The sequence below is a fragment of the Plecotus auritus genome, assembly GCF_963455305.1.
Source record: "Plecotus auritus genome assembly, chromosome: 9".
Taxonomy (NCBI): Eukaryota; Metazoa; Chordata; class Mammalia; order Chiroptera; family Vespertilionidae; genus Plecotus; species Plecotus auritus.
The window spans coordinates 139,070,683-139,209,198 of record NC_137783.1 but is presented as its reverse complement, the minus strand read 5'-3'; the positions used below and the strand labels follow the sequence as shown (position 1 = coordinate 139,209,198).

At 50.7% G+C, this 138,516-nt stretch overlaps 7 protein-coding genes across 25 annotated transcripts in view; 4 read left to right on the top strand and 3 right to left on the bottom strand.

Annotated features, from left to right (window-relative positions):
* The first annotated feature begins 18,125 nt into the window (after positions 1-18,125).
* Positions 18,126-28,104, top strand: SLC35C1 (solute carrier family 35 member C1). 4 transcript variants are annotated; one of them, XM_080640198.1, is made up of 3 exons: positions 18,126-18,237; positions 19,845-20,371; positions 26,262-28,104. In XM_080640198.1, the coding sequence occupies exons 2-3, from the start codon at positions 19,876-19,878 to the stop codon at positions 26,819-26,821; spliced, it is 1,056 nt and encodes a 351-aa protein (XP_080496324.1). In that variant the 5' UTR covers positions 18,126-18,237; positions 19,845-19,875; the 3' UTR covers positions 26,822-28,104. The 4 variants fall into 4 exon arrangements, with proteins under 4 accessions (XP_080496324.1, XP_080496322.1, XP_080496323.1 ...); XM_080640196.1 differs by having other exon boundaries at positions 18,178-18,287; XM_080640197.1 differs by lacking the exon at positions 18,126-18,237 and adding an exon at positions 18,456-18,568.
* A 20,680-nt stretch (positions 28,105-48,784) lies between these two features.
* On the top strand, positions 48,785-77,782 carry CRY2 (cryptochrome circadian regulator 2). The gene is made up of 12 exons (XM_080642947.1): positions 48,785-49,452; positions 58,157-58,265; positions 60,639-60,781; positions 62,582-62,766; positions 63,577-63,665; positions 64,830-64,970; positions 66,108-66,419; positions 66,615-66,766; positions 66,889-67,091; positions 67,393-67,485; positions 68,614-68,758; positions 75,630-77,782. The coding sequence occupies exons 1-11, from the start codon at positions 49,238-49,240 to the stop codon at positions 68,754-68,756; spliced, it is 1,785 nt and encodes a 594-aa protein (XP_080499073.1). The 5' UTR covers positions 48,785-49,237; the 3' UTR covers positions 68,757-68,758; positions 75,630-77,782.
* Positions 77,783-80,373: 2,591 nt separating this feature from the next.
* MAPK8IP1 (mitogen-activated protein kinase 8 interacting protein 1) lies at positions 80,374-99,693 on the top strand. Of its 2 annotated transcripts, none has more exons than XM_080640430.1 (12): positions 80,374-80,723; positions 91,534-91,639; positions 93,551-93,859; positions 95,365-95,446; positions 95,742-96,554; positions 96,737-96,812; positions 97,396-97,568; positions 97,802-97,911; positions 98,020-98,136; positions 98,221-98,291; positions 98,423-98,521; positions 98,879-99,693. In XM_080640430.1, exons 1-12 carry the CDS (start codon positions 80,623-80,625, stop codon positions 98,949-98,951), a joined length of 2,130 nt encoding a protein of 709 aa, XP_080496556.1. In that variant the 5' UTR covers positions 80,374-80,622; the 3' UTR covers positions 98,952-99,693. The 2 variants fall into 2 exon arrangements, with proteins under 2 accessions (XP_080496556.1, XP_080496557.1); XM_080640431.1 differs by lacking the exon at positions 80,374-80,723 and adding an exon at positions 89,988-90,414.
* Positions 99,694-99,790: 97 nt separating this feature from the next.
* On the bottom strand, positions 99,791-101,194 carry FREY1 (Frey regulator of sperm-oocyte fusion 1; the record flags this gene model as incomplete). The annotated part of the gene is made up of 3 exons (XM_080640432.1): positions 100,323-101,194; positions 100,079-100,152; positions 99,791-99,912 (listed from the first exon to the last, which is right to left on the bottom strand). The coding sequence occupies exons 1-3, from the start codon at positions 100,499-100,501 to the stop codon at positions 99,791-99,793; spliced, it is 375 nt and encodes a 124-aa protein (XP_080496558.1). The 5' UTR covers positions 100,502-101,194.
* Positions 101,195-103,252: 2,058 nt separating this feature from the next.
* Positions 103,253-109,644, bottom strand: PEX16 (peroxisomal biogenesis factor 16). 2 transcript variants are annotated; one of them, XM_080640428.1, is made up of 13 exons: positions 109,440-109,644; positions 109,037-109,316; positions 108,599-108,832; positions 108,369-108,404; positions 107,501-107,577; positions 107,022-107,155; positions 106,785-106,885; positions 106,040-106,120; positions 105,757-105,909; positions 105,583-105,655; positions 105,332-105,451; positions 104,063-104,127; positions 103,253-103,409 (listed from the first exon to the last, which is right to left on the bottom strand). In XM_080640428.1, exons 3-13 carry the CDS (start codon positions 108,708-108,710, stop codon positions 103,351-103,353), a joined length of 1,011 nt encoding a protein of 336 aa, XP_080496554.1. In that variant the 5' UTR covers positions 108,711-108,832; positions 109,037-109,316; positions 109,440-109,644; the 3' UTR covers positions 103,253-103,350. The 2 variants fall into 2 exon arrangements, with proteins under 2 accessions (XP_080496554.1, XP_080496555.1); XM_080640429.1 differs by lacking the exons at positions 108,369-108,404; positions 108,599-108,832; positions 109,037-109,316; positions 109,440-109,644 and adding an exon at positions 107,959-108,135.
* A 5,156-nt stretch (positions 109,645-114,800) lies between these two features.
* Positions 114,801-120,338, top strand: LARGE2 (LARGE xylosyl- and glucuronyltransferase 2). Its single transcript, XM_080688066.1, has 14 exons — positions 114,801-114,911; positions 115,005-115,335; positions 115,643-115,725; positions 115,893-116,016; positions 116,271-116,442; positions 116,569-116,673; positions 117,134-117,246; positions 117,320-117,445; positions 117,537-117,692; positions 117,819-117,979; positions 118,389-118,667; positions 118,992-119,141; positions 119,242-119,437; positions 119,664-120,338. Exons 2-14 carry the CDS (start codon positions 115,066-115,068, stop codon positions 119,859-119,861), a joined length of 2,133 nt encoding a protein of 710 aa, XP_080544192.1. The 5' UTR covers positions 114,801-114,911; positions 115,005-115,065; the 3' UTR covers positions 119,862-120,338.
* Positions 120,339-123,308: 2,970 nt separating this feature from the next.
* Positions 123,309-138,516, bottom strand: part of PHF21A (PHD finger protein 21A) — a 167,922-nt gene continuing 152,714 nt past the window's right edge. For 7 of the 14 annotated variants that reach the window (XM_080688073.1, XM_080688078.1, XM_080688067.1 and 4 more), the window contains 6 exons: positions 138,454-138,514; positions 135,841-136,103; positions 129,652-129,807; positions 126,970-127,045; positions 126,496-126,599; positions 123,309-124,965 (listed from right to left, as the gene is read on the bottom strand). In XM_080688073.1, the coding sequence (XP_080544199.1) occupies positions 124,708-124,965; positions 126,496-126,599; positions 126,970-127,045; positions 129,652-129,807; positions 135,841-136,103; positions 138,454-138,514 (918 nt within the window). In that variant the 3' untranslated portion in view covers positions 123,309-124,707. The remainder of the gene's footprint in view (positions 124,966-126,495; positions 126,600-126,969; positions 127,046-129,651; positions 129,808-135,840; positions 136,104-138,453; positions 138,515-138,516) is intronic. The other 7 variants (XM_080688079.1, XM_080688069.1, XM_080688080.1 and 4 more) reach the window with 2 other exon arrangements.

Sequence of the window (138,516 nt, the reverse complement as noted above, 5' to 3'; positions counted from 1 at the left end):
CATTGAAGTGAATGCAAAGCAGAAAGAATGTGTTGCATAAATATACCCCCTTTGTGACATATTTTTACTTTAATGCTGCTTTTTTATTTTCCCGGCATTATCTCTAATATTTCACAGCGCACTCTGCTAAATTAACAGCGCAGCATTTCCTGCCGGGGCGGTTCGGCCTTCTTCATAACGTTTTATCACATCTCACTTCCTTTCCAATGTTATTGATTTTTCAGGTGCGTTTTTCAGCACCGCCACTTAAAGAACACTTGGATGGCATTGTTACAGGATACAGATAAGAGATTTAAAGTTATAATAACTGTGGGTGTTGAGAAAGCAGCACAATCGTCTCCAGAATTCCCCGCAGAAATTAGAAATTTGGATGCATGCAAACCACAGTGCATGCATCCAGAAGACAGGTATTTCCGTTTAACTGACACCACCACAAGGCAGGGGCAGGTTTACAATTCCCAGTTAACAACTCACTTAGCTCCTCCAACTCTAGGAAGCTGTTCCATTCGGATAAATTTTCTTACTGAGGGGTTTTGCATTATTTCCAACTTAGTGCATACACATTTATTAGCATTTTTATGTTGCATCTTCCTGAAATTCCATCGCTGAATTTCTCATGAACCATGACCTCCCCCTGGATGATTTCCCTTGCTCTGTCCTTAACCCCAGGTTGGGGAGGGAGGCAGGAGAGGTGGGGGGTGCGACCACACTCAACAATCACAGATATGGATTGGACTACAGAAATCCCAGCCACCCGCCTCATACTCACACAGGGGCCCTTTTGGAAGCAGCATCAGCAGAGCCCACCTCCTCTCTCCCCTCAAGCTGGGCAGGCCCCACCCCTCCTCCACGTCCACATCTCCTGCAGTCTGGAGAGGGCCTCCATTCCTAGGGGCCCATCTCCCCCTCTTGCAATCAGCATTTGTTCAGGTTGTCTTTCATTCTGTTCCCGCTCTCCCCTCCTCAACATGGATCCATGGTGGGGAGGCGAAACGAAGAAGAACTACCGGTAGGTCTTGGTGTCCAGCACTTACACGGCCGTCGGACTTTCCACATTGCCAAGAACAACCGCTCGGCACACAGCTCCTGTGAATTGTCTGCTTGACCTTCCTCTGCCTGGAATCGCTTTCTGAAAAGTTCCCTCTGCTTGGCCAGAGCCTACCCCAGAAGAAGGAGGGCCAAACCCTAGGAAGAAGGAGAGGCAGGGCAGGCTCCCCTCTCTGGGTCTCAGTTTCCACCTCTGTAGAAGGGGGATAGAAATACCACCTACTTCCCAGGATCACCATGAGAAAGCAATGTGCTAACGAACTAAAGAGGTCCATTCACCTGCGCACATCGAAGTCCAATAAAACGCAAACAGGATTTGCAGCTAAGAAAGTAAAGGTTTACTTTTCAGGAAATGGTGCCACGCCCGAGTCACAGGTGAGCTTGTGCTCAAAGACCTGGCTCCCGATGGGTCATATGGGGGACTGAGACCATTAGGTTGGTGATTAGGGTCATGGTCTCTGCTGATGGGTCAGAGCCAGGGTAGGGCGTAGCTGATCATTGCATCTGGTCCCAATGTCAGCCATGGCGTCTTGTCTGGTTTTACCAGGATGTGGTCAGTGGGGTTCTGGAGCTGAAGCATGCCTGAGGCCTAGATGTTATCTCTAACTTAACTGAAACTGTTTCTGTGGTCAACAGACCCAACACTTTGATCTTAAGATTATTTGATGCTGACCAGAACCTCATTGTCCTGAGGGCTTCTTTTTTTTTTTTTTTTTTAATTTATTTCAGAGAGGAAGAAAGAGGAAGAGAGAGATAGAGACATCAATGATGAGAGGGAATCATTGATTGGCTGCCTCCTGCATGTTGGACCGAGCCCGCAACCCAGGCACGTGCCCTTGACCAGAATCGAACCTAGGACCTTTGGGTCCGCAGGCTGACGCTCTCTCCACTGAGCCAAACCAGCTAGGGCTGTCCTGAGGGCTTCTTGATTAAGGGGGTGGACATGAAGGGGAGAAGACGGTGGGTGAGTGGGGGTGCTGGAGGAGGCCGGCTTGAATCAAAAGGAAAGGAAGGAGGAAAAGACACGTTAAAGAAAGGAAGTTTCTGCGTGTTTACAAATGCAGTCCCCCCTGTGCCAACACAGCACCCAGCACAGAATGGGGCAGATCTTGAGAGCCTGGGGGCGGTGAGGGCCAACCTCAGAATCTGGGCTCTCGGGCTCTCAGAGAATCTGTGGTGCCATCTTAGATCCTGACCCAGCCGGGAGGACGCTTCCCACTAATTAACAAACTCCCCGGGGTGGGTGCATGGGGAATTGCTAGCTGAGGAGGGCAGGGTCCCCACTCTGGCTTTACCCAAGTGTCTGTCAGTCACCTTCCCCTTTAAGAGTTCAGTGGCCTGGACAGGAACCACCTGGCCTCTTCTCCTTCCCCATAATCCTGGATTAAGACCAGCCCCTCCCATGGGCCTGCCCCTCCGGGCACAGCACAGCCGGTAAATCTGCAAATTTGCCTGGTGATTCTCCTGGTCAGGAGACAGGGGTCGGTGGAATGGCCACAAACTCTATGGCCACAGCCTGGGCTGGATCTCCCACACCCTGCCCACCCCACCAAGCTTGGTTGTCCTCCAGGCACCCATATTGTGCTCCGTGGACAATCCCGGGTTCTCTCCGGGATTGCCCCTCTGAAAAATGGGCAGCCGGGACTTCAGCTCCTTCAGCTAAGCCATTCCCGGGATGTAGGAATTCGGCCTCCACCTGACACTCCCCACCCTGACGCAGGTGCACGATGGCCTTGGCCCGTGCCCCCCTCTATGATCCCTCCTCTCTTTCCTGGGGGGGGGGGGACAGGGGGACAGGGAGAGAACTGGATGTCGCCAAGTCTAGCCCTGAGTTAACCGCTCGGTCACTCCCAGGCCCTTCTTGCCCATCCCCTGCGGTTGGAATAATCTCTTCCTGCACATTCTTATCGCCCAGCAGACACGGAGGCTCCTGAGGGCCTTTCCTTCTGTAACCCCAGTGTTGTGGAGCGAACGCGAGTAAAGAACACTGGGGTCCAGACCAAATTAAAACCTAGAGAGCCGACTGCTCTGCCTTTCTCCACGCAGGGAGTCCAGAGAGCAGCCCCGACCCTTTGTGCGGGACCACTTTTAAGCACATTAACCACATCCTGTTTTTGCAGAGCAAGTAACCCAAGACAAAACAGTTTTTCCTAAGCAACGTCAGGATCATGCCATTGACGACCATGTTATTCACAGGGTCATCCTGTTCTTCAGAAAGCTGACAGTGTTCTCTGAAAGAAGGCCTACGTGCTGGGAAGGGGCCATGAGACCGTCTCTCCAGGCCTGGCCTGGTGTCAGCACTGACAGCTCTATCTGGGGCATAGTCCACGGCCTCTCTGGAATGGGAGTAGTAAGCATGCTCAGAAATTCCCACTCTCTAACACCCAGCACTGGATGCTGGGACCTATTTCCTGACTGGGCAGGTGCCAGGATGGTGACTGCCTGTGGTCTGTTCAGCGTGTCCCAGGTGTTCGCGCAGCCAAAAAGGAACTGCCCCAGATTCACCCTTACCTCCCACTCCCTCCCACCCCCATCCTCTCCCCACTGTCTGGCCTCCCTCCAGGAAAGCTGGTCACTTCCGGTGCCTTCCGACTGGCTTTGGAATGGGGATAGGGATGGAGCAGCGGCTTTGGGTCGTGAGGTTGAGGAAAGAAGGTAGGTCGGCTGTCTGGCTCATGTTGATCCAGTTCCAGGGCAAAGTGCCTATAGTCACACAGAGCTTTCTCCTGGGACAATCCACCTAACTCAGGGGTGGGCAAACTTTTTGACTCGAGGGCCACAATGGGTTCTTAAACTGGACCGGAGGGCCGGAACAAAAGCATGGATGGAGTGTTTGTGTGAACTAATATAAATTCAAAGTAAAGGAGCAGAGGGGAGAGCAAGAGAACCGGATAGAACAGCCGGATCCGGCCCGCGGGCCGTAGTTTGCCCAAGGCTGCAACTGCATGATTCGCATAGGCGGCGCCGTGCTCCCACAAGAGTGTCCGTGTCCTTCCGCCTTGAGTTACATTTTCAACGAGTCTTTTTCACTTGAGTCATGAGAAGTGGCAGGTTCCAGTAGTGTTTAGGGGGCGGGGGAGGGGGGAAGGGGAGAGGCAACAGTGTGGAGAGACACAGGCTGCCCTAGTAACAGAGAAGAATCACTACGTGTCGCTGCTTTGAAGCTAAATCCTGGTGTCAGCCCTGAAATTCCTCATCCCCCAGGAAGCGTGCGCTGGAGGGAACGTCCATGACACACTAAGACAGTGTTAAATGCTTGCCACATGCGTCTCTGGTTCTCCTGCCTCTGCACCCTGTCCAGGTGCTCCCTGTCTGTCCATGCCAGGTCTAAGGGTCCCTCTTTCCCAGGGGAAAGTGACTGTTCTCTGTTAGGGCTGCTATGACCTCAGGGGCCAGGAGGAATGCCTCAGCCTGGGGACCCAAGGCAGGTCCCCGCTGGCTTTACCCAGGTATATTTCAAGTCACTTTCAGCCTCTGGGCCTTCTCTGCCACCTGAGGCTGAAGTGAACATAGAGGCCATTGAGGCTCACCCACCCTGGGTGCCATCCCCCCACTAGCCTGTGAGCAAGATCCCTGACCTGCCTGTGGGACCCTGAGAATCAGTATGTTTGTGGAGGAACCACTAGTAAATGAGTGAATTCAGAACTTGGAGGTCTAAAGCTCTTTCAGAATTAAGCCTCTGAGCTTCCTCAACCCTGCAACCGCCCTTCCTTGTCCTGTCACCAGCCAGGGAACAAAAATCACCTTCTGAGCCGCCGGCCAGCCGCCAGCCACACTTCAGTCTAACCCCCAGTGAAATGACCAAAAAGGTTGAGAATATGTCGACTCATTGTTTGTTTTTTCAATGTAATTATGCACCATAGAGGTAACGATAATAACTTCAAATACATATTATTTTATTATATACCAGGCCCTGGGCTCTAGGCTTTCACGTGAATTACCTTATTTAATCCTGGTGATAATCCATGAGGTAGGTTCTATTATTAGCTCCCACTTTTCAGGCCAGGAAATGGGGCTGAAAGAGGTTAAATTTGCCCAAGGTCACATAGCAAGCTAGTGACAGAATTTGGGAACATTATGAAATCATTTTTTATGCATTTGTGTTGCAACATTTTTGCATTTTTATAGCCCTCTTTCAGACTTTGAATTTTTGTTTTTTAATTTAATGTCCTAATCTATTTTCAGTCCATTCTGCCTTGCTCTGTTTGTTTGGCACTGTTTCTGTGAAGTGTCAAATTTGTCTGCCTCTCTAAGAGACTAGAAATAGTCGGTGGAATTTGTGAAAACATAGCTAAATAGGTAAAGTGGACATGGATGACTGAAAATGAATTTTTAAAATGAAACAACCTAGAAAGCAGAAAAAATTGCTTTCAAAATGCATATGGAAATTGCAAAATCTCCCCAGGGTGCAAGAATCTGCTCAAGACATGAACTAATGGCTGTAAACATTCATTTCCAACCAAATTCCTCTCCGTTGATTCACTTGAAACCTAGAAGAAAAAAAAAAGCTTTAAAATTTGTTACAATTTTGTCAGACAAACACATAGTTGCTGGAAAGTAATTTAGAAAATAAAAGCCCAGAAACCCGGAGGTCCAGATGGAGAGTAAAGAGATGACAGTAAAAGCTAAAATCTGAGGCGTTTCAGGGCCACCCCTGGTTCATAAAAATAACATTTGAATTACTGTTTCAACCAACTTTTTTTGGTGTCAGCTCTATTGACATATAATTACATACAATAAAATGCACAGATTTTTAAGCATAGCTTTTACCCATATAATAACCATACAATCAAGTAATGATTGATGTTGACATTGATAAGAGACCGGACATTTCCATCACCCCAGAAAGTTAGTTTGTGTATCTTTGTAATCAACCCACCCACCCCTACTCCACCAATGATTTGCTCTATATAAGCAGAATCTATTCAAGAATTTCAGACAGGAGAACCAAGATGGCGGCATAGGTGCCGGAGCCTGCCGGCATCAGTCGAACAGTACCTGCAAGCGGGGGAGAGGATGAGAAAAGACAGACAGAAAACAGAATGGGATCGGGAGGACTGTAGCACTTCCCGCTTACAGTCCCGAGTTTATTTTTCACCATACTTTTATACAGGGTCAGTTACATTCCACACAATACATCATTCCTATTATGTGGTAAACATAATTATACCCCTTTGTTTTAGGTTTCCTACTGACCTTTACACAAAGTTCCTTATCTTGGCTAAGATTCCAGCGGCTATACCTGTACATATACCTTTGACGCCACCTAAATTCCTTTCCATGAGATAATCTAGCTATGCTTCTTGCTTAAGGACAATTATGCTTATAAATCAACTGTGCTCTAGGGTTAACTAAGCTCTAGGGGGCAGAATGTGTGATTACTAAACTATTGTGCTTAAGGGTCTCTAAGCCTAAAGGGGGCAGGATGCATGACTAACCTTGGGAACAGGCAGGCCACTTTGTGAAACCTGCCCTCTCAGGACTTTGTCAACTGATGTCGCTCCCAACACATAGGTAAACACCTATACTTGCTGCCTCTCACAACCACATCAAAATTACAACTAAAAGGCAGAACAACTACCACCCAGACCCGCGGTAAAGCTGGCTGAGTGGAAGTTCCACAACTAGAGAGGTGAAGAAAGCGCAGTGAGACTGGTAAGAGTCATGAGAAGGTGCGGAGGCGTGGAAAGTGCTGGCACCTGAATGTGCTCTTCTAATCAGGAGGGAGATACAAGCTCCCACTTGCTCTGAACTCCAGTTCCGGGCGAGACTCTGGGGGACCCAGACACATACGGGGAGAAACTGGACTGTCTGGCACCGGGACAGGAACGCGAGGGTGGCTTTCTCTCAGAGGTGCTCGCAGCGATCATTGTTCCTGCACAGGGGTGTGGGACTCAGAGACTGGAGACCCGGGAAACTCTCCGGTGCAGGACTGACTGGCAGCCATTGCTGTTTGCTCCACCCGGGTGATTCCCAGAGACCCCACCCCACCCAATTTACCCAAGCTGTGTGCATTGGCTTTTGCATATGAATGGCCTGTCCTTTCTCCGCCTAAAACCTGTCAAACTGCAGCTGGGTCAGAGAACTCCAGAGCTTCCAAAAGAAGGCCCAAGGCCTGGCAACAGCAGCCTGCCTTGCTTCACAGCTGGGCCTCGTCTGGGCACTTCCAAACCCCATACAAAGAGGAGGAATCTGCAGATGTCTCTGTAGCTCCTGCTGGGCAGCCCCAGACAGTGGCTAACCTTGCACCTCCTTGGAGATCCAAGAGCCAGTGTACCCAGTGGTCAGAGTGTGACCATACCGCATTACAACTCTTCACATCTATAAGAGACACACTCAAGGGACAGACTCAGTGAGCACCAAAGCCCCACTGAAGCAAGTCCTGCCCCATAAGGGTGTCTCCTGCCCAACAGATCTTCCAGTGTAGACACAGCTGGTCATCACAGCCAATTGACCTGGAGGTCAATTCCTCCCAGGGATACCAACAGCAACCAACGGTTAACTACAACAAGACTGTGCACATAGCCCACAAAGGGATGCACCAAGAGCATCCACCTCAGGTTACTGGGGAGGCTGAGCCACTGGGCCCTATGGGACACCTAGCACACAAAGCCACTCTATCAACTCAGGGAAGCAACCAAAATGCAGAGACAAAGAAACAAGTCACAAATGAAAGAAATGGAGGAAAGCAAACGACTGGATATAGAGTTCAAAATCACGGTTATAAGGTTACTCAAGAATCTTCTAGAAACCCGAGAAATGTAGTGAGACCCTCAAGGATATGAAAAAGGACCAATCAGAAATTAAGCATACACTGACTGAAATAAAAAATAATATACAGAGATCCAACAGCAGACTAGAGGATCCCAAGAATCAAGTCAAAGATTTGAAATACAAAGAAGCAAAAAACACCCAATAGGAAAAGCAAAAAGAAAAGAGAATCCAAAAATATGAAGATAGTGTAAGGAGCCTCTGGGACAACTTCAAGCATACCAACATCAGAATTATGGGGGTGCCAGAAGAAGAGAGAGAGCAAGATATTGAAAACCTATTTGAAGAAATAATGATAGAAAACTTCCTATAGCTGGTGAAAGAAATAGACTTACAAGTCCAGGAAGCGCAGAGAACCCAAAACAAGAGGAATCCAAAGAGGACCACACCAAGACACATCATAATTAAAATGCCAAGAGCAAAAGACAAAGAGAGAATCTTAAAAGCAGCAAGAGAAAAACAGTTAGTTACCTACAAGGGAGCACCCATATGATTGTCAGCTGATTTCTCAACAGAAACTATGCAGGCCAGAAGGGAGTGGCAAGAAATATACAAAGTGATGAAAAGCAAGAACCTACAACCAAGATTACTCTACCCAGCAAAGCTATCATTCAGAATTGAAGGTCAGATAAAGAACTTCACAGACAAGAAAAAGCTAAAGAAGTTCATCACCACCAAACCAGGATTATATGAAATGCTGAAGGGTATTCTCTAAGAAGAGGAAGAAGAAGAAAAAGGTAAAGATAAAAAATTATTAACAAAGTGACAACAAATACATATCTATCAGCAAATGAGCCTAAAAATCAAATGAATAAAAAACCTGATGAATAGAACAGACTAGTCAATGTAATAGAATCAGGGGCATGGAAAGGGAGCAGACTGACAATTCTCAGGGGCAAGGGGTTGTGGGGGGTGCAGGAAAAGATTGGACAAAGAGCTTACACCTATGGACAAGGTCAGTGGTTGCGGGGAGGCCTGGAGTGGGGTGGGAACCGGGTGGAGGGAAGCTATTGGGGGGCGGGGAGGAACATCTGTAATAATCTGAACAATAAAGATTTAAAAAAAAAAAAAAAGAATTTTAAATAGCCTGGCCGGCCTGGCTGAGTGGTTGAATATCGGCCTATGAACCAGGAGGTCACAGTTCAATTCCCAGTCAGGGCACATGCCCGGGTTGCAGGCTTGATCCCCTGTGTGGGGCATGCAAGAGGCAGCCAATCAATGATTCTCTCTCATCATTGATGTTTCTATCTCTCTCTCCCTCTCTCTTCCCCCTCTGAAACCAACAAATTATATATATATATATATATATATATATATATATATATATATATGAAATGGAGGAAAGCAAACAACTGGATATAGAGTTCAAAACCATTAAATGAAATTCATTCATTCATTTAATATATATATATGTATATATATTAAATGAATGAATGAATTTCAAATAAATGGAGTCATGCAATATGCACTCTTCTTTGTCTATCTTCTTTCACTAGTTAAGATGTTTTCGAGTGTCATCCATCTTGTTATTTGATCCAAGCAGTTCCTTCATTTTTGTTGAGTAGTATTCCACGGCATGAAAATACCACACTGTGTTTGTTCATTCATCTCTTGATAGACATTTGCATTGTCTCCAATTTTTTACTACTATGAATAAGGCTTCTAAGAATATTTTTGCCTGAGTTTTAGCTTGAAAATTATTCTTCATTTCTCTTGGGTGAATACCTAACAATGAGATAACTTGGCTATGTGGGAAATGTATGTTTAACTGTATAAGAAATTGCCAACCTATTTTCCAAAGTGACTCCACCTACTTTCCCCCAGCACTGTATGAGAATTCCAGTTGCTCCCTATGCTCGAAAACATTTTATAGTGTCAGCTTTTTACATTGTTTTCTTCTAGGAGGTAAGATGTTATATCTCATTGTTCAACCAAATTGCTTTTTTTCCGATAGTCAGCTTGCGTCTCAACATCAATTCTACAATAATAGCTGGAGACTTCAATATCCCACTATCAATAATGGATAGAGCCACTGGACAGAAGGTCACAAAGGAAATAGAGGACTTAAAACTATATATGCCAACTAGATATAAGTGACTTATATAGGACACTCCACCCCATGTTTCAATTTTGTGTGGAAATTGAAACATGTTCACACAAAAATTGAACATTCATAGAGCATTATTTATAACTGGAGGCCCAGTATACAAAATTCATGCACAGATAGGGTCCATAGGCCTGGCTGGTGATCAGGGCCAATCTGTGGGGCAACTGGCGGGGCAATTGGGGGGGCCTCCGCTGGCACCTGCCTTCGCTGGCCTGGGGCCTGCAGGCTGGGGGCAGCTCCTGAGTTGAGCGTCTGCGTCCTGGTGGTCAGTGCACATCATAGTGACAGGTCGTTCCACCATTCGGTCAATTTGTATATTAGACTTTTATCATATAGGATATTTAAGAAGTGGAAACAGCACACTACGCATTAACTGATTAATGGCTAAGGGAATGTAGGATATCAAACACTGAAATATTATTCAGCCTGTGATAGTTCATTTTATGTCAACTTGACTGGCCATGGGTACCCAAATTAAACATTATTTCTGGGCATGTCAGTGAGGGTGTCTCCAGATGAGATTAGCACTTGAATCAGTGGACTCAGTAAAGGTTCCTGGGCATCATCCAACCCATTGAAGGCCTGAATAGAACAAAAGGTGGAGGAAGGAGAAACCCCCCTTTTTATTCTGCCTCAGGACTTGAGCTGAGACATCTGCCCACCGACTTGGGTTGATACCATCAGCTCCTCTGATTCTCAGCACTTCAGACTCAGACTGGGTTACACCACCAGCTCTTATGTTTCCAGCTTGCAGACAGCAGATCATGGGACTTCTCAGCCTCCATAATCGCATGAGCCAATGTATCATAATGTCTCCTCTCATATAGATATGTAGATCTATTATTTCTGGGGGGTTTTTTCTAGAGAACTCTAATACACAGCCATTTAAAAGAAATTAAATGCTGCCCAGCTGGTGTGGCTCAGTGGTTCAGCATCAGCCTATGAACCACGAGGTCACAGTTGGGCTCGATTCGATTCCCGGTCAGAGCATATTCCCTGTTTGCAGCCCAATCCCCAGTGGGAGACGTGCAGGAGGCAACCAATCAATAATTCTCTCTCATCATTGGTGATTCTATCTCTCCCTCTCCCTTCCTCTCTCTGAAGTCAATAAAAATATTTTTTAAGCCCTAACCGGTTTGGCTCAGTGGATAGAGCGTCGGCCTGCGGACTCAAGGATCCCAGGTTCAATTCTGGTCAAGGGCATGTACCTTGGTTGCGGGCACATCCCCAGTAGGGGGTGTGCAGGAGGCAGTTGACTGATGTTTCTCTCTCATCAATGTTTCTGGCTCTCTCTCTCTCTCCCTTCCTCTCTGTAAAAAATCAATAAAATATATTTTTTAAATATTTTTTAAAAAGAAATTAAATGATGATACATGCTACAAAATGAATGAATTTTTAAAATATCATGTTCTGTAAAAAAAAAAAAAAAGGCCAATCACAAAATACTACATATTGTATGAATCCATTTATATGAAATATCCAGAATAGGCAAACATATACAGTCAGGAGGTAGATTATTGTTTGCCTACGACTGAGGGGGTTGGGGAAAACGAGAAGTGAGTGGTTAGGGGATGTGAGGGGTTATTGCAAATGTGGTTGATGAAAATGTTCTAAAATGATTGTGGTAACGGTGACAGCTCTGAATATACTAAAAACCACTGAATTGCATACTTTAAGTGGGTAAATTATAAAGTATGTGATTATATCATGATAAAACTTTTAAAAAGATATTAGAGTTTATAAGTGAGTTAAGCAAGGTTGCAGAATATAAAATCAATATACAAAAATCAATTGTATTCTATATACAGAAAAAAAAAGATGGATATTAAGATTTTCTAAGTACCATTTACAATCACAACAGACAACCTGAAAAAAAAATTAGGGATGAATCTAACAAAATATATGTGAGATATGTATGCTAAAAACTACAAAACATTGATGAGACAAAGACCTACATAAATGGAGAGATAGGTGACATTCATGGTTCAAAAGACTTAAAACTGTTAAGATGACAATTCCTTTCAAATTGATCCACATATTCAATACAATTTCAATAAAACCCTGTCAAGTTTTTTTGGCAAGCTGATTGTCAAATTTATATGGAAAAGCAAAGGACATAGGCTAGTCACAGAAGACAAAGTTGGAGGACTCACCATACCTGATTTTGAGATTTAATATAGTATCGATGAAAGGATAGATACACAGATCAATAGGACAGAATAGAGTTCAGAAATATGTGGTCAATTGGTTTTCAAGAAAGGTGCCAAGGTAATTCAAAGGCGAAAGAATATTATTTTCAACAAATGCTTCTGGAACTTTTCAACATACCTATTTAAAAAAAAAAAAGAACTGTGACTCGTACCTGTTGCCATATACAAAATTAACTCAAAATGGGTTATAGATCTAAATAGAAAACTGTAAACCCTAAAATTTCTAGATGAGAACATGGGGAAAAATATGTGATCTGAGTTAGACAATGATTTTTTAAATAGGATCCAAAAGCATAAATAATAAAATAAAAATAATAAATTAGACTATCAAAATGTAAAACATCTGCATTTCTACAGATGCTGTTAAGAGAATATGAACACAAGATAAAGACTAGAAGAAAATATTTGTTACGTATTTTTTTCTTATTATTATTTTGTTGTTATTAATCCTTACCTGAGGACATTTTTTCATTGATTTTTTTATAGAGTGGAAGGGAGGGGGAGAGACAGAGAGAGAGAAACATCAGTGTGAGAGAGACACATCAATTGGTTGCCTCCTGCACGCACCAAGGATTGAACCTGCAACCGAGGTACATGCCCTCGACCTGAATCTTTCCCATAAAGGATTTTTATCTAGATACATAAAGAACTCTCACAGCTCCATAATAAAAAGCAAACATGGGAGCAGACACTTCACCAAAAAAGAAATATGAATAGCACTTAGGCACATAAAAAGATGACATCATTAGCCATTACAGGAATGCAAAATTAAAACCACAATAACAGATCACTACACATTTATTAGAGTGAATAAACATTTTTAAAGTGACAGTACCAAGTACTTGTAAGGACGCAGAACAGCGGGAACTCTCAGGCATCTCTGGTGGGTACAAACAAGTTGGGAAGCAAATTGTCAGTCTCTTAAAAAGTCAAAGGTGCCCTGGCCAGTTTGGCTCAATGGATAGAGCGTCGGCCTGTGGACCAAAGGGTCCTCAGTTGATTCCTGTCAAGGGCACATGCCTGGGTTGCAGGCTCAGTCCCCAGTGTGGGGGCGTGCAAGAGGCAGTCAATCAATGATTCTCATCATTGATGTTTCTATCTCTCTTCCACTCTCTTTTCCTCTCTGAAATCAATAAAAATATTTTTTAAAAGTCAAACATACACTTGACTTGCCATAAGACCCACCAATATCACTCCTAGATGTCTCGCTAGGGGAAATAAAATGTCCAACAAAGACTTACACACAAATGTTTAAAGCAGCTTTATTCATAGTCCCTCCAAACTGGAAACAAGTCAGAAGCAGTCCTTAATGATCTACACAATAAAAGGAACAAACTGACAGATACATGCAATGTGGAGGAATCTCCGAAGCATTATGTTAAGTGACAGAAGTCAGACACAAAGGCTACAGGCTGTATGATTCCATTTACATGACATCCTGGAAAAGCCACAACTATAGGGAAAGAGACGAGTTCACTAGTGATCAGAGGGAGTTTGAAGGGTGGAGTTTGCGGGGAGTTTGATCATAGTGGTGGTTACCCAAGTGTATACCGTTGTCAAAATCCACTGAATAGGGTATCCAAAAATGATGTTTTTCTGTATGTAATGAACACCCTACTAAACCTAACTTTAGAGAAGTGTGGCATATGTGCAGGAATTCTACCGTCTCTTACCCTCAGCAGTTACATCGCTCCCCCAATTAGGGGCTGCACACTTGACACATTAAAAAGTCTCCTTTTTTGCCCTAACCAGTTTGGCTCAGTGGATAGAGCGTCGGCCTGTGGACTCAAGGGTCCCGGGTTCGATTCTGGTCAAGGGCATGTACCTTGGTTGCGGGCACAACCACTTCTCCTTTTCCTTCATACTGGTATATTCTTTATCATGGGTCAATTTATCATGGGTTGGGTTGTGTTGTACTTGATATCAGAATTTTTCTTCCTGGTAAAATTTTGAGGTGGCAAAACAGACATTTTGCTTTTAATCGGTCCCACAAGATAGGAATAATTCCCAAACAGACATTTTAGTGAAAGATTAATGGTTTAAATGGAATTAAATAATTACAAGTTAAATTCAGTTCTTAAAAGTTATTTGGTTTTACATACTCTTCCACCAAACAATTCTATAAAGATTTGAATTATAAAAGATAATTGAAGCTCCATTATTCTGCCTAGTACTCTTATTTAAATTTGTTTAAACATTTACTGGTTCCAACAAAATAAAATGTCCTTCCTAAAGTTATCTAGCTAACAATGTTAGCTATCAGTCTATTTTCCTATTTATTTAAATATGTGAAACTTAGAAATTACTTTTGCACATAAAATTAACAGCTTTTCATTATCGCTAGTTATTGTACCATTTTAGCCTGGAATACTAATATATATTCATCAACTGATTAAAATAATTTCAATATTTAAAGCACAAAAGGAGATTTTTCAGTTCGAGTTACTTCTAAAATGCTTACCCATGTTTAAAAATGTTCAAAAATATAAAATAAAAATGTTCAGATATTAATAATAAATTCAAATGGCCTGCCGTATTTGTAGTCCTGGTTGGTTAAATATGATGTCCGTTTCCTGATCACAGGATTTTGTACAATTTCAGGGATGTCAGAAATGACACCAAAATAGGCATTCAGCTATTTGACCTTCCAAAGGCTGAAGCATAGGTTAAATAGAAGAGTTAGGCTAAGGGGAAGGCTGAAACCAAACGTCAGTGAATGATGACATATGATGGTTCTCCTCTAGACATATGATGGTTCTCACCTAGACTGGGTCGTCTCTTACAGGAGTCAGCAGTGCAGTTGCTTCCCCAGCATGCCACAGCCTACAGCCCAGCTCTTTGTTTAGTTAATCAATAAACCCTCATTGAACACCTACTATGTGCCAAGCTCTGTGCCTAGGTACCTGGACATAGTGGTGAATAAGAGAGAGTCTGGTTGGAGAGAAAGAGAAGTAACCAAGTTACATTGCAGTGTGAAGGATAGATTTAGTTGTATTCATGGGCCCAATTATTGACTCTACCTGCCTTTACACCCTTTGCCCTGTAACTTTGTAGTCTCCTCCAACCCTGACTCTGGACTAGCCTAGGGACTTGCTTTGACCAATAGAATAAATAAAGCAGAGGTCTTGTTATTTTTGCTCTTTCAGACTTCTGCCCTTGTTCCATAAGAACAAGCCCAGGTTGGACTACCTACACTAATAAAAGAGAAAGATGCAAAGTGACCGTACCTCCACGATGCCCACTGGCCAATCAGGCGTGAGTATGCAAATTAACCCAACAAAATGGCGGGTAATTTGCATACACAGGCACGGAGCGAAGACTGAAGACTGAAGGCTGAAGGCTTGGCTGCGGCTGGAGCCAAGCCTGAAGGCTGAAGGCGTGGCTCTGCTGTGGCCCGGGTCCCAGGTGCCGGAGGAAAACTGGTTCCAGCAGCCAGGGGAAGGAAGGCCTATTGCACAAATCTTCATGCAACGGGCCTCTAGTCTATATCATAAAAGGCCTGTGGTCGTGACGCCATGACAGCATCACAATCAACTACTGGGGGTGCATTGATGGGTCCCATCGCAGGCGGGACTTCGGGGTCACATAGAGGCCACAGCAGGCGGGACTTCTGGAGCATCGCGGGGCACCGGCAGTGTCTGCAGAGCGTGCAAGGCTTCACGGGACAGAGGACATGGCTCTGATGTCAGGTTAGGCCTAGGGGACCCTACACGCACATGATTTAATCATGCGCTGGGCCTCTAGTTGAAAGATAAGAGACCTTATGGAGGAGAGCTTAGTTATCCCAGCTGAACCCATCCTAACCAACCTATATGTGAGACCACAAAACATGTGAGAAAGCCCAGCCAAGATCACTTGAACTGCCTAATTGAGCCACATACTTGTAATCTAAATTTTGAAGAGTTTGTTACACAGCAATAGCTAACTGATACAGTTGGTGCAATGATGATGAATGTGCCCAGTGACAAGAGGAGATGTGGGAATCATTGAAAGAGCAGAGCAGAAAAAATTAAATTAAACAAGGAATATGAATATGGGACAGACACTATACTAACATATTATCGCCATTCTCTGTTATGTTCCAAAGAGGTTAGGTGATTTGCCATGGCCACAAAAATTGACAAGTGGTGGACCCAGGACTTGAACTTAGCTGACTCAGTCTAGAGGGTAAGGTTTTAATTGCTATGCTATACTACAAGGGACAGAAAAAAGCATAAAGTTAGCAAAAGGATTTCTTATTATGGACTTTGTGGCTCCAGAATTGTAATTAACTCAGTTCATTTCTGTATTCATTCAGATAACCTACATGTTAAACTTGGGTTCTTTATATTAATTTCAGACCATTCAAAACCCACTAATGGCAAAAAGGCCATCAACATGCCCGTGTAAGGTGTCCTATGAATCATCTGAACTGAATAGTGAACCCAGTAGAGGGGAAGGAGCACAGGGAGGGTCAAACATAAAGAGCATTCAGAAGATGTTTGTTAAATTAAACCAATTTTAAATTCCCAGGGATTCACACCACCATGTCCGCTCCGCCAGGTTTACAGCAATGACCCAAAGAAAGAAGCCAGCCTTGACCCACATCCAGCAGATGGCAGCCCTTCTGCAAACACACCAGTATTTACCCAGCCCTGTTCGTTTCTCCCGCCCTGCTCTTTGGAATCCCAGCGCTTGGGGAGGAGTGCAGCTGTAGTGGCTAGACTCACTCTCTGGAACTGGCTAATTGCTGCCCTGACCCTTCTTCTTGGACAGAGAGAAATACCCACAGTAGCATCTAGGGTTCTCTGATTCAAGCAAAAAATACAGACTCCAGGCAACTTACACAGGTCATTGGAAGAGGCCAGGGTTGCTCAGAGAACTGGGGAAAACTGAAGAACAGGCTGGGGGGGGGGGGGGGGGGGGAATAGCAAGCAGGGCAGCTCCAGGGGTCTCAGAGGCAGGAAGTGGTGAATGGGCTTTTGGGCATTGCCGCCACCAGGAATCAGCTGTAACAAACAGGTGTTGTTGTTTCTGCTCCAGATTCCATTTCAGAGAGAGAAAAAGTAAGGGGCTCAAGGTGGCAGCACATTCATCAGATAAATTAATTCCTGTTATTATGACAAGGAGAAGGGCCCTTCCAGAAAACCGGGACTTCTCAGAGACAGGTTTCCCTGTTTGTCATTCAATCATTTGTCAGGTGAACAACCAGACCTAAGAGAGAAAAGACTGGAGCACGTATTGTTCTTAATGAAACCCACAACCTTCCAAGTTTGGCCCTGGAACAAGACCATCCAAGTAAGGTTCAGATGACCAGCTCAGTCCCCTTAAGTCTTTCCTTCCCCAAAGGTGATAAGGTGACCAGAAGGCAGCCTCCACCTGCCCGTAACTAGGAAGCAGGAAGTCCCTGGAGTGTGGGTATCACAGAGTGAGGACCAGAGGGCTAGTGAGAGAGCGCAGGGCCTAGGGCAGAGCTCACACTGGGGCGTTTGCACCTGCCTGGGGGCTGCTGGATGGAGCTTATTTCCCATAACCCTTCCCAGTTTCCTATGGCCCACCAGGGCTGTGTTAAGCTCAGGTGAGCGCTTATGTAGTTAGCATGTGAAACTTTAAATGTACTTCATAGGTTTTACCTTTTATTATGGAAAAGTAAGAAAACTCTGCCAATAACCCCCGGGTACCTATGCCCAGGTTCAACAATTATCAACACTTTGCCTATCTTGTTTCATCCACCATTTTCTTTTCTCTTTGGTGACTGTTCTGAGTATTTTAAAGCAAATCTCGGATACCTCACCAGTAAATTAAATGGCACCAATTAAATGGTGTTTGAAATATACTCCCTTCTTTCAACCATACTAGCTAGAATTTTGAGTAAGGAGTTTGAGACCCACTGGTATGGTCCAACCCAACGGTGTATAATAATGAGACTCAGAAGTGAGCCGCCCAGCGTTGGTGCTTGAGCGGGAACCAGGGAGAAGTCAGCCCATGCGCCTGTCTGGAGGGTGACTGTCCGGGGCTAGTGACGACTTCCCAGGCACGGTCCTGGGAGGGGGCGGAGGACCCTCCATGCCCTGCGGGCAAGAGAATCCGAGCCGTTACACGCACGTCTGGAAGCCCAGGCCGGTGAGCGAGGGGCCGAGGATGCAGCGGGATCCTGGGACCTGCCAGCTGCGGTAACTGGATCGGGGGATTCTGGGCCACTGGCTGGGGCAAGATACCTGGGGCTGGGATGGCCTTGGAAAGAGCAGGGTACTTGCTCCCACTACCAGCTGGATTGACCCGGGGCCCCACCGCCACCCTAGGGCCCCAAGTGGGAAGCGGGCGTGTGGCTGGGGCACCGCCCGCGCCCGGGGCTGGGAACAGGAAGTTGTCTTTGGCGGGCACGGCCCTGGGTGCGCCTCTGCAGGTGCGGTGCTGCGGGGGGCGCGAGCCGACAGTGAGTGCGCAGAGCGAGGTAAGTGCGGGGTCGCTTTAGGGACCTGAGAACACCAGCCCTGGGGCTAGAGCTTGCAGGCTGAGCCCGGCCGGCATGGGGAGGAGGATTTTGCAAGGGGGAAGGAACCAGGGGAGAGGGCGAAGCTTTGAGGCTCGGATCCGACCACCCGCGGGTCTGGAATGGGGGAACCGGGCGACAGATTGAGGTCCTATAGGGGCGTCATGGCATCCGGGGTCTGGGAGCGCTGCAGGGAATCTCGGGTTTGGGAGAGGGCTGGGGACGGGGAAAGTTGGGGGAAGGAGGGAACTGCAAAGAGGTTTGGCAAGAGTGAGCTGGGACTAAGTAAATGACGCAGGGCCAGCGGGGGCGTGGGTGTCTCTAGACGTGGAGGGAAGCGAGGGGTGCCAAGGCTGGGGAGGAAGGAGCGCAGTCTGCCTGGGGATTTGGGGCGATGAGCCGAGTCGGGTGTTAGCCTTAGGAGAAGATGAAGCCAGCGGGGTTTGCAAGAAGGGGGCGAGGCTCAAACACCCAGAAGAACCTCCTGAGGCTGCCGAGAGCTGGGTGGCGGCCGGGGCCCGGACGCGAACCAGACTCTGACTCTCTGGGACTGTGGCTTTAAGAGTGCCGCTGGGGTGCGCGGGCTCTTTAAGGAAGAGGCGGAAGTGAGTCCTGGGCCCGCCTCGCCGGGGGAGAGGCCTCTGACATCTGCGAGCTCCCGGGCTGAGCCGGAACCGGCACCGAGAAAACCGCGGGCTGTGGGCCGGCACTGCCCGGCCTCCTCCCGCGTGCCTCGGACCCCGCCCCGAGCCTCTCCGATCTCCCCTGTACCCCTGTTTCCAGACCCCTCCGCACGTCCTTCCTTCATTCAGCTCCCTGCAGACCTCCCACCTCCCTGCAAACCCCTCTCTTCCACAGCAGCCCACGCCTCCCTCTCTGTACCTCTCCCCACGCAGACCTCTAGCCCCTTCGCCCGCATTCCTACTCCCACTTTTCCTTCCACTCCTCTCCCCTCCCTTCTTCCCCTGGGCCCCTTTTCCCGTGCTATGTCCTCTGCCTGTTCACCACCCCTTCCCTGTGCCTTGTCTCATGAGGCCCCTCAGAGTGGGAGCAGGTTGTGAGGCTCACCCCAAAGCCCAACCTCCCCATCCCGGAGGGCAGCGGGAGGCCTCTGGGCCATCCCCCAAGTGACAGTTGAGGGCTGCGGCCTGAAGAAAGTAGAGTGCGCTCACTGTCCAGTACTCCAGGAGACCAGTTCTGGCCATGCCCTGACCCAGCTCCTCTGTACCATGAACAGGGCCCCTCTGAAGCGCTCCAGGATCCTGCACATGGCACTGATGGGGACTTCCGACCCCTCCAGCGGGGCAGAGGCCAGCCAGGGGAAGCCCTTTCTGCTCCGGGCACTGCAGATCGCACTGGTGGTCTTTCTCTACTGGGTCACCTCCATCTCCATGGTGTTTCTCAACAAGTACCTGCTGGACAGCCCCTCCCTGCAGCTGGACACCCCCATCTTCGTCACCTTCTACCAGTGCCTGGTGACCACACTGCTGTGCAAGGGCCTCAGTACACTGGCCGCCTGCTGTCCTGGTGCCATGGAGTTCCCCACCCTGCGCCTGGATCTCAGGGTGGCCCGCAGCGTCCTGCCCCTGTCCGTGGTCTTTATCTGCATGATCACCTTCAATAACCTCTGCCTGAAGTACGTGGGTGTGGCCTTCTACAACGTGGGCCGCTCCCTCACCACCGTCTTCAATGTGCTGCTCTCCTACCTACTGCTCAAGCAGACCACCTCCTTCTATGCCTTGCTCACCTGCGGCATCATCATTGGTGAGTGGCAATCCAGGGCTGTGGGAAATAGAGGAGGTATGGGGGCCAAAACCCTAAGGAATAACCCTGCCAAGCATCTTTCGACTTTATCCTTTCGAGTCTCTTAATGGTAATATGAGGATGAGCCTGAGAGAACAAATAATTTGCTTGAGGTCACCCAGCAAATTGGAGGTCCAGGTAGGGCCCCTCATACAGGTGAAATTATAATGTATACTTCACAGAGGAAAACCCAGGCACAGAGCGGTGAAGTAACTTGCCCAAGATCGCACAGCTAATAAGTGGCAGAGCTGGGATCTGATCTCAAGTAACCAGGCTCCATACACTTGACCTCTAAACTCAGGTGTCCTGACTCCCCATCTCATTTCTATGAGACAATTCCTCTTTTAATAAATATACTGTCACCCTGACCTTGCAGGGGCATAATAACACCTGAGACAGTGGTAAGAGATATGCTTTTAGAGGTGTTAGCTGTCTTCCCAGACTTGACCTCCAAAAAAAATCACAATTATTGCCCTAGCTGGTTTGGTTCAGTGGATTGAGAGTTGGCCTGCAGACTAAAGGGTCCCAGGTTCAATTCCAGCCAAGGGCATATGCCGGGGTTGCGGGCTCTATCCCCAGTAGGGGGCATGCAGGAGGCAGCCGATCAATGATTCTCTCTCATTGTTGATGTTTCTATCTCTTTCTCCCTCTCCCTTCCTCTCTGAAATCAATAAAAATGTATTTTTTAATCACAATTACTGATGGGGACATTGTGCTAATCATTTCACATATTATAGCATCTCCTTTGTTCCCCAGAGGTCTCTGGGCACCATGATCATCTCCATCCAAACAAAGAAACTGAGACTCAGAGAGGTTAAGTTATTAGTCCACGGCCAAGGAAGGAAGTAGCCAGGCTGGGGTGCAAACAGATTGATCAGACTGCCAATCCTATGCTTCTAACCACTCTGCTCTATTCTTATCCCCTAGATCAGTGGTCAGCAAACTCATTAGTCAACAGAGCCAAATATCAACAGTACAACGATTGAAATTTCTTTTGAGAGCCAAATTTTTTAAACTTAAACTTCTTCTAACGCCACTTCTTCAAAATAGACTCACCCAGGCCGTGGTATTTTGTGGAAGAGCCACACTCAAGGGGCCAAAGAGCCGCATGTGGCTCGCGAGCCGCAGTTTGCCAATCACTGCCCTGGATGTTAAAGCTGCACTGCCCAATACAGTACTCACTGGACACATGTCTATCTCAATCTAAGTTAGAGCAGGTCCTCAAATAACATCATTTCCTTATAACAATAAGATGCATAGGAACTTAACACTTGTTTATATCAATTAACCTATCTATCCTATCTAATAAAAGAGTAATATGCAAATTAACCCTCACTCCGCTACACCCACAAGCCATGCCCACCAGCCACGCCCACCAGCCCATCAGAGCGAATATGCAAATAAACCCAACCAAGATGGCTACGGCCACAGAGAGCAGGAGGGAGGCTTGGGTTTCCCAGGCAATGGAGGAAGCCAAGCTTTCTGCCTGCCCTTGCCGGCCTAGGCCTCCACTCAAAGCCACAAAGTTTCAATGATAGAAGATAAATATAACCCAAAAGAAATGGTGGCAGCCATGGAGCTGGAAAGAGCAGGAGTCTAGGGTTGCCCCCGGTGATGGAGGAAGCCAAGCTTTCCCCACACCCTGGCCGGCCCAGGCCTCCGCTTAAGGCTACAAAGTTTCAATTATAGAAGATACATAAATCCCCCAAAAAAAGGCTGCCGCCATGGACCAAGCAGAAGGCTTGGCTCCGCTCCAGGCTACAAAGTTTCAATTGTAGAAGATAAATAAACCCCAGATACCAGGGCCTCCACTTGGGTCACCAGGGGATGTGGCCGGCCTGCAAACCACCACAGGCCTCTCGCCCAGGCCGCCCCACGCCCCAAGGGAACTCCCACCCTGATCCGGGACATCCTTCAGGGCAAACCAGCTGGCCCCCACCCGTGTACCAGGCCTCTATCCTATCTAATAAAAGACTAATATGCAGATTGACCATCGCTCCAACACACAAGATGGCTGCCCCCATGTGGTCAAAGATCCTGCCCCCATGTGGACACAAGATGGCCACCACAAGAAGGCCAGCAAGGGAGGGCAGTTGGGAGGGACCAGGCCTTAAAGGGAGGGCAGTTGTGGGTGATCAGGCCAGCAGGGGAGGGCAGTTGGGGGCGATCAAGCCTGCAGGGGAGGGCAGTTAGGGGTGACCAAGACGGCAGGGGAGAGCAGTTGGGGGGGACCAGGCCTGCAGGGGAGGGCAGTTAGGGGTGAACAGGCTGGCAGGGGAGGGCAGTTAGGGGTGACCAGGCTAGCAGGGGAGCAGTTAGGCATCAATCAGGCTGGCAGGGGAGTGGTTAGGGGGTGATCAGGCTGGCAGGCAGAAGCGGTTAGGGGCAATCAGGAAGGCAGGCAGGCGAGCAGTTGGGAGCCAACAGTCCTGGATTGTGAGGCCCAGTGAGATCTGGCCTAAACGGGCAGTCGGACATCCCTCGAGGGGTCCCTGATTGGAGAGGGTGCGGGCTGGGCTGAGGGACACACACACTCCCGTGCACGAATTTCGTGCACCGGGCCTCTAGTATACTATATATAAAGGGCTAAGCGACCATCGCATCTGAAACAACCGAACGGACAACCAAACAGGCTGTCTGGGGCAACCAGGCCCACACGGGGGGGCAGTTGGGGGCGACCAGGCTGGCAGGGGGCAGTGAGGGGCAACCAAACGACTGAGCAGCAAGCTTCGTGGGGCAACCAGGCTGGCAGGGGGGTTAGTGAGGGGCAACCAAACGACCGAGCAGCAGGCTGCGTGGGGTGACCAGGCCGGCAGGGGGGCAGTTCTTGGCAACCAGGCTGGTGAGGGGCAGTTGGGGTCAACCAGGCCGGCAGGGGTGGCACTAAGGGGCAACCAGGCCAGTGGGGGGGGGGGGCAGTTAGGGGCGATAAGGCGGGCAGGCAGGTGAGCAGTTAGGAGCCAGTGGTCCCAGATTGTGAGAGGGATGCCCGACTGCCTGAGGATCAGGCCTAAACCAGCAGTCGGACATCCCCCAAGGGGTCCCGGATTGGAGAGGGTGCAGGCTGGACTGAGGGGACCCCGCCCCCGTGCACGAATTTCGTGCACCAGGCCTCTAGTATATTAATGTATATTGTTTTAGTAGCAGAACCTATGGATGACATTAAGTGAAGACTTACTGTATAATTCAAATTAAATGAAATTTTGAAAATTCCTCAGTTACGGATGTTTAACCTGATTCTGTAGCCACATTTCAAGTGCTCAGTAGCCACGTGTGGCCAGTGGTGACTGTATTGGACAGCATATACTATAGAACACGTATTGTTTTATTCGCAGCACACTGGGTCAGAGCACCCCCAGCAGCCCCACCGTTCCTGGGCCTCTGTCATCCAGGAATGCGACCCTTCCTTAAACCTGTTTAGGTTTTTCCTGGTTCCGGAACGTTTGTCTTGGTTGACCTACATATTCTTCACTGGTGTCTCAGAGTCCAAGGCCAAAGTAGACTGGTTGCCAGGGAGAGGCCCATCCCATGCCACCTGTCCTAGAAAATGTTCCCCCTTGAGCAAGGATCCAGGGCTGCTCGGTCTAGCCCCAAGATCAGGGAGGGAGGAAGGGGAGAAGGGTGGAGGTTAGAGTGGGAGGAGCTGCTAAGATCCCTGGCCTGTCTGTCTCAGCTGTTCTCCCTTCCCCTCCCAGGGGAGGCCTCACTCTCCCACACTTCCCCAAAGTCTGAGGGATCTCCACTTCAGTCCTGCAGACCCTGTGTGTGTGTGTGTGTGTGTGTGTGTGTGTGTGTGTGTTGGTGGGTGGGGGATGCTTTTGGTGGGAGAATTTGCATGGAGGAAGGTGATGTCACTAGGGAAACTGGGCCCAAATCCGAAAAGTAATTCAAGTAGCTGATGGTGAGATTGCTTCTGAGAAGGTGCATTCACCAGCCAGCATGGGGAGGCTGGTGCTCTCTGCTGGCCGAGGACCTGTTCCCTCTCTGCAGTGGTTCCCCTTCCTTCCTCCTTGTGGGGGAAGATGGGTCAAAGGCATCTACTCTAGGCCTCCTCCTCCTCCCTGCCCCCTTCTCCCCCCAGGTCACACTACCTTTCAAAGCTCTTTCTAGCTGAGAATCCCTCTGAGTCTGGGACCTTGAGGTGGCAGTCCCTTCTGGACTCAAAAAGTAACCAGCAGGAGGGCTGGGGGTGCTCCATCCCCAGAGCAGGTCTGTGGGTAACCTGTTTGCAAAGGCTCTACCAAGAAAGAGAATGCTGGGAGTGAGCGCCTACAGTGCAGCAGGTGTCTCGTCTCCTTCAACCTGCCAAGCACCTCCAAACAACCTCTGTTCAGTCACTCAACAGGTGTTAATTGAGATCGGGCACATGCTGGGGACTGTGCCAAGCTTTGGGGATACATATTTGGGAAAGGTAGACTCAGTTTCTACACTCCTGGGGGTCACAGTGATGATGCATGGCAGTACATGAGCTAAGACTGAGTGGTAAGAGCTGTGATGGGGACATAGAAGGTGCTGTGGGAATCCTGGCTGGGTGGGGAGGGAGAGGTAGTTGGGAAGGAGTCATCTAAGCAGGCCTTCTGGGGGAAGTCCTAGATGGTGTAAGGAAGGAGTGGGGAGAGACTGTTCCAAGCAGAAGGAAGAGCATGTGCCCTTCTTCATGGCTGGGCCCAGGCAAGACTCCCCAGATGTGAGGCTTCCCAAGTGAAGTGAGTCTGGAATATTTTCTGAGGGCAGTGGGAGGCTTGGCGGAGCTTTAAGCCAGGACAGGACCTGAGCAGATCTGTATGCGAGGAAGGTCCTTGTCATTCTGGTTGCAAGGTGGAGAATAGATTGGTTGGGGAGGGGGGTCAAGACAGTGACCAGCCCGGCCAGCGTAGCTCAGTGGTTGAGGGTTGACCTATGAACCAGGAGGTCACCATTCAATTCCAGGTCAGTCACATGCCTGGGTTGCGGGCTTGATCCCTAGAAGGGGGCGTGCAGGAAGCGGCCAATCAATGATTCTCATCATTGATGTTTCTATCTCTCCCTCTCCCTTCCTCTCTGAAATCAATTTAAAAAAAAATTTTTTTTAAAAAAAAGACAGTGACCAGATCTCTGCAGCTGAAGGAAATGGGAGCTCAGAGCACTTAAGTAAACTTTGCCCAGGCCACCCAGCCTTGAGATGGCAGAGCCCCAATCTCTCTGACACCAAAACTTTTCCTCCTGCCCCATGTTGCCAGATGCTGTAGCGGGGTATACAACGTGTACGATTCAGTCCTGCCTGCTGAGAAGGTGGGGTCTGGCTCAAGGTACTGTCCCCATGGGCAGGTGCCCAGCAACCCATGGCAGGCCAGGGGTCTAAAGGGAAGTGCAGGCAGGAAGAGGTCTGGGGACTGGCAGTATCAGAAAAAGACTCAGGCTTCCATTTTACACGCCAGGAAGCCCAGCCTCTGAGACCTTAAATCACTTGCCCAGGGTCATTGTAACCACTAAATACTCATCCTTCAGAACTCAATTCTAGTTTCCAGAGGCCCCAGGCCAACACAGTCACCCAGTTATGGATTCTCACAGCACCCTGTACTGTTTTATGGGCCTCATTACAATTGTTATGCAATTAATTGTTTTAACGCCTTTCTCCTTTGCTGGAACGCATGCTCCGATTGCTCCATGAGGAAGGCTCCTGTCCTGGGCCACTTCCCAGCCCTTGTATTGTGCTTTGCTTGTAGTGGAGACTTTCGACATATTTGTTGCAGAGAGGGTTGGGAAGGCTGGGTGGTGAGGCAGCATTACAGTTTGTGAACTTTAGGGGCAAAATTCTCTGTCCTTCTTCCTCCCGTCCTCACCCACTCCCCTTCTCCTGTCCCCACTGCAGGTGGCTTCTGGCTTGGTGTGGACCAGGAGGGGGCAGAGGGTACCCTGTCTTGGACGGGCACCCTCTTTGGCGTGCTAGCCAGCCTCTGTGTCTCGCTCAACGCCATCTACACCAAAAAGGTGCTCCCGGCGGTGGACGGCAGCATCTGGCGCCTGACCTTCTACAACAACGTCAACGCCTGCGTCCTCTTCCTGCCCCTGCTCCTGCTGCTGGGGGAGCTTCAGGCCCTCCTCCACTTTGCCCAGCTAGGCAGTGCCCACTTCTGGGGCATGATGACGCTGGGAGGCCTGTTTGGCTTTGCCATTGGCTACGTGACAGGACTGCAGATCAAGTTCACCAGTCCCCTGACCCACAACGTGTCGGGCACGGCCAAGGCCTGTGCCCAGACGGTGCTGGCCGTCCTCTACTACGAGGAGACCAAGAGCTTCCTCTGGTGGACAAGCAACATGATGGTGCTGGTGGGCTCCTCCGCCTACACCTGGGTCAGGGGCTGGGAGATGAAGAAGGTGCAGGAGGAGCCCAGCCCCAAGGATGAGGAGAAGAGCAGCATGGGGGTGTGAGCTCCTGTGGGGACCTCAGGATGGCCCGCCTAGGAGAACGCCCCCGGGAGAAAGCCCATGAATGCAGCGGAGGCCTCTCTTACCCAGAGAGGGAGGCCTGGAGGGGTGTTTGCAGACTGATCGGAATCTGGTGGTCAGAATGGAACGGTGTTTTCAAGTAATGTCAGAAAGTTACCAATCCTATCTCAACCTCCTTTCCTATTTGGGGGAAGGACCCCCGTGGGAAGAGCACATTGGCCCTTGGGGAGTAGGAAAGTGGCCCACCCCTTCCTGCCCCATCCCAGGGCCTTCTACCTCCACAGGACCTTTGGGGTTGAGGACAGGCCACAAGCTTTAAGGAACATATGGCGAAGCCATCAAGTCTTCACTTGTACTCAGGGAGACGTGTGTGACGCCACCGCAGGTCAACTAAGGGTTTTGGGAAACCTCACATCTCCGGGTCCCAGGGCAGGCAGCACAGCTTTACCCCCACAAACCCAGCTTCCTTTGGAGGGAAGTGGCGGCTGGGCTGAGGGAGGAAAGGCACCAGTGTTCCCTCTTCTCTGCAGAGAAGCCACCAGGCCCCGTGGAAGGGGCGAAGGATCAGTTGTACCTATGCCTGGCCCTGGCACTCCGAGGGGTCACTGGGAAGTGGCCTGGGAATGGGGCACATCATGGAAAAGCGCCCTTTCCCCACCACCTGCACCCCATGTTTCCAGCTCTTGAACATGAAGAACCACACATCTCTTACAGGTTAAACAGAGTCATTAGCACCCTCCCTAGCCCGACACCCGTTTTATTGCCTCACTCTGTCTCCCCGCACCTGGTGCGGCCGCCTGGCTCAGGAAGTGGAGCCAGGAGCCACTTCCGCTTCTCCCAACTCTGCCTCCCCCAGAGCTTCTCCCCAGGGGGCTGATGGAGCAGTGTCCCAGCTCAGCACCTTCCACCTCAGCTGTGCTGGGCCCCCCAGATCCCTGCAGGAAGGCTTGTAACCTGCTTCTGAGCCTCTTCCCTGCATCAGTGAACCATGGCATTCTTCCCTAAGGGTGGGGCCAAAAGAACCTGATTGTCCTCTCACCACACCCCCTGGCCTCTGGCTTGCTTTCACCCCTGGCCCTTCTGTTGGGCATTTTGTTCCACCCAACTCCTTGGGGTAACTCCTGGTGGTTTAGTCCCTAGAGAGTGGGTTTTCTCAACACCCCCTTTTCCAGTCTCCCCACAATCCCAAATGGTTTCTAATGAAGTTGGTGGGGCCTGATGCCCTGAATTGTGTGTGACTTAATTAAAATTGAAGTAAGCCATCCTGTGTATATGTGTGTGTGTGGCAGGGGAGGCGGGGGGCTGAGTGCAGGAAGGGGCTGGCTAGGCCTAGATAAATTTACGACCAAGGCCCTGAGGAGAAGCAGTGGGTCTGTAAAGGTCAGAAAGACTTGACCCTGCCCTCACCAAGTCCAGGTACCAGCAGGGCAGCCCTTCTAAGAAAAGCCTGTTCTCTCTCTCAGATCAGAGCCACTTCCTGGGACGTAGGTGACCAACCTCAGGTTTCATATTAGCAATAGCTGTCATTTACTGGCACTGTGCTGCAGGCTCTACATCCGTCATTCATCTTTACAACCCCCCCCACACACATGCACCCTGTGAGCTGGGCGCACTCAATGATCCCCAATTTATATATGAGGGTACTGAGGCTCAGAGAGGAGCACAGGAAGGGAGAGGATTCAGACAAAAGTCTCTGCTTTCACAGCATAGATATTTAACCACAGTGCCCTTAACTATACTTGGCATTTTTGAGTACTTACAACATGCCAGGCACTGTGATAGGTCATCCTATCTAATAAAAGAGTAATATGCAAATTGACCGTACCTCCCCTACACCCACAAGCCCGACCACCAGCCACACCCACAAGCCAATCAGGAGGGAATATGCAAATAAACCCAACCAAGATGGCTGCATCCACAGAGAGCAGGAGGGAGGCCTGGGTTTCCCAGGCAATGGAGTAAGCCAAGCTTTCCACCTGCCCTTGCCGGCCCAGGCCTCCACTCAATGCTACAAAGTTTCAATTATAGAAGGTAAATAAAGCCCAACAGAAATGGCGGCACCCATGGAGCTGGAGAGAGCAGGAGGCTAGGGTTGCCCCCGGCAATGGAGGAAGCCAAGCTTCTGCAGCCCTTGCCTGCTTTGGCCTTCGCTAAAGGCTACAGTTTCAATTATAGAAGATACATAAATCCCAACAGAAATGGCTGCCACCATGGAGCTAGCAGAAGGCTTGGCTCCACTCCAGGCTACAAAGTTTCAATTGTAGAAGTTAAAAAAATCTCAGATCCCAGGGCCTCTGCTTGGGTGGCTGGGGGGCATGGCCGGCCTGCAAACCACCACAGACCCCTCACTCAGGCCGCCCCACACCCCAAGGGAACCCCCACCCTGATCTGGGACACCCTTCAGGGCAAACCAGCTGGCCCCCCTGCCATGCACCAGACCTCTATCCTATCTAATAAAAGAGTAATATGCAGATTGACCATCACTCCAACACACAAGTTGGCTGCCCCCATGTGGACACAAGATGGTCACCACAAGATGGCCAGCAGGGAAGGGCAGTTGGGAGGGACCAGGCCTGCAAGGGAGGGCAGTTGGGGGCGATCAAGCCTGGTGGGGAGGGCAGTTAGGGGTGACCCAGCCTGCAGAGGAGGGAAGTTGGGGGTGACTGGGTCTTCAGGGAAGGGCAGTTGGGGGGGACCCAGGCCTTCAAGGGAGAGCAGTTGGGGGGTACCAGGCCTGCAGGGGAAGGCAGTTAGGGGCAAACAGGCTGGCAGGGGAACAGTTAGGCATCAATCAGGCTGGCAGGGGAGTGGTTAGGGGGTGATCAGGCTGGCAGGCAGAAGCGGTTAGGGGCAATCAGGAAGACACACAGGCGAGCAGTTGGGAGCCAGCAGTCCTGGATTGTGAGAGGGATGTCCGACTGCCCGTTTAGGCCCGATCCCACCGGGCAGTTGCACATCCCTCATGGGGTCCCAGATTGAAGAGGGTGCAGGCTGGACTGAGGGACACACCCCCTCCCCGGGCCTCTAGTATTAATATAAAAACCCAAATCTGCTTCGAAGGGCTCACATGTAAACACATGTCAAGGCTCCATAACAGGTTCAATAATGGAAATAGTAACCTATTGCCCTGAGGTCTCAGAGGTTTTGCTTTTTTCCTTACTTGATTTTTGTTCAAAAAAATGCTGCTCATCAATGAACATGTCCAAGCCCCTTATTTTGCAGCCTAGAAAAGCTAAGGCACAGAAAGTTTAAAGGATGCTTCTGAGGCCACAGAGCAAAATAGTGGTGAGCCCAAAGTGGAACACGAGTCTCCTGGTCCTAATCCAAAGTGCTGCCCTACCTGGTTTGGCTCAGTGGATAAAGTGTCAGCCTGTGGACTGAAAGGTCCCGGGTCTGGTTCTGGTCAAGGGCATATGCCTGGGTTGTGGGCTCAATCCCCAGCAGGGGTGGGGGGGTGGAGGGGTGGGGGCGTGCAGAAGGCAGCCGATCAGTGATTCTCTCTCATTGATGTTTCTGTTTCTATCTCTCTCTTTCCCTCTTCCTTCCTCTCTGAAATCAATAAAAATATATATATATTTTAAAAAACGGAAGTGTGGAGAAACCAAGATGGCGGCATAAGTAAACACCTAAACTGCTGCCTCGCACAACAATTTCAAAACAACTAAAAGACAAAATGGAGATCATCTAGAACCACAGGAAGGCTGGCTGAGTGGAAATTCTACAACTAGAAGGAAAGAGAAAAGCACACTGAGACTCAGAGGAGCTGCAGAAGGCAGAGGTACAGAGGTGCACGGTGAGGGCTGGCAACTGAGTACGCGGCTGGCTTTCTCAATCAGGAGGGAGACAAAAGCTCCCAGCTGCTCTGAACTCCAGTTCCGGGCAAGACTCTGGGGACCCAGACTCATTCGGGGAGAAACTGGACTGTCTGGCAGCAGGCGAAACTCGAGGGTGGCTTTCTCTCAGAGGTGCTTGCAGCAATTACCACAGGACACTGAGACCCAGGGGCCTCTTAGGGCAGGGCTGACGGGAAGCCATTGCTGTCTGCTCTGCCCTGAGACTCCACCCCATCCAAGCTGAGCACAGCTTTTGAAAGTCTTGTCTCAGAAGGGTGTCTCCAGCACAGAAGTTCTCTCAGCATAAACAAGCTGATCCCCACAGCCAATTGGCCTAGAGGTCAATTCCTCCCAGAGATACCAACAATAATCAAGGCTTAACTACAACAAGACTGTGCACACAGCCCATAAAGGGGTGCACCAAGAGCATCCACCTCAGGTAACTGGGGAGGCTGAGCCACTGGGCCCTATGGGACACCTAGCACACAAAGCCACTCTATCTACTCAGGGAAGCAGCCAAAATGCAGAGACAAAGAAACAGGTCACAAATGAAAGAAATGGAGGAAAGCAAACAACTGGATATAGAGTTCAAAACCACAGTTATAAGGTTTTTCAATAATTTTCTAGAAAAGGCCGATAAATTTAGTGAGACCTTCAAGAATATGAAAAAGAACCAACTAGAAATTAAGCATACACTGACTGAAATAAAAAATGATATACAGAGATCCAACAGCAGACTAGAGGATCCCAAGAATCAAGTCAAAGATTTGAAATACAAAGAAGCAAAAAACACCCAATAGGAAAAGCAAAAAGAATCCAAAAATATGAAGATAGTGTAAGGAGCCTCTGGGACAACTTCAAGCGTACCAATATCCGAATTATGGGGGTGCCAGAAGAAGAGAGCAAGATACTGAAAACCTATTTGTAGAAATAATGACAAAAAACTTCCCCCACCTGGTAAAAGAAATAGACTTACAAGTCCAGGAAGCGCACAGAACCCCAAACAAAGGAATCCAAAGAGGACCACACCAAGACACATCATAATTAAAATGCCAAGAGCAAAAGACAAAGAGAGAATCTTAAAAGCAGCAAGAGAAAAACAGTTAGTTACCTACAAGGGAGCACCCATACGACTGTCAGCTGATTTCTCGGCAGAAACTATGCAGGCCAGAAGGGAGTGGCAAGAAATATTCAAAGTATTGAAAAGCAAGAACCTACAACCAAGATTACTCTACCCAGCAAAGCTATCATTCAGAATTGAAGGTCAGATAAAGAGCTTCACAGATAAGAAAAAGCTAAAGGAGTTCATCACCACCAAACCAGTATTATATGAAATGCTGAAAGGTATTCTTTAAGAAGAGGAAGAAGAAAAAGGTAAAGATAAAAATTATGAAAACATATCAACAAGTGAATCTAAAAACCAAGTGAATTAAAAATCTGATGAACAGAATAAACTGGTGAATATAATAGAATCAGGGGCATAGAAAGGGAGTGGACTGACAATTCTCGGGGGCAAGGGGGTGTGGGGGTGTGGGAAGAGACTGGACAAAAATCATATACCTACGGATGAGGACAGTCGGGGGGGGGGGGGCGGTAAGGGCAGAGGGTGGGGTGGGAACCGGGTGGAGGGGAGCTATGGGGGGAAAAAGGAGAAACAATTGTAATAATCTGAACAATAAAGATTTATTTAAAAAAACAACGAAGTGCTTTGTACATACTCGAGATCATGCCTTAATTGGCAGGGGAGCTATTTTATTAATTTAGCAAACACCTAAATAAATTTACTAGATATCAGGCACTGTTGAAAGTGCTTTACAAACATTGATTCATTTAATCCTCATAACAACCGGGTGGGGGTATAATAATCATATCCTATCTCACAGATAAGAAAAACTAAGGCACAGAGAGGGTAAGTAATTTGTCTGAAGTCACACAGTTAATAATTAGGATTCGAACCTGGGCAGTCTGCTTCTCAATCATAAAACTATGGCTTTCAATCTTTTGTCTAAAGATGAAAGGAGACTAGGCCTTGGGTAAAAGATGATTCAAATCACAAGCTGTGTGGGCTTAGCTAAATCAGTTCATCTTTCTGATCTTTTCACTCATGTGAAAGAAAAGAAAGTTGTTCCAATTTAAGAAAGAACATGACTGAAGAATCAACATATGAACTTTAGTTGTTAGATGAGAAGACTGAGATCCCAAAGTGTAGATGTGTTCTCTCTTTTCCGCGTCCAGCACGGAAAAGGAACAGGTCCGGTTCCTGAGTGGAGGAGCTGGGGATTAAGAAATAAAAGAAAGAAAGAGACCAGATAGAAAGATAGAAACAAAGCTGGGAGCCAGGTGGGACGCCATCCTCTCTGATGGAGAGGCAGGGACCCCAGAGCCCACGCAGCACATTTATTTTATACCCCCAAATACCAGGAAGTATCACCAAAACTTAGGATCAAAGGAGCTTATTTGCATTCTTGAGTAGGCCCTAGTATTCCTGGTGCTTGCCTGGATTTACCTATCAAAGCCCGCTCCCCGGCACCTGGACAAAGGTAGAAAGTCAGTACTGATAACGCCCCCCACCTTCTTGGGGAGGGCGTAACCGAGACGCGGCTCTGCCAGTAGCCTCGGGCTCAGCTGACAATAATTTAAAGAAATGCCCATGTGCCTTCCCAGGCAGCCCTCTACATCTCACCCTTTTTTTGTTTTTAAGCTACTATAATAAAAGTAAAATTTAAACATTAAGAATAAAGATCTATTATTAAAACAATTACAAACAATGCCAATGCAAAAACTAAACCACATACATGTTATCATTTGCAAAACTTGAACGTCAAGAGCAAAAGTCTGGCTATAAAATAACAAAACAATGCTAAAGCAAAACAACAATATGAGAGAAATCAAAAGTATAGATATGTTAACATTTTTTTGCTATTAAATGAAAGAAAGTCTCTTGCTGCTGGTGTATATTCATTCAGAGTCCTCGGACTTGGCTCCGCAAGGCTTTGCAGAAGACTGGCAGCTAACAGATGCCAGCATGAGCAGGAACATGGTTGAAGAAGTAGCTTCAACTTCTTGCTTTTCCAGAATCTGTTGCGCTTCAGTCATTAACTTCTTCAGATGACCCTATATTGGCACCTCAGTCCCTTGAGTAGCTTTCAGTTTTCTTCTTCCGCTTTGCTGTCATGGGGGCAGTACTTAGTCCTTTTGAGTGAAGGGACACAGGAGCTTGTCTGGGTCCACTGTGGTGACACACGTAACGCTCTGGCACCCAAATTGGATGTGCTGCTCCTTCTGGAAAGATATAAAACACAACCTCTTCCCCACATTATTACTGAATCTAATAAAACTCTTGTCTGGTTTGTGCTTCCTTCCACCTAGCTAACTCGGTGGAGGCTATTGTACAGGAGGCCCGATGGCTTTCAGCTGCTGTACAATCCTCTGCATCACAATTCAAAAAATTTAAAGTATAAAGAGCATGACTGAGTTTGTTTTGAGGTGACACATAACATCTGTCTCCCCCTTTTTGTTTTAGTAATTGCATTTTAAGAGTATGATTGGCTCTTTCCACTATTGAGTGATCAGTCCTGGGGGATTTACCCCTAAAGTTGACACAGAGAGGTGGATAACACACTGAAGACATTGCTTCCAATAAAACATGGAAATTGTCGTTCTCAAATAACATCTTGAAGGCTGAAAATTAAATGAAAAAGTTCCTCTGAATTAGTGTGCCCTATAGTAGCTGTTTCAATAATTTTGGCCATACTTAACCACATAAGCACTATCACTATAGGTTGATGGGCTCCGTAGCAAAATCTGTTAAGGCATAAATAAGAGCTTGTATTTCTACTGAAATATAAGGGGTTTGAAGGACCTTTGCTCCCCTGCTGCAGTAGATCCAGCCTTTCCAGAACTGGATCCATCTGTAAAAATGGTTAATGCCTGAGGTATAACATCTCTTTTAAATGTGGCAGTTAATACCATTCCCTGTGTTAGAAATAAGGCAACCCCCCCAAGTCAGGGGTCCTGGTAGAACACAAAACATCAAACATTTTGACTCTATGCAGAAGGATATGCACACATGGTCTGGAAGTGCGCACACCGACTTTCCTTTGCCCTTGGTCCTGGGCAACCTGCAGCAATGTACAGCTGCTGACTGCTAGCATGGCAAAGTGTCTTTATTTCTGGACTGTTTTTCTTCTGTTCTCGGGGGCCACTACTTATTCTGTGGCTTGAACAGTCCTATTAGGTCCTCTCTGGGATCTGTTGTTGCAGGAATCTATATGGGCTTTTCTGGAAATATACAAACATATTCTCGACTTAAGGTTAATAAATCTTTCCTATAAATTAGACTTGGGATCCTTTTGATTTTTGTCCAGACGATTTTCTTTGGCTTATTCTGACACCATAAGATTTTATGGGTGGCCAAAACCGGTTTGGCTCAGTGGATAGAGCGTCGGCCTGCGGACTCAAGGGTCCCAGGTTCGATTCCGGTCAAGGGCATGTACCTTGGTTGCGGGCACATCCCCAGTAGGGGGCGTGCAAGAGGCAGCTGATCGATGTTTCTAACTCTCTATCCCTCTCCCTTCCTCTCTTCCTCTCTGTAAAATATCAATAAAATATATTTAAAAAAAAAAAAAAAGATTTTATGGGTGTCTTGTTATCAGCATTATAAATGAAAAATAATTTTAGAGTAAAATTTTAAAGCAATTAAGGCTTGATGTAATTTACTTACAGAATATTTCTTTCTTACAGGTTATTCTATTAATCTTTTTTATTATTATGAGGCTTTTGTAAAATTTTTAATGCAGTCTTGATAACCTTTTATTTTTAATTTCTGCACAGAAATATGACTGCTTTGGATTCATAGCATGTTTAGCAATTTTTACTGAGATGAACCATCAATAAAAATTTTTGTTAATATTTCAGGAACAGTTTTTTTTTTGTGCAGTACAATTAAGTTTTTATGAATATTCACTTATTTCAATTAGCCAATTTAAATTAATCTGAAATAAAGCTTATTTTTTAACTTCACTTGTCCTAGATTATGGACAATAAATAACATTAAGTTTCTGCTATTAATCTTTAATTTTACATAAAACTTATCAGAGAGAAAAACACACAAATTATTTACTTTAGCTTAAGAGGCCAAATATATAGGCTTTCAATTACAATCCTTATGACATTTGAAGGAAATCTCTTTATTTCCGTAATAATTTTCAGATTATAGAGCAGGGGTCCTTAAACTTTTTAAACAGGGAGCCAGTTCACTGTCCCTCAGACCATTGGAGGGCCAGACTATAGTTTAAAAAAAACCATGCAGGCCCGGGAGGAGTTGGCTAAGCAGGGACAGGCAGCAGCACCCGGCAGGCCGGATAAATGTCCTCCACAGGCCACATGTGGCCCGCGGGCTATAATTTGAGGACCCCTGTTATAGAGAATTCTATTTAAGAATCTTTGTTTTTCTTTTTTACAACATACAACCTTCTATTGCTAGGCCATGTCACATGAAACACTTTCTCTTAAGGTTATGGTGACCACTGGTACACATCAGATTTAATATTTTAATAACAATCTTAGTTTACCCTGTAAATATTAGTGTAAGAGAATTCAAAATTTAAAATTTCTCCTTTTTATTAAAATTATATTTTGAAAGTATCCTCTTAGGCTTATTTGCATATAGAGAGGGATTATGGGAAGCCTTCAGTAACTTTCTTAAAAGATTTATTTAAATTGCTTACAAAGACATTGGCTTATTTAAAGGAAATGGGTTGGCCTTTGTTATTTCAAGATGGCGAGCAGCAAGCCATGGGAGAAGCAAGCCATGTGGCCAACATGGCGGCTCTCTAATCAGTTCTTTTAAAATACAATCAAAATCACATTGCAGACAAACAGAAATCTCACTAGCTGTTTCTGGTGTTTATTAGAATTGTTTACAAAATTATTAGCTCTTCATTTCGCTGAAAACCTTGATTATAATTTAATAAGCTAATTTATTTAAGTAATTAAAATAGGTAACTTCATTTAAAAATAAAGCAAATTTACATCTGATACACAAGCCGCAAATGTTGCCCCGCCTCCAGCTTAATTAAGAATGCAGGCGGGCCAAAACCGGTTTGGCTCAGTGGATAGAGCGTCGGCCTGCGGACTGAAGGGTCCCAGGTTCGATTCCGGTCGGGGGCATGTAACTTGGTTGTGGGCACATCCCCAGTAGGAGGTGTGCAGGAGGCAGCTGATCGATGTTTCTCTCTCATCGATGTTTCTGACTATCTATCCCTCTTCCTTCCTCTCTGTAAAAAATCAATAAAATATATTTAAAAAAAAAAAAAAAAAAAAGAATGCAGGCGGCTACCAGTCTGGCAGTAAATGGTGGCTTCTAATCTGTTCTTAAATTTTACTTGGATTCAATTACTTATAAAAACATTGCCTTCTGCCGAAACCGGTTTGGCTCAGTGGATAGAGCATCGGCCTGCAAACTGGAGGGTCCCGGGTTCGATTCCGGTCAAGGGCATGTACCTTGGTTGCGGGCACATCCCCAGTGGGAGGTGTGCAGGAGGCAGCTGATTGATGTTTCTCTCTCATCGATGTTTCTAGCTCTCTATCCCTCTCCCTTCCTCTCTGTAAAATATCAATAAAATATGTTTAAAAAAAAACAAAAAAAAAACATTGCCTTCTTATGTAACTTAATTTATATGAGACCTTGATTATAATATAAAAGCTAATTTATAAGTTAACTTAAGTAGGTATCTTTAATTAAAAAGCAAAGAAACTTATTCAGTAAAAATTATAGGTCTGATACTTATTGGTCTGATCCAAAAGCATAAACACTGTTCTACCCCAGCCCATTCAAAATGCAGGCTGCTTGTAACTTTTGTCTTTCTTGAAATTCTACTGCTGTTGAAAATTTTGGTTATATTTAAGAAATATATTGATTTTGCCCTTCTTAGAGGCGAAAACCTTCATAACACTTTATATATATATATATATATATGTGTGTATATATATATATATATATATATATGTAAAATATATTACTTAATTTTTATTTGATAAAGCTTTCCATGTGATTTCAAGTATATTAGACCGGTTAAATTTAAAAATATTTCTTTTAAGAGAGAACAGACTTTTGAAAAACATTTCAGGGCCCATGAAATGTCCAAAAGTTACTCTCAAAACCTTGAAATATACTTGGAAAGATCAAATATATCTATTTATATATATATGTTTTAAAGATTATATACTTAAATTATCTTAAAGAATATCAATTAAATCTATACTGAATCACAGAATTAATCCTCTTTTTAAAATCAGATCAATAAGTAATATTTTTTGAATTCCTAATTATCAGAGAAAACAGTATTTTATTTTCTCAAAACACGTTTTTATATTTTAGGCATTTAATTACCACATTTATATAATTTCTCCCAATTTAATTTGAACCTTGAAATTTTAGAGCTTGCAAGTCAAATATTTAGTAGTTCTTTATTAATAACCCTTTATACTTTTAAGAATATATTTCAAAATCCAATAATTAACTTTAAATGGACCATGTTTTTTCTGCCCGGGGCAATTGAGAAGCAAACTTGTAGGTATTCAAATGTAAAATGTCCTTTAAAGAATGGCTACTGGCGGAAAGCTGATTTCAAAGGAGCCACTTTTTATTTAAGAGTTTGCCACTAAAGGAAAAACTTTTAGGCTACCGAAACAGGTTTTTTGGCCTAGCCGCTTGACCTTTTCAGGGAAGGGCGGCTAGCAAACGTGTAGCCATTTAAATGCAAATTAACATTCTTTAAAGATGGCTGCTGGCGGGAACTGGTCTACCTGTTCTTCTGGGGGAAGGGCGTCTACCCCTTCCTCTATTAACAAAGGGCGTTAGCTTTAAAACCTTTTCATGGCGCCCTAATCGGTTTGGCTCAGTGGATAGAGCGTCGGCCTGCGGACTGAAGGGTCCCAGGTTCGATTCCGGTCAAGGGCATGTACCTTGGTGGTGGGCACATCCCCAGTGGGAGGTGTGCAGGAGGCAGCTGATCGATGTTTCTCTCCCATCGATGTTTCTAACTCTCTATCCCTCTTCCTTCCTCTCTGTAACAAATCAATAAAATATATTTAAAAAAACAAAAAAAACCTTTTCATGGCGAGAAAAGAGACCTTAAACTTTCAGAGCTTCAAATTTTAGGTAGCAAATTAAATACTTAGCATTTCTCAAATCAATAATACTTTTACATTTTTTTAAGGATACATTTCAAATGAAATATAAGGCATATTCAATTAATAGATTAGCTTCTATCCTCTAGACTTCATACTAGGCATACTTAGATCAACATTTCAGTATTATATCATTTCAATACATTTATATCTAAGTTTTTATCATTTGATTTAGTAAACTTCCAAGTTCTTTTAAGTTTGTAACCGATAGGCCTGGCCCAGCAGCTAACTTTCAAAATGGTCACAATTTTCCTGCTGGGGAAGTCAAGAAGCAAACCGGTAGCTATTCACATGTAAACTTGCTATCTACTTCCTGCTGGTTACATGCCTCTGGGCGGGAAATTTTAAAAGAGCTACTTTAGATTGCCTTGGGAAGCTAGCCTGTATTTTTTCTCGGTTCATATCCGCCATCTTTCTTAGGCTAATAACAGTCTCAGGTTTTTATTCTGTACACAGTAAAAGGTTAAGCTCAGCTCAAAAACTCTGCCTAAAATGTCCAAATACTGGACAGTTGGGCGCACTGTCTTTAAACTGGCCTTTCCTTTTACATGTGCATAGAAATCCCCGATGCATTTATGAATTTGTAGAAGCTTTAAGTCACTAGCTGGAAAAAAAAATGGCGAAGATGAGGCCTTTTAAAATGGCTTTCTCGGGGAGAGGCGTCCATATTGGATTGCCACGTGTCTCCCTTCCCCCACCTCCTTTCTTTGGGGGGAAAATTCAGTGATGGTCTGGCGTCTACTGTTTTTATTCTATTTATTTTTTTCAATTTTTATTTATTTTTATTTTTAAGGAAAGAAAAAGATTTAAGATAAAGAATTATTGGCAGTTGCTGAGAAATTCCTTTAATCCTTTCTACTAATACAAGTAGTTTGAGCCTCCAACAAAATGAAAGGCTGTGGCCACATTTGGCTTAGACATTCTTAAACTCTCCTGTGCTGAACCAAGAATTAAAGTAGGAATAGTAATTTTCTCTGGACCTTCTGTTGAGTATTGGTCACGCAACTGCTTTCTGACCTTTTCCCACGGTTCATCAACAGAACTTAAGAAAGAAATCAAGAATCTGACTACACTTAACAGAGCATCTTTGAGCTTTGAGCATAGTTTTAACATTTGAGGATTACCCATATTTTACACCTAGCTAATTGCCTAATTACACCATTGCCTAATACACCAATGATAAAGTAGAGTGTGGTACTCAGCTCTCCTGGCCCTCCTGTCTGATAGGCTTTCCACAGTGCCTCTTGGGTGGGGAAGCTGCCTCACCAGGTACAGCCCTAGCCCAGCCCCAGCCCTGCCCCCACCCCCACCACAAACCTTGGTTCCTGTGAAGGGGATAAGTGGAGGACCTGAAACCAGCTGAAATGGGAACCGAAAAGCCTGCTGCACTGGAGCACCTGGTCCAGGTGTGCTGAGAGCTTAGATGGAGGACGGCTGTGTGAGGGAGGGAAGCGGGGTACTGGTGTGGCTGCACCCGTGGGGGAATTTATAACATTAGAGCTAGAAATGAGTTTGAAAATCAGAGTCCAGCCCCAAATCCCACAGACAAGCCTGAGGCTCAGAGAGATCATATCTGACTTGCCCAAAGTCACAGTGTGATGGGGAAGAACCCAGAACCCTCCTCCTCCCAAGCCAGTGCCTTTTCCACTGAGTACCATCATCATCATCCTTTTTTTTAAAAGAGAATATCGATTTTTAGAGAGAGAGAAAGGGAAAGGGAGAGAGAGAGCGCGCGCGCAACATCAACATGAGAGCGAAACATCAATCATCTGCCTCCCGAATGCCCCCAACAGGGATCGAGCCTGCAACCCTTTGGAGCAGCGTCGTGGTTGGCCCTCACGGACCACGAGTGGTCTGCGGCCCCACCGGTTGGCGACTGCTGTTTTGGAACATGGGAGAACCCCCCAACCAACTGAACCACACCAGCTAGGGCCATCATCATTTTTTAAAATAATAATTACTATTATGATTAAAATTTGTATTATAATACATAATATATCGTTATAACTATATTACTAAATATTAAATAATATTATTGCTAACATTTATTGGCTACTCACCAGGTGCTATTGTAAGCATTTGCTATATATTAACATCTGAGACAGGTACTATTAACAACCCCAATTCATGGATGAGAAAACCAAGGCCTACAGAATTTAGCAGTGTGCCCGAATCACATAGCTGGGTCCCCTCTCTGCACACTATGAGACTGAATATTCAAACGGACATTGACAACAGAACTCTGACCACAACCTCTGCAGCAATCAGCCCTACAAGTCAAACCACCACCTCCTCAACAATGAGCCCAGAACAGTCAGGATTTGGTCAATGATGGCCAGTTGCCCTGTTTTTTACTCTCCCTTCCCCCCACCCCCTTACTAAGGACCAGCCAGTTATGTAAGACTCCATCCTTGCAGCCGAAAACACCTTCACTGGCTTAGCACCATTTCTCTTCTGTGGTTACCATGGCCCTGTGGCAAAAAATGATGGGAACTGAGCCTTAAGAACCCATGACTAGAATAACGGGATGGTGTAGCCCAGCTAGAGCTTCACTTGAACCCATCACCCAACAGCACCTGTCAGAGCAAGCTCCTGGGCACCTGCCAGTTCCAACCTCAACCAATATTCTTCTTTGCCTTCCACCCTGAGCCGTGCTTCCTGACTCTCCCAACTTCTCACCTGGCCATGGCTTTCCTCCATCGCCTTGTATCAATCAACGTGACCTTCTCTTCTGGACTTCCACCCACCCTTGCCTCCTAGACTTTCTGGTTACTCTGGGTAACAACCAAGCCCCGGATCCAAAATTCCTGCCCTAATACCCACTCCTGTAGTCCCATGCCCTCTGGGTTGTCCTGACCCCTCCTCCTCCAGGAAAGGAAGTGGGACACTGAGAACCCTACCTAACATAAATGAATTTTATTTAATGAACCCTGATTTAAAGCATGGTCACATTGGATTAAATCTCAAAGGGAAAGAAATTATTTAAAATAGTGAAATCAATTGATCAGTGGATCCTGGAACCAACCCAATCTATCCTCTAAGGCTCGGGTCATAAAACTGAACCGGAACTCAAACTACTGTATATTTCACTGATCTCTGCTCTCAGCTCCCATAAAACCTGGCGGGGTGGGGTCAGCAGAGACAAGCACAGACCTCCAGCTCTGTCCTGGAATCAAGAGCTCAAACTCGTCTGAGTTGGACTCTGTGGGGAGGCAAGCGGACATGACAATTGTCACCTTTTGCAGAGGCCAGGAGGTAACATACACGAGGAAAGAGTGCAAGTAAACAAGTATTGTTGGAGCCTATAGCAAACGGGGCTAGTAAGCCCAGCCAGAACTTCCTAATTTCCCAAAGTACTGCTGGCCAAACTAGTTTGCCCCTCCGGTCACCAGTTTCCAACTTCTAGGCTTTGGAGTCAGTGAGACCTGCGCTGGAATCCCAGTTGTGCCATCTGTTGGCTGGGTCTTTGCGTGAGTGAGATAACACGATAGTATAGGAGGCAAATGACTCCCTGTCTCTGAGCCTCCGTTACCTGATAGGTAGAGTGAGGATGGTCATAGTTCCTCCTCCAGAGGGAGTTCCATGACTGGATGAGATAATGCATGTTGCATGCATGCTTATTTAGCACACTGACTGGTACATAAACAGCTAATGTAATTACTGGATGGAAGCTCACAGCACAAAGAATGGCGGGACTTTGTCACCTTGGCCACACAGGCCTATGGATTTAGCTCTGAGGCCTGCCCAGGGCAGCCTTCCAGCCTGCTGGGTAGAGAGAGCTGCCCTGGCAGGAGGTGGTGGTGCCAGGGCCCACCCCTGCTGCCCTCATCTGCTAAGTGGATCTCTGCTCCTTCCTTCCTGCTGCAATCATGGGGAAAATGAAATTTTATTTACCACAGGAGTGAACTCCTTACGAAACACCCATGGGGACAACCAGTAACATAATGAGGAAGGGGAGCTGAAGGGGGACCTCGGTGAACTGGACAGTTCTAAACAGGGAAGACACGACTCAGTTCCCATCATTTTTTGCCATTGGGAGTGTGGGTTTACATTGCCAAAACTTCTCATTTTGCAAAAGAAGCTGGAAATTTGAACCTTTATGTGCAATCTCCTGATTTTTTAAAACATATGCTTATTGATTTCAGAGATTAAAGGAGAGGGAGAGAGAGAGAGAAACATCAATGATGAGAGAGAATCATTGATTGGCTGCCTCCTACACGCCCCCTACTAGGGATTGAGCCCACAACCTGGGCATATGCCCTGACCAGAATCAAACCGTGACTTCCTGGTTCATAGGTCCACACTTAACCACTGAGCCACCTCAGCAGGGCTATCTCCTGATTTTTAAACAATGGCTCAAATTTATAAAATATACTGTGTGGGCTGTGTGGCACCTACATGGACTAGACAGGCTCGGGCCACCATTTCACAACCTCTTTCTTAGCATACGACTTCTTTGGCAGTCTTCCCACGTCTGTGGAGAGGCTGAGGACACAGAAACCCTGGGTCCAAGGATGCAGCATCTCTAAGAGCTAATGGTTTTGCCCCTGTGGCCTATCCCAGTTAAAGCACCCTTGTCTTCCCACCTCCCCAGAAAGAGAAGCTTGGGGAAGGCTGTTCTCATCATTGTCCAGCAGCAGGGATTATAATACACATGTACAGGCCCTGAGGGTGTGTGAAAGGCTTAACCACCCTTCTCTACTGTGTCCTTGCCACAGGGAAGCAGAACAGGATCTAGAAAGCTTCTGTTGTTCCTTTTGCTCCGGAGGATTACAAGAATAGTTAACAATAACAGTATCAATAACAATAATAACAGAGCCCTGGATAGGAAGTCCCTTGCCATGGAGGTTCAGCATGAACTTTGAATGAGGACTAAGCAATGCCATTGTCCTTGGCATGTTTGTTTGTGTTTTTCTACTCAGCTCTCTCTACCTCCTGCATGCCCACGCTGGGAATGGAGCCTGCAACCTGTTTTGTTAATCCTCACCCGACGATATTTTTCCATTGATTTTTAGAGAGAGTAGAAGAGAGGGGGAGAGACAGAGAGAGAAACATTGGTGTGAGAGAGACACATCCATTGGTTGTCTCCCGCAGGTACATAGTACCCCTTGACGGGGAATTGAACCCTGGATCCTTCAGTCCGTGGGCCCGATGCTCTATCCACTGAGACAAACCGGCTAGGGCAGCCTTGGGCAAACTACGGCCCGCAGGCCGGATCCAGCTGTTCTATCCGGTTCTCTTGTTCTCCCCTCCGCTCCTTTACTTTGAATTTATATTAGTTCACACAAACACTCCATCCATGCTTTTGTTCCGGCCCTCTGGTCCAGTTTAAGAACCCATTGTGGCCCTCGAGTCAAAAAGTTTGCCCACCCCTGGGCTAGGGCGTCCTTGGCATTTTTTTTTTAAGTTAGTTTGTTAACCTAACATCTTTTGGAGAACTGTATTAATTGGCCAACCACAAACTGAACGATGTGTATTTTTTAAAAGTCAAATGGTATAGAAAGGTTACACTCCTCCCCAGGTTTTGCTTTCATGCCTTTGCTTTTATTAGAACAGTGAGATTAGGACCTTGCCTCCCAGGGGAGAACTGAGTGCAGCTTTCCTAAGTGATAGCATCCCCAGGGATCTGGGCATAGGCACCCATCCCCACCCCCTCCCACCAGCCACTGGGCCCACAGTCCTGTGGCCACACCTGGTCAGGAAAGGAACATCCTGTACACTCTTAGTCCGCTCTGGCAAAGATCAGAAAAGTACTCACTTGCCCATGTCTCAAGGTTACCAGCGTCCAACCCAAGCCAAAGTTGCCTCCTCCCTGGATGTTTGACAAATGCATTGGCCACTTACAGACCCTTTGTGAGGAAGGAGATAGAGTTTGTACAAGTCTCTGGTCTTTAACAAGTTTCATATTGGGTTGCCTGTCTTCCTTATCTTTTTGCTTGTAAAGGTTCTTTAAATATTCTGGATTTGAGATCGTTAAGAATTATGTGCTACAACTATCTTCTTCCATTCCATAGTTTGCCTTTTCAAATAATGTTTTTGGTAGAGAAGTTCATAATTTTAATGTAGTTCAATATATTCATCTTTTCCTTTCCATGTCTTAAGAATTTTTTTGTCCATTCCAAGGTCATAAGAATGTCTTCCTATATTTATAATCTTCTCAAAGCTTTGCTGGTTTGCCTTTCATATCAATTCCATTTACCTGGAATTGGTTTGTATGTTCTGAAATAGAGGTCAACTTTAAACTTTTACATTGGTATATCTGATTGGTATACCATTATAGGAAAAACCACCAGTACCCCACTCCTTTACACAGACATTTTTGTCGTGAATAAAATACCACATATGTGAGGATCTGTTTCTGGATTCTCAATTCTGAGATTTCTGCCTATTTATCTTGCTCCAATACCATGCTGCCCTTATATCATCATCATCATCCCCATTTTACAATTGAGTAAACTGAGGCACGGAGGCTCTATGTAACCTGCTCACGTACGTAATTTGCTAGTTAAAGGTAGAGCTGGAAATGGAACTCAAGGAGCCTGGCTTTTAGGTCCATGTTCCCAAGTTTCTCCGCCTTAAGTCTTGGAAATTGGAAGCCGCTGCCGCAACTCTGCTGAGTGTACTTGTACAGCTTAACTAAAGGGAGAAGGGTGCAGCCTAGGACGGAGCCGCCGCTTCTTCCCAGTCCCACCACTAGAGGGCGCGGGTAACTTGGACTCGCTAGGGACACCCTCCTTCCCACCCCTAGTTACCTTTCAACCAATCATCAAATATTTACCCAAAACGTAGTGCAAAGGGAATGCAAAAGTTGCCTAATCCAGTTTCCAAGCAGGACTGTAACAAAAAGACAAACAGAACTGATCTCTGTCGTTTTCAACATTTTCAGCAAGGAAAGAAACCTCCCCCTAACCGGCTAAGTTCTCTCATTCCTAAACCACTTTACACTAAGTCCTTTCTTAAATCTCTTACTCTTCCCAACATAGACAAGATTCTTTGTTCTACCCTTAGTGGAAACAAGGAGCGACTGTTTGGCATCCTCATGCAACCGCTCTTCAGAGATGTTTGTAAATAGCGATGTATATAGCTATGGAGTCAAATCTCAATTCTCTCAAAGATTTAATAGCACACCATTACATTTCGCCTCCTTAGCAATTTACACTTTCCTTTGGTCTCTCCAATGTTTCCATGTCTCTTTTAAAGTGTAAAGTCCAAAAGTTGACGTTGCACTCCTGTATTCTATCCAGTGCCAGACTTAATTCTTGCTTCTTAAATGTTACCCTGCTAATATACCCAGGCAATAAGTAATCATTCAATAAAATAATTCATCTTTATCAACTTGATAAATTATATCCTTATTGAGGACAATGACTCAGCAAAATAGAACATGCTCAATATTTTGTTTAAAACTGCCTGGTTTGTGGGCTCAATCCCCAGTCTCGGGGCTGTGGGAAGCAGCCAATCAATGATTGTCTCTCATCATTAATGTTTCTAGCTCTCTTTCCCTCTCCCTTACTCTCTGAAATCAATAAAAAAATATATTTTAAAATGCATGCAATACTGCACCTATGCTTTGAATAAAGCTATAAAAAGGTATTTGTGGACAAAGTCTAGGAGGCAATATAAAGATAAAAATAATTTACTTGTTTGTTTTGGGGAATTGATGGTGATTACTTCTGTTTATTTTTCATTATTAATATAATTTTGAGTGTTTCTTACAAATGAGTAAAATCTTTCATTCACTCAGCAACTACTAGAGCACACATTATGTGTAAGACCAGGGGTGAGATGTTGCAAGGAAGACAAAAACAAGTTCTGCTCTTCAGAATAATAATAGCTGTCACCTTAATGCATCTGTATCTTAGCTACTATTATCATCCTTATTGTATAGGTTAAGAAAGAAGGGAAGAGAGAAATTAACTATCTCACCAAAGTCACACAGAGTCAAAGTAGAACCAGAATTTGAACACAGCCATTCCAAATGTGCAAGACGTTGGGCTTAACCACTATACAACACTGCCTCTCATGATAGCCTAATAAGATAGGGATAAATGGTATTTAGCAAATATTTATTGTAAACCTACTACATGTCAGGTACCAAACTAGGTGCTGGGAACACACTGATGAGCAAGATAATCACAGTCCCTGCCCTCGTGGAGGTCACAGTCTATAGAGAAAGCATCATGGGAGTGCAGAAGAGAAAAAGATGAGTACCCATCTTTGAAGCTATAGGGAATAACCATCTTCTTAAACTCTCTGTTCCATTCCTAGAAGACCATCAACCTTGTGGAAAGAAAAGGGATAGGAGAGGGGGAATAGAACGCCTCAAAAGAAAAGTGACAAGAGGTGGCAGCTATTTGTTCAGCAAGCATTTGGAGAGGGGACTCAAAAATAAGAACAGGATCAGGACTAGAATAAACCTTTAGGTTCCTGCCAACCGGAAACTCTATTCCTGTTCAACCTTCACTCCATTAAGTGCCAAGCACTGAGCTAGACCCTGGAAATAAAACTGTAAATAAGGCATGGTTCCTGTCCTCTAGGAGTTTATACTCTAATGGACAGACATACAAGTAAGAAATTCTTTTTTTTTTTTGTAATTTCATCACTTTGGATATGACAGTTTTTTTAAATATATTTTATTGATTTTTTACAGAGAGGAAGAGAGAGGGATAGAAAGTTAGAAACATCGATGAGAGAGACATCGATCAGCTGCCTCCTGCACGCCCCCTACTGGGGATGTGCCCGCAACCTAGGTACATGCCCTTGACCGGAATCGAACCTGGGACCCTGCAGTCCGCAGGCCGACGCTCTATCCACTGAGCCAAACCGGTTTTGGCAAGAAATTCTTGAACTATGTACTAAGACCAGAAATAAGAAGCAGAGAACGAGATGGGGCCATTATGCAGGCTGGGACCAGACAGCAAGAAGGTGACATTTATACTGAGCAGTGACATCGGGCAAACTGGAATTAGAAAGGAGGTGGGGTGGGGAGTGTGACCCAGGCTTGAGGGAACAGCTTGTGCAAAACCCTGGAAATGAAAGGGAGCCTAGGATTAAAATGACACTCTGGTGTGCAGAGTGGTGCCAATCAATGGCAGTGAATTTCTAAATTTCTTCATTACTCATTCCCAGGATCAGGAGGGGTTCCAAGCATGGGCACAACAGCGCCAAAATGAAAACAGACTGTTCTCCACTTGATAACCCCAGAGTTCCAACATGACCAGACCATCTTAGCCTACCATCAACACGTCATCGCCTGTGTTCATATGCTTCTCTTGCCATTGTCAGTTAATCAGCAAGCCCAGTGCTAGCCTCCAAAAGAATAATAGGGCTCCATCTGGCCCCCCAGGAGTGGCAACAGTGTCCTTCACATCTCTAAATCCCACCGGAAATTCCAGTAGTGTTTTGTGCACAATGGTACCATTGGGTCTACTAAATATAGAACTAGAAAAAAGTAAGTTCATCTGATGGCATAATTACTATCTCAACCTACATCCTCCACATTCCCAGTCTCTACTCCCCAGCCCTCTACTGCTGCCCATCAGGGCACTCCCTCCCCTCCTCAGACTAGGCCACTTGTAAATGTCAAGTTGCTCAGCACAGATGGAAGTATAGCTTTCTGGGTAAAAGCAGAAGATGAGGAATCACAATAATCTGGCTGGAGTCCTCTTATGATATTGAGCAAGTCACTCAACCTACGGCAGCCTCAAAATTTACTTGTCTGTAAAATGAGAATAACAACTCTTTCACTGTGCTTTGTTGAATGAATGCAACTGGCCTGGGATGAGAGTAGTAAATGAGACAGTATATATAAGGAAATTACCACGTTGTTTGGCATATAAAATGCGCTCAATGCAGTAAATGGTGGCTGTCGTAGAATGTTGTAGATGATGTAATTGTGGTAGATAATGATGACGACTTTGATTACGTGGTGATGCAGGCCGAAGGGTGGTCAGTTCCGTAGGTCATTTCCAGCAACCCAACCCTTCCCTCCCCACCGCCCCGCCCAAGCCCAGGCAGCTTCTTCCAGCGACAGGCCTTGAACAGGACGCAAACAAGAGATCCGCTGTCCCTCGAGACTCTGCCTGGTCCGTGCCCAGATCTCCGCGGGGAGCTCCAGCCAGCGTCACCCTACCCGCCCGCCCGCCGCTCTCAGGCCAGCGGACACATGGTGGGAACGTGAGGGGGCGGGGCCTGATTTGGTGCCGGTGGACCAATGGCCCGGCGGGAGGTTCTCAGCCAATGGCAGAGATGCTTCAGAGCCAGAGGGGCGGGGACACAGAGAGGAGCGGCGGCGTCATAGGTCACTGGGCGGGGCGGGAACCATAGCTCTGACAGGGGCGAAGCGGCAGTGGCCAGCGCAGTCAGGGCAGTCATGGCGGCGACTGCGGTGACGGCAGCAGCAGCGGCCCCGGCGCCGGCGGCCGGCACAGATGGCGCCTCCTCAGTACATTGGTTCCGCAAGGGGCTTCGGCTCCACGACAACCCGGCGCTGCTGGCGGCAGTGCGCGGGGCGCGCTGTGTGCGCTGCGTTTACATCCTCGACCCTTGGTTCGCGGCCTCTTCCTCTGTCGGGATCAATAGATGGAGGTGAGGGGGCCCAGGGTGGGGTCGCGGGCTCGGAGGGACTCAACCTAGCCTCTGGGGCTCCCCAAGAGGGAGAGGTCCTGCCCGCCAGTTCCCACGGCCGGCCCGGAGACCCCACCTGGGGGCGGTGGGGCCGGGAGATGGCCGTCTCCAGAGAAGAACCCGGGACCAGGGAAGCAGTTAGTCCTCGCACCAATGGCCTGGGTGGCCCAGGGCTGGGCCTCTGACAAAGTGCTTCCGCACTGTGTGTTATCCTCTTTGGGCCTCACACATTCCTGTGGGGCAGAGGTCATGATCCCCACGGTATGGATGAGACTCTTAAGCCTTAGAGACACAGAGTTGACCTGCCCAAGGTCCTGTAGCCAGTGAGGGGCACCAGCGCTCTTAGTGCTCAGGGAGGGGAGGAAAGGAGATAGGAATTATGGTGTGAGGGTTGGGTCGGGTCTCTGAATCTATGGCACAAAGATGATTGCATTCTTCAAGTAAAGAGCCCATTGCTGGGCTCCTGGCGGTCCTTTCTAAGCCTCTGGTTTGTTTGAATTTGTCCTTTTCACCCATCCTGGCTTTCCTCCCCCAAGACTGTCCTGCCTCTGAAGGTGTCCAGAGACTCTGGCTTAGCATTAAATAGGGCCAGTGCCCTTCTCCCCTTTATTATAAACAACTCAGTTAGAGGCACAGTGTGTCCTGAGCTTGAGAGCAGTAGGAGGTTGCTAGAAGAAAGGAAAAGAGAAAAAAAAAGGAACCAGTCCTGGCCAGTCGCTCAGTAGTTAGAGCCTCGGCCCTCGGACCAAAGGGTGTCGGGTTCGATTCCTGGTCAAGGGCACAAATGAACTTTGGTTGCAGGTTCCCCAGCCCAGGCAGGGGCGCGTACAGAGGGGGGGAAGCAATCCATGTGTCTCTCGCACATCGATGTTCTCTCTCTCTCTCTCTCTCTCTCTCTCTCTCTCTCTCTCTCTCTCTCTCTCTCTCTCCCTCTCCCACCCCTCTCCTCTTTCCTCCCCATTTTCCCCCTCCTTCCTTCTGCTCTCTCTAGAAATCAATGGGAAAAATATCCTTGGGTGAGGATTAAAAAAAAAAAAAGGAACCAAACAAAGTATCACTTTCTCCTGCCTCTCCTCATTAGATTGATTTTAAAGGACAGTTAAACCACTATGGATTAGATTTTTTTTTTTTTTCCCACTGTATTCCCCCATGCAATCTTGGCTGCCACAATCAGACAGACAGAAAGCGCGAGGACCCTTTTTTCTTGCATCTGCACTGGAACCTTGGCAGCAACAGTTGGATTAGATTTTTAACAACTGATGCACTGGGATTAGGGAGCAGCAAAGCTGTGATATCAAAGGCCCGCTTTGATGACTCCCAGGAGATGGAGTCCACAGAATCATGGGAGTGACTGAGGTAGATGTGTTTTCTTTGTAACCAGTGTTGAAAACCAAGGAGTTTTGAGACATCGTGTACCAGTCTCTCTTTAAAATGTCTCTCAGCAGTCATTTGGTTTGTTTGCATTGTTCTGGGGGATGTTTGCTTGTGGCCTTGTTGCCCTGATAGGCAGGGTTATTCCCAGGATACAGTGGCTCTCAGCCCACCATTCTTTCCTCTCCAGGGTGGGTGCCCTTCCAAGAGAGTAAGTGCTCCTCGCAGTGGGTCTATGAAATGCCCCCTCCTGCCTCGTTTATGTAGAGGGAATGGCTAAAATTAGTCCTGTGGAGAGCCTGCCCACACCATTTTCAGCCTGCTCTATTGCTCTGCCTCTGCTCCAGTTTCCATAGATAAAAGCTTGGGTTTGACAAACATCCTCAAACGGCCATCCCTACCATGGACATTAAACGAAGCCTCAGACTTTGCCTGTCATCTTGTGGCAGTGTGCCAACCCGAGCAGAGTCAATAGAATAAGGCTACCTGCTTGTTACATTGTCACAAAGGAGTTTCTTGTTTTATTGGGTTGTAGGGGTCATTGCATAGGACTGCCTACTCCTTTGTGGTAGTGGAGGTTAAAAATCAACAACAGCCCCTAGCTGTGTGGCTAGAGTATTGGCCTGCGGACTAAAGGGTCCTGGGTTTGATTCTGGTCAAGGGCACATGCCCAGGTGTTGGGCTTGATCCCCAGTGGGGGGTGTGCCAGAGGCAGCCAATCAACTGATCAATGATTCACTCTCATCATTGGTGTTTGTATCTCTCTCTCCCTCTCCCTTCCTCTCTGAAATAAATAAAAATATATATATTTTTTAAAAAATCAACAACAAAAACTTGTTGATTAAATTCAGATTTGCTAGGAATAAGGTATTTATGGATTTTTGTGGGTGGCCCTTTTGTGGTTTTGCTTTTCAGCCACTGAAAAGAGAAAAGGATAGAGCAGTTGGTGCTGGAGTCCAGTTCTGAAGTCAGAGGCTGTGCAGCAATGCAGATATTCATTGAGCAATTAATGAGTACCAGACACTGCTCTCGATGCTACCAGGGACACAGCAGTGAACAAGCATCGTGGTGTCCAGAGCTCTGGAGCCAAACATTTTAATGGAGGAAGACAAGTAAACAACTGTAATTTAGTAGAACTAAATGTCATGAAATAAATAAAAATAGGGGATGAACTAGAGCAGTGGTTCTCAGTCTTGCTGCACATGGGAATCACTGGAGCATCCTTAAAAGATGCCTGGGCTCCTTCTTCCCCCAATTCCGACTTAATTGTTCTAGATTATGGCCTGGGCACTAGGGTTTTTAAGGCTCTCGTGCAGCAAAGCCTGAGAAGCACTGGACTAGAGAACCACAAATTGAGCCCTGCAACTTGGTAAATGTCGCAGTGCGTTGGCAGGAAGTCTTTAGTTTTGGCATTCAGAAGAAACAGGTGAAATAATACAAAGCAAGTCGAATATGGTAACTGCTCCTGGGCCTGAAAACACTCCTACTACCCCCACCTAACCACACTCTCTGCTCCCATAATCAGATGGAGGGCAGAGCTGCAGACTGCTTTATGCACACCTTTGGGGGTTGGGGGAGTGATGGAGCCAGCAGTACCTCTGCATAACTGCTTCTTCCGGTGGCTATTTCTGGATCTGGGAGTGGTCTGGGAGAACTGTGCTGCAGCATGCCATCCTAGCTCTGCAAACATTCAGCTGCTGCCTCTGAGAAGCCTCCTTAGAAAGGGAGGGCCCTGGGCCATCTGCAAGGGGGCGGGGGGGGGGCACAATCTCTATTGTCCTCCTGCATCTCCTACACTGCCTCCCTCACAGCATTTTGGGCAGATGCATCAGATTAAAATAACCATGAATGGCACTTTCTAAGAGTAAAAGAAGACAGAGACAGGCAACCAAGAAATACGTATATTTATTAGTATAGGAAAAGGACCAGCATACTCCTTGCCTTGGTGGTAGTGGGAAGCTTATGAGCTAATTGTAGCTGTGTCTCAGGACTTTCTTTTGTTGAGCACTAGTTGGCTAAATCCTTTATAGCCTTTTTATTGTTTAATCCTCACCCGAGGGTATGTTTATTGATTTTATTTTATTTTTTTAAAATATATTTTATTGATTTTTACAGAGAGGAAGGGAGAGGGATAGAGAGCTAGAAACATCTATGAGAGAGAAACATCGATCAGCTGCCTTCTGCACACCCCCATTGGGGATGTGCCCACAACCAAGGTACATGCCCTTGACTGGAATCAAACCCGGGACCCCTCAGTCCACAGGCTGACGCTATATCCACTGAGCCAAACCGGCCAGGGCTGTTTATTGATTTTAGAGAGAGATGAAAGGGTGGGGGGGAGAGAGAGGGCGGGGGGAGGGAAGAAAGAAACATCTATTAATTGCCTTCTGTACGTGCCCCGGCCAAGAATTGAACCCAAAACCTTTTGGTGTCCAGGATGATGCTCCAACCAACTGAGCCACCCAGCCATGGCAGCCCTTTGCCATGCATCTGGAAGGAGGTACTGCAGTGAGAACAAAAGAAAGGGAAAAAAGATGGGGTGTGAGCAGCTTTTAGATTTAAAAATAGGTACTCAAAATAGGCCCTTGTAAGATACCTTTCTCTCCCTAATGCAACTTAGATAGGTGCTGGCTATAATCCACCTCACTTTTTATTTCAGTCATTTTCTCCCTGGCTCTGTGCTGCACCTGCATTCAGGAGCTTTTGGGACAGAGGGAGTTGGTAGAAATAGAGTGTCAGCCCACATGGCTCAGAATTAATAAATGATGTAAACTGCGAATTCCCGAGAATGCCCAGTGAGAACAATGTGTCTCTCTTCCCAGCACTGGGACCTAACACTGCTGGGCTGTCAGTGACGTGGGTGGTTCTTCCCTGGAATTTAGTCAGCAAGAAGGGGATTGAGAACCATAGTCTATTGCTGGGAAAATTTGTTTTTCTCTGAGCCATTTGCACTGGTACTGAGCATGTCACTTTAAGGTTCTGCTGCTGAGGAAATGTTTTCATTTGTCCAAAAGAGATGAAAAGATTCATCTTTATCTTTATTTTTGAAATTAGGAAAGAACGAATATATTTTTACCTGAGTGATACTTAGAGATCAATCTGTGATATGGGTTGTGAGTTTGTGTTATCCTTTCTGTGGGGTTAATAAGCTCTCTTACTTAGGAGAAATTAATGTCTATTAATATTCTCTGTATCCAGATTGAGTGAGCCTATCATATCATCGTAGTTACACAGCCTTGGCTTGAAGCAGAAAAACTTGATCCAGGGTGACCTGGACCCAAAAAAGAATTCACTATCATCCTCTCTCCTCCTATTAACAAATAAAATATTCCTCTCTCACTATCATCCTCTCTTCTCCTAGTAACAAATAAAATATTCCTCAACACAGAATCTGCCATCTCTAGGAAGGCCTTCCTTAGATATCTGCTTGTCTCATTCTCAGCCCAAGGATCTGCCTGTCTTATCTAACGGGCTAGCCTCATAGAGTCATGAATTACAGTGTCCTCTCTATATTTTTGGAAATGCCAATTTGGTTCTCTCCAGTGCTGTCTGCCTCTGGCTCCAGAGCATTTATGTAATGTAATTCAGTTGCACATGTCTGATCCAAAGGGTGATCTTTAACTGCTCACACAGGTCCGTGTGCCCTGAATTTTGGCCATGTGAGCTCAGCTTGGAGCTTCTAAGGGTGAGCTACCAGCCCAAGCACTGCCATCTCCAAAGCCCAGGCCAGTTTTCTTTAGAGCACCCCCTCACTGAAATAAAGAGAAACTGGCCAGGTGGAGAGAAGGCTCTAAGGGAGCACAGAAGGCCCAAGCTTCTGTGCGCACACCTGCCCCCTTGAGCATTTGTCCAGTAGCAGCACTGCTGCGGGTTCCTTTGGTGTTATGCAAAGCTATCACCTGGCAAGCCTCAAAGGGGGTGCTATTGCTGCCTGAAGGCTGGGGCTCCTAGAGGTCTGTTGCCTCCTGTGGGGGCCATCCCGAGGCCTCACTTCCTGGAGGAGCCCTGCAGGGCTTGGTGAAAGAGGGACTTGGAAGTAATAATATTTCTAGAATGCCAAAGCAGAGGCAGAAACCAGGATCAAAAGAGAAAAAGTTTAGTAGGAACAAATGAGAAGAGAAGAAAGGCAACCTTATAAACAGAGCTAGGAGTAAGGTTCTGTTTTCTAGAACAGTGCTTCTGAAACGCTCACGCTCAAAGGATTTACCAGGGATCTTGCTAAAATGCAGATTCTGGTCCTGGAGGTCTGGGATGGAGCTTTTGAGAGTCTGCATTTCACCAAGCTTCTGGGTGGGTCACGATGTTGATCCTCAGAGGAGCAAGGGTCTGGGAGCAAAGGTCCTGGGCAGCGTAGCGTCAGTGCTCAGGTAGTGAGTCCTGGCAAGAGGCAGCGGAGCCTGGTGGTTAAGAAGGTAGATGCTGACCCATTTATTTAGGTCTGAGTTGGGCAAATTACTTACTCTCTTTGGTGCCTGTTTTCTCATCTGTAAAATGAGGTAATGTATGTAAAACAAGTAGAATAGTGCTTCATTTATTGAAAATGCTCCTTAAATGTTCACTGTTGCTATTATCATCATTATTAGCAGAGTTGGGCCTTCTGCTCCTTGCCTCAGCTATAGATATCTCTTGTCAAAGATGAAAAGGACTCTCATGGAGTTATCTATACTTAAGAGATATTGCCAGGAATCTCTTCTTTTAGTACATGAAGTATAGAAATAAAGTTCTATAGAAGGCGCTAGAAGATAGCTTTCAAATGTGCATATCAGCCTTATTTACATCTTCAAGTGAAAGTCCTAGGCGACCTGGTGGACTGTGAAGGGAGAGGCCCCCAAAGTGCATGGCAAGGAAATTCCTGGGAGCCCAGATGGAGGACAGTGTGTCCTGGGGTTGTGTAATTGTGTAATTTGTCACCAGTTATCTCTAGCATCCTGTGTGGCAGGGCCCAGGTTTCAGGTGGCATGAGGCTATGTACGTGGTTTTCTTATTTTCCTCCTGAGAGGAGTGGTGAGGTTTGGGAGGAGGCCAATGCAAGTGCGTCACTCGTCTCTCAGCTTTCCTTTCTGAGGGTGTCAGCTTTTCAAAAACAGAAATTCACAGAGGCAGAGCTTTTGGTTTTCATACACACCATTCAGTCAGTCTCCCATCGCAGCCCCGTGGGGATCAGTCTCCCTTCACAAGCCCTTGGAGCGTCTCTGCACGCTCTCTGTCTAGTATGATGCTTTGGACTCAGCTCCTGCTGGAATGTGGGTCTGTGGCATTCACCCTGTGGGAGTGTTGCTTGCTGACATCAGAGGCAGCAGCGAGGGCGGGTTCTAGTTGGCAGCCTGGGAACAGTCACTGTGTATCTGGAGTTCCTTACCCCAACTATGTGTCTATAGTTGGGGTATGCGACGTGCTGGCCCAGAGGCACGGGGCTTTGCTGTGCTCAAAATAAAATCTGGCGATTCCCATTGTTGTCAGAGATGGGTGGGAGATGCTAATGGGTAGATAGCAGGAGTCTGACCTGTCAGGGCTTAGTTCCTGAGGAAGATCAGAATGTCAGTGGATTACCTGTAGTCAGGTTTGTGTTTGCCAGAGAGAGGGACTCCAAACACATGAGGGCCTGCAGAATCTCAGCTCCTGGAGCAGTGTTTGTGTCACTAAGAAGCCTTAGAAATGGGGGGCAGAGAAGAAAACTGTTTGACTGATAGTCTCCAATCACAGCTTTGTCACCTAATAATTGTGATCTTAAGCAAATTAATTACCCTCTCTGTGTCTCATTTTCCTCATCTATAAAGAGGATAATATTTCCCTTCAAAATGTGTTGAGGGAATTAAAAAGAAAACACACTTAAAATGCACGGCAGTTATATAATAACATTGATAACATTGGTCACCTTTGGGGAGAGAAATTAAATTCCTAGGGACTCAGGGGGAGGAACTTTTTACTTTGTACCCTTTTGTGCCTTGAACTTTGAACTATATGAATAGCTATCTGTTTAAAATGTTAATTTCATTTTATTTAAAAGTAAAACATATTATAAGATATATTGATGGAATTTCTCAGAAAGTTGATTCTGCCTAGCTGAACAGCTAGTAAATTTTTGTGGTCATATAAAAAAATTTTAGCCCTAGCTGGTTTGGTCTGTGTACCAAAGGGTCCCGGGTTAGATTCCATTCCAGTCAAAGGCATGTACCTTAGTTGCAGGCTCCTCCCCGGCTCAGACCCTGGTCAGGGCACATGCAGGAGGCAACCAATGATGTGTTTCTCTCTCATTGATGTTTCTCTCTCTCTTTCCCTCTCTCCAGCTCTCTCTAAAAAATAAAAAATAAATGAAAAAATATCCTCGAGTGAGAATTAACAACAATAAATACATAAATAAATAACAAAAAAATTTAAAACCACTGAAAGCATTTAAAAAATGCTAATTTTCTTTCCCTTTTCCTTGATGATCCAGAACTCAGGCTAGGTGACTTGAGTATCTGGAGTTCCTTACCCCAACCCAATCTCCATCCCCAGAAGCATGCGAGGTTATCCTATAAAGGGGTACCTTCTAAGGCCTTCTCCCTCTGGATGAGAACCTGGTGGCCAGAACCCTGGAGAGTGAACCACCTGCCAAACAAAACCCTGGGAAGTGGGGACCCCGCCCAGGCTGTGGGGCTGAGGCAGTAGATATACACGCAGCCCAAAGCAGGACCGCAGAAGGCAGGGCAGCTGTTGGACCCGGGTAGGTAGGATTATTCAGAGCTAATGCAGGGTCTGCTAATAGGACCTCAGCCTTCCCTACTACACTATTGCACTTGTTTTTCTGATGGTTTTCTCATCTGTTCTCCTTTTTGATTCTCATAGCCCTGTGATGAGTGGATATTTACACACAGGGCCTGAGGCTGAGAGGGAAGAAGTGACTTGCTTCTGATCACAGAGAAACAAGAATAGAAGCAGCTCACATTTAACCCAGGTTTTCTTTATGCCAGGCACTGTACTAAATGTTTTTCATGCATTATTTGATTTTCATTTCTTAGCGATTCTATAGTTGATGTTAGAGAGGCACTAACATCAACTCCACACTGCAGGTTAGAAAACGAGCAAAAGAGGTTAAGTAACTGCCTAAAGTCATGTGGCTAGTAAGGGGCAAAACCAGGATTTCAGTTGATCTCCTACCATATCACTGCTGGCCTAGACCCTAGGCCTCTCGGTCCTGGTATTAATGATGCTACTTGTTTGGCATAAACGGGCCAGCTTCTCCCTGCTTGGTTAGGAAAGAGAGCCACTCTGTATGATGTTACCACTAACAAGGCCTCTGTGGGCTCTGCAGGTTCTTACTTCAGTCTCTGGAAGATTTGGACACAAGTTTAAGGAAACTGAACTCCCGCCTGTTTGTAGTCCGGGGACAGCCAGCGGACGTGTTCCCAAGGCTATTCAAGGTAAGTGCAGAGTCTGAGAGAAGACAGTGAGAGTCCGCTCCCGAGGGTTTCCCCCAAACTAAAAGAGATGATATTGTGACCAAGGAAATGGAAACAGTCAGGGCTGGTCTGACCGCTGGTGGAGGAGTTGGAACAAAGGCAGCCGGTCAGCTTGCCGACAGAATGAAAGTGTGTTAAGGAAAAAATTCGGTGTAACCAGTGTCTTGTTGGAAAGTTCCCAGCTCAGTCCAGACATGGGATGTGGCAAGTTATTCCACCCTGGATACTTCCTTGGATGTTTCCTTGGCTCAAGCCTGCAAGATTTATTAGGGCTCTTCCCACGCCAGGAGTCTGAGGGCGAGGCTTCCTGTTCAGCAAAGGGCGTTTCCTGTCTTTCTTTGCTCTGCTAATTGGGAAAAGAGTCGCCTTTCTGAGGGAGTTTCCCTGCTTCCCCTGGGGTAAGTGGCTGATCACATCTTCATGTGGCTACCACACAGGCCTGTTTGCTATATCAGATAGCCAGCCCACTTCTCCTTCTCCCCCAGTCCCTTTATAAAGCTCATTCTAAAGTCCAAACAGAGGCAAAAGTACTCATGGACAGAGGGCTCTAGGGTAGTCTCCCCTCATCCTCAGCATGCACATTGTTTTTAGGCCCCTCTCCACCCAACTTCCTTCCTACTCTTTCTGGGGGACAAGACAGGAGGAAAGGTTTAATGTCCAGGCAAGCAGCTCAGTAAACACTTCATCATTCACTTCACCTCCCTGCACCTCCCCACAAATGCACATATACAAAGCATACAGTGTTGATAATAGCCACCTTTCATTCAGGGCTGACTGTGAGTCAGGCACTGTTTTACGTAAGTGCTTTACATACGTTAATTCTCTTATTTTTCACAGCAGCCCTAAGAGGGAAGTGCTGCTATCCCTCCTGTACAGATGAGGAAACTATAACTTCACGGTCATGAAGCTAGGAAATGGTGATCTAGGATTCAAGCCCAGGCTCTCTGACTCAAAGTTGTGTTCTTAACGTCCACACCATTAAACATTTGCCACTCATCTCTCTCTGCATTGCCCCCCTCTCTCCTAGCACAGCCAAGGCCAACCTAGTACAGCCCAGAAACACAGATCAGTCATTCAAAGAATATTGATTGAGCTTCTACTATGTACTACGCCCCATACTAGGCACTAGGGTAATGAATGAGACAGCATGGTTTCTGCTCTGAGAATTCACACTCTAATGGGGTAAACAGATAATGGGCAAACCCACTGCCATATAATAAACGCTGTGATGGAAAAGGGCAAGGTGCAGGAGAATCATATTGAAGGAGAAAGTCAAGGAAGGCTTCTTGGAGAAGGTGTCATCTAATAGCACTTTACTGTTATCCACAAGGTAATGAGTATTTAACAATGTAATCTGTATGAACTGCTAAGCCTGGTACTTGGCTCATAGTAGGGCTTCATAAATATTTAGTGCTATTATCCTTGGACAAGGATAACCACCCTGTTCAGGACCCACACCCCAGGCAGGACTGAGTCAGGACCAGACCAGCCTGTGCATGGCAGGATATTTGCCCCAAGGGGTTGACAGTTTTAATACACCATGACTAGAGACTTTGGTTAGAATATGGTTTTCTTTTTGTTAAGTTGCATGCTCTGTGGGTTATCTGTACAACCGTTCACAAGGCAAGCTTTCTTTCAACATTGCTAGAAAATCTAGAAATTTCTATCAGAAAAAAAGTAAATACTTAGAAAAGAATTCCCTTCTTTTTTAACATGTGGCCTGTCTGCTTTGATTTCTGTGACCTCTGGACTAAGGCGACTCTGAGAGCTGGAGTTTATTAGCTGTTTGCTGCTGGCCTCAGGAGTGTTGCTGTGGAAACCATTAGGGCACCACACATAGTACAAGTCTGCCAAGAAAACTAGGCCAGAAGTTTGCAGGGCTGTGAGGAGCTCTGGGAAAGGCCTGCCGAGCAGGAGGGAGGAGGCAATCCCATCCTCCGCTGTCTCCACCAGTGAGTCATTGCCTCTTGCTGGGACAGGGCTCCCCTGAGAGCAATGTATTTCTAGCCTCCTGCTGCATTCTCCTACCGCAAGGATACGGCAAGTGCACAGGGCTACCCACCTCTCCTGACTCCACAGAGACCCCTAGCCTCCGGCTCCAGTGGTGCTATGCCGTTGGCCTCACCTCAAAGGCCTGTCCTCAAACCTTGTGAACCTCACGTGGTTTACTTTCCAGTTCAAATCATTGTCCCTAGTGTGTTCTGCAGCCCATTCTGACAGTTCTCCTGACTTGCTCTGTTCCTTCCCAGGATGGAGCTGAGCACCTAGCACCCAGCCCCCAGCTTCCCCCTCCTCCCCACACAGTGTTTAGTGTAACAGATTCTCTCTCCACAGGAATGGGGGGTGACCCGCTTGACCTTTGAATATGACTCTGAACCCTTTGGAAAAGAGCGGGATGCCGCCATCATGAAGATGGCCAAGGAGGCTGGTGTGGAGGTGGTGACTGAGAACTCTCATACTCTCTATGACCTGGACAGGTAAGAGATAGGCCCCAGGGGTGTTGGTGATTTGTGCCCTTGCTGAGCAGAACTCAGGGCAGTTTAGCAATAGAGCCACCTAACACATGACTTATGGAGTTTTCTAGAAGCTGGAGGAAAATGGACCAGAGTTGGATATGTAAAACAGGTCACAAAGAGCTTTACCTGACTTGGGTGCAAAGAGGCTCTTTAGGTCCAAGAGATGGAGCGGTGAGGATCCCCACTGAAGGTCTTCACAGACCTGCTCCTAATATGCTCCAGTCCCATCCAGTCCTTATACTCCCAACTCCAGTCCTGCTCCTCAAAGGCTGCCCTCTGACCTCAGTGGACACTAAATGTTACCCCTCCCATAGGATCTCTGTTCTTAGAGGTCCAGTTTCTGTACCCAGTACAAGTTCCCTGGGCTCCCCTGACTATCTGGTTTTCCAGGTCAGGCATTTAGAGATCCCTGCAGAGAGCTGATAACTAGAGTGGCCTCTTTCCCTGGGGACAGGCCTCTGTGCTTTCAGAGATTCTAGGAGGAAACCCTTTCCTCCCCTTCCCTGGCAGAGCTGTCACCCTCCTGCTGCTGCTGTTGCTGCCAAGCCTGCATCCGCTGCTTCTCCCCATCTCCCTCTCCCCAACCCAGTGGGTAGCTGCCAGAAGGCGGGTCACACAGCTCTGCATGTGAGCTGAGCTCTCTGGAGGAGGTGCTGGGTGTGGAACTCCTCCTTCTGCCACGTGCGGAGGAATGGGGAGGTACTGCAGCCAGCCTCATATCTCCACTAGAGGAGAGAGAGAGCCGGACTGAGAAATGAATTCACCCAGCCAGTTGGTTTGCGTAAGCTGCTTCTTGGCCAACAACAGCCCCAGGAATCTGGCTCTAACCCATCCCAATTCATCTTTATATAAACAGCCTCAATTCTCCACTCTCCTATATCTTTTCTTATTACCTGAGTACAGCTATGTTTCTCTTGTTCGTGAAAAAATACTTTGTAAACTGCAAAATACCCTTTAAGTATTAGTTGTTGCTATTAATAACCCCAGCCCCAGTCTCTGGTTTAGGGAGGAGAGGCTGTTCTGCACTTCTTTGTTCTAGAAAATGCGGGCCAACAAGGGAATGATTGTCCCACAAAGGAACACATTTACAGCCCTTACCAAAGAACTTCCTCAAGGCTTACTCTGCCCGGATATAGAGGAAGCTCCACGGGGATTCCTAGGGCTTGGACAACCAGGCCGAGTATCAAGAAGGCTAATGGGGATTTTTCTGAGATTAGAGAGATCTGGTCAGTCTGTCTTTAGGCGGCTCCACGTCGACCAGGGAACCTGGGATTGAGTCCCAGCTTTGGTCCTGCCTTGCTCCATTACCTGAGGCACCTGCTCCAGCTCTCTGGGCTTCATCTCTCTCGGTAAAATGGAGATATAGCTTCCCTTGCCTCTCCTTTCTACTTAGGGGTAGGACCTATGAGCAGATAAGGAAAGGTACCCTCCAAGCCTTTGAAGTCTGTGCTCTTCTTCTTTAAAAAAAATAAATAAATAAAATAAAAAAGAAGGGAAGGGAGAGGGAGAGAGAGCTAGAAACATCAATGATGAGAGAAAATCATTGATTGACTGCCTCCTGCACAACCCCTACTGGGGATTGAGCCCGCAACCCAGGCATGTGTCCTTGCCTGGAATCGAACCTGGGACCTTTCAGTCCGCAAGCTGACGCTCTATCCACTGAGCCAAACCAGCGGGGGCTGGGCTCTTCTTATCTGGGTGGGCAGGGACCTGAAATGAAAGGCCTTGTGAGTGACGTTAAGTGTACTTTGGGATTCCCAGGATCATTGAGCTAAATGGACAGAAGCCACCACTTACCTACAAGCGCTTTCAGGCCATCATCAGCCGCATGGAGCTGCCCAAGAAACCTGTGGCCTCCGTGACCAGACATCAGATGGAGAGCTGCCCGGCCGAGATCCAGGAGAACCATGATGAAACCTACGGCGTGCCCTCCCTGGAGGAGCTGGGTGCGTGCTCCTGCCTCTTAGGCCAGCACCTCCTTTTTTGTGAAATACCTGTTGGTTTTTTCCTTCTTTTTCAAAGTAATGCATGTTATTATAGACAACTTTAGAAAATACAGAGAAATGAAAATGGGGATAACAATCACTATTTCCGATCACTCAGAGATAACCACTATTAATTTTGGAATATGTCCTTCTGGTCTTTTTTCCGTTCGTACACATAAGTAATCTTTTTTTTTCTTTTTTTTTCCCCCCACTCATAAATAATCTTATGTTTCTAGTTGATGCTTCTGTTTTTTGTACTTCTCCCTCTCAAATGATGTAGGCACAGTCTGGTGCTGGCATCAGTGGGCTTTCAATACCAAAATAGCTAAGATTGCTTCTGTTGAAGGGGAGGGTCTCTCAGTCTCTCCGGTTACTGACTACAACACCCTTTCTCCCTTACCCCTTCCTTCCTAAACCCCGCCCTCCCCCCCTTTTTTTTGTATCTGAACAAAGTTAGCTTTCTCACCTGAATACTGCAGTTGTCAGCGAACCTGAAAGGGCGAGTAGTCCAGGATTGCTCTCATCTGCCTGGAAGGAAGGGTAGCTGGGATGGGAAGGCAAGGGAGAGGAGAGGGAAAAGTCACAGTGGGAAGAGAACCAGGATGACCTAGAAAGCACTGGAACGTTAAGAATGACCTCAGCCCCAGTAGCAGCAAGAACCCCACGGTTCAGTTCTTGCAAAGCTCAAAGAGCAGACCAAGGTGCCAAGACCTGCTGAGCTAACACTGGAAAGGCTGACCTCCAGGCCTCTGACCTGCTCCTCCCCTGTAGGGTTCCCCACTGAAGGACTTGGCCCAGCTGTTTGGCAAGGAGGAGAGACAGAAGCTCTGGCCCGCCTGGATAAGCACTTGGAACGGAAGGTATGGTCCCCATTTCTGAGACCCAGAACTTCAGATGCTGGCACCCATGCAGTGGGGAGCATGGGGTAGGTTCATGTCTCTTGGTGCCTCTTAGCTCACAGTGGTTGAAAAATAAAAAGTCTTCCTGATGGCCGTAGCAACGACAGCAACAATAGCAGCTACCATTTGTGGGTGCTTCCCACCTGCTGGGCACTGGGCTGAGCAGATCTGGGTTAAGTACCTGCTTGCATTACTTTAATCTTTTCAACAGCCCTATGAGGTAAGGTGTTCAGCTCTCTATTTTGTAGGTTAGGAAATTAAGGCTTAGAGAGATTATGAAACTTGCCTAAGGTCACATAGTAAGTGGTAGAGTAAGATCTCGTTGGATGTGATCCTAAAACTTTTGTTAGATTGCTTTCTTTCATCTGTGGGCATGTTTTTCTTCCTAAGAGGATATTGGATCAGGAAAGTCCATAAGATTAATTATTTTTTGTGTATGTGCCCCCCACCTTTTGCTGGGTTCTCTTCAAGGCATGGATTTCTATTTGCTTAGACACAGAGAACAAAGGCATGCCTCCCAGTGAAGTGGGAATTAGCAAGGGGAAGGAAAGGGGCCAAGGTCCCAGAGGCACACCTTAACATTGGCACCTGGCCCCCACCCCCTGGCACTAGGGTGCTCATGACAGAGCAGTCAGCTCCTCATTTCCTGCTGCCTGCAGCTAGTTTATAGACTTGGTCCCTGGGTAGCCCCAATGCAGCAGCAGCCTCAGCAGCCCTATGACATGAGTGGAATATTTTTTTCTGTAAAGTGGAAGCCTTTTTTCCTTTCTTCTGTTTAATCACAGACCATTCTGTGCCTACAGAATTCTCTCATGTCTGTCACCTTATTTAATCCTCAGGAGGTGGGAAATGTGTTCTCATTTAATAGATATGTAGCTGAGGAAGGAAACTTGTTCACCATCATCCCACAAGTTAAATAGCAGAGTCGGGACAAGAACTTGGGCCTCATTGTTTGGTCTAATGGTGGTCCCATAGAAAATTCTACTAGCATGAAGGGGTGAAATGTGTGCAGTGTTCAAGTCCTGGCTCCTGGCTTTCTGTTCTGTGACCTTAACCACCTAGTGCCTCAGTTTTTTCCTCTGTAACATCAGACCTTTCCTTTCTTCACCTTCTCTTTTGATGCAGGCCTGGGTCGCCAACTATGAGAGACCCCGAATGAACGCCAACTCACTGCTGGCCAGCCCCACAGGCCTCAGCCCCTACCTGCGCTTTGGCTGCCTCTCCTGCCGCCTCTTCTACTACCGCCTGTGGGACCTGTATAAAAAGGTGAGCACACCGCGAGGGCAGCCCGTCTGCTCCCAGTTGCAGCAGCTTGGATCAGGGCCTTCCAGGCCATGCAGTCACCCTAAAAAGGGGCCTTGCCTCCGGTCCTGGGGGTGGGGACTGGGTTGTGGATCCTGGAGGTGCTTAAGTGAGCATTGTGTCAGAGAAGGTGGGGAAGAGACCACATTCAAGAACCTGCGGAGCTGAGCACAACCCAAACTGCTGAACCACATAAAATCGAGGTTACCAGGTAGAACAGGGCATGCAGAAAGCTGACCTCAGTGTGTCCATAGAGGTGGCAGATCTGCTGGCAGCAGGTGGGCAGGGGCGAGCAGGGGGCGTGGGAGGCAGGAAGGCGAGGCTTGAGCCCATCCTCAGCTGAAGAGCACCGTGGCCCTCTTGGTCTTGTGTCCAGAGCATCAAAAGGGAAGTTCAGGAGTGGCTGCTGCCCATCAGTGATGAGATGGCCTGGAGGGCTGCATGCAGGTTGTGCCATACAGACCATAGGCAGATCCTGTGGTAGTGCCTCCAGACAGAGTGGGCAGCACAACAGCTATTCAGCATCTGCGTTGTTTCACATTGCCCCATCCTTGCCAATATCAGGATTCTGTGGCACAGGGTGGCTTTTGATGGTTTAGTGGGTAATCTTCTGATTTTATGAAAATCATTATTTGCTTGAAGGTCTGATCTTCTTATTGTGTATAACTTATGTAACCAAAATCTAGACTGAGCAGTTTTTATACGTGGTGATGAGAAAATCCCTTTGACATTCTAGAAAGCAGAGCCACACGGGCCCCTGAGGATGAGGATTGTGAGCCTGTCTGGGGAGTTTGGTTCCCAGTGTGGAGTTGGGCAGTGATATCCTTTTCCTCTGCCCACCTCTCTGCAGCCATTCTCATTGCTCAGAGCAGGGCACAGCTGGGCCTGGGTTCAGCCTGTGGGCACACTGTGCGCATCACAAGCATGTCAAACTCAGGGCCCGCTGGTTGATATGCTTGGGAGGGGATAGTCCCTCACGTGTCTAGGGAGTTTGGAGCAACCAGGTTCATGGAAGCTCCAAATTCCTTTGTGGGAGAGGTCTGGGGACACGTGATGAGAGCTGGGCAAGCATTTATATCCACGGGCTCCTCCCACCCCCAGGTGAAGCGGAACAGCACACCCCCCCTCTCCTTGTTTGGGCAACTCCTGTGGCGAGAGTTTTTCTACACAGCAGCCACCAACAATCCCAGGTTTGACCGCATGGAGGGGAACCCCATCTGCATCCAGATCCCCTGGGACCGCAACCCTGAGGCCCTGGCCAAATGGGCCGAGGGCAAGACAGGCTTCCCTTGGATTGACGCCATCATGACCCAACTGAGGCAGGAGGGCTGGATCCACCACCTGGCCCGGCACGCCGTGGCCTGCTTCCTCACCCGCGGAGACCTCTGGGTCAGCTGGGAGAGCGGGGTCCGGGTGAGTGCCTCTCCATGGGGCCCAGCCAAGGGCAGCCCCCTCTGGGCTGGGGAATGGGATCCCTGGGTCCAGGATATCCCCTCCAAGCCTTCCAGCAGAAGGGCTTTGGCTCTTCTCCATGGGGCATGTGGCGGCTTGGGGAGAACCATGGCAGTCGGTACCCAGGTCGGCTGAAGTCCCACCCGCCCCATCTAGGTGTTTGATGAGCTGCTCCTGGACGCAGACTTCAGCGTGAACGCGGGCAGTTGGATGTGGCTGTCCTGCAGTGCCTTCTTCCAGCAGTTCTTCCACTGCTACTGCCCTGTGGGCTTCGGCCGCCGCACGGACCCCAGTGGTGACTACATTAGGTGAGGATGTAGACCAGCTCTCTGGCCACTGCCCACTGTGGCCTCCTCCTAGGGCGGGATACCCTTGACCCTTTGAAGGAGGGTCTGGTGTTCTGATGGGTTGTCTGGTGTGTATGTTTCAGGCGATACCTGCCCAAATTGAAGGGGTTCCCCTCTCGATATATCTATGAGCCCTGGAATGCCCCAGAGTCCATTCAGAAGGCAGCCAAGTGCATCATCGGTGTGGACTACCCACGGCCCATCGTCAACCATGCGGAGACCAGCCGGCTCAACATTGAGCGAATGAAGCAGATTTACCAGCAGCTCTCTCGCTACCGGGGACTCTGTAAGGAGCCCCTACTCCACTGCCAGCCCCCAGGTCACTGAAAGGAAGGGCAGCACCTGCAGGCTTGGGGGGGGCTAGAGAGGGATTTCCAGATATTTGTCCAGGGAGACTGAGTGCTGTCTTCCAGGCTGTTACATTGACTTGACTTTTGGGGCACAGGACACTGCACGCTGGGCTGGATCAGGCCTCTGAGTAGTCAGGGAAGAGATGGAACCTCAGTGTCATGGCCCAGAACCCCCCACCTTGTTTCACCCTGCAGCCCTCTGCAGTCCTGTGAGAGTGTCTTCTGCCTCTCTCCCAGGTCTGCTGGCGTCCGTCCCGTCCTGCATGGAAGACCTCAGCAACCCGGTGGCAGAGCCCAGCTCGAGTCAGACTGGGAGCATGAGCAGTGCAGGTGAGTAGCAGCTGGCCTGTTGCGGCCTTGTCCCATCCCGAGGGCACTCAGGACCACCACCAGCTCCGTCACTGAGGGCTGATGACAGGCCAGAATGAATCTGTGCCCCAGTGGAGCTTCTAGTGCCCCTGGGGCAGACAGAGTAAAGGAGCCATGCAGATCATCTCAGATGACAGTGCTGGGAAAAGGAAATTGAGTAACCTGATAAGAGAGAGGCTGGGGCAGGGGGATTACTTCGGGTTAGCTTAGATCGGAGTAATCAGGGAGCACCTCTCTCAACAGGGATCAAGTAGTGAGCAGGGCCAGCCTTTCCAAGAACAGAGAAGAGCTTTCCCAGAAAAGGGAAAAGCAAGAAAAGTCTGAGATAGGAATGAGCTTAGTCCATTCAAGGAACAAAAGTACGGAGGCCAGTGTGGCTGGCATGTCCTAAGTGAGGAGCTGGAATCTGGAATGAGAGCGATGAGGATGAGATGTAGCAGGAGTAGCTTTGTGTAGGCTTGGTGTCCACGAGGGGCATTCCGATTCTGTCATCAGTACACTGAGAAGGCACTGACGGGTGGTCAGCAGGGTGGGGCGTGATCTGATTTATGTTTTACAAAGCGCTGTGGGGCGGGACAGTGTGGGCAGGAGTGAGTACAGGGAGGCTAGACGGCAGGCGATGGCAGCATGGCCCAGTGGTGGCAGGAAAGCAGAGTAGACTTGCCGCATTCTTATCCTCCTCCCTGGGCTCTGGGGTGAAGATCAGTGAGGTGAGACTGGCAAGAACTCCAGCACCTTTTCTAGTTTGCTCAGCAAGGCTGGCCAGGACATTGCTCATTCCTGCTTCAGGAGGCACATCCAGGGTCGCAGAGGGAATTCCTCACCTTCAGAGCAAGGACAGCAGACAGGCAAATCAGGCCTGGAGCCCGGAGGTTTGGGGCCCAAAAGCTGGCTCTGCTGCCAACAGGCCTGGTTATGCTCTCCTTGAACGTTTCCAGGCGAGGTCATTGCTGAAAGGAAGGGCAGGGGTTAGGCCTGAAGAGCCACATTGCATTGCTGACAGGCTCCCTGCCTCGAAAGAGCTACCACTACAAGGTTTCAGGTCATCTACACACAGCCTGTGTGACACTTTGACCTGCTTCCCCACAGGCCCAAAACCACTACCCAGTGGTGGCCCAGCATCCCCCAAACGCAAACTGGAAGCAGCTGAGGAGCCGCCTGGTGAAGAACTCAGCAAACGGGCCAGGGTGGCGGAGTTTCCTGCCCCAGAGCTGCCGAGCAGGGATGTCTGAGAGTGAGTGGCAGCTACTGACATTCAGCTTCAGGAGGGAAGGTGGGAGAGAGGTGGGGGTAGGTGTGGAAAACTACTTTCCTTCTAACTGAAGGTTAAAACCCAGCAAACTAGATTAAAAGTTGGTGGGAGGGAGCTGCATGATTTTTTAGAAATTCAGTTCAAAAATTCTACCATTTTGACTTCTATACTTTCTAAAATTTAAAAGGAAATTTTAAAGTAAAGCTCTTTCTTTGCCAGCTAAGGGGAAAAAATGGGGGGGGGGGACTCTTTCTACTTTTCAAAGTGAGTCAAATCTAACAAAAAGAAAGCAGAGACCCAGATGTGAAGCTGTGGGAGAACTGCCCCTGTGGCAGGGTCTGAGGATGCTCCAGGCCCCTCTGCCATCACCCCATAGGCTGTGTTCTGTAGGTAGGCCAGGGGAGGGCAGCACTTGCCTTCAGAAGAAAGGCTCACTCAGCCCAGCCGCCCCCTAAGGCCTAGTGCCCGAGCTCCCCTCTTCTGTGCCTCTTATAGCCACTCCTCCATTCTCACTTTCCTTATGGCTTTGGCTGTGTGCTTTCCTGTTAGCATTCATCTTTCTTGGAAACCTCCTGAAAATTGTTTTTTAAAAAAGCAAACCTGCTTCCTCCTTCCCTAGAGCAGGAAGAGCCTTTTGTGCCTTTCTTGGAGAAATGTAAGTTACTGTCCTCTTTGAGTCATCATCTCAGGCTGTTCCTTATGTACCATGAGATTGGAGGGCGAGTGGCTCCACTCCACGGAGCCCATTGATTCTTATTCCCAAACCCCTCGGCTTCAGGGCTGGGCAGGGCCCGCTGGTTTGAGCATCCAGGCTTGAATGTGGTGAGACAGCAAGTGTTTGATGCTTGTGCCCTTTGCCCCACCAGGCTCTTTGCTGGGGGACAGATTTTTGCTATCTTGTTCTAGGAGCCCCAGCAGCCTTAGATACTGCTCTCAGTTATCTCTTAGCCCGGTGATACTAAGCAAAGTTCATCCCGTTTTACAAATCTGAAACTTGCCAGGCTGATATTCCGACTTTTAGGTGAGAAGACCAAAGAACAGAGAGGTTGAATGTCTAGATCAGGGGTGGGCAAACTTTTTGACTCGAGGGCCACAATGGGTTCTTAAACTGGACCGGAGGGCCCAGGGGCCGGAACAAAAGCATGGATGGAGTGTTTGTGTGAACTAATATAAATTCAAAGTAAAGGAGCGGAGGGGAGAGCAAGAGAACCCTCCGCTCTTCCGGCTCTGCAGGCCGGATAGAATAGCCGAACGGGCCGGATCTGGCCCGCGGGCCGTAGTTTGCCCACGGCTGGTCTAGATCAAGGTTGCTCAGTAAGCTTGAAATTCAGCATGAAATTGTTGCCAACAGGTGTGTGAGAAAGGGGAGCATAACACATATAGTGGATGCCTCTCTTCATTTTATCAAGAAAATAGAAGCTTTCTCAGAGTACCCTCCTCGGCTTTTCACATTGGTCTCATGAGCCAGGGCTAAGTAAAAAAGCCACCCCCAAGGTGGAAGCAGACAATCCTGCTTTTGTCCAGATTAGTGTAGACCATTGGTTTTTCAACTTGAGTGAGCAATGGAATCCTGTGGAGAATTTGTTCAGCCACAGATTGCTGGACCCCACCCACAGAGTTTCTGACTCAGTAGGTTTGGGGCAGGACCTTAGAATTTGCATTTCTGACAAGTTCCCAGCAGTTGATGATGCTGTTCTGGGATGAACTTTGAGACTCACTGACGTAGACCAACCATGATCCATGTCTTTGCCAGGCCCACGCCTATGACCCACTGTACAAAATCTGGGTTCTCTTAGCCAGGAAGTGTGCACAGCCAGGAGTGTTGCATAAGACACAAGTGTTGCAAAGGAAATGGTAGCTATGATGATGATTATGATGATGATGATAATAGATATTGTTATCATTATTTTAAAAGAACATAAGGTTATAGTTGGGTCTGATCATGGAGTGTCTTAAATGTCAGTCAGGTGATTCTTTGGTTTACTCTCTGGGAGCAAAAGGCTTTTGGAACAGGAGAGTGAAATGACAAAACTGGCAATTTTGGAAGATTGACCAGGCATTGGGCTGGGACCCACAGAGGAAATGGGGGCGGGAGCGAGCCAGCTGAGAGGTTGTAGCAGCAATTCCCAGTGACACTACAGGGATGTAGAGGTCAGTGCCTGTTTCTTGCCTCACAGTCCAGGAGATTGTCCATCAGCCTATTGGTATCTTAAGGACCAATCCTCTAGATTTGCTCTGGCCTTCCTCATGGCTAATTAGTTGGAAGTAGGGGCCAGGAGGTCAGAGGATAAGACAGACTGAGGAGACCACCTGTGTTCTTTGGACGCCCTGAGAGAAAAGAGTACATTTGTGTTTCACTGTGTGCTGGTGATGGCTCCTGGGCCTAAAGATCTGCAGCATCCTCGTCTGTAAAAGAGCATCTTGTCACCTGCCATACCCACTGAGAAAACACGTTATGGAAATAAAATTAAAAACCATAAGTGAAAAGCCATTGAATAAGTAAAATTCACCACGCAATGGAAATCGCATTACCATCTTGCACATGCTTCTCAGGGTGTCCTTGACTGTGTTACTGTTTCTTCAGTCAGAGCCAGCACACTGGGCTAAATGGGTCGCAGAGCAGTGGTTTCATGGCCAAAGTGGATACAGTTTTAGATTGAGAGGCGAGAGACGTGTCCCCTCTCCTCTATGTCAGTAATTGTGTGACTGGGTTAGTCTAGTAATCTTTCTGAGATGCTTTAGCTGTGGGGTGTGAATATCATTCTTTACCAGCCTGAAGGCTCAATCCTGGACCTTGGGAGGCCATAGTCACCTGTGCACACTATAGTTTTATGGTTCTATTCTAATGCCTCAGGCCTGTGGCCATTCACTGGGCAGACAGTAACTTACAGTGTAACCTGGTCTGTAGGAAAACGTGCCCTCATATCAGTAGGTTCCATGTCTACTTCAGACCCACACCAGTGTCTGTTCTGCATTTTGTTTTATTGCACCATGTTCACCACACTAAAAACTAAGCCAGCCTCCCAATAGTTGTCATTTCAGCTGCCACCCCATGACCCCCAAAGCTGCTGCCTGCCAGGATTCCATTAGCCTCAGTTGTGTACAGATTTTTCCTATTGGCCAATGTTTTACTATAGGGGGAACAGCTCACATGATCCATTTGTCTTCTGCTGGTACATAGTGATCTGTTGAGAGAAGCCCAATCCAATACAAAAGCTTCATGGCCAGGGATCACCTCTCCCCCTCCCCCTTCGGCAGTTCACCAGAGATGGTTAGCCCTGGGGCTTCACTGAGGAAACCCTGACTTCTGGAATCTCTTCATAGTCTTTTTGACACTTGTTTATGCAGATCCCTCCTTACATGGAATGATGTATGTGAAAGGCATTGGGCACTCTGTAAAATAGTACACACAAGGAGAGGTGGTGTGGTTTTAGGAAAAAAGCCCGGCCTTACATTCACCTTGATAAGTGTCTGCACCCCACCCCCCTACTCAGTGAACCATCGCACAAGTTTCCTCACTCTGTGGTTCTCAGTTCCTGACCTGGAGATAAGAAGTTGGGACTCTCCCTCGCCCTTTCCCTGGCACTTACTCAGTGGCTGCTGACTGAGGGCCCTCCCTTTTGGCGTATGATTTGTATGGTGCATGATATGAGGAATGAGACTGAGCTTAAGAGCTCAGCTTTGTGCCCCATCCAGACTCAGCTGCACCTCTGTACTTCCCTGCTCCTGACTTGGGAGCTGGTGGCAAACTATCTGCCGCTCTCAACTTCTTCTGTATCAGTCCCCAGTAGGGCACTGTGTCACACCAGTAGGTAGGGAGAGGGTGACACCTGAGACTTGGTTATAGGATCCAAAGTTTCCTGCAGACCTTGAGCCAGTGTGGTATCCTTTGCTGACATAAGCTCATTCATGCCCACCCCTCTATCCTTAGATGGGGAAAGGATGGACTTACAGATTTGGGTTTCTTGTTAGCATCCAATGGACAGGAAGGGGTGTGAGGCCCCAAGTACCCAGGTGGCCGTTCTAACTAACAGTGGGCACACTGAGGGAGGCAGTCATTAGTTTGTGTTCTAGCTGCTTCTGTGTTTCTTGTATTAATGACAGAGTGAGAGAGTTGAGCAATCGAGAGATTGCTTTTTCAGTGCATGTTTCATGCGTTGATTTTCCCCCTGGTGCCTCTCCCCTGGTTGTTCTTCCCTTTCCTTTCGTGCTGCTGTCATCATTTTTCTGCAAGGCCTCATTTGGTTTCCCCACCCCCTCGGTCTGCAAACCTGTGTCAAAGCTTGAGAACAACAGCACAGGGACCATCTAGTTGTCTGCTGATCCTGCACCTTAAGTAACTGCTTGAACAGGCCTTGGACTAGCTTTGTAGTCAAGGACAAGCTGATTCTTCCAGACCTCAGTTTACCATGTTTGTGTTTTTTAACCCATCATAGAAGAACTTGGGTCCCTGGGGCTTATCTAAGGCCAAGACACTGCCACCTCCCTTCATGAGCCCGTCCCATAACTAAATCATGGCTGAGTCTACATAAGTCTGAATTGCTATCATTATAGACACCTGAGGGCATCTAACCCCCTTACCTTCTAAACTTAGGCATTGGTCCTTCAACATTTCTGGGTTACCCATGCTTTGAGAGTCTGATGAAGGATGGAGCCTCTCCCCAGAAAATTACACCTGTTCACAGAAAATTACACCTGTTCAGGGTTGTCATGGACTGCCCTTAGCCTCTCCCTGGGCCCCTAAAGGAACCCCAGAGTAAGAGCCCTTGTCCTAGGAGTCCTCAAGCGCTGTTTATCTCCCCCAAGCCTGAAGGGAAAGAAAACACAGGAAGTGGAAGAATGGGGTAGAGCTGTTGTGGTGTCCTCTCCTGGAGCTTTTCGTTGCAGACTAGCCAGCTCTCTGGCTTAACAGCAGGGTCCAGAGAGACCTGTGTCTGAAATACATACACAGTCAGCATGTTTCAATAACCATACATACGCTTTGGTAACATTTATGGGTAGTGAAAATATATGACTAAGTTATATCGTACAAGCTTAAAGGGGAAATGGTTGAAAATAGTACACATATTAAAGCATGAGGCACTCAGTACTGACCTATATAGGCGCCCACTCGTACATTTGCTCTTTAATTTACCAGCTTCAGAGAAATTCTCTGATAATAAATTCAGAGTTAACATTTGTCTTGAAAGGGTTGCATGTGTCGGAAGACTAATGTTAAATTCTGAGTTCAGTGTCTTTGAGTCTTGACAGCATTTTTCCTTTTCTGTTAACATCCAAACTTCCATGTATGTTGCTTGGATGTTAGTCTTCATGCCACCCTGTTGATTTCTTCTTTTTCTATCCTCTAAAAGACTTTTTAAAAAATACATATATTTATTTATTTCAGAGAGAAAGGAGAAGGAGAGAGAGAAACATCAATGATGAGAGAGAATCATTGATCGGCTGCCTCCCGCACGCCCTCTACTGGGGACTGATCCAGAAACCCAGGCATGTGCCCCAACTGGGAATTACACTGCGACCTGGTTCATAGGTCGATGCTTAACCACTGAGTTATGCTGGCCGGGCTCCTCTAAAAGTCTTAGTGAGCAATACTATACTATAGAGGTTGCTTAGTGGTAAACATACAGGTTTGGAGTCAGCCAGGCCTAGGTTGCCTGCCTTGGCTCTGCCATCTCTGAATGCTGCAGTCTTGGGCAATTTATTTACCTCTCTGGCTTCAATCTCATCTGTAAAAATGGAGGCCATATCCTTAGGGTTAATGGGTTGTTTGCTTGGGCAGCCATAACAAAGTACCACAGACTAGGTGACTTAAGCAACAGAAATGTATTCTCTCACAGTTTAGGAGACTAAAAGTCTTAGATGCAGGGGACCAGCAGGGTGGTTCTTTCGGAGGCCTCTCTCCTTCATTTGTAGATGGTGGCACCTCCCCGTATCTTCACATGGCCTTCCCTCTGTGTATATCTGTGTCCTAATCTCCTCTTCTTATAAAGACACCAGGCATATAGGGTTAGGGCTCACCCTAATCTCCTCATTTTAATTAAATTACCTCTTGAAAGACCCTAACTCCAAAAACAGTCACACTCTGAGGTTAGGACTTTAACATGAATTTTGGGGAGACATGATTCAGCTGTAGCACAAGTGTATAGGGCCTGACCCATGGGCCCAATAAGCCTTCTTATCTGCCTCACTAGCGTTTACACTGTACAGACTTTGCACAGAACACCGAGTGTCTGCACACTCTCAGACACACCAGACCACTTACACAGGCAGCCCAGCATTAGGACAGGCTTACCCTGGCCTCTGTTATAAGGTGCGAGGCCATTTCTTCCCTCTGTCCCAGACTAGCGAGGTTATAACTCTCTGAAATGAGTCATCCTTGTGTCTCCTCTCTCCTCCCCTCAACCTCTAGCACAGTACCAGGGTTCTGTTACCTACATGTGGAAATTCCTAAACTCAGCCACTGCCTTCATCCTCAAAATCACTGTCATCGGCTGACTTCTCTTCAAGCCATTTTTTTCTGACTCTCCATTTCTGGCAGCAGCCACTTCTGCCTCAATTCAGAATCTGCCCTTGTCATATCCGAGCAGTATCCCAAAGACCTCATATGATCCTCACATGGCCTTGTCTTCCTCCATCTCCTCTTCCTCCTCCTTGTCCTCCTCAGAGGGGAAGTGTTCAGGCACCCAGTGGCATCCCAGCAACAACCTTGTCCCTGGGCTCTGTGGCCCATGTGGTTTGCTCGTCCTAGTTCTCAGTGTGAGCATCCCCAGAGCAGCAGACAGAGGAGCTTGTGTCCCTGGGCAGCTGAGCAGCCTCCTGAATGTTCCTCTTAGCACTTGTTTTTCTCTTTCAGCTGCAGCGCTGTGGCTCCGTGAGCAAAGCCTAGGTGCCCGAACAGCCACCAGGCAGCAGAGAGCAACCGACAGAAAAGCTGATCATCGACAGATCGAGCGAACGTGTGTGTGTGCGCGTGCAGAGGAAGGAGTGGTGTGCCTATTTGCGTGTGCATGCATCTGTTACACTCTGGTGATTCTGAACACTGCCTGGGCTGGAGAGGTACCTGTAGCAGCTTCACCTCAGCCTTCAGACACCAGGTTAGAGATCAGGGCTGTAATTTTCAGCCACCACCTGTCCCTGCCTTGTCTAAACAGAAGAGTAGGGCCCTAGCTGGGATTCCAGCATCTGCCCCTCCCCCAGCCCTTCCTCCCTCCCTCCTCACATCAGACTGAGGAGCAGGAGGGCAACATTTCTGGCTCTTATCCAGAGCGTGGGATTTTAGAGGCGGCCAGAGCCTTGCTGAGTTCCTCCTGAGTGCTGGACACAGTCCCCTGGCCTGGTTTTGTTCTTTTTTAAAAATTCCCTGTCACTGGGTCCTCCAGACCCTTCCTCAGGCATCTAGGACAGAGCACAAGGCTGTGAACAGATCTGTAAACTTTCCATCATACAGAAGCACGCCAGTACCTGTGTGCACAGTACTGTAGATGGAGCCTAGGAAGGCAGTGCATCCACCTTGTGGGGCTGCCAACCTAAGGTTAGAAATAGTAACCCAGCACTCACTGCTCCTTCCCTAGAAGCTGAGAGCCAGCCTTAGAGCTGACCATGGAGACCCAGGGCCTCCACCAGGAGGAGGCCAGGTTCCTAGCTCCTCTGGCCACACTCCAGGGCACCACAGTGCTGCCACTGAGGTCAGCTGACACCCATCCAGGGGGGCCCTTCTAGTCTGCTCTGCAGGCTGCCATGTTAGCCCTGCCAGGAGCTGGATGCCAAGGACCCAGGCAGATGGACTGGGATGGGGACTGCCAGGCAGAGTTGGTTATGGTCTAAGTAGAGAGCCAACCGAACACACCAGAAGTAGCAGACGGGAGGCTTGACCCAGAGAAGCAAAGTCCTTACATTCCAGGAGTGGTCTGTGCCTCCCACCTCAACCTCCCACTGTCGAAGGCCTGTGTTGAGAAAAATAATGGAAAGAAGGACTAATCAGCTGCAGCAAGTCTTTCTTCCACCCTGTGGCCTGCACTTGAGCCACAAAGTATGAGTGTGTGTGTGTGTGTGTGTGTGTGTGTGTGTGTGTGTGTGCATGTGTGTATGTGTGTGTGTGCACTTACAGCTGAGAGGCTAATTCCTCTGGATTTTTATTTTCACATGTAACATTAAGCTGGCCTCTGGGCCTTCTCCTCTACCTCCCTGTGACCTTTCCCAGCCTCCTAGCTGTTAACTCCCTGGGCCCCAGCCCTGTCCCTCACTGTCCTCTGTCCTGGGGCCAGACCCTGGGCTCAGGCCCGTCCCCGTCAGCTGTCCAGCACACTGACAGACCTCTTCCTGAGATTTGCTCAGCCAGAGAGCTGCCTCTGCAGTCCAATTGTTGTATGTATGTCACCCTCACTAGAACTATCCCGTAATCCTGTGGGGGAGCCGGGCACAGGTGATAGCGTGTATTCGAAACCTTTCCCTAAGCCCCAGCCAGGAGGAAAGAGAATTGGGGACTGTTGCCAGAAGGGGACTAGAGCAAGCCTGGAAGGGCTGGTCTGAGAAACTGAGAAAGCCAGAGGGCTTAGGGCCAGGTCACTATTTATTTAGCAGCACCTTCAAATATCAGGATAAGCCCCCTCTCCTACCTATTTGATGCTAGCTCTCTTCCCTAAGATATAATAAGTTGGCCAGACCACGTATCCCTACTTCATCACCCCTGGTATGCTGGCCCATTCCCAAGTAGACAATAGAGTGGTCTACAGCAGAAGCTGGGCAGAGTGAGGTGAGGAAAGGGTGCATCCGGTGGCCTGGAGCTTCATGATGGCTTTGTGCCTCCCCTCTCCTGGCCCAGGTGTCCCTGGGGGCTGTTGCAGAGCGTTGCCCCAAATCCTGATCCAAGGGCCAGCATGGGGAAGAAATGGTCACAGGCAAAATGCACTTTATATAGAGATTTTCTATTGCTGGGAAAGTGTGTTTCTCCCACAGTTTGTTTGTGAACATTCACCTGTTTCATAAATGCCTGATCCTGTCTGAGCAAAGCTGTGCTGTCGTCAATCTTGTGGGAGGTCCGAGGACTGAGAGTAAGGCTGAGCCTGAGCAAAGCCTTAAGCCAGACCATCTTGGTTCTGCTGGAACCAGGAGCCTCTCACTCCTCCTTGGAGGAGGCAGGGAGGTGGGGTTGGGGAGCGATAGAGGTAGGGGGAGACTTCTCGGTGAGCAACTGGAGCACCAGATCTTTGTTAGAGTTGGGGGTCAATCAGCCAGGATGGCACGGAGCACTCCAGGCCCAGGATGAGGTTCCTGAGTTATCTCTGCATTGGCCAGCCTTCGGTCTGCTTAAATCCCCCAGGCTGGGGATCAGTCAGGCCTTTGGTCCATCCTTTACCTCACCTCCACCATTTAAGCCAAAGCTGTGTGGTGCAGAAGGGATGCACGCCCTCTGGCTTTGGTTAGGTGGTCGAGATCTGCCCACAGCCAAGACCAGGGCCTGGAAGCTGATTGTCTCATGCCATCTGACCAGAGTGGTCCTCTCTGTGCAGTGTTCATGGGCTTTCCTGTGACCACTGGAAGTAAGAACATTAGTCCACACGCCAACTTCCTGTGGGAAGGGGCTCAGGCATGGAGGAAGCATATCACAAGCTGCCCTGCATAGAGTGAGAAGGGGGAAAGGAGGAACTTGACTCTGGGACTTGTTTCATTCTTGGCTCTGCTTTGAAGCCCCTGATGGCCCCCTTCCCTCTCTCCTTCTCCTGGCTTCTATCTAATGTGGCCTTGGCTTAGTCTCAGGAGCTAAGAACAAGGGATACCTTTGTTCCTGAGCAAAATGTTCCGAAAGATGGAGTTTTCCTACACACACACACACACACAGACACACACACACCTCTAACCTGAGATACCCCCTAGTTGAGACAAACACACACTCTAAGGAACAATTATTAGCTGTGATGGTAAGATTGCTTTCCTGGGAGGAAAAGCCAGGCATCATAGCAGTAGGTGGTTACTATTTGGGCACAGTGAAAGGAGTCTGGGCCAAGATAGCAGGAAAGGTAAAGTGGCCATTCCTCTGGGCCTGGGGCAGGGAAACCAAGGCCTTTGGCTCCATGCATGGGGTATCTGTTCTTCGGGCTGGAGCTGGGGGTTTGCTGAAGGGCTGGTGCCTGCAGCTCTTTTCTGGGTGCTACATTGAAGGAAAAGGGGGTGATTAACCAGTTGGCAGTCCAGGTTTGTACATAGGGTTCCACAAGCTGTGAAACAGTTTGCTCTGTCCCTTCTTCATGGAGGGGTGAAAGACAGGACCTGTCTGGTTGTCTCGAGCGGCCAGAGAAGCCAGTGAGGTTTGGCTAGCAGCTCTATGACCCACCAAAGCTGGGGCCCTGGCCTTGGCCAGCAGCCTGCATGTGTCCATCAATCCATGCTCTGTGAAAGAACTTGCAGAACTAGCCTTAGGGGAGAGAAGACCAGAAGAAACAAATCACAGCGTAAACCTAACATGGATAGAGGTGCTGGAGGGAGCAACAACAAAAAACACCAAAAGAATCACAAGAAGGTAACTGGGTAGGGTGCGGGAGGGGCGGTAAAAGGAAAGGCCCAGAGTCTTAGAATGTGAGAAGCCATGCCTGGCCATCATTGCTCAGTGGTTGAGCGTTGACCTATGAACAAGGAAGTCACAGTTTGATTACCAGTCAGGGCACATGCCTATATTGCTGGTTCGATCCCCACTTAGGGGCATGCAGGAGGCAGCTGATAATTGATTCTCCCGCATCATTGATGTTTCTCTCTCCCTCTCCCATCCTCTCTGAAATCAATAAAAATATATTTTTAAAAAGGATATGAGAAGCCAGCTATGGGGTGTCTGTGGGTACAAAAGAGGGATGCTCTGCAGGAACTGCAGTTGAGATGTCGAGAAAATGAAAAATCTGGGAAAGTCTGGACATGGAGAAGCTGAAAGGCAGAAGCCAAGAGGAAGGGTTTAGTTCACCATTAGTAGCTGCTTGGGGCTGAAATGGGGCTTGGGTCAATCTTTAGAGAGAAGACCCTCTAGGTAGAGTCCTTAGGAGGGTCTCCTTAAGGTAAGGGGACAGGATGGGGTGTGACCTGAACCCCAACAGGAGATGCGCTCTTTTCAGCCTCTGTAACAATACACTGATATTACGTTTCAACCCCAGAACAACCACGTGAGGAATCACTATTGTTCCCATTCCCAGATGAGAAAAGCAAACCTTAGGATTGTTAAGTCACTAATGCAAGACCACATCACCTATTCACTTGGGGGGTCAGACTCCAAACCTGTCTGTTCTGGGAGCGCACTCCGGACACATTCTCACCTTTGTCTTCTTCCACTACCCGCCTTTCCAGTCCACCTTATTTGGCTGCTGCAGGGGGCCAAGTAGGGCCCTGTGTCCGTGGTCCCGCAATTAATTACCTGATACCTGAGCGCTAGGCCCACCCCCTCCTACTAGCAGAGCCCGAAAAGGCACGGGAGGAGGGGCGCTTTGCGGAAGAGCCAGGAGACAGAGAAGAACATGTGTGATTTAGGGTGAAACTGGGCCAAGCCCTGGGGGCTGCGGGGGCCACGACTTCAGCACCATGGAGAGCGCGAATGGGCGGGGCTAGCGGGCCCGGGGCGGGGCGGAGCGGGGCGCACGAGACCCCCGGCAGAGCCCGGGGGCGCGCGCGGCGGCGCTCCCGCCAGTCCCGGGAGTGGGGTGCCGTCTAGAACCGCGCTCTGCCCTGCGCTGGTGTCGGGCCGCAGGGGTCAAGCCCGAGCCCCGCCGCCGCGGCGGCCTCTCGCCGCGCCCCCTCCTCCTTCCTCTCCGCTGCCTCCACCGCCGCCTCCGCGCCGTGCGCCGCCCGGATGGCCAGGGCTGTGCCGGGGAATGGCGGAGCGAGAGAGCGGCGGCCCGAGCGGGGGGGCCGCGACCCCGCCTGCCGCCTCCCCATTCCTGGGGCTCCACATCGCGTCGCCGCCCAATTTCAGGTGAGAATCCCTGGCCTCTGCGCCCCGCCCTTCAGCCGGGACTGATCTGCTCCGACTCACCCGCCACCCCACCCCTCTCCGCCCCCAGTTCACACACACCAGACCTCCGGGAATGAGAGGGCGGCCTGGGGATGGGGTCTCTTTCCTGGAAAGAGCTCCCAGAATCCCCTCAGCCTCAAGTCCAGACTTATAGCCGCTGCATACCCGTGGTGCAGCCAGCTCCCTCCGCCATTCCATGTCCTAGGCTAGAGATTCTGAGCTGAAATCGGAGGAGGGGGCGCGGTGGCTGCCTTCTCCCCTACTTTGTGGCCTGAGATCTGGTTGAGATCTAAGAAGAGGCAGGTAGGCTTGCCTGTGTCCAGTCCGAAGCCTGCCATAAAGATGGGAGTAGACTGGGTGTCCCGCGGGACCAGTTTCTTGGGGCAACCGACAACCTTGGTGCTGGAAGTAGGGAGTCGTAGGCCCCTCCCCCAGCCCTGCCTGGCCAGGACCCTCTGTGGATTTGGACAAGCACCGACTTTGTCAGGTGTGTGCAGGTGCAGAAGGCTCAGTCTTAGCCCAGAGATCCTAGGCCCAGCTGCAGGAGGGGGAGTCTGGAATGGATGGCCCAGGTACAGCCAGGAACACTGTGGGAGGAGGATCCCTGCTGGAGTAAGTACCCAGGACCCTGATCTGTGCTCTTCATCCCACTTCCTGCCGCCTCCCTGGTGTTAGGCAACTGGAAGATGGATTTCAGAGAAGTGGACAGTGGGTGTTGTGGGGAAGGGTTGCTGTGCCTTCCCCATAATCCTGGCCTTAGTTGTGGAGGAGCATGAGGAGGTATCACTGCTCCAGAGCCTAGGAGAAGGAGGCCTAGACATACCCCATTGTTTTTCCATCTAATGAGCTGATGCCTTCCCCTCTCCTGGGGTTCCCATCCCAGCCAGGCCCCAGCTGGGCTCTGGCGCCAGCCCCTTTTCCGACTAGGGGCTTGCTGGCTGCCTGGCCCTCAGGTGGGCAGGGACCCCTGTGGGTTTCTAATGGCATCATCAGGACTGGAAACCTCCCCTGAGGCCCAGAGCTGAGCTGGGGGGGACCGGCGGGAGGGGACCAGATGGAGGAGGCCAGGCCTGAAGGCTCAAGGGATAGGGCCTTTGTGATTAGTGCCTCAGGGTAACAAGGCTGAGGTCAGACTGACTCCACCTGGCAGGACACACGCTGCCTCTGGACAAGCACTGCCCTCCTACCTGGAGGCCCCCCGCAGTGGGAGTACAGTGGGCTTAGGGGGACCTGGGTTCAAATCCTAGCTCCACCACTTTCTTGTTGCATTACCTGGGCAGGTGTTTGTCCTCCTTGAGTCCCATCTCTTAGGTGAGCTAATTAATATTATTGATCCCTTAATGTACTTGTTAAGCCGGTGCTTAACAAGTGTCAGCCCTTCCTTCGTACTAGCGGGCACTTATATAGCTCCTTTCTGTTCAAACAGTTTCCCAGTGCTGGCTATTTAGCTCTCATAGCCAACCTGGGCGTGGGGATCCGCCTACCCATTCTCTACACAAGAAGGCTGAGATTCTGGGAGGCAGGAGGCTTGCCCAAGGACCCTGAGGAAGTCAGAGCCTGAGGCTGAACTGGATCCAGGTCTGTGTGTTCAATCCACTCTACCTCCAGGCTTGTCTCTGGCCCAGAGCACGGCTTTGCCTCCTCCCCTCAGCTGCCTCCTGGTCCCCAGGTGACAGCGCTCTCCATCGGAGCTGCCCCTGCAGGCAGGTTATGGACACTGTAGGGAGAAGAGTGACAAGGTGGATGCCAGCCAGTGAGTGTGTCCAGTCCCGGCCAAGTTGGGCAAGGGTGGCAGCACGTCCAGGCGGGGGCATGGGCCGGCCCTCCAGGACACCATGGCCTGGCTGTGGAGACGAGGCCGGCTGGTGGGAATAATCAGAGCTGTGTCCTCAGCCCCACGTGGCCTGCCCTGTTGGCTCCAGCAGTCCCCGCTGCCCTTTCCCTCGCCCAGCCTCTCAGGTCCCTTAGCCTCGCTCGGTTTAACCCTGGATGGTTACTGCTCTCTGGTGGATCTTTGGAGAGTCGTGGGTCCAGCTGGCCTGGGTTTGAGTCCTAGCTTAGCCTTCTTATCCGTGTGCCTTGAGGCTGGGCACCTAACCCTCTGAGCCTCTGCTTCTGCTCCACGATGCCGGCTTTGGTGTCTGCACAGGGCCATCCTAAGACTTGGATGAGGGAACACATGTTGAAAGTTTCAAGAACTGTGGAGAGCTGCAGTCATGCAGAGCTGTCGTTGCTATTATTATTATTATCTGGTGTGTGCACATGTGCCCCCAACACCACTGTCAGCTTCCAGAAGGCATAAGGAGTCAGTGCCTGAACTTTGATTCACCCAATGCCCAGCATAGAGCAGGTGCTCAATGGTGCTTTATTGGTTTCTTACTTAATTAAGGATAAAATTGGGTGCTGCCCTACCGGAGAACAGAAAATAACAGTGCACGTTGTCAGAGAGTAACAGTGGACGCGCTGACACCTGCGAGGCGCTCGCTTTGCCTGGGCACCATTCTGAGCACTCTTTGCACAAGAGGACTCCCTCCCGAGCCACATATTATTCCCACTTTGCAATGGAAGAAACTGAGGCATAAAGAAGTGGGGTAACACCTGGCTGACGTGGCTCAATGATTGAGTGTTGACCTATGAACCGGGAGGTCACGGTTCGATTCCCAGTCAGGGCATATGCCTGGGTTGTGAGCTCGATCCCCAGTGTGGGGCATGCAGGAGGCAGCCGATCAATGATTCTCTCTCATCATTGATGTTCCTATCTCTTTCTCCCTCTCCCTTCCTCTCTGAAATCAATAAAAATATATATTTTTTAAAAAGTGGGGTAAGTGGCAGAGCTGGGGTTTAAACCCAGGCAGTCTGATTTGAGAGCCACCCTGAAGAGAGAGCTCCCTGGAATGTTGAAAGAGAGTTGTTGGTGGTGGTGGGTGGGGGTGGGGGGAGTGGTGTCAGCATGCTATAGACCTGGAAGGGTGGGGAGTTCATTGTAGTTGGTGTAAATAAACATGTGGAGTCTCTTTTCTGAGTATAAATTCTCCAACCAGTTACTACCGTAGTAGTTGCCTGTGAACATGATGTAGGAGGAGGGATTTGTACTTATTGTACATACTGCTGTATTATTTGACTTCTTATTTTTACAAAAAATATTGTAACTTATTTTTACAACAAATTGTGTAACTTACACAATAATTTTAAAATGAAAGAGATACATGTTCATGATAGGCATATCTTGTATTATTGCACTTCACAAATATTGCTTTTTTTTTTACAAATTGGGGGCAAAACCCTCCAGCAGCAAAAAGGTTATGACCTGCTGAAGGCTGAAATTATGTTTAGCATTTTTAGCAATAAAGTCTTTTTAATTAAGTTATATACATTGGGGTTTTTTTTTTAGACATAATGCTATTGCACACTTAATAGACTACATTATAGTGTAAGCATAACTTTTTAAAATATGTTTTTAAAAGATGCTTGGAAAGTAAAGTGAGCAGCCTGCCCTGGGTTTATGGATGAAAGACATTAGAAATCAGCTCATCCAAACCAACTCCTCTCCTCTTACTTCAGAGGAAACAGAAGCTGAGTGGCTTCCCCGAGAACACACAGCAAGTGAGTGGCAGAGCTGGGATAGTGGCCTCATGACTCCTTGGATGGTGGTGCTCTTACCCCAACACAGTGCCTCAGGGATAGAGAGAGGCCACCGGGGGGTGCAGGGGCCTCCTTACTTACCTCTTCACAAGGCGACACACTTGGCTGGTCCTTGGTTCACTCAACATATATTTACCCTTTGCCAGGCTCCCCAGAGAGTCCCTCCAGAGGCAGGCATGGCCTGGCCGTCATGCAGGCGGTGGTGTCAGACAGATGGACAAGGCCTTCCTACACAGGCTGTTAGGGGTGCATGGCTAAGGTCAGGGGCCTGGGGGTCAGCAGGTCAGGATAGGGTCCTCTCAGCTCAGGCCTTGTGGGTATCACCCAAGAGGAGGAGGGGTGCCAAAACCGGTTTGGCTCAGTGGATAGAGCGTCGGCCTGCGGACTGAAAGGTCCCAGGTTCGATTCCGGTCAAGGGCATGTACCTTGGTTGCGGGCACATCCCCAGTAGGGGGTGTGCAAGAGGCAGCTGATCGATGTTTCTCTCTCATCGATGTCTCTAACTCTCTATCCCCTTCCTTCCTCTCTGTAAAATATCAATAAAATACATTAAAAAAAAAAAAAAAAAAGAGGAGGAGGGGTGAAGAGGGAGGGGATAGCCTGGGCCCAAGACCAGAGAGAGTAGGCAGGGTGCCTGCCACCCAGTCTGGCATGAGTGTGGAGAGCAGGGAAAGCAGAACTCGAAGGCCATGTGGGGACCTGGCCTGTTCACTGACAAGCAGTGGGAACAGCATGGTTTAGGCAGGGAACAGTTCCACGTGTGGGGAAGATCACCCCGGCTGCTGGGTAGAGAGTGGACAGGGAAGCAGGGGACTGCTGGCCATGCTGCCGGTGAGGAAGGATGGGAGAGGATGTGAGGAAGGTGTGGAGGGATCTGGTGTGAGGAGCGAGGAGAGGCAGAGATCCTGGTTGTTTCTGAGCACCTCGGGGATGTGGTGCCCAACAGGAGAGGTTTGGCGAGCAGTGAGGTGAAATTGTTATTAGACCTGCTGCATTCTAGGTCGGGGGGACCCAAAAGGAGGATTCAAGGAGGCAGCTGGTTTTGGGTCTGGGTCTGGAGAGGATTGGGCTGAGCCCAAAGCCCGTGGGAGTCTCATCTTAGTGAGAGAGATGGCCACTGACGCCTCAGAGAGGACATCGCTACCCAGGTCGCATCACACCTCACCACCACGTTCCTGTTCATGTTGCTTCCTGTGTGTGAGTCATCGCGTGAAACCATAGGACACGCATTCTCGCTTTTTGCTCACTATATTGGTTGCCATTTTCCACATGAATACACAGACTTCATAACGTTCATCCAAAAGGCTACGTAATGTTCCCTCCACTGGGTGGGCATGGTTAACCAGCCCTGGTGCTGGGCTGTTGTGGTTGTTTTCCGTGGTTTGCTGGTGTGAGGAATACAATCCTGTGTACAAGGTTTTCCACATGTGGGATTGTCTTCTCAGGGGAGTTTCCCAAAAGTCCAATCCCAGCGTCCTTGCTGCGTATGGACACCAAGGAGTTTAACCAGATCAGACATTGGTAACCGCGAGTAGGGGTTGTTGCTTGGATTGGGTTTCTTGGGTTGGATTCAGTTTCCACTGGAGATGACCCCATGTGGACATGGTTGGGAAGGGAATTCCAGATCAGAGGAACAAACGCAGCCCGACCTGTGTCCATCCAGAGCTGGGGGTGGGTGGAGAGAAGGTTCTGAGGGTGCAGCTGGGCCCGGCTCGCCCCCACCGCACCGTTTCAGCCAGTCCTGCCTTCCCAGAGGCCTACACATCCTACCCCGACTCTGATGTGGGTGGGCACACAGGAAGTTGAGATGAAAGGAGAACTGACTTAGAGATTTCCAAGGGGGAAAATCTAGAAAGACCTGGGGACTCCAGTGGTTCATTCACTCAGCACCATTTATTAAGTACTTGTTAGGCACCACACATGGTTCATCCCACCCTATGGACCAGCCACCTCTAAGGGGAGCCCACCGGAGTTTGTAGAACCCAAAGGTAAAATTATAGTGATCGGAAATACCCAGCAGGAGGGACTAAGAGGACCAGTAGCAGGGCTGTTCGGCCTAGAGAGCTGCGAGTTGGAGACATGGCGTACGGGGTAGGAGTTGGGTGATATAGGTACAGGGAAGAGCAGGCCCTGCTGAGCCTTCAGGCCCCAGGTGAGAATTTTGGCCCCTTTCCCTAAGGGACAGGGGAAGCTATTAAAGGATCCTGAGCTGGGGAGGGGTGACAAGACTAAATTTGCCTTTCAAATGTTGGTTTTGGATGCCCAGGGGAGAATGGCCTGTAGGGGAGCCAGAGGGAAATGAGCAGCCGATCCACAGGTGTCCTGAGAACCACTGGGAGCCATAGCACTCAGAAGGCAGAGAGAGGCTGGACCCTTGGACCACCCATGCTCTCTGTCGATAGAGGGGCCCATGCGTGGGGCACCATGGCCAGGACCCAAGGTCACTCAGCTAGCAGCATCCTTACCTCGCTCCAGGAGAGCCACAAGCAGGAAATCAAGTATGGCCTCTGGACAGCCCAATGCCTGGCTTAGCTTTGACCTTGCTCAGCTAAAGCCTCAGCACTTCATCACGTAACTCTTACTTTGCATACAGTTCTAACTCGGCCTGCTAGTGCAGTGGTCGGCAAACTGCAGCTCGCGAGCCACATGCGGCTCTTTGGCCCCTTGAATGTGGCTCTTCCATAAAATACCACGGCCTGGGCGAGTCTATTTTGAAGAAGTGGCGTTAGAAGAAGGTTAAGTTTAAAAAATTTGGCTCTCAAAAGAAATTTCAATCGTTGTACTGTTGATATTTGGCTCTGTTGACTAATGAGTTTGCCGACCACTGTTGGGTTGCAACAGCAAACTAGAAAGGGCTGGGGCTGCGGTGGGGGGAAAGAGGATAACAGCGTGGTGTGACTGCACACGGCAAGGGAAAAGGCCATGAAATAAACATCAGAACACAAAAGGCATGTTCATGTCAGAACTCGGCTCAGGGAGGGTGGGAGTGTGGAGAATGGCATGTGCGGAATGCAGCAAGGAGCCTGCTGGGTCAGAAGGCAGGACCCGGCCCTGGACTAGGGTAAGGTTAACGAAGATAGATCCCAGGTCAGGGCAGTCTGGAGAGACCAAACTCATGACACAGAGTCACCAAGGTTAATATGGATCAGACCTCGGGAATGTCTCACCTGTGTGGCTGAGCGAAGGGAAGCTGCTGAGTCTCCAGGTCTAGAGGCCAGGGATGGAGACCTGCAGGGCTCCTGTGATTCAGCTTGAGGCCGCCTCCTGGGGCTCAGGGCTCAGGTTTCCATGGGGATGGTGGATAGTGGGGTCCAGAGGAAACCTCCCTCCTTCTTCCCTTCCTCTGCTCCCTCCCCCCCTCCATCTTTTCTTTCCCCCTTCCTGCCCACAGTTGCCTTCCTTGAGCCTGGAGGAACCAAGGGTCTATTTAGCTTTCCCTCGTGGGGCCTCGAGGAGCAGGAGAAAGGGCCGGGACCAGGATGGGTGGGGATGGGGGTGGAGAGGGGTGGCTTGCAAAGGGGGCTCCTTGACCAGTCCATCCTTGATCTTTGGTCCCAGCACTGCAATTCACAAACACTCTGCTCTGTGAATCCTCGCCAGCACCCTGGAGGTGGGTGTGGGTGGCCCCATTTTATATATGGGACCTACGACACCTTATGTCTGAGCCTAGAGTCCCCATCTGGAAAATGGGCAAAATAAACCCTCTCCCAAGGTTGTAGTGAGGACTGAGGGAGAGGCAGGCCATGGCCGGCTTCTGCTTGGGAGATGGAGCCGCTGCTCCTCGTAAGTGGAGCCGGAATTTGATCTCAGGCCTCTGGCCTCCAAGCCTGATATGGTGACCGTTCTACCATCCTGCCTGGCTTATGAGAGAAAAGAAAGATAAGGAGCTCCTTTAACCCGCCCGATGGAGCTGGGGATCAAGTGCAGGTGCTCTTGATCCCCAGGTGACCTCTGCTTCCTCCTCTGTAAAGGATGAAACAGCTGTCCCTGCCCGACCCCAGACCTGGTCTGAGGGTGTGGAGATGAGCTGGGGAGCAAGCTAAGGAAGTCACTGACAAGCATCTAGCAGGCTTGTGCCCCGAAGTGGGAATATCAGCGGTCTAAGGGTGTGGAGATGAGCTTGGGAGCAAGCTAAGGAAGTCATTGACAAGCATCTAGCAGGCTTGTGCCCCGAGTACCAAGTGAATGCAAGAGGACCTGCCGCTCTGCCCTCGGGCATGTAGCTGGGAGGGAGGGGACCTGTAGTCATCACCTGCTGGGCACCGAGTGGGGGATGTGAGCTCCACCCACCTTTGGAGCGATCTGGGAGTGTCTGAGGGCAGACACTCCACCGCACTGTCTTGAGCCCACACAGCTGGCAACACCTACCACAAGCAAGAAGATGACTGAACCAGTGAGTGTGGCCAGGAGGGCTGTAAGGCACTAGCACGGGGATGGCGGGGGCGGGGGGGGGGGGAAGCAAGGGGCTTTCTGAGGAGCGGCTTAACTTAACTGAGTCTTCTTCCAGCAAGCGCAGGTGAGAGCCTGCCATGTGCTCCATACAAGCTTATGTTAGACCCTGGGGAGGCAGCTGCTGGGGACCCAGAGGAGCTGGAGACCTAAGATGCCAGGCCACGGAGTCAGCTGCCAGCAGAGCCCCTGGGTGGAGGGCAGAGGGGTGGTATTTCAGACAGCTTGGCCAGATAGTGGTAGAGGGGGTGGAGTGGTGCAGGGCTGGGGAGACTGATGCAGGCAGGCCAGTGGGGAGGTCTGCAGAGGCAGGAGCTGGACCAGGGCTGGGCAGTGAGGAAGGGAAGTAGATGTGTGCAGGGGTCACCAGCAGAGCGGGAAGATTCTGAGGGCATCTCAGGGTTCCCTAATGCTGGCTGAGTCCCAGGGGTGCCTTCTCGCCCGTGTATATTAATCGTTTACTTAGTGCCAGCCACCGGGTTTCAGGGCCGGAGTTACCACCCTGTGCTGGCCTGGCTGAACAGAGCTGCTCTGGCTTGTAGGCTGCACGGTCCTCCCCAGCCTACCCCCACTTCCACACCACACCTTCCCTACCCTCCGGCTTCAGATTAGAGAAGGCCCCCTTGCCCTGGTCCGAATTCCTCTCTGCAGTTCCCTCCAGGGGCCTTCCAGCTTCTACTTATGTCACTCTGAAGTGACAGAAGGCTCATTGCCTCCCAGGCCACCCTGCCAGCTCTGCGACGAAGGGCCCACACAGGGTCTGCCCTTGCCCTGGCTGTGGAGCCTCTGTGCCCATAGACACTTCCTGGGTGCTTGAAGGACAGAGCCTTAGTCAGGGGGCAGGGTTCTCTGCTGCACTCAGTGGGCAATAGAGCTGCCCGGTCAGCCCTGTCTGTATACTGCCGGGGCCTACAGAAACCTCTCTGATGAGGTGTGGGGCTGAGCATGTAGCTGTGGGCCATCCATTCATGGAGAGTTTCAGAGGACCTCACCCCGATCTGGTCATCAGGCACCCTGAGTGTGGCGCTGGCCCTTTAAAGCAGATCAGGGGCTGGCTTTTGGCGGTAAACCGCCCAGATTTCTGTGATCTGCTTACAAGCCTGGGCCAGGGAGGGGGGCCACTCCAGCCCCCCGACAGGGGCATTGGAAGGGCAGGTGGAGCTTGTAGCATTGATTGCAGTAACCTGATCCCTCGGGGAGGCGGCAGCGACAGCGGCATTGGGCATCAGCATCGCAGGGGGAGGAAGCTGCCTGCAGCTGAGGGCTGGGCCTGGAAGAGCTGGGCTGGGGCCTGGGTCGGCAGCCGCTGCCTTCTCTCCCGGCCCATGTATTTTTAATGAGCTCTCCAGGCTTCTGCAGCGGGCAGCATGCAGAAAGGCAGGCCCAGGCCTGTGGCCCCAGCCCTGCCCTGAGCCCTGGCCCCCCAACCCTTCTGGGCATGAGAGGGCGGTCCTGGGGCCCTGAAGCCCCCTGGCCGGGCAGGGCTCTCCATGCAGCTCTTCCTGAAGATGGATTCAAGCCCAGACAATGACAGCTGGTTGGAGGATCAGTGGGAGCACTGGTAGGGGAGTGGGGGCTTGGGGGAGAGGGAAGTTTGGGGGGCAGCTCCATTGAGCTCTGAGTCTCTGTTTGGGGCTGACTGAGGTGAGAGGCAGAGGGCTTGGGCCTCCTAGGCTCCCCTGGGGGCTGGGCCACCACCTCTCCTGGGTGACCTTGGACTGTGGGTCTCTCTCTAAGTCTCAGTCTCTTGGTCTTATTTGGGAAAAGGCTCAGAATTGTTCCCAACTTTCCCCACAGAATTCTCCTTAATGTCCCACTCACACCAAAAACCAGGTGGAGCCTAGGGCTGGAGCAGATGGGTACCGCAGTGAGAGGGGGCACAGGGCTGGCCTGGGGCAGAGGGTTCTAGTGCAGCCAGTGAGTGTCCTGGTGCTGGGGAACACTGCCTCCTGAGCTCAGCATACCTCCAGCCCCAATTCCTTGACCCCATCTCTGTAGCCTGTTCAGGGTCCATATCTGGGCAAAGTGATTTTGTGGTTGAAGAGATGAGACCAAGAACATAGACTAGTGGCCTAGTCTGTCCTGGAATGGATGGGAATGACCCACACTGACTCCAGATCTCCCTTCCTTGCTCTGTGACTCAAGCAGCGTGCGTCTTCCCGGCTGGGGGAATGGCGCACTCCTCTGGGGCTGGGGAGTGGCCTCTGCCAGCGCCTGGGGTTTTGTTGCTGCAGGGATTGGACAGGGAGCCCCCGACTCCAGGCATCCCTCGGAGTCTCTTCTCAGCTCTTCGCATTCTCCATGGGTGAACTGGCCTTGGCACCTGCCTTGACCCTGGGAGGCATTTCTCTGGCAGAGCTGAGGCTCTGAGCAGCTGGGCCTTCCAGGCACTGCTTCTGGTTTGGCAACAGGATGGACAGCTCCCAGCCGGGAGGAGCTGGGGTAACCTGGAGCCTCCCCTTCCACTGCCACCCCGGGAAGACTGCCTTTTGGCATGAGCCCAAAACTCTTTCCCTGCCTGTTGGTTACCCCTCGCATTGGTACCGGTGGACTCCAGGTCCCATCCTCTGGGGGCTGTGATCTGCCTTCGAGGGGCTGCCCCTTGGAGAATGTACTGGGGAGACATCAGAGGGCTGAGCGGTCCCCCTGGGTGGTAACTTTGGCTTCCTGTCCCCACCAGGCTCACCCATGATATCAGCCTGGAGGAGTTTGAGGATGAAGACCTCTCAGAGATCACCGATGAGTGTGGCATCAGTCTGCAGTGCAAAGACACCCTGTCCTTACGGGTAAGGGTGGGCTCCCAGGAGCCCAAGTGGGGTGGCAGGATGGGTAGGGACAGGGTTGAGGGCACCCCCACATCTACTAAGGGGCTTTCAGGGTCTCTATGGCACCCTCATTAATGAAATAGCATACAGGAGACATTCAGTACAATGCTTGGCACATCTTGGGCCTCCATCCGAATTTTTGTTTTCTTTTTGGCCAGGAGTTAAGGCAGGAGGTAGCTCCTTCAAGTGCCCACAAGAAGGGAGAGGGCAGGAGGTCTTGAGGTCTAGGACAGTAACAGTTAGGGCCTTAGTTAAGGGAAAGCTCAGAAAGACCCTAAATCCTGTCGGGAGTGGCCTTGGCGGAGGGCCTGAGGCAGAGCAGGGTGGAGTCAGGGCTCTGCAGTGCTCTGGGCCAGGAGGAAGGAGCCAAGCACTCCCTCTGCTGCCCTTGCACCAAACCACACCACGTGGCCTCGCAGACCCTCTCTGGCCCACAGTCCTGAAGGCCCATTGGGAGGGTTAACCCAGCATTGTTACTGCTTTTGACCCCGTGGCGTTGTCATAGGACAGATGGCTCTCTCTGTCCCTAAAGTTCTGAATCCCGCCAGGAGGTCCTCAGCATCTGGGGCACCTGGATCAGATGGAGATCTCCTGTATCTTTTCAGAATCAAAAGAAGGAACCACTAGTCAGGAAATGGAAGGCAAAGCATGGGGCTGGTTGCAGAGTCCAGAGCTTCTCTCAGCCCCCAGGAGGGTGGCTGGCCAAAGTAGACATGATGTTAGGAGAGTGGTTAGCAAAGGAGAGTTGGGACGGGGTTCCTGTCTCTGTGTTGACCTCCTATTTTCCCAAGAGATTCTGTAAGCCAGCCAGGAAAGAAGAAACCAAGTGGGTGGGGGAGGATAACCCTCAGGTACCTGTACCCCAACCCTCCACCCTTTGGCCAGGCTAGGAAGGGATGGAGGCAGAGGTCACTTACTCTGGCTGGCCTTGGGGAATGGTCCCAGGGCCCTGACATAGTTTCTTTAAGGTCATACACCTATTCTCTTCCCGCAATACCCACTCTCCCAACATGCACAGGCAGAGCTTTGCAGAGGGTGGTCCTGCAACCAGCTAGGGCCCTAAGGCCCTGGGGTATACCCTGTGGAGCCTTAGAAAGCTCCAAAGGGCTTTCACACCTCTCTGGGAATATGGGAGGCAGTTTAACTGGTGAGGGAACTGGAGGGTCAGGAAATCTGTCCAAGGTGCCAGGGAGTTAGTGGTAGAGCTGGAACTAGAATAGGACTCGTAACTCTCAAGGTTAGACTGGCCTGAGGGAAAATCTCAGGTTGGAGCGGCCAAGGCCTGTGGACAGGAGGGTGGGTTATGCCAGTGCCTGGGCCGGTGCCCGCACGTGCCCCTCCCTTTCAGCATCCCTCTTCCAGCCTCGCTCAGATCCTCGGGTCTGCACTGCGGCCCTTCCGTAATCCCTCGCCTAACTGAGACTGTTTTCCCAATTTTCCTCACTGCCCCCTTCAAATACTAACCCCTACCCCATCCCTTATGGGGCACGAACTCCTAGGCGACCCTTCCTCCCCATGGCAACAGCGGTGACCTCACTCTGGGCTCTGCTTACTAGCCGGGTGAGGTCACGGGCTGTTGCCAAGGGAACGGGAGGGTGCGAAGAGTCAGGAAGCGGGGGACCGTGGGGAGGGGAGAGGTGTGGACTGTCAAAGGCTCCGACTGGAGTGGGGAGGAAGCGGCCTCGAGCATCCTGGCGGGTGGCGGGAGGGCGCGGCCTCCTCTCCCTGAGCTCCTGCCTCGCTCCCTCTCTCCCCCTCTTTGCGGCCGCGGAATGGACTCGCCGGGGCGGGGGGCGGTGCACGGCGGCCTCGGCCCCGCCCTAGCCCCGGCCCGGCCCCGCCCCCTGACACCCCTCCGTCTGCCCGGTGAAGCCCCCGCGTGCCGGGCTGCTGTCGGGGGGCGGCGGCTGCGCGGGGAGCCGGCTGCAGGCCGAGATGCTGCAGATGGACCTGATCGACGCGGCGGGGGACACTCCCGGCGCCGAGGACGACGAGGAGGAGGACGAGGAGGAGCGCGCGGCGCGGCGTCCGGGAGCGGGACCGCCCGAAGCCGAGGCTCGCCTGGAGCCGGCGCCCCGCGGCCAGGGCCAGGGCCAGGGCCAGGGCCAGGGCGGCGGGGACACGTACCGACCCAAGCGGCCCACCACGCTCAATCTCTTCCCGCAGGTGCCGCGGTCTCAGGTGAGGCGCGAGCGGCGTGGGGCGGGGCTGAAGGGGCGGCTCCCGGGGTCAGGCCCCGGGAGGTGGGCGCGCGAGGAGGTGCTGAGGAGGAACTTGCGGGGTCTGGTGTGGGGAGAAGTCTCCGGCTGGTGAGACCTTCCAAAGCTTCCCAGGGGGGGCAGGTCCCTGGGGAAGTGGTCTCGGAGTGGGGGGTGGGGGTGGCGCAGGTAAGATCTTTCGTAGGGAGAGGAGGCGTGAAGGCCCGAGCAGCGCTCGGATCTGAGCAAGGAGAGGAGCGGGGCATTAAGAGAAGGGGGCTTGAGGGGTTGCCAGGGTTTGGAGCCTGGGACCTCAGGCTGTGGCAGGGTTTCCTGCTTAGGGTATGGTAAGGTGGACAAGAAGCAGGGCCTGGAGAAAAGGGCATACGAAGTGGCCGGTGTGGTGGGAGATCAAGGGAAATGGTAAGAGTTGGGGATGGGGAGCTCAGAGGCAGCAGCCAGTGTGAATGTGGGCAGCTGGGAATTCCCAGAAGGCAAGCGGAGAAATGGGAGGTGGAGCTGCTCTGCTGAGTTGGGGGCCTAGGGCCCCTGGGCTGGGTGGCTGGATGCCAAGGAGGGTTGAATAGGGTGGGGGAGAGTGGCTGTGGCCCTTTGTCTCCCAGGCCCAGTGAGGAGGGGTATGGAGGAGCTCAGGGAGGTGGGCTGTTGGTGGAGAGTGCAGAGGCTGCTGGGAAAGGATTGGTTCCTTTCCCAGGATCCTCAGGGGTGGATTTTGGCAGCCAAATTCATGAATGTGAGGGCCTGTGAGGATGTTCCCAGGAAAGGGGGCCTGAGTTGTGTGCAGGGAGCCTTGTATGCAGGCATTGTGGAGAGGGTTCCTGGGGGCTGAGAATGTGGCATGGGCAGCCCAGCAGATCCAGCAAGAAGGGCCCCTGACAACTACATCTGTCATTCCTCAGTCATGTGCTCCTGGGGGGCTGATGGTACCGCGCTGTGGATTCATCATTTGGATGATTCATCCCCAGTCCCCAGGCCAGCTGCTGGGAGACCCTTCCTCGTGCTCTTTCCAGGCTCTGCAGCTGCCTCTGCCCATAGCTTCCTGAGCTTCAGGGACTTGGGTTGGACGTGAAAGTCTTCATGTTACCTAATCCTCAGTGTCTGGAACTGGGGGTCTGACCCTGTGCCCAGATGGCTCCTGCTTCTCCCCACCTCCTCCCCCACTCACCAGCACACACATCGGCCATCACCTCTTTTGTGGAGGCTGATTAAAGCATCTCCCTAAGGCTTGGCCAGCTTCCCTGAGCCAGGAGGAAGGGCTGGCTAGAGCCAGTAGGCCTGGCTGGGCAGACTGGGACTTGCTGCCTGTCCTGCCTACTCCAGAGAGGGTTTGGGGTGAGGCCCTGGACAAGTGGTGAGGGTAGGGTGCAGCAAATGGCCTAGGGATGGCCTGATGGGGGCAGGGCCAGGGCCTTCTGTGCCGGGCACTGTTGACTGCTTCTGTCACAGGGCCTTTTGTTTCCTGCACAGGACACGCTGAATAATAATTCTCTGGGCAAGAAGCACAGTTGGCAGGATCGGGTGTCTCGATCATCCTCACCCCTGAAGACAGGTAAGTCAGTACCCTTCCCCTTACCTGGACTCCTACCTGCCCTGACCCAGTCCCCATGCAGAGGGCAAACCCAATAGTCTCCAGCTTGTGAGTAGAGGTAAACTGCCTGTCCCACAGCTGTGAGTGGGCCCATCTGAGGTCAGTTGTGGCGCGAGTGAGAGGGCTGGCTCCAGAGCCAGCCATGGGCCTGCTCCTGCGTGACATGCTGAGTAAAAGTGCTGAGTGTGGGGAGCAGGTAGCCTGGGAACCAAGGGTGAGGGCACCTGCCTTCAGCTCTGACCTGCCTGCTCTGTAGGGGAGCAGACACCTGCACACGAACACATCTGCCTGAGCGATGAGCTGCCACCCCAGAGCAGCCCCGCCCCCACTACAGACCGAGGCACCTCCACTGACAGCCCTTGCCGCCGCAGTGCTGCCACCCAGATGGCGCCTCCCAGTGTCCCTCAGGCTGCTCCACCTGGTGGCCGGGGCCACTCGCATCGAGACCGCATCCACTACCAGGCAGATGTGAGGCTGGAGGCCACTGAGGAGATCTACCTGACACCAGTGCAGAGGCCCCCAGACCCTGCAGAGCCCACCTCTGCCTTCTTGCCGCCAGCTGAGAGCCGGATGTCGGTCAGCTCCGATCCAGACCCTGCTGCCTACCCCTCAACAGCAGGGCGGCCGCACCCCTCCATCAGTGAGGAGGATGAGGGCTTCGACTGCTTGTCCTCCCCAGAGCGGGCTGAGCCACTAGGTGGAGGGTGGCGGGGGAGCATGGGGGAGCCGCCGCCGCCTCCACGGGCCTCTCTGAGCTCGGACACCAGTGCGCTGTCCTACGACTCGGTCAAGTACACGCTGGTGGTGGATGAGCACGCACAGCTGGAGCTTGTGAGCCTGCGGCCGTGCTTCGGAGACTACAGTGACGAGAGTGACTCGGCCACTGTCTATGACAACTGCGCCTCTGCCTCCTCGCCCTATGAGTCGGCTATTGGGGAAGAATATGAGGAGGCGCCCCGGCCAAGGCCCTCTGCCTGCCTCTCTGAGGACTCCACACCCGACGAGCCCGACGTCCACTTCTCCAAGAAGTTCCTGAACGTCTTCATGAGTGGCCGCTCTCGCTCCTCCAGTGAGTCTGCAGCGGGAGCTGTGGGGGGACCTGGGTGGGAAGAGCTGAAACGAGGGTGTTCCTGGGAGGAGGCCTCAGGCCCATCCAGTTCAAGGCATAAGGACTGAGAGCTCTCTACCTGCCCCTCAAAACTCGACCAGAGCTGGGACCTTCCTCCTCCAGCCAGTGCCCTTCATCCATAGGTGCGGAGTCCTTTGGGCTCTTCTCCTGTGTCATCAACGGGGAGGAGCAGGAGCAGACCCATCGGGCCATCTTCAGGTACGAGCACCAGAGCTGGGCTGGCCAGGCAGCCCCCGGGCCACCCCTCCCTGCCTCTGCCATCACCACATGGCCTAAACCCAACCTGCCACTGGCATTCATCCGTCCTCTCAGCCCCAGGGGACAGTGTCTGTCCCCTCGGAACTATGAGCAGGGTGCTGGAGCCGATGTTCTCAGTACCCTGTGGCCTTTGCTGTGCTGCCAGAACGCAGGAGCAAGCACCCGATCTGCACGGCACCAGAGCCCAGGAGGGCACCCAGCACCCGATACCTGACCCCACAGCAAACCCACACCCTCCCTCCCTCCACATGGGAGTGCTTGCTTCCCATCGCCTCTCACATGTTATCAGTGGCTCCGGTCACTTCCTCCCGTGTCCGTGCGCTCCTCCATGGCCGATGCATATCTGATTGACCTTGGTTTCCCCCAGGAGCTAGCACTGACAGGCTCACAGACGCTTTGCAAGTGTTCATTGAACTAATGATGCCAGTGCAGCTCCCAGACCCCAGAGCAGGGTGGGGCATAGATGGAAGGCCTGGCTGAAGAGGCCGGTGGTGAAGTCCTCACATGCTTTCTTTGGGAACAGGTTTGTGCCTCGACATGAAGATGAACTTGAGCTGGAAGTGGACGACCCCCTGCTGGTGGAGCTACAGGCTGAGGACTACTGGTACGAGGCCTACAATATGCGCACGGGGGCCCGGGGCATCTTTCCTGCCTACTACGCCATCGAGGTCACCAAGGAGCCTGAACAGATGGCAGGTAGTGTGCCTTTCCCCCTGCCTGATGCCCCCGGCCACACATCTCCCCTGCCCTGACTTGCTGCCAGGGGGACCTGTGCTCCAGCTCTCAGCACCCGGGGAGGGGGCCAAGCAGAGGCGACTTTGGGTCAGTTTCACAATTGATTGAAGTGAGCCCAGCCAGTTTGGGACATACATGGATAGTGGCACCCTCTGCTGGCTCTGCCACGCCTCACTTTCATGCTTGCTTTCCAGCCCTGACCAAAAACAGCGACTGGGTGGACCAGTTTCGGGTAAAGTTCCTGGGCTCTGTCCAGGTTCCCTACCACAAGGGCAATGACGTCCTCTGTGCCGCTATGCAAAAGGTACCTGCTTCCTGCTCCCCTGAAGCGGGTGCCCACCCCCCAGCCTAGTCCCCATCCTCTCCTGGGAGAGGGACACCCCACGCCTGATGTTCCTGTCCCTCACCACAGATCGCCACCACCCGCCGGCTCACCGTGCACTTTAACCCACCCTCCAGCTGCGTCCTAGAGATCAGCGTGAGGGGTGTGAAGATCGGCGTCAAGGCTGATGACTCCCAGGAGGCCAAGGTGACCCCCCTGGCCCCATCCCGGCTCTCCCTCCTCTGCCCCCTGCAGGCTGATGACCACCCTCTTCTACTCTTCCTCCTGTAGGGGAATAAATGTAGCCACTTTTTCCAGTTAAAAAACATCTCTTTCTGTGGATACCATCCAAAGAACAACAAGTAAGTGGGGAGGAGCAGAGGCCGAGGTGTGGGCTTGGTCTGGAGCCATTATGGCAGGACAAGGGGCCACGAATGTGCCTGGAGGGGTCTGAGCCCCCATCCTACCCAGACAGACTGCTGTCCTCCCACAGGTACTTTGGGTTTATCACTAAGCACCCTGCTGACCACCGGTTTGCCTGCCACGTCTTTGTGTCTGAAGAATCCACCAAAGTCTTGGCGGAATCTGTGGGGTACGTATGTGTGTGTCCCACCAAGGGACGGGCCCACCAGCCAGCCCAGGCCCAAGCCCTCGAGCACAATCCTCGTGTTCAGCCTCACCCTCAGCCCACCCCAGCTCTGCACACCGCCTCCAGGTCACAGTGCAGGGACCTCGAGAGAGGCCTGCGTGGTCTTGAGGAGTAGCTTCCAAACGTTTTAGCTGTTAGACCCTTTCGCCAATTGCAGTCTCATTTAGGAAACACAGTTTGTAGAGAACAGAGCTGAGCAGCCAGGGGACTGGAGCCCACCCAGGCACCCTGAGGCTCCAGTTTGAGAACTTGGGGAAGGCTCCTGTTCCTCCCAGTCAGCATGTGTCTCCTGCTTCCTAGGAGAGCGTTTCAGCAGTTCTACAAGCAGTTTGTGGAGTACGCCTGCCCCACAGAAGACATCTACCTGGAGTAGCAGCGCTGTCTGCCCTCTGCATCCCCGGGCCCTCAGGCCAGTGCCAGGACAGCTGGCTGCTGACAGGACGTGGCACTGCTTGAGGAGGGGCACCCGCCATCACCAGAGGGTGGGGAAGTGGAGGCCATGGGCCGAGGGTGGGAGGGTGGGGGTTATGGGGAGAGGCAAATGCAGTTTATTGTAATATAAGGGGTTAGATTCATCTATGGAGGACAGAGCTGGCTGCCCGGGGATTGGGTGGGGGCAGGGCTGGTCAGGCCTGTGGCCAGGAAGGATGCCCATCCAGGAGCAGAGGGTTCTGTCCCACCCTGGGCCACACTTCCCCTGCCAGGGCCTCTGGCTCTCTTCTGCCTTGATGAAACCCATGCCACCTGCAAGTGCCCATCCTGCCCCCAACTCCCAACCCCAACCAAAGGCCCTGAGCTCAGGCTGAGACCAGCACCTCCTAAGGACTTTCCAGTAAGGAAACAGCAGCGGGTGGAGGTGCATCCCTGTCCCCAGCTCTGTCACTTGTGTGGCCTCTGGCTGGCTCCACCTCCAACCTTGCTGGCATGCTGGCCCCCGCAGTTGTAGGGCCCCTCAAGGAAGGAGAGAGCCGCAGCAGGGCCCCACCCTGGCAGGAAAAGGTGGCTTCCCACTGGCCCGGGCCAGCCTGGCCTCTTGGCTGCTTTGGCTGTAGCCCCATCTTGGTCCTGTCACCCTGGCCACAACTATTAAAGTGCCATTTCCTGTCTGGACTGCAGTGGGTGTATACTTGGACCCTTCCCATGCTCAGCTCATTTCCATCCCAGGAAAGCCCAAGGCTTTACTGCACAGAATAGCTTTATAAGTGATTCCCATCACAGGCGTGTGTCGAAGTAATACTCAGCCATGTCTGGTCCATCCCGCTTGCGCTGCTGGGCCCGGGAGAGGAGGGGCCGAGGCCCTCGTGGCCTTGGGTGCTTGGGTTGGATCCCATAGTCTAAAGAGACACAAGAGGGTGTGGGTGGAGGGAGACTCTGGTTTTGAATCTGCTGAAGTCGCCCCTGAACAGGTGCTGTTTGAGAAAAGATGACCCTGAGGCTGGACCTGGATGCCCTCCCCTAGGACATGTCTCCTCAGGGAAGGGGAGGGATGTGGGATCCTACCATCCACCAGGTCGGACAGTGGCTGTGAGAGTTCCAGGGGGGCTGAAAGTTCCTCGGGAACAGATCGCTGAGGCCTGTGGGAGATGGGGTGCTCAATGCTGGCCCCAAAAGCCACTGTCACCTCCCTGTGAAGCAGGGAGTGGTCCAGGATAATGACACCAGCCTCTCCTCCTCTGCCATGCTGCCCCCCACCTTCCAGGCCCTAGGCCCTGCTGAGCCCTGACCCTGTGCTCCTGGGAGTTACCTCAGCAGCTGGGGTTGGAGGAGTACAGCTGCCAGGAGGAGGGAGAGGAGGCAGAGGCTTAGCCCGGCCCTGGAGAACAGAGCCATCTCCTGCTCAGGTCCCGGATCCCGGCTTCTGCTGCCCCTCCCCCAGCAGGACGGAACTGCTGCCAACTCCCAGGGCCACCTCACAAAGGACATTAGTTCCAGGGCTGAGCGTCAGCACCAGCTCCTGACTAGGCCAGAAACCTCCACACTGAGGTTTTTCGTTGGATTTTACTGACGATGTAGGTCAGCAGGTGCCAAATCACATCTTGTTCTAGTGCCAATGCCCAAGGTTTAAGGGCATAGACCTTTGGAGTCGGCTCTCAGTTCAGATCCCTACCTTGCCTCTTGCTAGGTGGACACGTCACTTAATCTCTGTGGGCCTCAGTTTCCTCATCTGTGAGGTAAGGCACATAATGTCTCCAAGGTCTGGCACACAGTAGGCCATCAGCAAAAGTCAGTCACTGAATCCTCATCCCCCAGAGCCCCACCCATTCCCACTCAGCTCCTCCCTGCCTCCTGCTACCACCATCACCTCCACTGTCTCCCTCCAACAGCTCAGTCGTTCCAGGAAGCTCCTGCTGGCCAGCTAAGAGCCCAGAGCGGCCACTCAGCTTGGCCAGCTCCAAGATTCCACTGGGGGGCGCATTCTGAGGAACTTCCCACTTGGCTCCCCATAGCGTGGAACAGCCTGGCTCAGGGCCTCCACAGGCCCTGCCATCACCGCAGAGCCTGGGCAGAGGGCAAGTTCAGGGGCAAAGGCTGGGACCTGCTCCTCAAGTATAAGTTTCCAGAGGGACTACGGGATCCCCAGCACTTGACATCTAGTGGGCACTCAATAAAGATTTGTTGAATGAATAAATGCAATGCGACAGTGTGCTGGAGAATCTTCACAGCCTGTGGCTGAGTGGGGGACCCTGTCTTTGGTTCCAGTCGGCCCTGTTAATGTGGGGCTGACCTGGCTCACTGCAGAAGCTCTGAACCCAAATGATGCTGGGGTGAACCACAAACTCTGGGCCCACCCAGACCTGTGGGATCAGAACCTGAGGCTGAGCTAGGGGTCTGCACTTGGGAAACTCCATTGCTTCTAAGATAGCGGATCTGCTGGCAGGTCCAACCCCTTCAACTGCTGAGGTGCCTCAGGCCCAGAGAGGTTTCCCAACCTGGCTCCTGGTCCAGCCCCTGCCGAGTCCGAGCAGCTCTGGAGTCTGCAGTACCCTGCTCCCTGTGCTTGGAGCACACCCACTGACTTCTCACTGACCACCTCCATCCTTTCTGTGTCCTGAACACCAGTCTGCTTCTGAATCCGGTCCCCAGCAAAGTTCACCTCTGCTGGGAACTGAGCTCCCCAACGCTCTAACTCCAAATTCCTCGTCCTTCACTCTTCTTGCCTCCAAGTTGCCACCTCTTCCTCTCTATCTACAACCAGTTCCAAGGCCTGCCTGGGCTACTCCTAAGCTTATCACCCTGCCATGGCCTTAATTCAGCTCCATCCACTGTTCTAGGTCTCCACCAGCGATGTCACTGCCCCCATCTTCTGTCTGTGCCCGTCAGCCCACCCTGCACCAACCAGCTTCCCCACTGCCTCTGAGGCAGGTCCATTTTTCACCTGGTACCTGATGGCCTGCTGGATTTGGCCCTGACCTCCAGCCTCAGCCCCTCTGTTCCCACCCTCTACTTCCCTCTGCCCCAGCATTGACTTCACTGCAACACCGCACATGCTGTTTTCCGCACACTGGGCCTCTTCCCCCGTCGGCCATCAAAAGACGGATGGAGCTTTACCCGTTTAACAGCCTGCTTGAACGAAGGCTGCCCTGACCAGTTAGCCTTTCCAGTCATCAGCCTGAGCTAGAACGCACCCCGAGTCTAGACCACTTTTCACACACACTTGCACCCGCTGCAGTGACCCGCGCACTGCATGCATTTACATGCCAGTCTCCTTCACGGATTGCTGAGAGCTGGGGGCAAGAACTGTGCTGTACTCATTTCTGAACAAATTGCACAAAGCAGAGCCTGCTACAGAGCAAGTGCCCAGCAATCCTTGTTAGACACGGGGAAGGTTGTGGGCCTCAAGCTGTGACAGGGCCTGGGGTTGGTGGCTTCTGAGGCACTAGGGAAAGCAGTCCGGGAAAGGCTGGCCCCTCTGGGGGATGGGGGGAGCCTTCACCTGGGAGTCTAGGAAGTGATGCACAACAGACACCAATGCAGACCGAGTTCTCGGAACCTAAGGGACCACCATCTGGCTAGAAACCAGCAGCACAGTGTGGTCTGTTTACAGGGAAAAGGGGGCAGGGCAGGGGGGCAGGAAAGGGAAAGACCAGGCAGAAGCAGCACCCAACTCCCCCGAGCTACTCAGGCTGCTGTTCCTTCCAGCCCAGCGTCAACCCCAGTGCTCGCTGCTGCCTGGCATTCTTTTCCCAAAGGAGAAAAGCCTTTTGCTCTCAACTAGGAGTTCAGGGCTTGATGTACCACACTGCACTGAGCTGGGCCACCACTCACCAGGCTCCCTCACAGAAGCTGGCGAGCAGCAGGGCCCTGCAGGGGGAGAGGCAGACAGAGGCTCTGGCCGGAAGACAGGCAGGCAGCTGCCATCACTGCCTAGGTTCAGCCTTGTCACCAGGGACCAGTGAGACAGGCAGTTTACTCCCGCAGCTGCCACGACGAGCAGCTCCCCACGCTCGAGGTTCAATGCTTTCTGTGGCTGAGGGACCTGGGTCCCAGTCCTAGCAGAGGCTTCTTGGTCCAGCGACAAGGTACAGCTGCAGTGGCTCCACCACTGGAGAGTGCAGTCAAAGTTGAGAAGGTGTTAGAGGGCTGTGGTGGCACCCAGGGCTGAGCACAGAGCCTGGCCAGGGTGGGAGTGCCAGGCGCCCCAGGCTGTGGGCACGGAGAGGCCACAGACTTGGATAGTGGCAGAGTCAGTTTTATTAGGGCACAGGGGCCCAGGGGCCCAAAGGGCTGAGGCTCCCCCTGCCCCGCCCCATGCCCCACTCCCAGACTGTCTGTTAGCCCCAACTGTAGAAATAAATTTTCTGCCAGGCAGGTAAGTAATCCATGAGTGGCCCTGCAATGAGAGAGAGAGAGAGAGAGAGAGAGAGAGAGAGAGAGAGAGAGAGAGAGAGAGAGAGAGAGAACACAAGGTCAGGACTGAGGGCCAGACTCCTGGCTCAGCTCTGCCCAGGCTCCTTGTCAGCCACTGTTGCTCAAGTACAGCTGTTCACATCTACACGGCCTGGAGCCTGCTCTCTCACCTCTTCACCCCGAGGAGGCAGTATCAGCAGCGATCTTTGTCTCCATTTACATGCTCATGCCCAGAAGCCACCCAGTGTGTCCAGCTGTACAGATGCTGCCAGCCCAGCCCAGTGGCTCTCTGCTGAGGTGGAATCTGCAAGCAGCCCAGTGGGCTTCAATCTCGCTTGAGTGTGTCCACCCAGAGTCTCATGTCACTCCAGGATATCGAGGCAGGGAAAAGGCTGACGTCTGATAAGGTCTAACAACTCCTCCCACAGCAGACACCCTCGTTCCAGCTGCCCCAGGCGCTACAGACCAGCCTGGCCCATGTCCAGGAGTCTTCCCCACCTAACGTGACCTCCAGCCCCGTCTCTGGTTATGGCAAGAATCAAATTACAAGGAGACAAAGAGAAAGCAGTCAGGGGGACAGGGCCACGCATGAGATCCACAGCACACTGTAATAATCACACCCTGCCCCATGCTTACTTGTCACCAGGCCGATGCCCGGGACATGGTCTGCCAGCAGCTGGAGCAGGAAGAGGATCCTGGCCCTGCGAGGAGATAAACAGGGAGCAGGCTGAGTGGGGTGTCCAGGTCCCTGCAAATGAGGGTGCTAAAACACTTTCCCCGACCACCTGACTGCAGGCAGTGCGTCATGAGACAGAAAGCAACTACGGGGCAAGGACAGACCCCAGTACAAAGATGAAACCTTGGGCACAGCTCTGGTCCTGCCTGCTCCCAGCCACGGGCCTGGGATGCTCACGACTGGAAGGTAGTCCAGCTCCAGAGACTGTACTGTCTCTGTGACAATAGGAAAAGGGGAAGAAAAACGGTGCCTTTCCAGACTGCACCCTGCTCCTGTCCTCTGGGGAAACAAGGGATTTCTCTGACTGGTTTCTAGACCCCTCTCAGTCTGAGCACTGCTCTGAGGGTGCCAGGCTGATCAACTCAGCGGAGAGCGACCCAAGCTGGAGCCTGGGAAGCCACCTCTGCAATTACTGTTTCAAAATGCCTGTCAATGAGATACTGGGGCTGTGATGTTCCCTCTGTACAGAGCAGGCAATTTGTGGAGGGAGGTCATGAGGTTCCTGTGAGCCTCTCGAGTATGGAAGAGGGTTTGGCTTTAGTGCCTTATGAGCAGGCCCTTGGGAGACTTGGCCCTGGGCAACCCTCCCTTCCTCCCTCCCTCCCTCCTTTCCTCCTTCCCCCACCCCCAACAGGCCTCCCTGTGTCTGGATGAGGCTAAGAGCTCTGGACCCTCACAGGTGACAAAGTAGGGCAAGGCAAAGGTCAGGCCAAGAGAGAACTTGGATGTAGGGATTCGGCTCTGCTACTGGCCCGCTGAGTGGCTTTGTTTAAACTGCCCAACCTCTTTGAACCTCAAGTGCCTCCTGTAAGAAGTGGGGATAATCCAAACTACTTGACAGGAATGTGCAAGTGACCTGGAGAGTGTGGCAAGCCCAAGCCCACCACCATCCCTGGGGCATGGTCCTCTGTGTCTCCTGCCAACAACTGCTTAAGCTCCTACACCCATGGGCTGGTGGTCCCAAGAGCTCGGAGAGCAGGTCTAGGCTGGATCCAATAAATGAACAAGTGACCACATCCCAGGACAGCACACAGCAGGTGCTCAGTGAACCTGGGATGGGGGAAAGCGGGAGGGAGGAAGGCGTGAACAGGGGTTGGGACACTGGTATCCACTTCCTGCCTCTCTCTCTTGCTGAGGGTGGGCCCCGCCATTCGCTGTAGGGCCCTTACTCGGAGAAGCGGTCATAGAATGGGGAGCGCAGCAGGTAGTAGAGCAGCAGGATGGTCCGACGCCGCAGCTCCAGCCGCTCCCTCCGGGTCAGGCCCTTCCTGTCGCTCAGGAGGCTCAGACTGGGGAGATAAGGGAACATAGTTAGGACAGCAACAGGAAGAATAGGGGCGCCTGCCTGCCCAGGTGGGGCCAGGCCTGTAGCACAAAGCCTGGAGGAGGGAGTGGAGTCCCCAGGCAGGCCCAGGCTCACCTGGTCACATCCACGACACCAGATAGGAGCCAGGGTTTCCACGACCGCTGCCCCCATAGGCCCAGGCTGAGCACTGACGGCCAAGGCGTCAAGGATGTCTCCAGCACAGGGCCCGCCCTGCTCACTCCCATCGATCCCTACCCCCAAGTGCCGGCAGCCCGATGCTAAGGATACAATGCAGCAGGGGCCGGGCAATATACAAGGACTCTGCGATGGTCTCCTGCAGCCCCAGAGGGGTGGGGGCGATGCTCAGCTCCTCCTGGTGCTGCTGTTGCCGTCTCTCCTGCTGCTGGGGGGCTCCCCAGTGCCTGGAGTGCAGGGACGGAGCTGGAACACAAAGGCAGATGAGCAGCCAGGCCCAGCGTGGGCATGGGGAGGGCGGGTGGTGATGAGAGCCAGGCCCTCAGGCCCATGACTACGCATTGAGATGCCCGGTCCAGCGATGTTTTACACTTACTGTTCTGGAGCGTTCGCACCACTCTGTTTGACCGCTTCCCCACATATGACTGCTCCTGGCTGCTACTGCTGTGCTCACCATCTAGCAGGAACAGACAGAAGGCCACACTGTCAGAGGGACGTGTTTCCAGCAGAGCCTGCAAAGAATCTGTGTGCAGTGAATGAAGGCTCGTGGGCTCAGGGGAGAATGGATGAGCCTGTGCGAAGGCAGCAGCTGAGGCAAGGACACTGACGTAGGGAGAACCCAACCACATCTACAGAAACCACAGCACTAGAGGGGCTGTATCTTCTTAATCCTTGGCTTTCAACATGATCTAGAAGAGAAGCAAAGAAGTGCTTCCACTCAAGGCCAGGAGAAGGAGGCTCAGAGCCCAATAGGTGATGGGCCCAAAGCTCTGAAGGGATAGATCTGCTGGGTGTCCTGCCTCATGAGCTTGGGGTTCTGAATATGGAGGCAGGCCCAGAGACGAGGTTGGTAGGATTCCATCTCCTGCTGATGCTCTTTCCCCTCTTCATGCAGCCCACAAAAAAGGATGGGGACTCTGATATCAGAAGTCCTGAGTTCAAGTTCTGATTCTGTCCCAACCCAATTTCTCTCTCTCTTCTCTGTAAAATGCAGGGTGATGAGAACAAATGAGTTGATGGGGACAGATGTGCTCCATTAATGGACAAGATTCACTGGGTCAGCTCTAAATCCACAGAGTAGTCCCATGCTCACTCCACCCCAGAGTGGGGAAGCAGCTTACCCGGGGGCTGTGCCTGGGTCTCCCTGTCCAGTGGAACGATGGGGGGTGAGGTCTGGAGGCCAGCCTTGAACCAGATGAGCAGGAACATTCGCAGTACTGCCCTGGATTGGGAGTATGGCAGGGCTGGTGGGGAGGTGACTAGCCGGCAGGGGTGCAGAGGTGTGCTGTTGAACCCCATCTGTACAGCTGGCCTTGGTTACCCCCACCCAGGACCTTCCCTCCACAGTCCCAACATACTTGGCCAGCTGGATGAGGGCAATGACGAGCCAACGGCCCACTTCACCCCACACCTTGGCGGCCCCCATCTCCATGAACACCTCCACACACTCCAGCACGCTCAGCCATGTTAACAGCTTCTGCTGGGACAGCGACTGCAAGAACCCCAGGCGAAGCGATCAAGGGATATTCCCTCATCCCAAGCCTCCCCCCAGGGCACGCCTCTGACAGGAGGTGGCTTTTCCCCTTTCCAAGTGTGAAGGCCTGAGTTTGCCACCTGGGACAGGCTACTCCATGATTCTGAAACAGTCTCTTCATCTGAAATGGGGACATCGACACCTTGACACTTCACCTAATGAGAGGACTCGAGGCTCAAGTGGACATAGGCATGTCTCGTATTCCTTGAGACCACAGCATGTGCTACACACACAGGTTGGTTGTTATTATTTCTTTCCTGAGTCCCTATGCTTCCCGCCCTCAGTCCCTGGCAGAATTCTCACCACAGGCAGCTTTTTCCGAAGCTCCTTGCGCAGGATCCCATCGTTGAGCAGCACGAGCAGGTTAGAGGCAGAGTACACTGAGGGATAGAGTGTGGTCTTGAGAGGCTGGCTCTGCAGCCTCCACCTCCTCACCTTCTCCCCAGAGATGCCTGGATCACCCATCACCTGCTGTGCTCAGCCACCCACAGACTATGTGGAAACCAACCTGCCTCCCTGCCCACTTCTTCAGCGCGCCACACTCCCCAATATGATCTCGTGTGGCAGGTGGAACAAGAAAGGATGGTTTGATCTCAGTGACAAACCAACCCAGAACTGCCCGCTGTGCTCCAAATAGCCACAGATGTGTGGTTTCACCTCCTGGCCTCCGCTTTCTCTGCGGCCTGTCCCTGAAGGCCTATTCCAACTCGACCTTTCAAAACCCAGCTCTTCCTTTCAGCACCATCACCTCCAGTACTCACCGGGCAAACACTACAGAGGCAGAGTCAGTCTGGGGACCCTGGAACCTGGGAAATCTGGATTTGAATCCTGGTTCTGGGATCATCAGCGGCTGTTCTCTAACCTCACTGAACTTCTGTTCCCTTAACTGGACACTGAGGACAACAGTACTGACCTTACATGACTGTTGGGAGGATTAACTGGGCAAAGGCAAAGAAAACACTTGGTCCAGCCGCCTGACCAGTCAAGGAGCCCAGATTTGTCTTTCAACTATGGGGACACCGAGGGCCCAGGAGAGTGAATGCTGGACCTTTGTGCGAGTCAGGCATAGCACAGGATGACCTAACGGGAAGCCGGGACTGCGACTTGGGGAGGTCACCCCTCGGGGAGGCACTCCTGGCCCCCCCCCCCCGCCCCCCTGAGCCCGGCTCACCCAGCTCTGACAGCTCGTGCGAATCGGCGAAGCGACCTGAGGAGAAGGCACAGGAGGCGTCTGTGAGCGTTGTCCCACCCTGCGGGTTTGGGTCCCTGGAAGTCCCCTCCCTACGCCCTACGGGAACCTGGAAGGAACTTCTCGAGCACAGGGATCACTACTCTGGGAAGGGGACCTGTGGGGTCAGAGGTCAGAGACTCAAAGGGATGGGTCAAAGGTCGGGGTGGCACCTGCCAGCAGGTAACTGAAGCCCCGCACTGCCGTCTCCAGCTGGGCCGTGGCGGCCGGGTGACGAGTCACGTACTCCTGGTAGCGGAGGCCCAGGAGCCGCAGCTTCTCCATCCTGCCCTGGGACCGACAGACCCACTGACCGACTGTGCCAGTGGTTGCGGCGCTTGGCTTCCTGTGCCCTCCTTCCTGCTTCCGGTGCTAGGCCCGCCTCTCCGTTGCTTAACTTCCGCGGTCTGGAAGGACCGTGACGTGAAGGGCCATTGAACCCCAGATCACCCCATCTTTTTACATTGCCTCCCCACCCCCCAGGGTAGCGCCTAGCAACTGAGAGCCTAATCCCGCCCTCCCCGCTCCTTCAGGTCATTGGTTAACACACTCTCTCCACCCTCCCCTCCCCTCCCCCCCCCCCACCCCCGGCAACTCAGCAAAGTCCGGACCGGTTTTCCGCCTTCCCGGTTGGCTGTCCTTGCGCATGCGCATCTGCAGCTCCAGGGAAGCTCTCGGGCGGTCAGAGCCACACGTTCTAGAGGAGGGTCCGGGCGCCTAGAGTCTTTCCAATAGAACGCCGAGAGGCTCGAACGGGAGGACCGGGTTTTAAAGGGCTGGGAGGTAGCGCGCGAAAAGGAGCCTCTATCAGACTTGAGGGGGCGCCGAGAGAGTCTCGGCAGGCTCTCGTGTCGCCAATTTCGTCGTCTTCCGTCCCCATCAGAGGCAGTGCTAGGGAAACGGAGGCAGCGATGGATCCTGCATCCCACGCAGGCTCAATCCCCCAGACAGCACCGTCAGTGCCCTGCTTCGGCCCAAGCTGCCGCAAGGACTTTGCCCACCAAGAGCGCGCACCTGCATTCCCACCTCCGTGGAGAAACCCTGGCCCGAGCTTCGGCTCTCGGCTGGGGAGTTTCCCTTCTCTGGATCTCGGGTTTCGCATCTGTAAAATGGTTTGAGGGCAGACTTGGTCCGCTTTCGGGCCTCGACGCACCTCCCGGTGCTCAGCTGCTCCGTAAGCGATGGGGGCAAATCCTGGGGATCCCTTCCCAGTAGCCTCCTAGAAAGGGGCAGCGCCGGGAGAAGAGTGGCCAGAGGCGAGAGTAACAAACGCTCCGGAGAGGCAGCTGCCGATTGGCTGTGGAGAAGGGGGCGAGGCTGCTGGCAGGTTTGTGGTACCCTGAGAATAGTAATACATTATTTTACCTAATCCCCTCCACCAGATATTATCTCCAGATGAAGAAAATAGGATCCGCTTAAGAACCCAGTCAAGCCCTAGCCGGTTGGGCTCAGTGGAAAGAGCGCTGGCCTGCGGACCGAAGGATCCCGGGTTCCATTTGGGTCAAGGGCACATATCTCAGTTGCAGGCTCGTGCAGGAGGCGACCAATCTATGCGTTTCTCTCACATTGATATTTTTCTCAGTCTTTCTCTCTCTCTAAAATCAATGGGAAAATATCCTCGGGTGAGGATTTAAAAAAAAAAAAAAAAGAAGAAGAACCCATTCAAGATTCGAATCCTGGTCTAATCTGACCATTTAGGTGTTTTAAGCAGCACACCTCACCAGGAAGCCACAGCCCCTCCTTGCTCTCCCTCCCTCGAGCCTTCTCCCCAGCACACTTTCTTCTATATTGGGTGAGGAATCACAGCTGCCCTCCCGACTGGACTAAAGGGGCCACATGCTAACCTGACAAGCTCAGGGAAGGCCTGCATGGCAGTCTTGCAAACTCAGAGACCTAAATTACCACAAAGGATGGTCTGAAATTAAACTTTAACTAAAGCAGTTATGGTGGGTAGTCACCTCCTAAGCCTGTATCTTCACTGACAAGGCCAATCTTTACCATAACTGAGCCTATCTGTCTTTTTGCATCTATAACAACACTAGAGGCCTCGTGCACGGATTCATACACCCCCTGGTGGGGGTCCCTCAGCCTGGCCTGCACCCTCTCGCAATCCAGGACCACTCGGGGGATGTCAGACTGCGGTTTTCTGATCGGGCCGAGGGATGTAGTAGTGCGCCAGGCGGCCGGGGAGGAGCCTGAGCCCAGACCTGGTGCTGCTCCCACTCATCCCAGCCCTGCAGTGCCTGCTGCCGCTCAGTAGCCACAGTAGCGCTGCCACAGAGGCGGGAGAGGCTCCCACCACTGCAGCTGCGCCTGCCAGCTGTGAGCCCTGCGTCTGGGGCCCGATGGTCAGCTGAGCAGTGCTCCAGCTGTGGGAGAGCACTGACCACCAGGGGGCAGCTCTTGTGTTGAGCCTCTGCCCGCTGGTGGTCAGTGCACTCATAGTGACCAGTCGACGGGTCGTTGGGTCGTTCAGTCGTTTGGTTGCTTAGGCTTTTATATATATAGATATCCTTGAAATGTCTGGGTAACTTGTAACTTCCCTTTTTCTGAACCCCTTGGGGCACAACCTAATGTGCCTGGGCACCAGAGGTTTCCCTGCTTTGCTTTCTCCCATTTGCTCTATCACCAGTGGATTTCATGTAACCCACCTGCATCTCCTCCTTTGATTGCAATGTATGAAAATAGATGAAAACCGCCATTCTACAGAGCACTATCCCAATCCGCTGAGACACTGCTTCCTGGCAATTGTCGACAATTTGGCTCAAATAAACTAACAAAAATTCTTTACAGGTTTGAATGTTTTTACGTTAACATTACTCGGACCAAGGAATGAAGACCCAAGGAGATGTGTCCAGTGCTCTCTGGAGAAGCAAAGGCCTTGGAGAACACAGGAGATGGGCATGGGCATCACTAGCACAATTTCTCTCCACCTCCTGAATGCCCCGGCTCACTCACTCAGCTCTTCTTAGCAACCTTGCCATGTTGCTAGGAACTCCTTTCCACAGATGGAGAATAAGAGGCCCAAGGAAGGGAAAGGACTGGTCCCAGATCACACAGAATGGCATTGGCCAAAAGGACAACAATGTAGGTCTCCCGTGGCAGTGCTCTCTCTCTCCTCTGGCTCACAGCCCAACAAGAGCCACTGGTTATGAGTCAAGTTAGCAACTGCCATTGAATTAAGACTAGGGCTCAGGGCATTTGGTGTAGGGCTTTTTTCCCTTCCTCCCTGTACCTTACCATCTTAATGAATTTGTTCCCCAAACCTCACCAGTGGGTACACCTCCACTCCCCTCTATGGCTGTGGAAGTCTGGAGGGAGAGTGTGTGATCCTGGGCTTCTAGAAAGGAGAGAGGCATGGAAAATAGAGGGGTAGCCTCCTCCAGACAGAATATGAGGGGTTCTTAGGCTTGAGCCTGTTTCTCTTGCCTCCCTCCGTTGTAGGCGGTGGGAACAGCACCATTATGTCTGATGGGGGAGAGGGGTCAGACCACACCTGGGTTCAGCAACTTCAGTACTTGGGTTCTGGCTAGGAAAGAACTCAGCGTCCAGATCCAAACTGTAAAAGAACAATTATTGGGTACATTAAAGAGGTAGAAAAAGTGATTTCTAAAAGAAATGGGCTTAGGAAACAAGTTATGGAGGAAAAGGAAGGGTCCTTGGAACTTGGGAGTGGAAGCTAATGGTAATGTGCCTGGGGAAAGAAAGGGAAAGGTGTGGATGTGCTCCCAGGAGGGAGAGGCACTGGGCCCTCTGTCCTAAGGGTTTTAAGGGCAGATATTTTAGGGGAGGTCTCGGAAAAGATCTTAAATATTCAGTAGCTTTCCAGGTGTGTCCATTCAGGGTTGTAGTCTTTATTGATTGATGGGCTGGCACCAGGGCGGGGTGGTGGTGGGGAGGTCATTATTCAATGCAGCTGGTCAGCCATGGCTGGTTGTATTGCTTATCTGGGCCTGGAGCTGAAATACAACTTAAGACCTAAGTGTTATCTCTAGGGAGGAAAGGTCAGGGGATTCCAACTTTGCCGGTGATATGCTAGGAGAGGAAAGGTCACCCTGGGGGCAAGGTCCCACTCTACAATTGATTGGCCATTGCTAGGCACCTGGGCTTTCCACCCTGAAGACCTTCTATACCTGGCCCATTGTCCTTGCTCTGCTCAGGTCAGTCTAACTGCCTACAACACCTCTACGATTGGGAGGGGATCCTGGGCCCAGCCAGGTTGACTGCTGGCGGGCTGCCTGAATTTCCTCTCCAGATTCTGGGCTTGATTAGGTCCCAGTGACAAAGAGTGGCTGTGTAGGGGAGGCGCCCAGGGCAGCTCCTCCCTGCTGGGCCACTGCCTGGATTTGGTCACCTTGCTGGGTTGGAAGGGCCTCTGGGCAGGTTGGGCCGGGTCTCCCCTCCTTAACTCTGCCCTGAGCCACAGAGGACCAGAGCTAGACTAGTCCAACAGGTACAGATAAAGACACGGAGGCCCAGAGAGTGCGTCACACAGCAAAGTGCTGGGCAAACGCAGGTCTCAGGTCTAGAAGACCAGCACACTTCATCTGTCCATACCAGTCTCCCTTTCCCCTCCACACCCCCCCGATAACCTCCTGGAGGCCCAGCAGGCATCTCAGCATCTCGGTTTCCCCTAAATGGTAAGGTTGAGTAAGGAGCAGGGCCAGCACTGTGAGTGACCACAGTCCCTTTCAGTCCCAGGTGCTGACCCAGCTCCCCCCACAAACTCCCTTGCCAGACCCTGATTGTGTACCCTACTTGCTCCCTCAAATTTAACCCCCACAGAGAGTCTATGGAGGGTCTTGCAGAAAGATTCACCCACTCCCCATCCAGCTCCAGGCTAGAGGTAAGAGTCAGAGGGGCTGGCGGCTCAAAGCTCCAGATGCCTGGGTGGCCCCTGCAACCCCTCACCTCTCAATTCCCAGATCTACAAGGGGCTGCCATCAATCTCCATGACAACCATTGCCTCTGGCCTCCAAAGGCCCAAAGACCCCCATCTCCCAGAGAAAGGCATCCTGGCCTCTCAGAGGAGGCTTGAGGGTCTCAGGCTGGGATGCTTTGTTACAGCTTTTTGGGAACTTGGGACCTCCCAGGCCCTCACTTTTTAGAGCTGGATGTTGGGCTAAAAGACCCAGACTGGGCCCCCTTCCAGGTCAGGGAGGGCCCAGTGGGTCCCATCCACTTTCAGCACCACTTACTGAGTACTTGGTATGTGCCAGGCTCTGCTTGGATGCTGGGGACCCAGTCCCTTGAGCAGACACCAGCTGTGGGAGAGACAGGTTATCTACGTATCTACATAACAAGGCCCAATTTCAAGAGTGCTAGGAAGAAAATAAATCTAGGGATGTGGGAGGAGGGGCAGGTGGTGAGAATCTGGCAGAATCCAGGCAGAACGAACGTCAAGGGCAAGTCCTGGGGCAGGAAACCCTCAGGGAGGAGCAGCAGGGAACTGCCTGCAGGGTAGAGCCTGCGGAAGAAGCCCCGGCAGGTTACTTTAACTCTCGGTGGAGGGCAACGCCTGTGTCACAGGACTCGTGTGGACGTTGACTGCGATGAAGCTTGTGGAACCACAGCACAGAGCCTGGCACGGAGTAATACGCTCAATCAACCGCGGCTGTAGTTCGTGGTCCATAGCGTCCCCCCTCCCACTCCTCTCCCCAATTCAGGGCAAAGACCAGGCTGGTGCCTGCAGTGGGGTGCGGGGGTGGGGGAGCGGAGGAGGAGATCCAGGCGGGCGCCCGCACAATCTCCTCATCCACTCAAGAGTCAGGAAATCCAGGCCCTGCGCAGGCGGCCCAGGCCCCGCGTCAGTGAGGTCTCTCGCCAGTTCCTGGGCGAGAGGCAACCTTCCAGAGGGGCTTTGTCCCAGCCCCCAACCGGGCTTGGCCAGGCCACCTGGACTGAGCGGGAGGTGGCGTGGGGAGCGGGGGATGGAGCGGATAGAAGATCAGGGAGGAAGAGGGACTCAGGCGCTCCATGGCTCCCGGGCACATCTTGGCCGGCCTGGTCTCCAGTCCCCAGAGCAGGTGTCCTCCGCCCCCCTGTTTTCTGAGCAGGTGTCCCTGACCCCTGGGGCCCGGCATTCCAGCCTCCCTACTTCGGCAGCCCCTTTCATTGCGGGCCGGGGTCAAGGCCCCACCCCCAGAGGGAGGTTAAGAGGAGGAGGTGAGGCCCCAGAGCAGCCAAGAAGGGGAAGGCCCCCCACTTCCTCCCGTCTACGGGGGGGCGGGGGGCAGGTTTCCTGGGTCCCTTCCCAGCTGGGGGTGGGGGTCGGATGTCGGGGCGGAGGCGGGGCCAGGCCTCCCCGCCCCGGGGGTCTCCCCGCCCCTTCGGGTTCAGCCAAGCGGAGGTGAAACCTGAACCCAGGTTGGGGGCGGGGCTGGCTCCTGCACGGACAGGGCTGGCTTGCGCTTTCACCCCCCTTTCCCCGGCACCCTGCCTGGCTTTTGGAAGAGAAAGGACCGGGTCCCCAAGCCACAGGAGTAGGTGAGGTGGCGACTCAGCGCGGGAGGGGAACGGGCGGCCGTCGGGGCTCCGCCGCCCAAGGCTGACCCTCCTCTTTCCCTCCCGGATCCTTAGGGCCCGCGATGGAGCCCGCAGCCCGGGGTCGCGCCCCTCCCTGAGCTCCCCGCAGACGGCCATGCTGCCCCGAGGGCGCCCCCGGGCGCTGGGGGCCGCCGCGCTGCTGCTGCTGCTGCTTCTGATCGGATTCTTCCTGTTCGGCGGGGACCTGGAGTGTGCGCGCCGCGTGCGGGGCGGCCCGGGATCCTTCCCCTGTGCGCTAACGCCACGTATCCCCCAAGACGGGCGGCCACGGGGGCCTGCCCTCGACCGAGACCCGCAGACGGACCACGGGGGCCACAACCGCTCGGACTGCGTCCTGCCGCGGCCGCTGCCTCCCAAGTGCGAGGTAGGTGTGCAGGGCCCCTGGCGGCGGGAAACCCGGGGCCGCCGAGCCCCCGCGCGGCCACCTGGCCACCTGTGGGAATCACAACACCTGGCGTTGTGGCCAGTCAGCTGGGGGCGCCTGGGGTTCGCACCTCCCCTTACAGGGATCAGTTTCTCCACTTGTGAAATGACGGGGGTGGACTCTGCCCCCCTCCCCGCCCCCTACTCTTTCCTAGCTCAGATGCCTGGCGGGGCTGCACTGCGATAGGCCAGGCCAGCCCGTGGTCCTCACCGAGATCTGCCAACCTCAGTGTCTCCCCCTCCCCCAGCTCTTGCACGTGGCAATCGTGTGTGCTGGACACAACAGCAGCCGAGATGTCATCACGCTGGTCAAGTCCTTGCTCTTCTACAGGTAGGCCAGGTGTTGAGGGGGAGGGGCGGTCAGGCGTGGAGGCAGGAAAGAAGTCTTGAGCAGGATTGCCAAGTTGGTGTTTCCACTTCTGAGCCGCTTGGGGTGGGGCTTGTCCCATGTTGTTCCTTTTGGGCCCTCCCAGCTTTCCTCCCCTGTCCCTCCCAAAGGAAAAACCCACTGCACCTCCACTTGGTGACCGATGCCGTGGCCAGGAACATTCTGGAGACGCTCTTTCACACATGGATGGTGCCCGCTCTCCGTGTCAGCTTCTATGACGCTGATGAGCTCAAGGCAGGAGCCCTGGCCCTTCAACTCCTCCCCAGCTATCCCCCACCCCTTCCTCCCAGGGCATGGAGTGGGGGAGGGGGAGGAGAGGAGAGGTTAGAGCTATCTGGAACAGTTCCCTCAGGCCTACTGAAGCTCAAATCCCTCACCCCACCCCGCCCTGGTGCTCACGCCTTCTTTTCCTTGTGTCTCACTGAGTATGTTCTGATGCTCGTGGGCTCTTCTCTGCCAGGTTCATGCCCTGCCCTTCCCACCCACAGCCCCAGGTCTCCTGGATCCCCAACAAGCACTACTCTGGCCTCTACGGGCTAATGAAGCTAGTGCTGCCCAGTGCCCTGCCTCCTGACCTGGCCCGTGTTATTGTCCTGGACACAGATGTCACCTTCGCCTCCGACATTGCAGAGCTCTGGGCACTCTTTGCTCACTTTTCTGGTGAGAGGCCTGGGACCTGCCCCAGCCAACCCCCCTCCCTAGCCCGTCCAAGCCCCCCTGTGGCCTAGCCCTGAGCCAAGGTCCTGTGGTAGCCTCAAGCAGCTCCCTCATGCCCTCCCCTCCCAGACGAGCAGGTGATCGGTCTCGTGGAGAATCAGAGCAACTGGTACCTGGGCAACCTCTGGAGGAACCACAAGCCCTGGCCTGCCCTGGGCAGGGGATTTAACACAGGTGGGGATGGTGGTGGTGGTGGTGGGGGTGGCCACTGGCTCTTGGACTCCAGGGACTGGGCAGGGGCACAGAATACTAGGAAGCCCCCAGGAAGAATAGTGCTGTAGAAAGAACCCTGGGAGAAGAGCCAGAAGACAGTGCCAACCTTGGCTGTACATGCTGGATGACTTTGGCCAAGTCACTTAGTCTCTCTGTGCCTCAGTTTTCTCATCCATTAAATGGGGATTTTACCAGCCCCCGGATCACCGAATGTGAGAAGATGGTTGTGGACATGCTCTGGAAGCTGTGCAGTGACTCCCCTTCACCCCCAAGAGGGTTGAGTGTTTATAGAGGTTGTCCTTGCTCCTGTCTGACAGAAAGTACCAAGTCAAAAAATAAACATTCCAAAGAATCCGTCATGCCCCTGGCTCTGGGAGCTGGGTCGTCCCAGGTGGGGGTGACTTCTTCTCCTTGTGGGCAGGTGTGATCCTCCTGTGGCTGGACCGGCTTCGGCAGGCTGGCTGGGAGAAGATGTGGAAGCTGACAGCTACACAGGAACTCCTCACCCTGCCCGCCACCTCGTTGGCCGACCAGGTGTGGGGCGGGGAAGCCTAGGCTAGGGGTGGGGCAGGCTCAGGGCCAAGGTGAGATGGCTGTCTCTGCCCAGGACATCTTCAATGCTGTAATCAAGGGGCACCCGGCACTGGTGCAGCCCCTGCCCTGTGTCTGGAATGTGCAGCTGTCTGACCACACGCTGGCCGAGCGCTGTTACTTGGAGGCGGCTGACATCAAGGTGAGTGGGGATGGGGGGCTGAGTGGTGGTAGTGGGCCAAGGATGGGGACTCCTGCTCCCATCCCCCCACTGATACCTTCCTGGGTCCCAGGCGATCCACTGGAACTCACCGAAGAAGCTGCGTGTGAAGAACAAGCATGTGGAATTCTTCCGCAACCTCTACCTGACCTTCCTGGCGTACGATGGGAACCTGCTGCGGAGAGAGCTCTTTGGGTGCCCCAGCCCGCGCTCACCTGAGGCTGAGCAGGTGAGAGGGAGTCCCCTTCCCTGGCCTTCGGGAGATTCTGTCCCTCTCTGCTCTGGTGGGACCCAGCTTGGTCTGGGGACTTGTCCTCCTGCCCCAGCCTGGTCCTTCTGCCCTCGACCCCCTCAGCTGCAGCAGGCCCTGGCACAACTCAACGAGGAAGATGCCTGCTTTGAGTTCCGGCAGCAGCAGCTCACTGTGCACCGTGTGCACATCACTTTCTTGCCCCATGAGCCACCGCCACCCCGGCCCCACGATGTCACCCTTGTGGCTCAGCTCTCCATGGACCGGTGAGGATGCTGAAGGCAGCCCCAGAGAGCATGGCGTGGGCTGGGACTGGGCATTTGAGAGGCAGGTGTCATTTGGTAGAAGGAAGAGCTCTCAGTGCCTGCTACCTCAGGAGTTCCAGAAGTTGGAAACACTGGATATGGTGGGAGAGCATGGGCTTTGGGGATCAATCCGCTGGCTGGAGATGCTCCTCCGTAGCTGTGGGACCAGGGGCAGGTCTTAATATCTGCCCTCAGTTTTCTCATCTGTCCAACGAGAATGACCCACCTGGTGGGGTAATTGTGAAGATTAAATAAGACCAGCTCGAAAAGTGCTTGGAAGGTGCTCAGTCAGTCATTTGAGCGGGTGTCCGTAGCAGCTAACCTGGGAGGTATTCCAGCCCTCCCTGGCTGACCACCCCCCTCACCCCAGGCTGCAGATGCTGGAGGCCCTGTGCAGGCACTGGCCGGGCCCCATGAGCCTGGCCTTGTATCTGACAGACGCAGAAGCCCAGCAGTTCCTGCGTTTCGTCGAGGCCTCGGAGGTGCTCTCTGCCCGGCAGGATGTGGCCTACCACGTGGTGTACCGTGAGGGTCCCCTCTACCCCATCAACCAGATTCGCAACGTGGCCTTGGCCCAGGCCCTCACGCCTTATGTTTTCCTCAGCGACATTGACTTCCTGCCTGCCTACTCCCTCTACGACTACCTCAGGTGGGTGGGAGTGAGAATGGTATATGGTTGGAATCAGAACCCTAGGCGAGTGAGTCCCTGCTCCTTTCTGGGCCTTAGTGTTCTCTGTAGAATGGGGTTTGTATTAGGGCTGGGGTCACACTTTCTCTCTGGGCTGCCACAGGAGAGGCGGGGGGTGAGGGTGGATGGGCTGCTTCCCACAGCAGTCCCACTCATGTCTGTCTGCTAGTGGGCGTCAGGGTGAGCTGGCCTTTAAGATCGGGCCCCTGGCTAACGAAAGCAAGAGAACCACTGGTCCAGTGCTGGAGGCAGAGCCATCCCTCCTTCACGGTGCTGCCTCCTCAGGGCCTCCATTGAGCAGCTGGAGCTGGGCAGCAGGCGGAAGGCAGCCCTGGTGGTGCCAGCATTCGAGACCCTGCACTACCATTTCAGCTTCCCCACTTCCAAGGCTGACCTGCTGGCCTTGCTAGATGCTGGCTCTGTCTACACCTTCAGGTAGGAGAGGACCCTGCTCTGTCCCCATTCCCTACACCAGCCCCCACCACCCACAAGCTCCCAGCCTCAGCCTGGCTCCTTGCCCTGTCCCACTCCACAGGTACCACGAGTGGCCCCGGGGTCACACACCCACAGACTATGCCCGCTGGCGGGAGGCTCAGGCCCCATACCGTGTGCAATGGGCCGTGGACTATGAGCCCTATGTGGTGGTACCCCGTGACTGTCCCCGCTATGACCCCCGCTTTGTGGGCTTTGGTTGGAACAAGGTGGCCCACATCATGGAGCTGGATGCACAGGTGAGGGGGATCCTTAATGTCTCCAGCTTTGGTTTAAATACCTCCAGGCCCGGGGAGCTCACCGTGTCTCAGTGTGGCACACTGCCCCATTAGGCAGCATTATAGGAAGTCCCACCCTTCTACAGAACTACAATTATCTGCCCTTTGGCTCTTAGAGGCTCTTGGGTAAGCCTGCTCCCCATCCCCCAGCCCAGGCACTGACCATTGCTCTGCCCTACCCTTGCAGGAATACGAGTTCCTGGTGCTGCCAGAGGCCTTCACCATCCACCTGCCACACACCCCAAGTCTTGACATCTCCCGCTTCCGCTCCAGCACCACCTATCGAGACTGCCTGCAGGCCCTTAAGGACGAGTTCCTCCAGGACTTGTCCCGCCACTATGGGGCTGCTGCCCTCAAATACCTCACTGCCCTGCAGCAGCCCTGACCTCCCAAGGCTGGGCCTGTGTGGCTCTCCGCTGCCCTTGGCCTTGGCCCTCACTCACTCCGTTATTTAAATTATTTAAGGTCTCTGTGGGAAGGGCTGCAGTGGAGCATCTGGGGTGGGGCCTGGGGCCTCCCTTTGCTGTTCTGTCACTGGGGTCTATTCTCCCTCTGCCCCAGCTGGTTTGGGGCTGGTTCCCTCATCCTCAACTGTACACCTTTTTTTCATAATTAATGTTTTAAAAGCTCTGTTTTATGTTCTTCTTGGTTTGGGGCATGAGGGCATCCATGAGCCCAGGGAGTGCCTGGGAGGTCCTGAGTCTTGCTGGAGTCATAGCAGGGCCCGGCCTCCCCCAGAGGCTGTGACTGGAGTGTGTCTTGCCCTCCCTCCCTGGCCCCAAACCCAACACCATGAGGCTGAGAGACTTTATTTGGCTTTATTTAGTAAAATGTTAAAATAAATAAATACAAATTGATCAGCTGCTCTGTATCCCCCCCCACCCCCTCAAAACAAAAAATCAAACAAACAAAAACTTTGAAGCACAAAACTCCAAATACAAGTTCTACCAAGACTGAGATCACAAAGGGCGTGGACAAAGACAGGTGGGGGTGGCTGGCTCTTCTGCTCAGAGTGTGCTGACCTCTGGCTGCCTGTCCTGTCCTGCCTGGCTGCAGCTTACCCTGGGCTGAGACCCAACGACACTGGGAGGGCAGGGGCCAAAGGCTGCAGTGTGGGACAGGGTGTCCAGGGTTCAAGAGAGCCTTGTGGAAAGGGGGGGGCCAATGCGATTGGTGAGCCCTGCTCTCCCTTGAAAAGGGCTATTTTTAAGAGTTCCACCCCAGTTCTAGGCAGGGTGTGACTCCCAGCTTCCTCCCCTTCACATTTGTGGGAGGGTCAGTTGTCTTCTCCGGCCACCTCCTCCCTGCTTGGCCAGGCGCTGACACTGAGGATGGCTGTGTCTCAGGGTGAGAATGGGCCTCCTGTTTCCTGCCAATGGTGCCCAGCTGAGGGGTGGGGTGAGGCCCAGTCATGTCCACAGAGCACAGCTGCCTCCGTCCAACAGAGGCCATGGAATCGAGAACCCAGGGCCTGGAAAATGTTCCTGGGCCACCATCCATCCTACCACCCCAAGAGCCTTTTGACCCTGGAGTGAGTCTCCTACAAAGCCCTTGGAAAAATAAGACCACACCCTAAGAGGCAGTGAAGGGAGGAAACCACTTAGGGTGTGTTGTGTGAGTTGGGAGTGAGAGCCCAAGGAGGCTCTGCTGGCCCCAGAGAGAAAGTACAGGAGATGGCGGAGAGGCAAGTACACTCAGACAGGTGAGCAGAAACGGTCCTCCTCATGGGAGAGGCGGGGGGAAGCAAATGCACCCATTCATGCCACCTGCTGAGCCAAGAAGCAGCAGGGACAGAGAGGCAGTTCCTGGAGGAAAACTGGGCACTCAGATGCTGCCAGCTGGAGGCTGCCATAGCCATTTGCAGGCCCCACACGGGCCTCCCTGCCAGGCACAACCAGCAGGTTTGCCCCCAAGGGCCTGATAAGGAAGGAAGAAAGCAGAACTCGGGATGAGCTCAGCAGAGGGGAGACAAGACCGGGCAGGCTCCATGAAAGAAAAAGGACCTGCAGGCCACATTGGCAAGAAAGTGAGCTGAGCGGGAAGATGACAGCAATATGACCTCACTGCCTCCACAGGACTGACAATGGGCCCCAGGATCAAGGGCCAGGTGGGCAGCTAACTGGTCCCAGAACTCTAAAATGACTACAAAGCCAGCTGGTCTCAGATGTACCTGGCAGCGGCTAACCTCAGGTGTGGGGAACGAAGGGGAGGGAGAAGGGGGCGGAGGCCGTTTGGGTGGGGCAGTCATGAGTGCGTGTCTCAGGTGGTCATAGGCACCCACAGACCTGGGGGACAGAGAGGAAGAGGAGACTGGGTGACCAGGGCATTTTCTTTGTGGCAAGGGGTGTCTTAAAATTTGAGTCCAGAATGTGGGCTTGGTTAGGGTTGCATTTTTGTACTCTATACTGGCCGACTCCCCACATGGCTCACATCTGAACTTCAGGAAGAATCGACATTCCGACCCCCGACCCGAGGCACAGTCAGAGCAGGACTGCTCACAGCAGCAGGCAAAGCACCTGCCAATTCCCAGTCCTGCCCCCACCCAATCCTCAGGCAGCTCCTTCCTGAGCGAGGCCCCCGTGATGATGACTTCCCAGCTTCTGGGCCCAGACAAGTCGAACGAGGGCCCCGAGACAGGGCTAAGCCTGGCGCTGAGCTCTGAACCTCCGCCAGCTATTCCTCCAACTAGTCCAGGCACTTCCTCAGCTCCCTGACGAGACATAGCACCTTGGTTTCTGCATGAGGAAAGGGAGCTCCTCTCCGTCCCCACCAGGCAACCTCTCAGTCCTGCCTCTGAGGTCTGCGCAGCCACTGAGTCCCCTCCTGGGACCTCCCTGGGAAGATGGATGAAAATCGCTGGTGGAGGTGAGACATTTCACCTAAGAAGTGTCTCTCTGGGTCTAACTGGATGAGGGAGAAGTTAATGAGACCTTTCCTGCCCCTCCTAGACTCTGGCCAGTAGGAGGCACAGGGTGGGCTTGGGGGAGGGGTCCTGGGAGGGCTTGGGGTGCACGGCCTCTGCCTCCCTCCTGCTGGGCCAAGAACTCCAGCCAGAGCACACACCTGACAAAATTTATTTTCCACAGGCAAGATGACAGAAATGGCCCGAGCCTTTCAGAACCCTGGTTTTTAAGGAGACAAGCCAGCCAAGGCAAGCACAGAGATCTTGGCCAAAGGTTACCCAGGAAGCCTGTGGGTGGGCAAAGTGGAGTGAAGTCCATCTCTGGTGCCTGGAGCCAGCAGGCAGAAAAAGGGGCTGGAAATTTAGACCTCTCTTCAAAGGCAAGACAGATGCAAAGGCCACCCTGGGGCTCTCTGTCTCTGACACACCATGTAACCTTGAGAAACCGCATTCCTTTGTTCTTTCTAAGCACCAAGGGCTGATGCAGCCAGCCTGCCCCCTGCCCCCTCCCAGAAGGCTGGGGTGCACAGGCACCAATGAGCTTCACTGGCCATTTCCTTCCAAGCTGTCCCCCAGGCACTCGGAATGCTGGTGGCTGAAAGACCAAGAGCAGCACCAAAGGAAGGGATCTTATTTAGGCACCAGCCTTTTGCTCTAGCAAAATCCGTGGGGATAGTGGGTAGGACCTCGATACCATCCACACTCCATTTGGGCTTCAAAAACAGGAGCCCAGATCCCTGCACCAAGAAGAGAGGGCAGTCTTCTCTGAGGAGGGGATGGTAGGAGAGCTCCACCGCTGCCCGTCAGGCCGCAGCCATCCCAGGTCAGAAATCATGGAGACTAGCCCACCGGTCTTGAGACACAAACACAGCAAAATGGCATCATGATCAGCAGGTTCTGTGCTAAAAAATTATAACTACACAGCATTTTCTCCAGTTCTGACACCTTTTTTAATAGAAATCACTGTTTTTAGGAAACAAATAGCACTTTCGTAATTTTTTTTTACAATGTTTCTTACCTTGATCTTAATTTAAGTAACACTAGGAAGACCTCAATATCTTTTATTTTTCTTTTTTAATTTAAAAAAAAGTTGTTGTTGTTTTCCCCAGATACAAAGATTTTGCCCTTGCATAAAAAAACAGTGCCGACGATGACACAAGGACTCACACAGACTCACTGGACCTCACTGACACTATGGCTCCTATTCTACCATGCAAGGTCTCGACTACCCTTAACTGACTGTCAGCCTGAAAAACAGCTTTTCTATTCCTTATTTTAGTTTTTGTTACCAAAAAAGTAAAATAAACAATAAAATAAAACTTTTTAAAAAAGAAAATAAAGAACAAAAACAAAAATTAAAAAAAGAAAAAGAGAGACGTCTCCATTCAATTCACACACACCTGGTCGTGTGCTGCTACGCTCAGGATCTTCTTTTATAAATATAGAAAGGGGATGGAGCTTGTTTTCAAGTAAAATCACTGATCCACCTTTTTTCCTTCCTTGACACACACACCCTTCTTCCCTGCCCTGGGCAAGGGCTGACTGAGCCTGGCTCTGCTTGTTCTTGGAGAGGGAAGGGACCCACCATCCACGGGGTGCACGCCCATTTGCCAGAGCAGGGAAGGAACCTGGGGAGTGGTGGGGCGCCCACGGCGGGGAAGCGAGTGCTCAGAGAACCCGATGGCTGTCCTTGTGCCCATCTCTCCGCACACTGTGGCCCACCACACACAAGAAGAAATACTGCTTATTTGATATACTTTTCCCACCCCGGCTCCCTCCCATTCCCTCCCCATCCCTCCTCTGGGCACTGGGGTTGGTTAAATCTCGATTTCCTTTTTTTGGTTTTATAGTAGTGAAAGTTTAGAAACAGGAAAAGCCCACACACTCTTTGGACTTGTCTTCTCTACCTAAACAAACGGCTCGGCAAATAAGGATCTGAAACCTGCTCTCCTCCCTCCGCCCGTCCCTGCTCCCCACCCAACAAAACAAAAACAAACCCATCGTGGCTGTGGAGGCTGCTGCAGGCACACACTGGTGTATAATAGAGAGAGTAAATATATTATTTCACTTGGCATGGTGCTGGCAAAGAACCTCCAGCTGGCACTATTTCATGTAACATGGTCCAATCTTTGCATGTACACACAGAATAAGAAGGATCAATTGGCAAACTCTGGTGCCACCTGGCACAAGCATCTTCTCTCTCTCTGGAACCAAAGAACCAAAAGAATTCTGTACTTTCCAGAAGAAATCCGGCTTTGCTTTTCTAGAGTCTTCAGTGTTTTGCTCTCCTGGCCGCCGGGATCCCGTGGCTTCTCCTGGCAGGGCTCTGTTATTTAGTCTCTTCCCCCTGGTTACAGTTCACTGTGCAGCTCTGCGAGGAGGGGGAGGGGGCTGGCGTGGAGGTGGCGGCGTTGGCAGGGGGGGTGCAGTCCGGGCCGTTGGAGATGGCCCCCACAGTGGCCTCAGAGTCTACGGGTTTGGAGAGGTCAATGCCGTGGATGAGGCGGATCAGCTGCTTCACCTTCTCCAGGGAGCTGTGCATCTCCTTCTGCCGGGCCAGGATGGTGTTCTTCATTTCCATGCATTTCTGCAGCAAACGAGAAGGGCGGTGGCACTGAGCCTGCGGCCTTGCTGCCAGGCCGGCCAGCCTCTGTAGGTGGAAGGAGCCTCGTTGGCTAGAGTGCAGCCCCGGGACCTGTTCTGCTCCACAGGAGTGGGAGCCACCACCCAAGGGAGGAGGAGGCCCCAGAGGCAAGAGACAGAGGGCAAATGAGTGGTTTAAAAGCCAGCTCTACTTGACACTGGGACTTAAAACCAAAGGTGAATTACTGCTCTAATACTATGAAATAAGTCATTTTAAAAACACAATTCCGCCTGGCCGGTGTGGCTCAGTTAGTTAGAGCATCATCCCATGCCCTGGGGGGGTCGCAGGTTTGATTGCCGGTCAGGGCACATACCCAGGTTGCCGGTTCGAGGAGCATATAGGAGGCAACTGGTTATTTCTCTCTCACATCAATGCTTCTCTCTCCCTCTCCCTTCCTCTCTAAAATCAATAAAAACATATCCCCAGGTAAGAATGAAAAACAACAAAAAGTTGCCGCAGTCGCGCTGAGGCTGGTTTGGGCAGGTGTGTTTCCACCGCCTGCCGGTGCTAACATGGTCAGGACCAGACTGAGCTTTTCAGGGTAGAAAACAAGCCAGGGGTGTCTGTGCGACCGGAGGGTCACTCGGTCAGCAAGAACTTAGAGGCAGAGCCTGGGGCGGGACAGCCATGTTAGGAGAATCAGACTTCGGCCAACAGAACCCCTCCTGCTGTCACCTGCAGTCTTTTGCCCTCAGCCTCTCACACCTGTTGGCTTCTGCTCTAGGCAGGGAAAGAGATGTGAGACCTGCATGCCACGGGTAGGATGGTGGGGAGGGACGAAAGCAGGTGAGTGGGACAGCTCAACCGTCACCAAGTCCAGGACACCACCCAGTGTCTGAGGGCTGAGGCCACCTCACTGCGACAGGCACCTGCTCAGCGGGGAACCTGCCCGTCGGGAGGAGCCTCTGAATCTCTGTTACAAGTACAACTCTCTTTCCCACCTGGACATGGCAGGCTGGGCAGTATTTACTTCCAAACTTGTCTCTAGAAACCCCTCTTCCTCAGGCTGGTCAGGAAAACCTGGAAACGCAAACAGCATGGTGGGGAAGAAAGAGTGGAAGGGACGGGCCGTGTGGATGGACTCACTAGCTTGGGCGACTAGGAAGACTCGTATGTGGGGCTGGTCTGCGCCTGCCTGTTGTCAGGTCAGGCTCCACACTCCTCCCAAACACGCTCAGGATGCCCGGGGGTGGTGGGTACACGGCTGCAGCTTCTAATCTACCTCTGCGCCAGGAGACCGAAAATCCTTGCTCTCAGACCAAAACCAAGAGGATGTTCCAGAGCTTGGCTAAGGCACCAACGGGCCCCCTGTACCTGAGGGCCACTCTAACTGGAGGCAAACTTTCCATCTGCCCAAGTCAGCTGTGTTAATAAGCTAACGGATGGGAACCGGCCCTTGGGAGCCACATGAGCTGTTATGTGCATGGGGAGCTCTGTGTCTGCTTTATCGCTGAAGGCAGGAGGCTCACTTACACTTATAGAACTGCTGAGCTGTTTCACCTTCTGCTCTAGCTGTTCTCGTTCCTGTTTTAAATCTGAACTCCATTTAAGTAACTTCTGTTTCTCTTCTTCTTTAGCTGAAAAAAAAAAAATGAACTGTTTTTAACAATAAATTCTTTGAAAAGGCCAGTGTTCGGAATGTTCGCCAAAGAAGATATTCTCCCCAAAGTTCCCCGAGCCCCAGTCAGCGCACAGGAGTCCCCTCCCCCCTTTCCAAGCACAGGCATGCTAAGAAGACTGTCAGGGGCTTCATATGAACAAGATCTACTTCTCATTCTTCCTCCCAAGAAAGTGCTACACAATCTTCCACTTCATTCACTAGAAGCTTTTCATTTTTAATGTTAAATTTCCTTTTTAAAACAAAGCAAATACTTCCTTCCAGTACTCCTTTTATTTTTTTTTAAACAAGGGAAGATTACACAAGAGAGCATATGGGTAACTCTTTACCTGCTTTGTAGGCGATATAGGAATGAACAATTGCTAAAGTTCCAGGCCATGGAATTGCTTCTTCCTTCTTTAGCATCTGAAAAGATTTTTAGAATTTTACCTTAAGAAGGAGGTATAAATACACATTCCCTGTATAATGACAAGCAAGGGTATCTGTAGCTATGGGCAGATAAAAATCCAGGAGGGGTTATGAGGGCAGTGTTGCAAAATGCTGCTCTATAGATTCTGGACTATAAAGTTCCAGATATCAGCCCGAGACAATGAGGTACAAAGCAGGGACAGCCAAGCTACCTGAGCCCTGAGCAAGAGGCTGGGCCCTCCTATCATTTCATTCGTGTCACAGGCTCCTGATGACTCCCACAGGCAGAACCACCAGCGTAAGCGGCAGGTCGGCACTGTGGCCGCAGCCACGGGCGGCTTCGTCCCTGACCTGACACGGGCTGCCTATCTGTTTTAGCTCCATGCCCTGAGTGGCAGCCTGGCTGAGGAAATCAAGTCTCAGCTCTGACACCACATATAATCTAGACCCCATGTGGCAAATGATCAGAGGGTCACAGCGCAGCAACTGGAAGAGAACAAGGAGAGAACTGTCCCTATAACTACATCAGGCGACAGTAGGAAAAGGACCAAGGTTAAAAGGGGAAAACCAGAATTCTCTCAGATCAGAATTCCAGAGACCCGAGCAGGATCCCAATGTCTGTTGAGCTACTGACCTTACTTGTTTGTTATTTATACTTTGCCTACTTCTAAAAAAGCGACATGAGACCGCTTATGATAAAAACATCAAGATACATGGATAGGTGAGAAAAAGAAATCAGAAACTAAGCAGAGAAGGAGGGAAAAGCTGGGGTAGCTAATCATACAGTCAGGTGCTGTACGATGCTTTGATCAGTGACGGACCACATATACTACATGGGCCCATAAGATTATAATGGAGCTAAAAAATTCCTATGGCCTAACAGGGGTCCTCAAACTTTTTAAACAGGGGGCCAGTTCACTGTCCCTCAGACCATTGGAGGGCCGGACTATAGTTTAAAAAAAAACACTATGAACAAATTCCTATGCGCACTGCGGGCCCGGGATGAATTGGCTGCTAAGCAGGACAGGCAGTGGCACCCGGCGGGCCGGATAAATGTCCTCGGCGGGCCGCATGTGGCCCGCGGGCTGTAGTTTGAGGACGCCTGGTAGTAACATCAGAGAATACATGTGTTCATGGTACTGCTGGTGTAACAAACCTACTGCACTGCCAGTCACACAAAGTATCGCACATACAGTATGCACAGTACCTAGTACTTGATAATGATAACAGACAACTATGCTGTTTTTGTATTTGCTATACTATTCTTTTTACTTTAGAGTATACAGTTCTATTTATTAAAAACAAGAAGCTTGTTGTAAAGCAATAGTCTGTGCTACACTGGCTACAGCCTCATACGTCTCATGTTAACTGTGTCTTTTTTTTAAAAAAATCTATTTTATTGATTTTTTACAGAGAGGAAGGGAGAGGGATAGAGAGTTAGAAACATCGATGAGAGAGAAACATCTATCAGCTGCCTCCTGCATACTCCCTACTGGGTATGTGCCCACAACCAAGGTACATGCCCTTGACTGGAATCGAACCTGGGACCCTTAAGTCCGCAGGCCGACGCTCTATCCACTGAGCCAAACTGGTTAGGGCTAACTGTGTCTCTTGATTGCATCATTTTCTCTTGTGCTTGACTTAATCTCGCGTGGTTTGTACAGTAATGAGACACAGAGGCTTGCAGCCCAGGAGCAATAGGCCAGACCCAGGTGTGCAGCAGGTTACCATCGAGGTGTAAGTGCGCTCTGCGACGCTCTCGCAAGGACAAAATCACCTAATGACACATTTTCCAGAATGTATCCCTGTCGTTAAGTAGCGCATGATTCTGTGCTTGCCTTTCAAGCCCCTGAAATATTGATACCACTGTAGTTAGTTCTCTGATCCTGATGACAACATAGGTTAAAAGTGAAACTGTTGTTATTTGAATGAGACAACCGATTGAGTACTTTCATTTAAGAAAGTACTGGCCGGTGCCTCGGTGGTTAGAGCACTGGCCTAGGCACGGACAGGTCGTAGGTTTGATTCCCTGTCAACGGCATGTACCTGGGCTGCGGTTTGCTCTTTACCCCTGGTTGGGGTGTGTGTAGGGGGCAACCAGTCAATGTGTCTCTCTCACATCAATGTTTCTCTCTCTTTCTCTCTCTCTCTCTTTCCCCTCCCCCTTTCCCTTCCACTGTCTCTGAAAAGCAATGGAAAAAAATATCCTCAGGTGAGGATTAACAAAAATAAACAAACAAAAGAGAATTTTATTTTCAATATAGAGTTTCAAAAAGATATACTAGGTTTGTACCCATCTTAGAGAATGAGGCAGAAAGTCTTATGGACTTTTAGGGTCAAGGTAGTAAGTCATTTCAAATAAAGGGACGCAATCAGGGTCTCTCCACCAGCACACTGAGTCACCGCCTCATGAATACGACAGAACATCTCTGAGGGGAGGGATGCTGGTGGGTGAGAGCTGTTCTGTGAACAGGGATCACGTGGCCTGAGAACTCCCAGGAAGGGCAGAGACTGCCATTCCCCCAGATCAGAGGGGAACGGAAGACCTGATCATGTCTTGCTCCTCCTTGGCCCCGCCCTCTGTCTGACCCCTGTCCCCCTACCTGGTCCTGACATCTGGGACAGATCCACATGCCCTTGGGAATTGTTTTAAGAGGAGGGTCTAAGCAGTCCAGATGATACACACGGGAACACGTGTCACACATCAGCAACTGACCACTTTTTCTGCAAACGCTGCAAAAATCCTCATGGATATCACCCTATGAAATTGAGAAGAGAGGTAAGAGAAAGGACAAAAAGGTAAAATGTGAATGTTAACATGCACATTCTGCATACATATACATGTGTTAGGACAATCAGCTGTGCCCCCTCTAACATGTTGCAAGAGTATGCAAGAAAAGCACCGATGGCACAAGCCCCCACCTGCCCTATGCAGCTGAGGTTCCCTGGGCAGGGGCAGCACTCTTAGCTTTAAAGCAGACTTCATGGGAAACTCTGTAGTCGTCTAGGCCAAAATTAACTTTACGGGTGACAGCTCAGCATTTGTTATATTTTGGTAGAGTCTAACCCACAAATCAGAAAGCTTGATGATATTGAACCCATCCATCAAAGTGTTCTGAAACCAAAGATACAAACAATTCTCATTAACTATCATTTTTGGAGAAAATTTAGGATTGGGAAAGTCAACAGGTAAGAAATGGAATTTTACTAAACACTTTGCCTCTTCAGGGAGAAAAGATAACAGTGAAAGTTCAAATGGGAAAAGACTAAGTCAGGAGCCAATTAAACTGATTAAACCGAGCTTTCTAATATGAAGACTTTAAAAGCCAAAACAACAGCTGCCAATGTTCTCCCTTAAAACCAGCATTTGGCATTTGCTGTTCAATGGACCCTTCTATTCTGGAGGCTGTATTCCTCCCTGTAAAATACTTCGCCAGGTGAGGCGAGAAGGGCCCTCTGCGCACTCTCCCGCCCACCAGTGAGTTCTCAGGTAGGGCTGCTGGAGCCGCTGAACAGAAGGCACCATCAAAAAAAAGCAGTGTTCTCTCTACTTAAAACGTGGAGAGAACACTAAAGAAAAACTATTCGAGAGGTATTTTTCAGCAAGTGAATCCCTGACCCGTCCTCTGAACAGGACTAATGCCGCTGAACGGACCCAGGGCAGGGAAGGCTGAGGGAGCGTCGGAGGGGAGCCAGCAAAGGCAGTGCCCGGCCTGGGCCAGACCCTTTCCTGCCAATGTGTTGTTTTAGGTTTCTAGGCTATTTTGCCAAAAGGCTTAACGCAGAACTTGTGCACAGGAAGCAATGACACAGGAGCAGGGCTTCCTCCCATGATAAACCCTCCACCACCCGGGAAGAACCTTTCTTCCCAGGCCTGTTTCCTCTAGGAAAGGAGGCTTTCTCTGTCATTCACCGGGCTCCCCAGCAGCTAGAAGATGCTGGAAAGTTGTAGGATAACCAGTGTGGGTGGATTTTAACCTTTCTAAGAAAATGTCACCTCTGGGCAGTAGAAAAGAAACCCAGTACATGTGCAAAAATACTACATGAGAATGCCCGACGGTTCAACTTCCAGGCACCGGAAGAGGTCAGTTTCACCCCTCGATGACCGTGACTTCCTTTTCATTCTTAGAATCAGGCTGAGGGTGCTCTTCTCTAGAGGGTTAGTTTTTCTTAAAACTCAGCCCCATGTTGTAAGTCTGCATCTTTATGAAGTTTACACAAATTTTAGGGTTTCAGAGAGTCTTTACATGAACCATAGATAGAATTAGCAGCGATGAAGTATATGAGACAAACTGCACATTTTATTCAGAGGTATTTGTTGGGTAAAGAATTCTGCTCACTTTCCTTTTCTCCTGAATAAGGAGAACGTCAAGAAGTGGAAGGTGGAGAGTACATATATAATAAAACTTAATTTATTTCAGTTGCTAAAGGAAAAAACAACAACACATTGTATCCTCTTTATTAGCCCATAAAGTAGCTCGTAATCTTTTGGTGTCAGGACCCCATTACACTCTTTTTGTTGTTGTTGTTAGCTCCTCACCCAAGGATACTTTTTCCATTGATTTTTAGAGAAAGTGGAAGGGAGGGAGGGGAGGGGGAGGAGGAAGAGAGCGAGCGAGAGAGAGAGAGAGAGAGAGAGAGAGAGAGGGAAACATCAATGTGATAGAGACACTTTAATTGGTTGCCTCTCGCACGCGCCCCGACTGGGGGCCAGGGATCCAACCTGCAACCCAGGTACGTGCCCTTGACTGGGAATCGAACCCACAACCCTTGGGTGTGTGGGCTGACACTTTAATCACTGAGACACACCGGCCAGGATCCCATTACACTCTTAAAATTACTAAAGACCTCAAAGAGCTTTTGTTTATGGGAGTTAGATACATTGATATTTACTTATAGAAGTTTTAAAACATTTTAGTTTTGAAATAATTATAGAATCCAGGAAGTTACAAAAATATGTATTGGAAAATTTTAAACCCCAGAACACACAGGTGCACTGCCCATTAGCCATCAGAGTGATGACATCATCATGTCATGTAATATCTGGGAAACTCCACTGTTCACGCTTGAGATAATGAGAATGAAACTGGAAGAGAATGTTTGAATATGATCATGAAAATAGTTTTGATTTTATGGACCCCCCTGAAAGTCTCAGGGACCCCCAGGCCATACTTGAGAACACTACCCATAGAGATGAGTATGAAATGTGAGTCATGTGTTTCATCCACACAGAATCGGTTCTCTGCTTAAACAGAAAGGCAGTCCCATGAAGGTGCTGCACCAGGTCAGAAAGCTTAGGCTTTGGTGAAGGGCCGAATAATTACCATAAACGAAACGGGAAGTTGAAAGATGTCTGACCCACAATTCTTTGCTAGGGGCTGAGGCCTAGGTTATTAAAAAAAACCCTGGTTGTATCAATGGCAACTTCATCATTTGCTAAAGAAATTGTATAATTATGTCAACTCATCTTCCCTTCTCATAAAAGTGATGATAGTGGCCACATCCTGAGGATTAGCGCCCAGCCGTGTCTTGTACCAAGTCCTTCTAGATGGTATTGATCTCCAGGAAATGCCTGCCTCTCAGCTCTTACTATTTAATTAATGTTGTTGGGGTTTATGCCACCCAGAAGCTAATATACAGAGCCCTGTGTGTCGATTTTAATAACTGCCACAGTTGAGATACTGTAAAAGTAGAAGTCAATTATCTTTTTAGAAAAACCCATTCTACTAGGTTTAACCTAGGAAGTTATCAACATTATTTAGTGGTTTTAGAAAAGCTTCCTTTTACCTTTAGATTTCTAAGAAGAACAGTGTTTATATTTTGACACAAAACCTGGCAGAAGCTTTTAGTTTGTGATTAGAGCTGAGTGGATCCTTTTAAGAAAACCATTTTATAAACCCCCTCAGCGCAAAGCCAAAAAAGTAAAAACAACACTGTTTAAGAAAGAGACTCACATCCAGAACCACAGAACACCTGGGGGACAGCCCCACCAAGAGCTGTCCACCCCTGGGCAATCTTTGCTGCCACCAAACAAGGTTACCACAGGGACTCCTGGTGCTAGTTAACAGGAGAGGCAGAAACCCAACCAAGGACTCCTGCCAAAGGAAAGCTGGACAAAGGCTGAGTCTTGACAGCAAGGCTGGGTCTGAGGCCACCAGCTATGTTCACGGAAGGACGCCTGTCAGAGAACAGAACTCCTCCATGACCTGGTCCTCCACAGATGACACTCCCTTTGTTGTTTCTGGACGTTTAACTCGGGATGTGCAGATGGTATTCTTTTGCTCTTTGGAGAGGGGCAGACTTTAGACTACTAAGAGCCTGTAATTCAAGGGATAATGTACCTGAAGGTGACCCTAAAGACAAGCTCTGTCATTCACAAGAGAGAGGGGACATGCCAAACCTGCTTCTCCTGTCAGTCGAGTAAAGGGCAGCTCCAGCCTCCCAGCTGTTGGGGCCAAAATCTTTGGATTCACCTCTGACTGTTCTTTTTCTCATATCCCATCATCCAATTCTGCTGGCTTTTCAAAAAGATGCAGACTCAATGACTTCCCTCCATCTCTATTTCTACCTATTATATTAGGCCAATATACCACTGGCTCCTGATCAGACGACTGTAACAGCCTCCTCACTGGTCTCCCTGCTCCCGTCCTATCCTCCCACAGTCTCGTCTCCATATTTCACACACATCAGTCCTTTTAAAATCCCAATCAATTTTGCAAACACCTTTGAATAATGACTGCAGGCAAGAACCAGCAAAGGATGCTAAAACCACTGGGTAGCAGTTTGCTGGGGAACTGGATTATTTACAGACTCAAAGCTGAAGAAACAGGTGCCTGTACAAGTGGAGACATTTGATGGGCTCTATTTTAAGAGATGAGCGTTAACATCACCAACAAGGGGACAGACTGACAACACGTGCCTCCTGCTGCGAAGCACTGAGGACTCATCACCACTTATTTAGTGTTCCTACAGAAATGCAACGTCCAATCTGTTCCTGAGGAAACAATCAGATCATCCAAATGGAGGGACACCCTACATAGCAACTGGCCTATCTTCCTAAAAATATCAGTGCCATGAAAGACAAAGAAAAGACGAGAAACTGGTCCAGAGTAAGGAGCCTAAAGAGACAATAAATGTCAAGAGTGATCTCGAATTGGATCCTGAAGCAGAAAAATGTAAGTGCCACTAAGGCAATAATTGAGACGAATTGAGAAAGCGGAATATGAACTGTATATTGTATAATAACATTTTATCAATATTAAATTTCCTCTATTTGATAACTGTATTGTGGCTATATCAGAGAATATCTTTATTCTTAGGAGATATAAACCGAAGTATTTGGGCTGAAGATTCATGATGCCTGCAATTTCCTAACTAGTTCAGCAAAAAAAAAAAAAAAAAAAAAAAAAAAAAAGTATGGCCCTGGCAGAGAGACTCAGTTGGTTGGAATGTCATCACATACCCCGCAAGGTTGTGGGTTTGATTCCGGGTCAGAGCACATCCCTAGGTCAGGGGATCAATCCCTTCTCAGGGCAAGTATGGGAGGCAACTGATCAAAGTTTCTCTCTCACCTCTCTCCCTCTCTAAATAAGCATATCCTTGGTTAAGGGTTTTAAAGAAGTTTGTGTGTATGTATGTGTATATATATGTACGTATGTGTGTGTACATGTGTGTATGTATAAGTGTGTGTATATGCGTGTGTAGGAGAGAGAAGCATATGTGGCAAAATGATAACTGGTCAATTAGGTGAAGGTATACATTTGTTCCTTGTAGTGCCACTGTAACTTTTCTGCAGGTTTGAAATTTTCAAAATAAAAAGTCAAAAACCCTCTAGCGGTCTCCTATTTCATTTAGAGTAAAGCCGCAGGCCCTGCCGCCTCTAGGTCCTCAGCTCCCACCACTCGCACCTGCTCACTGCCCCAGCGCCCTGGCCTCTTTTCTTCATGCGTGTACATTTCTACCTCAGGGCTTCTGCGGTGCTGTTCCCTCTTCACGGAGTGCTCTTCCCCCACCCCCTCAGCATCTTCAAAAAAGAGCAACCTCCTGCCATATCCCTTATGCCCCTTACCTGTCCCACCTTTCCACAGCATTAGCACTCCCTGGCACATTATATGTTCATCTGCTTATCACCTGCCTCCCACCGTGCCACACGAGCTCCATGAGGACCGGGAGCTGGTTTTGTTCCTGTTCTGTCCCAGCCTCAAGAACAGCGCTTGCTCAGCAGAGAAGTGCTCAGTAAGTATTTGCTGGGTGAATTCACCGCTTTGGAAATGCTCATTTGAAAATGTAGGGCACTGGTGACACTCCTGCAGTTGCTGGGTGAAGAACTACTGAGTATTTGACACTCTTTCTGGAACCTGTTTCTAACCAACTCTGCTGAATACAGCTGCTCTACGGCAAAGTTTCCACTTCTTGAATTCCACTTGAAGCAGGCAACACTGCTAAGGGAACCTCCACGTTGCTCGTTTCCCCACCTCCAGAACACTGATGATGGAAACCGGCACACCTTGCAGGGACGTGAGCCGACTTCCCACCCACCCCTGCCTGAGAACTCCCTCACGGCCCAGCAAATGCAGCCTCCGGAAACGACTGAGCCTCCTGACATATTTAGCACGAGTCCCAAGGACACAGCAGGACCTGGGCCCCACCAGAGCTGCCTTCCCAGCATAGTGTCCTGTCGGGGTCCCTGCTTTCCCGGGTTAGTCAGGGTGATGCTGCTGGAGGAGACAACACAGGACAAAGTTTCCCCAGGGAAGCTCTCAGAGACAGTGAGCTTTTCCCACGTTACTTACGTCTGTGGAGGTGGGGCTGGGCAGGGACACAGGCTGAACAGGTGCAGGGAAAGTGAATGTGGTCTCTGTCTTTTCATTTTCAGGGGAGTCAGGATGACTGGATGGGGGGGATGTTGGGGTAAGGGCTCCAAACCCCAGCACTGCATTGTATTTTGGAGGACGACCTATATGCCAAGAGAAGGGAACAAAAGGGGAAAAGGGCGGGGGGGGGGAAGAGAGGGGGAAAATGATCTTACATACCTTTGGCCAGTGTTCCTCATTGGCTAGCATGGAAAAGGAAGTGAGGTAGCAGACAGAAGGTTAATACAACAGTCCCAAAGAGAGGAAGAGAAGCTAAGATTTAAATGTCATTAGAAACTGCCTGAGTCTCAAAAGAAGGGAGGAGAAGAGAGAGCTTGCAGAACGACAGAGACACTGGGACATGTAAAAGGGCCTTGCCTTGGGCAGGTAACAGTGAGGCTCCTGGGCTGTGACAATCTGATTTCTCAGGCGAGAACCAAAGCTTACAGGGAGCCAAGGCCAGAAATACGAATTTACTTTACTTTCCCGTATCTTCTGCATGTTGTTCTCTAATGTTTCTCTGCAACCATCATTCTTACTATATTAATGATTCTCAGCCCCCACAAATGGATTTATTTAGGATTTCTGCTTTTCCTTTTCTCGCCTGCCTATATTTTGGTCATTTCACTGCCTATAAGGGTGGAGAAAAGTGAAGCAAGGAAACAAAATTCAAGTTAACTACTCTTACCCCTTGCTGCTAGAGCTAGTGAGAGATATGTTCAAGGGGTATCTGGAACCCAAGAGCTAAAAATATGTCCTGAGTTTAAATATAAATTGAAGTAGGTCTGGACTCAAGTGTCCTCCCTAGTTGATCAAGAATTATCTCCCCACTTTCTACCACATTCTGGTGACCCACGTGTCTCAGGACTGGGCTGATCCATTCTCAGGAAGGCCATCATCAGCAACACTGCTAACTGAGAGGCCTGATATGAGCAAGAGCATTCTGCATCACACCTCATGCTACAGAGGATCATAAATGAGCCCGTGTGGGTGTGGCAAGTCCAGGCCAACCACTCCTGCCTGCCATGTCTAAGTCAGGGTCACACTCCCAAGCTGTGAGTGAACAAAGTGAATGCCTAGACCACCACAGGGGAAGAAAGAGCCAGGGAGGTGCACAACTGAGCACTGGTAATGGCACGCAGAATCGTGACTTTGCCAACAGTTACAATTTATATCAAAACCATGCAGGAATGCTGACTGTCAGACATACACAAACATTACTTCTGTGTGTTAGACTGGGGGAGTCTGCAGTACAAAGGCAGGTCATACTGGTGTGTCTTCCTGGGGAATTAGTGCTGCGGGGAGAAGTGGGAGATGAATGCTCTTTGTTTACCCACAGAAGGCATATCCTAGGCTTGTAGATGCAGGCTTTCATCCTCTGACCTTGGCAAGAGATGCCAAGGTCTTTCTGGCTCATTTAACCCCTTTTCTTTTAGCAGATACAGCCCACCAGCAGGCCAATTAACTGTGGCTTCTGGCTGGGGGCTCCGTTCTGAGAACTGTGTAAGAGGTCATGAAAAATTGCTAAAAACAAAAAATAATCCATGACACTGATAACTGTGGCCCAGGAACTGATATGAAGCAATGGCTTCGGGTTTCTCATCTAAATATTTTTGACCACTTGAAGGACGGGGCTGATGCAGCATGAGAACGGGTCACTCAGGGTAGCTACGCTATCTCTTTGCGGGCAGAGGTGGTAGTGGTGTGGCTGCAGCCTCCCTAAGGCAGACAAAGGGTCAGGATGACCTCCTAAGCTTCCAGCAGCTCGGAGATTGTGTGTGCAGACGCAAAAATTAGTATGCTGCTCCACTCACTCTGCAACCTTTCTAGCCTGGAACTATAATTCAGGGACACATTATCATGTAGAGAAAGGGACCTTGGGATGTATTACTGACATCAAAGAACAATTTCAGAACCTTGTTTATGAGCTCCAACTCTGAGCTATTAAGCCCTATTTAGACTCGCACAGTGAGACTGCTGCTGCTGTCATGTCTCGGCCCTAAGAGGAGGTGCAACGCCTGCCCTGGGGAGATCTAAAATACGGGGAGGAAGCTCTTTAAGAATTTCTGCTTTCGAAAGCCTGTTTGACAGTGACCTTTTCTTCTCACAGATTCTAAGTTTCCAGTGTGGCTACTTCTCTTTCCTGGAAAGCCTGCAGCACATGGAAACTTAAGTGATGCTCTGGTTTCTCCTGCAGAGGGATGACTCAGACACGACCAAGAGCACCTTGGCAACAGTGTGGCTCTGTGCTGCTCAGTGACGCTAAAATGCTTCCTTTTGCGCGGTGTTCTGTTCACTGTGCTATGTTCAGGGACAGCCTGGTGGGCTGGGGGCAGAAAGGCTGCCCGAAGCCATTCCCCTGAGGCAGCTTTGCTGGAATCCCAGGAAAGGCAGGTTTCGACTCAGTATACACAACTCTAATAGGAAATCTCACTCTCCTTTCTCCCCTTCTCAGAGAATAACAACAACAACACTATTTTCTAGGGGAAAGGGAAGAAACACAACACAGAAAGCAAAGGCAAGAGGCAAGGGAGAGATATAACAGGTACTCACCTCTCTTCCGGGTCCCAGGGTGCATTGTACTGTTCAGGTAGGTGACTGCACTCTTCTTACGCT

Bases quoted from the DNA above. Each gene is read 5' to 3' on its own strand.
- MAPK8IP1 (XM_080640430.1), top strand. From the start codon at position 80,623: ATGGCGGAGCGAGAGAGCGGCGGCCCGAGCGGGGGGGCCGCGACCCCG. The intron at 80,724-91,533 runs GTGAGAATCCCT...TGTCCCCACCAG, and splicing joins GCGTCGCCGCCCAATTTCAG to GCTCACCCATGATATCAGCC. The intron at 97,912-98,019 runs GTACCTGCTTCC...CCCTCACCACAG, and splicing joins TCTGTGCCGCTATGCAAAAG to ATCGCCACCACCCGCCGGCT.
- CRY2 (XM_080642947.1), top strand. From the start codon at position 49,238: ATGGCGGCGACTGCGGTGACGGCAGCAGCAGCGGCCCCGGCGCCGGCG. The intron at 62,767-63,576 runs GTGCGTGCTCCT...CCTCCCCTGTAG, and splicing joins GCCCTCCCTGGAGGAGCTGG to GGTTCCCCACTGAAGGACTT. The intron at 67,486-68,613 runs GTGAGTAGCAGC...GCTTCCCCACAG, and splicing joins TGGGAGCATGAGCAGTGCAG to GCCCAAAACCACTACCCAGT.
- PEX16 (XM_080640428.1), bottom strand. From the start codon at position 108,710: ATGGAGAAGCTGCGGCTCCTGGGCCTCCGCTACCAGGAGTACGTGACT. The intron at 105,910-106,039 runs GTAAGTGTAAAA...TTTGTGTTCCAG, and splicing joins GGTGCGAACGCTCCAGAACA to CTCCGTCCCTGCACTCCAGG. The intron at 105,656-105,756 runs GTATCCTTAGCA...CTTGGCCGTCAG, and splicing joins TGCCCGGCCCCTGCTGCATT to TGCTCAGCCTGGGCCTATGG.
- SLC35C1 (XM_080640196.1), top strand. From the start codon at position 18,181: ATGCCCTGCGGGCAAGAGAATCCGAGCCGTTACACGCACGTCTGGAAG. The intron at 18,288-19,844 runs GTAACTGGATCG...TACCATGAACAG, and splicing joins CCTGGGACCTGCCAGCTGCG to GGCCCCTCTGAAGCGCTCCA. The intron at 20,372-26,261 runs GTGAGTGGCAAT...TCCCCACTGCAG, and splicing joins CACCTGCGGCATCATCATTG to GTGGCTTCTGGCTTGGTGTG.
- LARGE2 (XM_080688066.1), top strand. From the start codon at position 115,066: ATGCTGCCCCGAGGGCGCCCCCGGGCGCTGGGGGCCGCCGCGCTGCTG. The intron at 116,443-116,568 runs GTGAGAGGCCTG...CTCCCCTCCCAG, and splicing joins ACTCTTTGCTCACTTTTCTG to ACGAGCAGGTGATCGGTCTC. The intron at 119,438-119,663 runs GTGAGGGGGATC...CTACCCTTGCAG, and splicing joins TCATGGAGCTGGATGCACAG to GAATACGAGTTCCTGGTGCT.